Genomic DNA, 138,074 nt, shown 5'->3' on the forward strand with positions numbered 1-138,074 from the left:
ATAAAATTAATTCTAATCATCACACATTCCATATGCTATAGCATAACAATTAAATAAAAATAAATTAAATAGGAACTATGATCTTTTTTAAGATATAGCTTCAATAAATTAGCATGTATCTAGAAAAAGAAGAGATTGTAAAGAAGCCATAGAGAATACTAAAAACTGAGAACTACACAAAATTATTAAATATAGGTCAGGTTAAAAGGAAGTTACAAGATAGATTTAGTGATCATATAGTGACATTCACAATAAGCACAATACTAATGTAGCAAATCATTTGTCTATGTACATTATAAGAGATGAAAAACTTGAATGTGAAGATAACATATCAACACCCCAGCTAGAAGAGGCGATTATTTTGCCTAGCTGAGCACAAGGAAGGCCTTCCAAACAGTCTCCTTAATAACTGGGATACCAGATGAATGAAATTTTGAGTAAGTTATTTTCCCTTTCTTTGCTTATAGGTGGGAGATTTTGTAACCCCTACCCCATTTTTGCTTTTCATTTTTTCCTCCATCTCCCCTTTTATGGGTTATCTTGGTCCAGGTATCTTTGTCCAGTTATAACACATATTGTTTCATCTCACCCTCTTACATAAGTTAAATTGTACCTCACAAAAAAGCACTACTTTAAATGTGTGGGTGTAGTAAGTATATTAGTTTGCATGTATGCATCCTGGATTCCTCCTCCAACCCGATCTTTCTTTTTCTGCCTATGTCACCCAAATTTGCACTAGGGTGACATATCCTCCTGTAAATGATCTCACTGCACATGGAAGGAAAAGCTCTTTTCTGCTCATGGCTGATCTCGGTATATGATTTAGGATTTAAGGTATCAAATATTATATACTTTCTACTTTTGTTTAGATGTTTGTTGTCACAATAGAAAGTGGCGTTTAGAACTGTTAGGGTAAAAAACAACAAAGTACAAACCAAAAAAAAAAGTTCTGTTATTCAAAGCTTGCTAGCTGCAATCTCTGCAATGCCATACAGAGTTATATACATGGCAAATCAGAACTTAAATCTAATATAATAAAGTTGTACTGAACTTATTTGTTCAGTTTCCAATTATTTGGCTCTATTCTAGGGTCACATTTCAATGTAAAGACTTGTGGAGTTCAATTAGTTTTTTTAAAAATAGCACCAGCTTGAACACAGATCCCTGTGTGGATTTAACTTTCACCAGGTCTTATGCATCTTTCATGTCATGATGAAAATTCAATTTTGCTCTACATTCTGGAAATGAGAAATTTTTGTTATGCTGAATGTTCTCTGTTGTTAAAGCCGGCTAGATATGACTAGCTTTAAGGGCCTATTTAATAAGCCCAGACCTGTGTCAATCATGCTGAGCTTTGCGCAACGCTCTGATTGGTTTAGGACTAGCTAATCCCCTTAATGTCATCCAAGCAAAGAAAACACTTAACACTTGCACAGATAACATATTTTATTTAATAAATAAGCAAAAAACATTTTTCTTTAGCTTCAAAGATATTTTTACTTAAAAAAAAGCTTTATTGTCACAAATAAATTTTGCTTACAAAAATGTATATTTTTCACAGTTCTTAACATACTTTTTGTCTATAATACATTTCTTTGTATCTCCACTTTTGAAAACCCTTTTTTTCACCACTATACCATTTTTATCACATTCCCATTTATGAATAGTATACTGTGAAATTATAGAAAACATGCTGTGCTGTTTTGTGTTACCATCTGTCCATTAACCTAGTATGAACCTGCCATCTTTTTGAAATATAACCTAACCTAAAATTAATGCAAAATAATTATTGTGTATTTATACATTATTGATTCATACATAAATATTTAGTAAAATTGTAAATAGTATCCTCACTCTTGTTAACAATCACAAGATTGGGATCACCATCCTATACAATAGTGTTCTCGCACCATACAGTTATCATAAAATTGAAGGTGGGACCTATTTAGGATGCATATGTTTTGACGCATTTCTCCAAAATGTGGCTTCTTCAGGGGTTTGATGTTGGAAGAGCTGTATGGTGTTTGAGGTGACAAGTATTGATTACAAAACAAGGTGTGAATATTGGAATAATGTAAAAGGAAGGTCAGTAAAGCAATTCAAGCTGCTATTAATACGCTTTAGTGTATATATATATATATATATATATATATATATATTTTAAAATGCTTGTATGTGGAAGATTTTGCTGTGAAAATGCGGTCAAAGGAGCTCTCCTTACAGGTGAAAAAAGCCATATTTAAGCTGCAAAAACAGGAAAAACCCATACGAGAAATTGCTACAATATTAGGATTGGCAAAATCTACAGTTTGGTACATCATGAGAAAGAAACAAAGCACTGGTGAACTCAGCAACACCAAAAGACCTGGATGTCCACGAAAAACAACAGTGGTGGATGATCGCAGATTTATTTCCATGGTGAAGGAAAACCCTCTCACAACAGCCAACCAAGTGAACAACACTGTCCAGGAAGTAGGCGCATCGATATCCAAGTCTACCATAAAGAGAAGACTGCATGAAAGTAAATACAGAGGGTGCACTGCAAGGTGCAAGCCACTCATAAGCCTGACACAGGACAGAAGCAGCCGAATTAATTCCCTGAGGTGTTCAGAGACATACTGTCTGCTCAAATCCAGCTAAATGCAGTCACCTTGATTGGGAGGCGTTTCATAATACAGATGGACCATGACCCAAAACATACAGCCAAAGCAACCCAGGAGTTTATTAAAGCAATGAAGTGGAATATTCTTGAATGGCCAAGTCAGTCACCTGATCTGAACCCAATTGAGCGTGCATTTCACTTGTTGAAGACTAAACTTCGGACAGAAAGACCCACAAACAAACAGCAACTGAAAGCCGCTGCAGTAAAGGCCTGTCAGAGCCTTAAAAAGGAGGAAACCCAGCATCTGGTGATGTCCATGAATTCAAGACTACAGGCTGTCATTGCCAGCAAAGGGTTTTCAACCAAGTATTAGAAATGAACATTTTATTTTCAGCTTTTTAATTTGTCCAATTACTTTTGAGCCCCTGAAATGAAGTGATTGTGTTAAAAAAAGATTTAGTTCCTCACATTTTTATACAATCCTTTTGTTTAAATAAAGTTAAAAGTCTGCAGTTCAACTGCATCTGAGTTGTTTCATTTAAAAATTGTGGTGATGTGTATATATATATATATATATATATACATACATACATACATACATACATATACATACATACATATATACACACACATATGTGTGTATATCGATATATATGTGTATATATACATATATATAGATATACATTAACATTAAACATTACTTTTAAAGCCTACTTTGTATAAATGTATTATTTATTAGATAGCTGTTCACTGGTGTACAAATGTAAAGAATCTTATCAATAAATGATTATGGAATGTTAAACTGTCATAAAACAAACAGCCAAATTGCATAGACTGCGCATATCCCAACTACACGCAAATTCCTATCAGCTGTGCGCATAAACAAGAGCATATATAAGGGTGTTGTCTGACTTGCTTTTTCTTTTGTCTGTTTTTTTGTCTTGGGGGGGAGTGTTTGTTGTGTTCTACTAATCTATGTTGCTACATTTCATACTTTGCTTACAATTTAGCACAATAGCTGGTTTTGTTTTTAAAATTTGAATGTTTCAATGTCCATTTTGCAATTAGTCAATGTTAATGATATGTTGTGTTTGTGGCCATATTGTTTCATTTCAAACCACGTCTTTATTACCACCATTAAATTTTTGTCCTGCATAAATATTTTCTAATCCAGTTTAACACTCTTGATAGGTCAAAATTGCATATTGGTTTGGTAAGTATTTTTGGAATGCAATATTTGTTGGGCCATTTTTGAACTAATTTGGCTTTATATGGAAGTGTGGCTTTACATGTGTTTTTTTTGTCATTTAAATTTAGTGGTGTCTGTGTGGACATATTTTAATGTGAGCTTTTAGAAAATGGTTTTTTTTTTAATAAAGTTTTTTGAAAAATTTGGTTGTTTTTTGGGGGGGTTGTTTTCATGTGATCTCCTTTACAATCTCCCAGGTCCTACAATTTAAAAAGTCAATTATGCTTGTTCAAAGAAGTTCCCTTTTATGAATTGTTTGAAAGGCTAAAAACAGCACAATTTGCTTATTAAAACTCAGTTGTTTGATGCGCAAAGTGGTGCTCCAAACCTCAGGAGTGATGATGAGTTGAAAAATGTGATGAATGAGAAGAATCCTCATTCTGGTATGTTTTTCTTTTTATGTGTACATTGTTTATTTTTGTGCACTAATGTGTGTACATATACATTTAAAAGAGAAATTATAGGAAGAAATAGACAAAGAGGATTTTTTGGGCATATTGCTTAACATGCTTCAAATTGAAAAGATTGCCTATTTCTTCCTATGATTTCTGTTGTCATGGGCTTGGCTCCAAGCAACATTCATGGATAATATTGCTTCTGGTTAAAGGAAGAATCCACCTTTAGGTGCTTCTACCACCAAGCTGAGGTGAGTAAGACAATATATATGTGGGCCAAGATCTAAAATGCCCTTTAAACCTGCATAAACTCTGAAAGGCTGGAAAAGCAAGAAAATATTTGTTGACACAAAGTGTATTTGTCCCTGTAAGTTTTAGATACTAGTACTTTTTGTTTCATGTAAACACCTAAATAATGCATATAGTCCAGTATTTAATGAACAAAATTAAGTTGAGCAACAACAGAGCATCTGTTAATTTCTAAGAGTGCTTGACCCTGCTTGTGAGTTTGGCAATCAATGTGGTTTGATGTTGTGCTTAGCACCCTGGACCTCCTTCCATTACCATCAGGTGTGTTACAATGAGTATGCAACTCAGCTGGACAACTAATTCACAACCAGTTTGGACAACAAGTGGAAGTGTGTTTGTATTCAATAGTGCTAAGATGAGGCAGCAAAGCACAATGACCACAAACCGATAACACAACTACAAATGAACACAGGAGTTGTGTGGGGGCAAATCAACATGAGTGCAAATGTCAGACTATAAAAAAACAAACAAAAAAAAAACAAAGAAATAATTTATTCAGAAAAGGAATATGCACATAATACAAGCATTAAAGATTCTAATTGACCTGTAAAGGACTGTAAATAAGCACAGAACAGAGAGCAGGTGCGCGCTAATTAATTGCTATGATCGCACCATTGAGCTTAACAGATCCTCCTTAATCGCGCAGCTGAAATCTAATGGCCTTAATTGGAAAGATTTGCGCCCCCTATTGCTCATTATTATGAAGGCAGGAATCCGGCTGGGAGTGAGGCGAGTGTACGAGCACACTCGAGTCCGGACCGCGGTAAACCGCGATCGCTGGCCGCGCATACTTTCGCGCTTCCAGCGAGCGCGGATTTTATTGATGAATCAGGGGCATTGAGTTGCTGCAATATCACCAACACAATTGGGTCATCTGTGTTGACCTTAAAGTTGTATGCTTCTTGGTCAGCAACGCGGATACACTAAGTATACCTGTTATCTGTGCATGTGGGACAGCAGAGCTCATGAGAGGCATTGGGTGGAAAGGAATTGGCCTTCAAGATCTGCCCTAAAACCAGGTGATCCAAACATTCTACATGAGCCACTTGTTGATAGAAAGAATATTATATTCCCATCTCTGCACATGAAACTGGGTCTGATGAAGCAGTTTGTTAAAGCTTAATGTATGAAGATGTCTGTTTGTTAAAGCCATAAGTACCTCATTTTGGCATTTTCTAGCCTGTTACTTTAAAAAATAAAGGCCAATGTGTTTGATGATCCACAGATTTTGCAGCTCATCAAAGATGAACATTTCATCAGGACAATGTCAGAAGTTGAAAAGAATGCTTGGTTATCATGCAAAGCCATTGTCAAGGACTTTCTTAGAAACAAGCATGCAAATAATTACACAGAAATTGTCCAGAAACTCTTGGAGAGCTACAGTTAGGTCCATAAATATTTGGTCATTATATTTGGAGACAACTTTTTTCTAATTTTGCTTCTGTACATTACCACAAGTAATTTTAAATGAAACAAGTTGAACTGCAGACTTTCAGCTTTAATTCAGTGGGTTGAATAAAAATATTGCATGCAAATATAAAGAACTAAAGCCTTTTTTTTTTTTTACACAATCACTTAATTTTAGGGGGTTAAAAGTAATTGGACAATTGAGTCAAATGCTATTTCATGGGCTGGTGTAGGCAATTCCTTCATTATGTCATTATCAATTAAGCAGATAAATGGCCTGGAGTTAATTTGAGGGGAGATGCTTGTATGTGGAAGATTTTGCTGTGAACAGACAACATGCGGTCAAAGGGGCTCTCCATGCAGGTGAAACAAACCATCCTTAAACTGCAAAAACAGAAAAAAACATCCGAAAAATTGCTACAATATTAGAGTGGCAAAATCTACAGTTTTGTACATCATGAGAAAAAAACAAAGCACTGGAGATCTCAGCAATGCTAAAAGACCTGGACGTCCACAGGAGACAACAGTGGTGTATGATGGCAGAATCATTTCCATAATGAAGAGAAACCCCTTCACAACAGCCAACCAAGTGAACAACACTCTCCAGGAGGTAGGCGTATTGATATCCAAGTCTACTATAAAGAGAAGACTGCATGAAAGTAAATACAGAGGGTGCACTGCAAGGCAATAAGCCTCAAGAATAGAAAGGCTAGATTGGACTTTACTAAAAAAAAAAATCTAAAAAAGCCAGCACAGTTCTGGGAAAACATTCTTTGGACAGATAAAACCAAGATCAACCTTTACTAGAATGTTGGCAAGATAAAAGTATGGGGAAGGCGTGGAACAGCTCATAATCCAAAGTATACCACATCATCTGTAAAACATGGCGGAGGCAGTGTGATGGCTTGGGCGTGCATGGCTGCCAGTGGCACTGGGACACTAGTGTTTATCGATGATGTGACACAGGACAGAAGCAGCCGAGTGAACTCTGAGATGTTCAGAGACATACTGTGTGCTCAAATCCAGGTAAATGAGGTCAAATTGATTGGGAGGCGTTTTATAATACAGATGGACAATGACCCAAACATACAGCCAAAGCAACCCAGGAGTTTATTAAAGCAAAGAAGTGGAAAATTCTTGAATGACCAAGTCAGTCACCTGATCTGAACCCAATTGAGCATGCATTTTACTTGAAGGTCATGGAAGGACGATATCAGGGTAGATGGGATGTACATATGATGGCTTACTATTGTTGGAGCATTCATCGGGATTGTCCTAACACTGGACACTCCAGGAAAAGCTATAAACGTAAATTTTTACCTTAACTGTATACACGATTCATTTTCAAATGTTTTACTGTAAAAAAATGTCATAGAGTAACGATAAATCCTTTGTATGAACAAAAGAAATTTAAATAAACAGTACATTCAAGTTAATATTTCTTTTTTTTTGTTCGCAAAATTTGTATGTTTTTGACAGAAATGGAGGGTACCTGTATCGTAAAAACTGGATGTGATAGCAAAAAACTGGGGTCATTTCTGGATTCACCACCCAAAAATTAGTACAATACAAGATCTCACTCAACGAAAAATACGTTCCCCATTGATATTAATTTCCAGATAGTTTTGGTGGAGTTGGTGGAAAAAGTTGAAGATTTAGAAGTGTTTATTAAAATAAAACTAGAGTATCCTGAAATCTTACAGTTTTTCATCAGCTAAATTAAATGCAGACATAGGGCAGACCCAAGAAGGTTGCTGAATGGTTGCTAACACTGGTTTTCTTTTGGAAAGAAGACATGGGTATATATTGGATTAAATACCATCGTAGCACATGATGCAAGCACAGGAGTTAGAGTATTTTTTGCTGGTTGTTGAATTTTTGTTAATCTATATTTATGTTACCCAAGTCAATTATCTTAACCTCACTGGCGGTATTCCCGAGTGTGGCTGGGGTTAATTTTCAGTACCAGAAGCGGTAACCCCTGGTCCCCACGAGCCTGCAGCATCCTTCGGTAATGCCTGCCCGCCATCTGTGTCCCCTGGCCTCATGTCCCTGGCGTGATCAATGGGACGTGTGAGCGAGCAGTGCAGTGTGTGCTGGGAGGCGTTACCTGGTGGAAAATTTAAACAGATTACACTGTAATCTGTTTTGATTACATTACTGTATCCCACAGTTTTGTCCCTAGAGCTTTGTCCAGTGACTGTTGTGCTGCACTTGTGCTGTTAACCTTGTAGGCATGTCCTGTATATTGTTGAGAAGGTGAAAATGTAATCAAGTATAGTGTCAGCACCTTCACAGCATTTGTATCAAATGAAAACCTGTAGCTCATCAAGATTATATCAACAGCAGTAAATCAGAACACTGTTTCGTTTTACAAACCAAACATTTGGAAGATTTTCAACCCCCCCCCCTATTCAAAACATATTCAGATCCTGCTTCTATCACCTGCGTAACATCACCAAAATATGCTCCTACCTGTCCCAAGAGACCACCAAAATCCTTGTACACACTTATCTCTTGTCTGGACTACTGTAATATCCTCCTCTCTGGTATCCCACTAACCTGACTCTCTCCTCTACAACCCATCATGAATGCTGCCGCCCGACTTATCCATTCTTCCCACCACTCCTTATCTGCTGCCTTTCTTTGCAGTTCTCAACATTGGCTACCATTTACCTTAGAACCAAATTCAACCCTAGTCGCTTCCTTCTCCCCTCCAGTGACCTACTAATGGCTTCATTGATAACCTCGTCACATCCACAATTCCAAGACTTCTCTATATCTGCCCCCACTATCTGGAACCTTCTTCCTCATTCTCTTAGGCTTACTTCCCTATGATCACTATACTTGTTCTCTATACTTATCTGACTCAATTTCAAGATGTTTTTTTTGAATTTTAATAACTATAATTTGTTGCACTTAATCTTCTAGTTACATTCGCTGGACATACTTATAGTAAGCTGAAAATCTTATAAACTAGACCCTTGTTTGGACAGATTTTAGTGAGTTATTCCTAAGAATTACAGGCTTACAATACAAAACCACATATTTCCATGCAAAACAATGTACCGCTTTGACATTTAAAAATCCTAACATAATCAGACCGCCAGGGAGGTTAATCTGCAATTCACCAACACGCGATGTTCTCTTGTATATGAATTTTCTAGACTTTGGTTTGTAATTTTGCTGACAACAGGATTCTATCATCTACCTCATCTACTTTCTGTAAACTGTTAACTGCTGCTACTCTTTGGGTAAACAACTGCTTTCCCTTTCACATCATCAAGATACCTGTTGGAGAATTTATTAAAGCCAGACTGAAATACTGTACAAGTGAGTTTCTTTGGAAAGGACCCAATGTTTTCAGCATACAGTTTTGGCATAGAGATTATTTAATCTGGATAATTCTAAAGGGTGGAGAATAGCTCTATCTAGGAAAAAGAGTGACCCTCGCGGGTGAGAGGAAAGAATTCAACTTATCGCCCTTAATGCTTAAAGACATCTCTAGAATATACCTAAGAAAGATTTCTGTGTTTTTCATTTGTGTTGCGGTCTTCTCAAGTAAGGTAAACAAGGGATAAGATTGGTATTATTCTACATAATAAATAAAAGTTTTTTTAATCCCTGTCCTGATTCCTAACTTTATTTAAGTTATCTAATGTTATAATAGGGCTTTTTTTTTATTTCTTGCATGGTATCTATTTTATGTATGTACAGTGACTCTTACTGTGATGTGATCATTTTTTCTCTCGTGCAAACAGCTGATTGATTTATTTCCCCTCCCAACATGAGGTGTGTGAGGGTATTATATTCTGCTCTGTGTGTAGTTATGACTAAGGTTGTTGAGAGCTGAAATACATAAGCTAACTCTTTAATGGACTGCTTGATCTTCTAATAAAAATGTACTTTGTTTGATTACTCGGGTGATGCCATTGATGTGGTTTGACTAAAGATTACTTTGAAGCACCTGGCTGAGTGGAGCGTGGGCTGCTTGAGTGCCTATCAATATATAATTTGTGTTTAAAGGCTGTGGGACTGAGGTAGAATTGATACACTTTTTTATTCCTATATCGGTATTCAGGGATTTTGGTGTGGAAAATATATGAACTAGCCCAATATTTGCAGTTAAAAGCTGAGCATGCAGAATGATTTTGACAAACTTTCAGTATACACACACACTTTGTTTTTTATGGCAGAAATCACATCTTACTTAACTGGAAGCAACCACACATTCCAGTTGTTTCCAAATGGTCATTGTTAGGTAATGTCAATTTACCACATGACAAGCAAAAGTGTATGTGGCCCCTAACAATTTGCTTACTTCTGATAATATATTTGAAAGCATTCTGTTATATCTATTGAAAAATGCAAAAAAAAACAACTGTTGATTAACTGAAATTCAAAGCTGTCCTGTATCCAGCGGTCTAAAAGAGACTAATTTGCCCCCCCCCCCTTTCCCTGGTTACCTACAGACTACAGAATGATTAGCATTTATGTTATGAAGATATGGGAGTAAGTAGATCTAAGTAGTAAAGAGAAAATTGGGCAGGGAAGACAACACTCAGTTCAAAACAAATGCTATGTATTGTCAGCCCACAGCATTTCTGTCAGAACAACTGGTAATTTTCTGTACTTGCAGGATCTTTTTAGCTATTTGTAAGGGTGGCAATCTTTTTTTGTTTGTTTTATACAGAGCAGAATAAAGATAAAATGTCTGTCAGGTTATTTTTTTTTTTTTTGCTCCTGCCTCACCCAATTAGGGAGATTTCACTTTTTGTGCTACAAAGGCAACATAAAATGAAAGAAAATCCCCCCCCCCAGAGCTGTAGCTGAAACAGGTGGCCCCATTTGAGCATTTTTCCTCACCCATTGTTTTGATGGCAATTCAAAATGTCACCATTGATTGCTGTGGTCAGGTGAGACACACCAGGCGGTGAGATCAGTCATATGAATATAGTCATGGAAACATGTCAGTTTAAAATGACCACAAAGCTACCTATTACTCTGCAGATACAGTAGCAGTTCAGAGGCATGTCCTCCCTTAGGCTGGGTCATGAGACCAGAGGTGAGGAAAAATAAGATGATCCTCCGGCAGCTAAAATATTGGCAATCATGGCCATGGGACCTAGGTGCCTAAAACTACTGATGCCCATTTTGTAATTGACTTGGTTCCCAAGCCTGGCAATCTCTCAGTTTTTCAGTCCATAAAATAGCCCTGGTTGTTACATTTTTCCAATATGGACACCTTTTCCTAGTTACCTCACAATTTAGAGGCTTTCTTTCATTTCCTGCTATGCCTACAGGATGGAAAATTGGTTCAATTTGACACAAATTGTCCACCCTGTCCCTGTCATATATATATATATATATATATATATATATATATATATATATATATATATATATTATAGCTCAGCATGTGCTTTTTCCCTTAAGTATATTTTAGTAATCTGCTGATGGCTACACTTTAGGAGATTAATGATTACATTTAGCAAGTACTATACATGAGGATTACTATTTTGCAAAGTAATTATGTGTGTTATGTAACATGCCCCTGGTTACCTCACACAGTGCTGAGGTCAATCATGGAGTTCAGTCAGTTCATTTGGCCCTTAGTCTGAAAAACAAGTCACATGAGCATGATTTGTTCAAACTTTTTTTTCTACTTCCAAGAAATATCTTAACTGCTAGGGAAAAACAAAAACAAAAAAAGCATTCAAGTAGTCATTTCATAATTATATCACGGTTACAAAAAATGTTGATTTTAAAGTATTGATGCATGTATGGTAGAATGTAGTACAAATCTGTGTAGAATACACTCATCAGCCACTTTATTAGGTACATCTGTTCAGCTGCTTGGTAATGCAAACATTTATTCAGCCAATCACATGGCAGCAACTCAATGCATTTGGTCATGTAGGCATAATAGGGACAACCTGTTTAAAGCGGACCTAAACTCAAAATCTTTACTATAAATAAAAGTAAGTGCAACACTCTTTTTAAAAAGAAAAAAATGGGTGCAGCAGCTCCCCTTTTGTCTGTATACCGGGATAACACGGGACTCAAACAAACCTCCCAATGGATAGACGGATCTGCGGGATTAAAAGTGTGTTTTTTTTTTTTTTTTTTGGTTTTGGGTTTAATTACGCTTTAAATTCCTACTGTGCAGTTTTGTAATGCATAATTGTACATCTTGTCAGTTGTTAGAGCTGCTATGCTTATTCAGTAGATTGGATGATCCTTAGTTTACTCCTAAAGCCCTTTCTTATCAAGGGCATCTGTCTGCTATATGCCTCCACAAGGCTAATCAATAAGTGTCAGTTAGGGAACAAAAACAGTTCATGACATAAAATGCTGTGTGTTTTGCCATCTTCTGCTTCACATTCCATTCTGTAAACAAACAATGAGCAATATACGTGATACAAACTAATTTGTGTAAGATGGGTTAAGCAAGTTCACAGAGGATTCATTTTTATTGTATCCAATACCTGCTTGAGAAGCCCTGGTCTGTTGCTAAAATGAATGTATAAAATAAAGTGATATATAAAATAAAGTGATCCCTGCAAAGAATGTAACAATTGTTTTTACTCTTTCTGCTGTCAAAGCCATTGGGCAGGATTTATTAAATCTCTACAAGACTGGAGAGGATAGATTATCATGGGAGAACCTGTGTGGCCCAGAAAACCTGAAATGGATCTGGTTCAGGATTTAAAACATTTTCCAATAGCAAATTATTTTAAGAAACCCATTGCAGGTTTGCTTGATCACCCAGGTCTTTCCATGATAGTCTAGCTTCTCATATCTCAGAGAGCTTTGAGAGATCAGGCCCATTGTCTCTGATCTAGTGAGGAGAACTTGCTGGATAAGTAAATATTGGAGTCCAACACTTCTATCAGTATAAGATTCCCAGTGCAATCAGATCATCCAGTGTTTTCAGTTGTTGGATCTGCTGGGCCTCCACTTCATGTTACTACTGAGTACTATATGGACATACTGGACAACAAGAGCAGTAGCTGTTTTTGTATTTTTACAAAAGAAAAAGGGTGGCTTGGGCAGTTGAAAAGGTGAGCATTAACTATCATTTTAGTGGTTGTTTTTGTGACCCTGTTGGTGGTTTAAGATATTTAATCTGCAGTGCCCTGTAAACAAATTTGGTAAACCTATGATTTTATTTTATGTTACCATGTTTCAAGAATTGTTAAACCAATAAAAATTGCATGCATAGCTGACAGCTTTATTTTAGCAAAAGAGTCAATGTAAATCCAGGCAAAGATAAAAAAAAAAAGAAAGTCGTCATTTAAATTGATTTTACATACAGCTAGCTTAAGTATTTGCATTTGTCTTGATATTAGACCCCTAACAATTCTGCAATCCCCTGCATAAACGAGAAGAGAGAGGGTCAGCACTAGAAGCCAGTAAAGCTCTGTAATCACATCCACTGAAAATGAATTTGTTGACAGTATGACTTTCATTTACATATTCTGGCAGAGTTTGTGAAATTTGGACTCTTGTTTGGAGAATATACCTGACCACACAGAAAATTTCCTCTTATTTTGTTCACAGATTAAGTAATTTATGATCATAAAATGGTATGTGCCAGTTTTAAACCATTATATGAACCGAAATCAACAACTGAATGTTTATACACATAGCTGCCAACTGAAAGTAATTGAAGGAGATTGTCCAGACTTTTCAAGATCAAGTCTTCTAATTGTAATCAATGTCTGTGTATAAATAGTCAGTTCAAATTTATTCATGACTGCGCTAATGTTGCTGGATACTAAGCAATGAGGAAAGCAAAAGAACTGTCAATGGGCTTATGACCTGTTGTAAAAATCATGAAAAGGATTTTAAAAAAATGACCAGTTTTGAAAATGCCTGTAAGTAATGTTCAAACTCTGTTAAAAAGTGGATTGCTAGGTGTACCCTAGTTTGTGAGGGCAAACGAGATTTCAGCCACAACTGTCAGGGAAATTTGAAGAACCTACAGGTTACTTAAGCTGAAATGCAAGCCTCCCTACAAACATTTGGTTTTCCCATTTCAAGATGCACATTAAGGAGGTACTTGAAAAAAAAACATAAGAGTTGTAAGAAAAAAGCCTTCCCTGTGCCGCCATTACAAAACAGCCATCTTACAATATCCCAAACAGCATTTAGAAAAGTATTAAGAGGTGGATCTCTGGTATTCCGGAGAATTGTGGGACAGGGAACTTAAATAGAAATGATGGTAAACTAAACGGAGCATGTTATTAAAAAAATACTGAAGGTAAACTTGCATTCATTAGCCCATAAGCTGTGCATGGGACAAAGTTTGGCCTTTAACATGACAATGAACCAAAACTACAATGCCAAGTCAATCCTTCAGTGACTACAGCAAAAACATGGGAAGGTGTCTGACTGACTATCACAGTCATCTCACCTCATTATCATTGAGGTGAATCAATTTGGAGGAATATCAAATGGAAATTTTCTGCGATCCAAGAATTTACAGGACTTAAGGCTTTTCGCTAAGATGAATAGGCAGCTTTACCAGAGAAAATCAAGGGTCTCAAAATCCACAACTATCCCAAAAGATTGTAAGAAATTGTTGATGTAAAATGTGGCAATACACAGTACTTAGAACTAGGGGTATGCATATTGTGACAATGTGTTCCAAAATTTTGTGGAGAAGTGCTGAAATGGATGTACTGCCCAGACAAAGGTATTATTATGTTTTAAGTCTCCTGGAGATTGTATTGTATGACTTTTTCTGTTAGGTTTATGGAAAGTCAGATTTTTGGGGTCCCGGAGCCTGACCAGGGAAAAGAATGGGAGGGATTCCTTGGTCCACCGGATTTGTGTCCAGGTTTTAACCAGTGGAGGTGAAGCACTGGTTAAAATCAGGCGAGGAACAGAGCTTTGCAGGACAAACTCTGCACTATATGTGAGTTTTGCAACTGTTTTATTTGAGATTGCTCTATTGTATATAATACTCAGAGCTCCTCGCGGGCTCTAGCACAATTTTTTTTGTGTCAACAGCATGATTACCCGTCCCTGGATATTGGAAATGCCCTTCACCTCTTCATTTGAAGAATTGGGTCCAGGAGATATGTCATATTATGTATACAGAGAGTCTGCTGACCAATCTCCATGAGCAACTGGAATGTTTTATCCTTGTCAGGGGCTTTTTTATCAAAACTGATTTCCAAGCTCCGCTGTTTTGAGTCATAGCTGGCTGTTTTCCAGACATACAATTGAGGCTCCTCCTTTCAGGTCCCTCTGGAACGATCTATCCTCCCTCCCCTTGTGTGTCTGTTTCTTCTCATTGGCCTCTTTGGCCTACATTTGTAGCCACTGTTTAATTAAATTGTGTTACTCATTGCGCCTTGATTATTGTGTATTTTTCCAATTGAGAAATATTTTATACGAATTTCATATACCCCTGTACAGCTCCGTTTTTCTTTGCTAACAAACACTTTAATGCAACAAATGTGTACAACAACAGCAGCACAACAATGCTCCAATGTCTCCATTTAGGATATTTCTTTCCTTCCCAAGTATAAACAAAAAGAACCCAATCTCTTTCACCCAAGGTTGAAGTTCTGTCTCAAGCTTGAAAAGAGCAGTATGATGTTTTCCTAATGTCAATTAAAAAAGTAACTTTGTTGCAAAGTGGAGATAAAATATTAATGCTGCAAAAGAAGTCAGTGCAGTGTTTGTTCATGAACTAGAAAATTATATGGATTTGTGAGCAAAGAAAAAAATATATAAAAAAAGGCAATTAGACCTAGTGAGAACACCTCTGCATGACAAGACTGTAACAACTGTAAAACTGATAAAATAAAAGTTTGCTTCCAAAAAGCTTGCATTTATGTTTGAAAGTAGTGCTTATATTTTGCAACTACGTTAAACATATACAAATTATTAGTTTATCAAAGAAAATATGTTGACATTTTCAAGTGATTCATAATTTCATCCACCAAATTTAATAATCCTTTCAAATCTCAGGCTAATTTTAAAAACCAAATTGCATTCTTTATTTTTTTTTTAATTTAAATTACATTATCCATATATGAGTATTATTCCTCAAGATCAAATTTCTGTTTCCATGATTTTAAAAATAAAATGAAACAGAATTGATTTCTAACCATTTAAATAAAATTACATAAAAATTAAATTACTATAACAAATTTTATAATTAATAAAATTACAATAAAAAAAGTAATTTAGTGCACTTACTGCTATGCTAGCTGGTATGTAGAAGCAAATATATTACTATATTTGTATGTATTCATTGTAGAAAACCTACAATTTAGAAGTACACAGCAACAACATACAAAATGGGCCTGACTTATTTAAAGCTCTCCAAGGCTGGAGAAGATACACTTTTAAAATTGAAACTGGGTGATCCAGCAAACCTGGAATGGATTTCTTCAAAGTCATTTGCTATTTGCTAGTAAATGTTTTGAATTGTGGACCAGATCCAATTCAAGTTTGATGGATCACACAGCTTCCCTGATGAAAGTGCATCCCTTCAGCCTTGGAGAGCTTTAATACAAACTTCAGTGAGGACCTTGCAATGGATTCTTCTGACAGCTAGTGGGAAGCATTTATGAAACTAGGAGGTGACTTGGACATTGCAGAGTAGACCCTCTAACACTGCAGAACAGGGAGAAAAAAAACTAACACCAAGTTTGTCATATGACTAGCATTTTTAGGTATTTAGGACTTTTAATTAGTTTAGGTCAGTTTAAAGCGAACTTTCAATAAAAAACAATGACCTTTACCTTCAATTTTGCAGATCCTTCGATCTCTCTGCATTGTGATTCTATTCGGTCCTGTGGTGTCCCGGCTTTCTTCTTCTTTTGGGAGCAGGGAGAAACAGCAGGTTCCACCTCCAAGGCAGTAAAAATGCATGGAGATAGGTTCAAACTAATAAAATAAAAAAAAGAAAGAAAATACATTTTTTTTCAATATCTAAATGGGTTACCCACCCTTTTATATATGGTTAAAAAATATAATAATAGGGCTGCTTAAGCCAACATTTCTGGGAAAAAACAGTAACGAGATTTGTTTACAGCACCAGTACACCTACTGATATCATCAACTACACAATCTAGTGATTCAACACTAGTGCTGAACTTTTAGATTGGCCAAATTTGGCTGTCACTAGACAAAGGGATAACATTTAGGTAACTATACACAGGAAAATCAAGGCACCTAGAACATCCCAAAGCCCCCTTGCCTGGTATTGTGAAGGAGGATAAGGACACTATGCCAGGAGTACTGGGATTGCTGGGTAGCCCAGCATGAGTAATTTAGTATTTAGAATCACTGCAGAATGCATGTATGCTGTAGTTAAAAACATCAGAGACAGCAACAGAAGCAGCAGCAAGACTACCAGGTAGAAGGCAGATCACGACTTAGTCCAGAGGTTGGTCCAAGACGAGCGTCAAGTCATTGACACCAAGTCAAGTTTCAAGTCACCAAGAATTCTTCCAAGTCGAGTTCCAAGTCAAGTAACTTCATTTATCCCCATTTGTCCCCATATAAAAACAGAGCTCTGATCCTGTGCTTGAGCACAGGATCGCATTCTAAGTCCACAGATTTCTCCTCTGACAGCTGAAGGGGGGAGGGAGGAACGCAGCAAGGCTTCTGTAACACCGCCCTCCTCCCCGCCCCCTTTAGCTGTCAGAGGAGAAAACTTAGAATGCATGAAAGGTGGGGAGAAAGGCAGTGAGTCTTCTGTAACACTGCCTTCCTCCCTGCCTTTCTTGCATTCTAAGTTTTCTCCTCTGACAGCTGAAAAGGGGGGGGGGGGGGAGAGAGGAAGGCTGTGTAATAGAAGCCTCACTGTCGCTGGGGAACACCCCCAAGTCAAGGTGCAAGGCGACTTAGGTCAGACTTGAGTCCAAGTCGCGAATTTTGAGTTCCAACCTCTGCTTCTAACTAAGCTAAACTAAGCTTTTGAGGGGAAAAAAATGTAAGCAGGAAGAATTTTTTTCTTTTTGCAGAAGGGATAGGTGATGCATACTTTCCTGCCTTTTTAAAATCTATTTTGGTAAAGTGCAATGAGATGCACTTTTTTTTTTTACTGGCAGAATTTTAAACGTCACCCAAATCTAGAATAACCTGTCTATTCAGTTGCTGGAAGTAAATACAGAAAGTACATTTATACTTTTACAAAGCTGACAGGTTCGGGTGTCTGAATGGCAGTGACCAAGCACTAGTTGAAGTGGATGCCCCTCCACATCTGTATTTACACAAAGTAAAAGTGGCTTTTCCCGCATTTAGAAAACATCATCCAATCTTGCCCCCGCATAGTGCGAGATTAGGTGACGTAAGCAGAAAGTGAAAGATGAAGGAAAAGATGGTAGTGATTCCATGCAACGGGATGAAGAAAGAATCCAGGATGTGACAGAAACAAATTGAAGCCAGCTCTTTAGGGATTGGGGGCTTTACAGAAGTAAAGGTAAGTGTCCTTTTTTTATTTTTGTTAAAGTTCCGCTTTACCTACCTAAATTGACTATTAGGCCTTATGTCTAGCTGTCTAGTAAGCATATAATTTTTGTTTTTTAAACTCAGATATGTTCTTTGTAAAAGTTCCATTTATCTAAAAACGGTCAGTGCTCTTCCAGAGGTATTGAAATGCATTTAGTTACATTACACTGATTTTGGAAAGCTAAGTTAGTGTGACTGTGATTCAGAATTTAATTAAAATATATTTCAATGTCATGGTAACATTTCAGTTAGTTTGTGTCAAAGTGTAAACAAAAAAAACATACAAGTCAAATTTGGGAATAACTTAAACAGTATCTAGTTTTTAATTACATGGTCTTAGTATTTCAAGTTAACTGTGAAGCACCTTTTACCTCCAATGTCAACAGGCTTATACATCAAGTGTTTGCATTTCTGTTCAGGTCCATGAAAATGCAAAACCTGCTTGAAACATATCAAATGCAGGTCAAAAGGAAGTCAACTGCATCTGTCATTGAATGACCTCAGGAAAATGTTAAACTGCAAAAAAACGCACCTAAATTACTTACTTAGGCAAAAGGTATCCTCACATAAATAACAATAGACCTAAATACCACAATGATTACTTGAACTACTAGTTCACAAGCCCAAAGTCCTAGCCCTGAACTTAACCTTTAAGTATACGCGTCATTTCTAGTGACATAACGTCACGGGTGGGGTCTGCAGGTATCCCCATACAATTATTGTGTAAAAAGAAGTTTCTATAACATATTTAAGAATTTAAGGTTTATATTATATCAATAAAACTTTATTTTAATAGAAATAACCTGTATTTTATTTTTAATTAGTTAACATCAGCCTTTGAAACTTATAACTAAAAAAAGTCCGACATTTTTAAGGCACTTACTTCTAACATAGAATGTAAACATAACAATTAATTACAAAACAAAACAGTCTTATTTTCCTTGAAAAAGAAGTATAACTGTTTAATAAACACTTAAAATATATGAAAAAGGAACAATAATTAAAATTTTGACAGCGCCAATAACTATGAATATAAAAACACTTACAATCTAAGGATCTTTGGGTTCACATGGTGAACAATAAATTACTGACATGGAATGTGGTTTACAAATTGTTTTTTTACAGGTTTTACAAACAATAGTGCTTTTTTTATCTTTTGATCTTGGACAGATATAGCATCTCCGCTTCATTTTTGGAGCACTTGGTCCAGCTTCGTCTAAAACAAGTTGCAGGTAGGGGGTCTCTTCCAACCACCTTGCACATTATTGATTGTATTTCCTTCGTCAATCTTGGTGTGCTATCCAGTCTTTTGCAAATGTATAGTTGGATGAGTTCTTTCGCCGTCGCCTTTATATATTATGTCGTTCCTCAACTATATTATGTCGCCGAATACGTGATGAATGGGGAGCACATTTTGCCCATTTAAATCTGTTTTTACCATAAAAGCTGTTCTCTGGTATTCCTTGTTCATCAGAGCTGGATTCTGTGTCATCGCTTAGGTCTATTTCGGATGAAGACAGATGTTCACTGTGAATTGACTGTTGGTCGCTGATATCGCCTTCTTCCTCAGCAATACCCGCTTCAATATCACATTCTTCATCTTCAGAACTACTAGATTCGGCCAATATTCTTGCCATAACTTCATCACTCAATGGACGATTCATTTTTATAAGAATATCTGCAAATAAACTGAATTATATCAATCATAATATTTATAACAATAGTCACGTATAATCACGCGTGGGGTCTCCAGGTACCCCAAAACATAGGAAAAGGTACTTACCTATGAGCACGTGTGACAAGCGTCCTTCTCTCAACAGCTCTCGTGGCACACTGAGATTAGCTGGAAGCGCGGCGGGCTACAATGCATAAAATCGAAAATATGACAATAAAATGGCGCTTGGGGTCCGTGTAGACCCCACCCGTGTAGTTAAAGGACTCAATGTTGGCAGCTGATGAGGCTGCATACCATTAAACTGTTAAAAAATAGAAAACAAAATTTATAAATGGATTTTAAAAATACAGTAGATATAATAGTACATGCGTTAAATCTACAGTGAGGGCGAACTGCATCTAGCTTAGTTTCACCCAGTCAAACCTTAAAAATAGATTACTGCAGCAGGAAATTGACAGCAGGTGGGACAAAGAGAGTTCCACAACATTAAGAGCACAGACACAAGCAAAAGGGGGACACCAGCCATGTTAGAGGGAGAAGAGACAGGCAGAAGAGGGACAGAACTCAAGATGGATACTCGTAAAAGAAAGAAGCACATGACATACTACACAGGCTGGAGACATTTAAAGTCTGGAAAGGTCCAGGAAAAGTCTGGAATGGTTAATAAATCTATGTTTTAATTTTTTTTCAGATTTTTTTAAATCGGCCCCAATGTCATAAATTTGTGCAGTAAATTTATCACTCTATCAACCTTTTTTTTTAATGTTCCTATGGTATACATGGGCTGTGTTGTTGGTCTGTATACACAATCTATTAGTAGATGTCACCATACCTCCTGTTTTAGTGAGAACTACAGATTTTAAACTTTTCCTCATATTCTAGCTTAGTGACATTGTCCACCAAGACAAATAAAAAGGGTAAATCCCTTGATAGGGGTCTTAACACTTCACTAGTTTAGCCAAAACTTACATACATACATATGTATGTATGCATACATATGTATGTATCTGATACTTCACCTGGAGTTTGAATGCGTCTTTGTTGTTCTGATACTTTTCCCTTTCTAATGCAGTTCTTTTACTTACAGTAAGCAATTGTTACACAATTTGTATTCTTAATACAGCAAAAGAGCAAAACTAAAACAGAGGAAAGCAAATGGGGACTCACATGAGGACTTGATGCTCATCTAGATAAAATATTAATCCAGAATATGTTAAAGGCACCTGTGTAGAATGTTAATATAACCAGATTATGAACTGTCACCCCTGTAAACAATGTATTTAAAACAAGAGCCTATTATATGTTTGAATATAGGATTGTTGTGGTATTTGAATATAATTAAAGTTACATCAAAGCTGTTTAGATGTTAGATGTGAGTTGATGTTATTTAGATGACATTATTTATACTGAATTAATACAATTTATTAATTGGCTCCCTAAACTACTATCTGTCTGGGTTTCATGGAATTAAAATCTGCTTTCTCAGGCTTTCTCAGGATAATTATTAGGGATAAGTATACTAGAAAGAAAATATTGCTATGACATATACAGATATGTTCTATATGGTACCAATGTGTAATGTGCAAATTATATCTTCTTTATATCTAGCTGATAAATATCCGGGCAATGCTGGGTTATTTATTGCAATCCTATATTATACAGAAAAAGGAATCAAATAAAGCTATAGTGATTTTGTTGTCTATGGTGTTGTTTCATTTTTATTTTTGTTTTTGATTGCACTCAGCCAATTGCCTTACATTTTCTCGAAGGCATTATTACAGGCCAGAAATTTGTAAAAGAGTCCAAAAAAAAGTATGTAAAAAAATAAGCAAAAGGCACACTGTCACTGAGAAATACATACATACATACATGCAAATATACCTCTGACATATACAACAGTGCTTTACAAAGATTAGCGGTGCACTCACATGAGTCATATGTCTAGCTATTTTGGTTTAAATGTCTCAATGCGCTTCCGAGTCATGGTGGAACATAGCAAGTTTGTTTGCAATGTCTCCATGCATTTCCTAGTGATGACATACATACACACACACACATACACACACACACACAATAATATATATATATATAGATTTTTTATAGTTCTGACATATATATGGCAAGTTTGGTTGAAATGTCTCCATGCATTTTCGAGTATTGGTGGAACATACACACATACATCCAATTCTAATGTCCCCCAACAGTCACACACTATTATAATACATTTATATACCTGACATATACCACAGTACTGTACAAAGATCAGCAGTGTCATATGTCTAGCATTTTGGTATAAATGTCTCTATGCGTTTCCGAGTGATGGTGGAACATAGCAAGTTTGGTTTAAATGTCCATGTGTTTCCAAGTGATCACCAAATAAAGCTCTAACATAGCACAGCGCTGCACTTACATGAGTCTGAGTTATATGTTTAACAAGTTTGGTTGAAAAGTGTTGATGCGTTTCCTGAGCGATAGTTGAACATAGCAAGTTTGGTTGAAATGTCTGCATGCATTTCCTATTGATGACATACACACATCCAAATATAGCTCTGAGATATAGCACAGCGCTGTACAAAGATGACTGATGCACTCACATGAGTCTCAGTCATATGTAAAGCAAGTTTGGTTGAAATGTCTCCTTGCGTTTTTGAGTGATGGTGGAACATACATACACACATACAATTTTATATATAGATTATATACAAAAGCTGACTTGGAAACTACTCAATGTAACAATAGATCAATTGTCCATTCAGGACCCAAAACAGATATAAGACTGATCACTAAGCAGCACACCGCTACTTATTCAATACACAGTATTTACCCCAAATTATTATATTAAATAATTGTATTTTTATAATTACAGTTAACATTTATGGGTTTGAAATCTAACCATATCTAGCCATAAACCAAGTACTTTACATATGCCGTGTATATATATATATATATATATATATATATATATATATATTTGTAAATACCCAAATCTTACCAGGCAATGTGCAGAGTGACTGTTTTTGGATAATATGCAAAAATGTCCCATTATATAACCCTATATTTGATCAGTGATATCAACTTAGCTTGATGAAAGCAAAAGCTACAACTGCTAGAGAATAGTAAATGGTTCAGAGGGAACAGGAGAAGGTTGTCTACTTTTTCATTATTTACGCAGTCACCATAAAGACACATATCACAGATATATATTATATTTCCAGCCTTGAAAGTAACATCCTGTCCGTGAAGAAGCTCGGCAATGAAAATGTAGTTACTTTTAAAGGTAACCTGTGTTTTTACAGGAAGCCACCTAACAAAGTATAAATCAAAGACAAAATGTATCAGCTAAAATGCATTGAAGTAGTTAACACTGGCAAAGAAGACAGTTGAACTATATACACACCTGGCACTCTTGACTAACACAGTTCTGAAAAAAAATATTAAATCCGCTGCAGATCAGCATGCCAGTCTTACAAAAGCTGACCAAAAAAATGAAGTGTACCAGCTGAATAGAAAGAACATTTTAGGAAATATTTTTTCCAAAAAGTATTAATCATAGAGCACATGAACTTAATTCACTCAGATCTGTGTGACCCCATGAAATCTAAGACTCTAGAAAAAAGAAAATATATTTTTCTTACAATTATTGACTACTTAGGGTATAATGTACTTTTATTATTATTAAGCAATATTTATAAAAAAAACACAAAATATTACCCACCACTGCATATTAAATAGGGGTTGCAAATGACAGACAGATAAAAACAGTGACACAGGAGGAAGACAGGACCCCGCTTAGAAGCGCTTACAATCTAAGAGGTGGGGGAAGTAGCACACAATAGGATGGGGATATGGAATAGTGGGTAAGTAGTGAGGATTTTAAAGCAGAGATGTTTAAACATGAAGATCCAGAAAAAAAAGAACCTTTTTTTGAACAATTAAGCAATATAATTGAAAAAAAATCCTTATATTACTCCACACAGATATTGATAAAATGTTGCCAAACACAAGCTATTTTGTGGAAACATATTATATATCAAACTGATGTACCATACAATCTAGAACTTATTTTTTGTTTATCGTGTTGCAGAAAGTATAAAATGCACTTCATGTTAAGGTGTGCTTTTTTTAAAATTTTTTTTGAGAATAGATTTACCAAAAACAGAAGAAAAAAGTGATGACGGTCTGTTATCTCCAAAAACATATTCTCGGAAAAGTAACACAAGACTGTGTGAGATATAAAAATAGAGAAAGCCTGACCTTAAAAAAACATTGTAATCTTTGAAAGTATATGTTATCTTTTATAAGCATATGTTGATATTCCTAAAAAAAAATGTACAAAATTGAATAGAAAATCTTTTGCTAAAGAAAGTATACAGTATTTGTTAGCTACAGTGAGTCTCAAAACCATTGTTAATATTATGCATCTAGACAACAAATAGGTAATATGCAGCAGACGTACAATTATTACTGAAACACATATGTCAAAAGAGGAAGCATTCGGAAATGTAAAATTGTAAGAGTTCAAACACCTTTGGTCAGAAAGATCAAAAGTTCCAAAAGATCCAATTCAATTCTGAAGGTTATACAGTAAATTATTATTTTGGGTAGAACAGTATGATGCACAGCTAAAATCTATTTTCATTATCTGTTCACTTTTAATTGTGCCTTAAAACAATAATATTTTATAAAAGTTGGGGTAATAGTGCCCTTGTATGACTTAAACATAAATTTTCCTCATTGTTGATTAAAAACTTAACAAGTTTATTAAAATTTTGTCTTTTTTTGGTTCAAAATTTTAGGAATCTAGGACAGTTTACACTTATTTTTATAATAGGTTCACTTCTAATTGGGATATGTAGGATTTCCAGTGGCTTTTTTTCCTCTTACTAATAATCAGGGAAATTGGACCTGATACATACAAGATTTTAATCTTTATGTATCACAAGAAACTATTGTGACATACAGGAAAAAGGATATAATTTTTTTTTTTTTTTTTGTATTTTTGTGTGAAATTTTTGTTATTACCAATAATAATTCTAATATCTGTACCGAAAACCCTATCTTTTCTGTCTTTCTTTTCAAATATCCATATAAACCAGGGTTAGGCACAATTAAAATATTAAGGTAAAAAGTTAAGACATCCACCACACACTACTCCAATTAAAATAAACATTTTTTGGTGACCGCTTTTGATGATGCTTTTTTTGCTGTTTGCAACAAATGTAAATGCAGGGTACATAGTGGGAAACCAGGCAAACATTATTGCAAATCTTTCTCATCTAGCGCATGAAGTAGTATCATCTTATGATCTAGGAGAAACACTAGTAAAGATCTCTAAGACTGGAAAGGATAGAGTATTATAGAAGAACCTGGGTGATCCAGTAAACCTGGAACGGATCTGGTCCAGGATTGAAAACATTTACCAAATATTGGCAAATGATTTTAGGAAATCAGTTCCAGATATGCTGGTTCACCCAGGTTTTCCAATGATAATCTGTCTTCTCCAGTCAACTTTCTCATCCTTCTGCTTCTTCATCTCTCCATTGGAGAATGTTTGACCAAGAAACAGAAATATGCTCCCAGCCGTTAACTCTCACACTTACCTCTTCCTCACTAAAGCACAGGTGACACTCTCCTGTGCATGCGTGGATGTAGCCAGTTCTGACCCTGGGCTCCCCTCCTCTTCCAAGTTTTACCTGCCAATCAGGAAATAGCCTCTTAATCACCCTTGGCTATTTAGCTAGCTTAGACAAAGACACTTAATGTTCGTGCAACGTGTCTCCATTAGTGATGAGCCCCTTGCTCTGCTGGGCATTTTCTCTATACATGTTTATTTCGCTGCTTAACCTGTCAAGTTCTTGTGTTTGTCTTTATTGCCCAGTCTGGTGTTTCCCTGCCTGTTCTTGTGCTGTTCCAGTGTTCCTCTGTGTTTGCGGTTTTCCCCTGTGTCTCCCATGTCACCTGTACCTCCTGTCGCTTCCTGTGTTCTACAATGTCTTCGGTGGCCCCTTGTCACCTGTATCTATTTCCTGGACTTCTGGTTCCCTGGCTTTTTCTTGACCTTTCTTGCTTGCTGGCTGCCTCAACCCTGGCCTTCCTTGACAATTCTTCCACCTAGTGGTTTGGTACCGTGCATCATTCTGCCCACCCTGGTGTGCCCAAGTACTGCAACCAGGCAGCAACCAGCAGCGCAACATCCTCACCACTGGAGGCTCTAGAGAAGACCTGCTTGCTGCTTAGATTATATGCCTTGGTCCTTCTCAGGGCTCACACCACATCTGTGCAAACCGTAGTGCCCCCTGGAGGCTCCAACTCCCCAAGCATGACACCAAATTGATTGATTATTTTGCTACTCTTCTGATTTTTCTACTCTTTCCTCTTCACAAGAGTATAACTCCCTACTCACATCAACACAACAAAGCTGTTTCTCAAAATGGCAAATGTATGTTCAGTCACTGCCATGCAATGTTACTTCTAGTCAGTTGGAGTGAGAGTAGTCATACCACTGGCGAGTTGCTTTCCCTCATGCAAAAATAAATTGTGCTTCTCCCCCCTGCTACCTCCAAAATTGATAAGGTGATTGCCAACAATATGTTCAATATTGTGGGCTAGAATAGCCTGGGCCAATTTACTCACAGTTCCTGCTTTGCTAATGTCCCACATTTGGTGGTGAAATCATTTCTGAAATGTTACTCTAATTTGCCCCCTGATGTCTTGGCCATGGCACAAAGACAGGATTGCTTGGGTCGCTGTGACTGCAGCCTTTAAAGAATGTCTGTCACATGTGGATACATATGAAGGAAGGCAACACAACTTTCATCAGTGATGTTATTCTGCTTGTTTTTGTTTTGTTTTTTAGATGCCGGATTTGCAACAGGGGGATGAACAGGAAAACTCATCATTTGCCTCTTAACCATGGAGGTGTTAGCAAGAATTGGAACTTTAAATGGAAAATGTCCACAGCAGCAGAAGATAAAAAAAGGATGATACTCTTGAACTATTGCTATGTCAGCAAATTTGGGGAATTTTTTTTAAAGGCTTCCAAAACAGTGATAATACTGCACTATTATGAACAATATTGTGCAGTCACCTCAGGACAATCTTTTTCTTTAAGGTAAAAGTAATTAGTCTGGGTAAGAGGGGAGGCTACCCTTATCCTCACTGAAGTATCTAAAGTGCCAACCACTAATTAGTTGTAACATTAAAAAAGTAAAGAGAAAAAAGCAGGGGGTTATTTTGGCAAACATTCTTGTATGCAATTTATTGAAGATAAAGTTCAGTAACATAAAATACCAGAATATGCTAAAAGCACATATCAAAGTATAGGTAAAAACTTACATTGTCATGTAAGTCCACATTAGCTGTGGATAGAAATGTCTATATTATACAGAGATCCACTTAATTGTTTCTCCTGTTGCCCAAAGTAGATCAGGGGGGGGGGGGGTCAACAGGAATATTAGTAAGCAAAACAGATTCCATTACATATTGTCTCTTTTCCTGACCCAATTAGGATTCTTCAGGGATGTGTGGAGACTAGGAGCTAAATCATACAAAAGCAACTATTAGCATATTTCTCAAGTGTTCAAGTTATATTTTCAAAATTGCTTGTCTGAATAGATTTTAGGTATAGTGCTAAAAGTGGACAGATAATATTATGTAGGTGCATATAAGTGTGTGAAGATATATGTAGTACATAAGTATCTGACAAAAAGTTAAGTATCTACAAAAAAGTATTAGGAATATTTTAGGAAAGCTATAAAGATGTATTTCCTAAAATGTTTGGTAGTGTTATTTGTTTCAGGTGTGATAGAAAGTTGTTATTTTATTTATTTGAAATGATTGTTGGATCTGGGTGTAATCAAACATGCAGTTAAAGATACTAAGTAGACATTTTTGAAATATAGGAAACTTACATGTTCCAGGAAATGGAGGGAAAACAATCCTGATATTCACAGGTAAAGTTTTTCTGATGCCCAGAATTACTCTAAAGAAAAGGTTAGGGTTAAGTGTAACTGTTTAAACCTGTGAAAGAATAGTTAAGAGACGATATGTAACGCAATGTACTGTTTTGCTTAATAATATTTCTGTTGACCCCTATCAACTTTGGGCCACAGGAGAACCAATTAAGTGGATCTTTATTGTTATTAATAATAATAATAATAATATTAATAATAAACAGTATTTGTATAGCGCCAACATATTACGCAGCGCTGTACATTAAATAGTGGTTGCAAATGACAGACATACACAGATAGTGACACAGGAGGAGGAGATGACCCTGCCCCAAAGAGTTTCCAATCTAAGAGGTTGGGAAGTAGCATACAATAGGAGGGGATAGTACAAGGCATTCCCATCCATGGTCAGCATGGACCTAATAATATGGTTTTGTGATGACTATGTAAGTTTTTACCTATACTTTGTTACGTGCTTTTACCATATTCTGGTATTTTATGTTATATCTTCAATATATTGCATACACAAGATTGCCAAAAGAGACATACCATTGCCTCATCTTGTCAGCAGGCAGTTCTCCATTCTGGACTGTATCAGTCCTTAGCCCTTTTTGTCTCAGCCGGCCAACATAGATGTAGCATCAACAAGCTGAGTAGGGCCGACTACAGTTTCTTGGATATGATTGGACAATGTTACTTTTCCATTGGACAACTATTTTCAGCCATACCAGCAACATAAGGCCAGGGAATTAGAAGATCAGATAGGGCTGGTGGTATCACATTATCTGCCATGTCCCAAAGTGCCAGATAATGTAACGCTCAACCCCATGGTTTATTGAGCTAAGAAACTTTTTGTCAAATTTGCCCAAGTATGCCATTCAGGTGCAGTCTTTTTCACCCTCTTGAGTCATTGCTTAGAAAGTTTTTAGTGAAGCAGGTGGAATTGTCGTTTCTAAACAGACAACGCTGCCACCAGTGTGCAGTAAATGACGTTTATTTAAATGAACCAATCCTGGATTAGTGACCTGTTGCAGCCACCTTTTTCCTGATGCCAAGCAGTAATGGTACTACCACCCCCAAAAACCACCATAGTGCCACCAAAACAACCACCAACAGCACAAATAAAAAGGAACCTTTAAAAAATAGACACAGACTATAAATGGCTAAATAAACCATTGCTGTTGATTTTTCACCCAACGGAACAGTCAAAATATGAGAAAAATGGCAAATTTGCTTTACATTTATGGCAAGAACTATTTGCAACTGATAACAAAATGATATTACTTTGTTTCAGTTTTTTACTGGGAATTTTTCACTGTTGTAACAATAAAACATGAAACCATAATAAAACCATTCCTAGTGATTTTTTCACCCAAAATAGGCCTTTTTTATTTTTTGACCATTCCAACCAAACTTGGTTGGATGACAAAAATGATTTAGTAGCAGCTAAATGCAGCCATTGCACTTTATACTATACTATTACATTCACATACATGTGTAATTACTGTGCTAAAGTTTATTGTTTATATGATTTTTTTTTAAACATTTTAAGCTTATTTGATGTGTCATCCTTATTCCTTACTTATGTGCAAAATTTCTTCTGTTTACATTATTATTGTAGTAAAGGTGCTTCTTTGATGGGAATAAAAGAAGGAACATTAAATGGGAAAATAACATAATATCCTAAACCTACTGAGAGCCTAATTGGATAAAACAACATACTACTGAGCTAAAAGCAGAAAAATTGCTATGTGCTCCGTGAGAAGTCATACAATGCTGTGTTCAATTTATCTGGCACAATGTTATACATACTTAAGATACTGAAAGAAGAAAATGAGAAATCTCATGCTTGCTACATTAGAAAATATTGTTCTCTTACTTCTTGTAGAAAGTAGATTGTGACCCTAAAAACTAACAGTTAAATGATCCATGTGTGACCTATAAAAAAGTGCATGACTAGGGTATTAATGATGATTGTACAGAATCACTTCACTGCAAATATATTCACATAGGAAAATTCAACACGAGACACAGATCAAAGTCTAACAGCTGTAACAGCCTTCTAGCCAACAGTGAGTTGCAGAAATGACTTGGGGACCCCCTGTTGAACTCAGTAACGACCCATAAGGACTCTTTTGGCTGAGAAGGGTTCAGGGCCAATGTGCAGTGGCACACTTTGCACTTCCTATGTCAACCCCTACATTAAACACTTCAGGAATACACATGTGTATGCAATGGAGTTTATGGCAGCAGTAGAGAGGCAGGAACTAGCAGAAAATAAAACTCAACCTCAGAAAGGAAAGTAGAGACAATTCATAGAGGCACAATTATAAACAAATAGTTCAGGAATTTGGGAAAAAGTGTACATTCACCAGGGTACTGTTCAGGCAGAATTAACATATCTTGATGTTCTCCATAGGATAGCCTTTTTTATGCTTAATTTTAAACCAGATACATTTCAAAGTGTAGCTCATGAAAAAAAAGCCTAAACATATGTATTACATCTCTGCCAGAAATGCATTAGGCTACTACTTAGAGAGACTTACCTAATGGTGTAGCCATTAAAGTTGTTGTAGCCTCTCTGCGTATAGTTTGGCGTCAATGGCAGTGATGGTAACCCCCGGCATTGGTGTCAGTGGCAGCAAAAATAACTCCCAGTAATGGTGTAAGTGAACACAATAATTCCCTTCTCTGGTATTCAGTGGTAGTAACAATGCCCCATCCCCAAACTGGTGGTCAGTGGGTTGCTATAACATTTATCCCTCCTCCCCCAGCATTGTTAGTCAGTGGATGTTTAGTATTTACCTACCTGAACACCCCTCTTTTTTCAACAGTCAGGACTATCCTTTTACTGTCAGAATATTCACTTTATCTGGCAGCTCCTGGTGCCCAAATGCACCCCAAATGTGTCCCAGAACCTGGCACACTGCTGCTTTTCTACATATCACTGGGGGCCACAGTCTCTAATTGCCAATACCTAGTGTGGACCCTCCTTTTCCTGGAACACTACAGGATAGTAAAATAGGCCTGTGCAGGTATATATTTAAAAAACAAAAAAACTATTTTTTTGGAAAATCTTGTTGCTGAATTTAAAGAGGATCTATCATGACATTTGTAATACTATATAAAAAGGTAGCTATCCCTTTCATAAAATAGAAAAAAGGTTGTATTATTTTTTTTTACTTTTTGATGGAAGTCTCCTCCCCTTTTGTATTTACTGTTGGAGAAGTAAAGACAGAGGAGGAAACCTGCATCCTCATATGCAAGATCAAGTATGCGTCATCAGGGGCTTATCTTACCTTTTCATGTAAAAAAAAGTGCTTGATCTCACGCATGCACAGTGAGATCGTCACTTTTTTAAAAATTTGCAAGAAGACATGCCACTGGTCTCACATCTGCACAGTGCAGGTTTGGGTGACATTAGGAAGAACCAACAAGAGAAGAAAGAAGATGATAGATAGCATCCACCATTCTGTCCAGCGTCGGAATGAAGAGAGAAACCATAATGAAGTGGAACTCTCTGGGCTTGGTTTGTGGAGGACATTTTTTTCATGAAAGTTCACTTTAAACAGAAATTGGACAATCATATTATCAGATTTATGTGTATTTAAATCCCCCTTTACAATGTAACACTAGTCTCCTCTTATGGTAAACTCAGAATTATTTCAACATTGATGACATAATGATTTATTTCTAGTTTAATACAACAATCCAAGTAAGGATAGGGAGTCATTTATGTCTAGCAACTTTTGACAGGGTAAAGTACTCCTAATAATGAGATACTTCCAGTTGCAGATTTTAATTATACAAATGACTTCACAAGAAATAACCTTTTAAATTCCCTTAAAAGCTTTTGAGATCTTTTCTAGTTGAATTGCTTCTACTGTATTGTATGTAAGAAAACCATCTGCATTGTGCTGCCCAAGAAATTTAAATTCAATGATGGAGGTTCACTATATGCAAAAAATGTGATTGACTTATTGTGATTGACATATCTAAACTAAATTTATTGTGTTTACTGAATAAATAGATGTACTTATATCTGCCTTATCCTACAAAAAGAAGATGCAAAAAATCATACAAAATGAGGTATGAAATGTGCTCATGCTTGCTTCACTGCACATGTAATAGTTTAACGCAGCAAACATTTAGCAAACCAAATCACTTTAGAATATTTGAATTATTCCAATTTGGCTGCACATAATGGCTTGCAATTTTAATTTGATTTTATTATGATTTTTTTTTAAGGGACTCTAAGTGGTGCTTCTTTACAACCAAGTTCAACAATGTGAAAACTTTTTATAGAGCTAAAGGTAAAACACAGAACTTCACAAACACATATAAAAAAAAATACACACACAACCACTGTATTCACATAAAAATGGCCACAGCATGGGCAGGACAGGGATCTCAGCATACACCTACATGGGTTTCTAAATATAGAACAGATCAGGCTCTCAGATATTAAGAGGTATCATAATTGTCTCTCTGCTTGAATTTAACTAACATCTTATCCAGATATTACCAAATGGTCCTTATATATCCATCAATCTAGCTACATATTTTCAGGGTCTCTGGTAAATTTGCCAATAATTCCACAGAGGTCTGCAGCCTGATCTCACTGAAAAAACATTTTTAATTTCCCAAACCACATTTAGGATGTCATTTCTTCATAATACATGTGGCAAAAATCTCCATTGCATGAAAAACTTTTCACTAAAAATAAATTTGCTTGGATCACAAAAAAAATAAAAATAATTAGCATTTAAATGATGTACAGTCTTAGGAAGAATCAGAAACCCCAGGCTCCAATCAGTATCATCTTACAAAAGTACACATCCCCTTGCCTAGTGTTTCCTCCCTCTCCTTTCCTTTTACAAGCCAGAACAGTCTTTCAGGACAAACCTTGTTATCCCATCATAAATCCTCAAGAAAGCTTTCAAAAGCTGTTCCCTCAACTTCTCCTTCCTTTTTTCATACTTTTGTTCCTCTTCCTTTAGAATGCATTCACATTTTGTTCCTTACACTTTTAGTATGCATTCTAACCATTACTTTTTAATGATCATACCCTGCTTCTGTATGGAATGGGAGTGTTCAACAGAAAATCATGGATCCCTTTGTAATTTAAAATGTATAACAAACATTTATTGAACCAAAATATACAACAATACCAGAGAATCTAAATAATTCAAAACACCAATATAACAAATACGCAAAATAAAGAAAATCCACTATATAGGCCAGAATACATTAAAAAAAAATAGATTCACCCAAAGGTAGAGTTAAATACCTCCATCTTAGACCTGAGTTTGCTCAAAAGCACTTTAAAAACCTATTGTGAAATCATTAAAAAAAGATATAAATAATCCTTCATAAAATGGAGTGATGAAGACCACTTTTGGAATGATGTGGCGCCAAAAGAGGTGTTTTGTTTCCAGGAAACCTATGGAATTTTTCACTTGAATAATTTGATGAAAAAAGAGGTCATTTGATTCTTCTCTTTTAGAGAGTTCAACCATTTATTGCATCTAAGGCTTGAGGGTTAAGGGTTTATACTGCAATTGCAACACCAAATATTTTTAAATGTGCCTATTGTAGAAAGACTTTTGCTTTTTGATCAGTCACAGCTGTTATAGTTTAAAGTAAAATTGTACAGCAGAGTTCCCTTGATGTAGCAATCTGCTTCCACATAAATTTGAAAACCTGTACAACTCTTACTTTACCATCCTTATTGGGAGAAACATCTGTAATCTAACCATGTGTATGCAAGGAATGTAAAAACATTGAAAGAATAAATAAGGGACAAACAAAGCATTACCAATCGCATTAGTATAGACATTTCACTGCCACATAAAATTACCTTTCATGTGTCTGAATTATTATATGTGTGCATTAATTTAAATAAATTATTTCCTTAATCAGTCATACATGGAATTTGGGACTGAGACATATCTTCAACAAACTTGTTTTTTTTAGAGGTCAGTACATATCTGTCAATTTTATCATTGTATTTCTTGTGTTGAAAAATATGCACCTGTGTCTGTTTGTATTGCATGGCCTCAAATGGAAATATATGATTTGGATTCACTTGGTTTCCATTTTTATAACTATTATCCATAAATATGCTCGAGGTGCTCAATACCATAAGTAAAATACATTACCCTTTTCATGTCAAATTATAAAGTTAGCATTGAATATCAACTCTGGTTTGTGGTACATTTTAAATATATGAACTTTGTTGCACTCTATTATGAAGTTTGTTGTTTTTATTTGGCAGGATGAAGACAGAAAAGGTTTTGACACAGTTGTGATATATTTTAATTTGGCTTTAAGCAGTTAGGATAACTCTAAAAATGCAAGTAGTGCTTAAAAGCAATTTTATTACATACTGTAGTAAAAAGTGCAGACATTTAATTTTGTGAGTAAAAGGAAAAATATGAAGGTGCGATAAATAGCAATGATGTCATTATGTTGCTGCAGCAGAACTAGCTAGCTCAGGCTACTTTTGTTTAAAACCAAGTAACTATGCTGTTTGTAATTGATGTAGCCCTGTATACTAATACAAGCTAGGCTTTAGAGAGTCAGTCAATCACTTTGCTATTTGAATGTTATGTTTTATTTATCTGTAGTCAGGAAATATTATTTATGTAAAAATCACCTTGGTTGATTGTAACATAATTATTTTAACATTTCTTTTCAATTCAGAATCATATTTTATACATTTATATTACTTCTGTGTTCTAGCTACTGTGAGATCGCCCGTAGCAACTGGGGGTGTTTCAAACAGGAAACAGGGCCAGCAGGTTTAAAAGTGCATCAGGGGTTTTATTCACTAATACTATTTCCACACAAAAACAGGTAAAATAAAACAAACAGCAAATCAAAGCCTGGCCACTTACTGTTAGTTCCCTTTACTAACAATCCAGCCCAACCTAGTGCTGTGCAGGACTCTAGGGCTCTAACTTTTCCAGCTCACCAGCCAGAACAGATACGCAGAAAAGAGCAGGCTGGGAGTTTATATCCCCAGCCTAATTTCCAGGATGGGTTTTAGCTGAGACAATTATACTTAAATATCCCCAGGCCTCTTTAGCTCCCCCATCTGGCCAAGAAGCCTATTGTCATTCAGCCTGGTACTTCAGCACCCCCTTCAGGTCAAAAGGAAAACTGTCTGATAACACAGAAAAATACTCTGCCTATGACCTGTATCTGGGGCAAATGTACCTATGATCCTGGATGAAACCCTGGGTCTTCATTGGCCAGATGTTACACTACATAGGACTGATCTAAACAGTAAGAAAACTTGGACAGAAAAACTGAACAGCCCACAGCAACCAATTAGACTAAGCATTGTTTTTGAACATTTACTTGTAAAACAGCTCTGACTGATTTCCGTAGGCAAAAGCACCACAATCTTTGCTCAAACTTTAAACAATCAGCGGGTTTCATTGACTACAAGCAGTCAAGAGTCCATATATATTTTGCTATTTTGCAATAAACTCAGGGATAACAAACAATACAATTTAAGTAATAAAGCAATGCAGTGGTAGTTTGGGGATGCAGTCACCAGCTCTGCTGTACCTATATTGTTAAATGACATCTGTCAAAATTTTTTTTTTCTAAAAACAAAAACCCTCACAGTCTGAGAATTTACACATATCTTTGACTCTTTTTACCATTTATTAGACTTTGCTGCTCTAGGTTCTTAGTTCAGTTCACCAAAAAGCTACCTCTCCAAACCTGGATATTGTCTGTGAGAAGACATTCACACTTTGTTGTGGTGCACTAATGCAAATGTGCAATATGACATGCTAGTATGCTTTGTGTTAAGGTAATCCATTAATTATAAATGGGCTGCCAACACACCACAATGGATGTGCATGACCCTTCTTTAACCACAACTCACCACAAGGTATATGCGTAAAGGTGAGCTGTGGTACCTTGTGTATTGACTTCTACTGTACAATGTGTTGAGATGTTATTTACTATGAATGGCACTGCAAGACACCACACATAGTGCAAGCATGTTGCTATCTGTTGAGGCAACATAAGCTATCTTCCAAAGTGGACAAATGTGAATAGGTGAGCAATGTAGAGCAAGCTTTTTCCTTTGTCCATATTTGTTGGTGCCAACCCCAAAGATTCTTGTCAAAAATAAAGTAGAAATAGACAGAAGGGGCAGAAATGTTTTTACTTGTGGATTTACACAAAGAATAATATTGTACACTTGTAAATTCACAAGTATAAACATTTCAGGTTTTTTGCCACTACAAAGCCCCTATTGTCTTTTTCTGCTTTATTTGTGACAAATGGTAATAGGCCCAGACTGTGGTAGAGAAGCAAAATTGCACTAGCTTTTCATGAAGGAGAGGCTAATATAATTGGTTCAGTGTGCTCTGCAAATGTTTAGAAAAACACTGGCTCCACATAGACAAGTAATACAAATTCTGAAAATAAAGGCAATTACTAGGGTTCGGTAGTCAGTTTCAATTGAATCACTTTCACAGAATTTCTGCCTTTAATTTATGCCATGTAAGATTTTTACACTGAAAAGCATCTGGCACACTTCTTCTTTTACTTTCCACTAGCCACATCAGTCAACTGAGGCTAATAGAGTATTCCTAATTGAAAAGCTTAATCAGTTTTTCCTTTTACATCACTATTACTGCAGCGCAGGGAATCTCTCACTTAGCAATGGATCTGCAATGAATTAACATAACAAGGATATCTAGGTACTATTTTAGTAAGGAAGCATTCAGATTTCAACCCCACAAAAAACCCTCATTCCTTTGGATCAGTTAAATATGGGGAAGAGGCCATGTGGGGGGAAAAAATTGAGGGAGGGCATGTGGAGTGGTATGGTACAGGAGGGGGGATGCATTCCCACTCTAAGCCATGTGAAAAACCTTCCTCCACTAAATGGTATTTAAAAGGCAATTTTCACATTGGAACATCTTTCCGTAGTAGTGTGCAAGTCACCGTGCTTTATTTGCAAATAGTTTGCCCATAGCTCTAATAAAAATTTTTTCACTTTGCCTAAAAAACAATATGCAACCCACCAATATTTTTATACAGTTTTCATTAAAATTTCAACAAAGTGGAAGTGGACAACTAAGTGGAACTAAGTTTCAGTTAATAACAATGTTATTAGTTTGATATAATAACAACAACCTCCATTTCTTTTTGCCATTTTGCCAGTTCACTTATGTGTGCTGATTCTATCATGTCTGGAGATATTCAGCGTTTGGCTTGTCAAAACCTTTTCATTTAAACATGCAATCAAAGATTAGTTCTAGCTAAAACAGTACATCGTAATGGCATTAGTTTTATTTGTGGAGTTAGAACAAGAAGATTATCGTCTATTACATGTCACTTTGAATGGAATTATTATCATTAAGTACTGTGCTATAGTACAAGGTAATTAGGCTCCTAAGCAATCTAAATTTGACATCATCCAGATATTCAGTTGTCTCTAACAAAATTGAGGACACTTACCTTGCTGCACATTTTAAACCAATCAGTTAGTGATTGTTCTACAAAGCATAAATTAATGTGCTTATTATTTGACAGCCTTATTATATATAGTGAATACTATGCTTTTGACTTTTTTTATGATGGCATATGTTGCAATACTAAAAATATATTTTCAATTCAGAGCAATTGAACATCATAATACCATGATAGCAAAAAATATATTTTTTCTAGGATTATTACTTTTAGCTCTGTCTGAGTATTGTTAATGGGTTAACTTTTTTAATAATTTACAAACATATAAAGCTTTTTTGTTAGTACATCTGAGCACCAAAGAAACAATGGAGATAATAAACCTAAAACAAATGTACCTTCACTGGATTTTTTTGGACACATTTTCAAAAGCTTGCCATCAGCAAATCCTTCTTTTATTCATCCATGAAACGCCACTCTGTGAGACTGTGATTACCTGCACAAACAATGGGGAAGAACAAGACGTATTATATGCTATATATACCAAGTTACCTACAATTCTGCAATATGGTATACTAGGCAAGTGAGCACAAATTCAGTACTATCCATGCAATTCAACTATTACCCTATACAGCAAAACATTCAAAAATACAAATGCCATGAATTAACATAACACATACAAGCTAATAAATATATCATTTTATATTTACTAAGGTCTTGTAACATGCAGTAATTTTCCCACATGTGTAATTTACTTGATTTGTTTTTTGTATATCTGTATTCTTCTGTGCTCTTTTTGTGTCATTGACACAGGTCCAAAGCCTGTTGACAAAAGTCTATTCTATTGATTTAAATTTTCACCCATTTTCACCTGGTTTATATAAAATTCCTAACTAAACCTACAACTTTATTGAAACCACAAGACACTACACAAACCCAGATCCCTACTTTTGCCAAACGCTCCTGAGTGTGCCCTCTGGTAAATGGTGTAGTTCCTTCTACTAATTATTATTATATTATTTCACTATTGTGCTTTATAGTAACAAATAGATCAGCAGGAAAAAACACAGCACCCGGTGGGACATGTACTCTTTGATATCCTGGCAATTTCAGTTAACCAAAGCACCAAGACCTCTTCAAAGACTGAAGATTAAAAAGTGTGTACCCTATTCTAAGCCCATCGGTATGGGACAAAGTAAGGAAAAAGGAATACTGACCCACAGTCATTGACAGTTTATGTTGCTGTTCAAATTTGGACTAATTCCAAATCAACTAAAAAAATCCAACATATAATTCAGTTTTTTTTTTAAATCCAACAAAATACCTTGTTCAAGCTAGCTCATGTTACTCCCCTTTTTGTATATTAGGAGCAGCCATTTTTTGTAATAGGTAGTGGGCAGTGTGACCCAATTGACAATGTAAAAAGTGGCTACCCCTAACAAGCATTAGCCAATGGGATCTATGAGATCTATTTACTATGATTACAAGGTTACAGTTGGTATTTACATACATATAGCACTTGTAATCCTGTAGGAAACACTACACATATAGTTGGCAAGTTAAAGTGCAGTTGGGATATGGAATAAAACTTTTTTGGCTCGACTAGGCCAAGTGGTCCTCTAACTGAACAGAGGCAAATTTGAATATTAGTACTGACAGGATGCCCAAATATTATTTCAAAGGGTCTTGCAACAGTTTTCAGAAAATCGATGTATAGAAAGTTCATCAAATATATAGGGCTCATAAACTCTGTTAAGGCTACTCTGGTGGTTCTAAAATAAATTAAACTATTGTTTTTAGACAAAAAAACAATGAGTTTTTAGTACTTTTTTTTTTTATAAATACGCACCATTATTGTGGATAACTCACAAAAAAAAAAAAAAAAAAAATGTCTGGCCCTTGCTAAATATTTATCAAGGACCAATATTTTTTTTTTATGTAAGTTGGATTCATTTTTATTTATATGAGTATATTTATAAAGCAAACAATCTCAAATTCACCGGCTGGTTCTTTTATAATTTAGTTATTACAATATCTTTCACTGTCATTAGAGTATGAATAATTTAACATTAAAATAAGTGATCACAGGAGACACTGGAAGCAACAGGAGGCACAGGTGACTCAGGGATATCCACAGGTGGACAGGAACACTGGAACAGCAGGAAAGTTGGTTGGGAACCAACAGACTGGACAATGAGGGGTTAACACAGGAGCTGGACAGAGGAACCCTTGAATTACCCAACAGGTGTACAAGAACTAGCTCAACAGAACTAGGGGATCGGCACCAGTAGAGACACATTGCACGAACATTGAGTGCAGTATGTGAACCAGCTACAGGGCTGGTTAAAAGGCTATTTTCTGATTGGCCAGCGGATTGGACAGAATTGATAAAGCTCGGAAACAGAGGCAGGCCCAGAGTCAGAACTGACCACATGCGCAAGAGAGAGGTATCTGCGCTTAAGTGAGCAAGAGGTAAGTGTGACATTTGCACTCCCCGACTGCAGTTCAGTTTAAGAAGCCTTATGACCCTCACACTGCTCCAACACGTTACACAATTTACACCATTCATGGTGAGTTTCTCAAAACAGGATCTGCTCTTGACAAACCACACATCAGAAGGCCTCTACTACCACCAGAAATCTTTGAGCATGAATGAGACTCTCCGAAGCTGTTGGTATGGTGTGCAATTTTTAGCACTGGGTTGATTGGACCATTTTTCTTCCATGATGCATCCAGTAACATGACCACTGTTACAGAGGAAAATTACCTGGTGATGCTGCAGAAAATTGCTGTGCCACAACTTCAGGCGAGGAGTGATCTTCCTGATGTTTTTTTTTCAGCAAGATGGAGCCCCTCCACACTTTGCCAGGTTAGTCATAGATTTCCTAAACATCAAGTTTCCTGACCAATGAATTGGTCAAAGGGGTCCCCTCAAATAGACTCCGCACTCCCCTGACCTTACACCTTGTGACTTTTTTTTGTGGTGCTATTTTAAAAGCAAAATGTATGTCACTAAGCCCCGTAACCTCTCACAGCTTGAGGAAAGAATGTGCACGGCCTACAACAAGGTCAGGGAAGAGATGCTGCAAAACACCGGAGGCTTGCGTCTGAAAGTGGCTGAAAGTTGTTGAAAATGGTGGCGCTCATGTAGAGGTATACAACTAGTCTTCAAGGCATTTAATGGTAATAGCAAACCTATCAGCTAAAACTGCAATGACTCCTTTGATGATGCCTAAAAATGAATTAACTCAGTTTCTTGTGTAATTTTTTAGAATTCATTAAAAGTGTATACTGACTTTTGGGACAACCTGTATATGAATGTGTTCTGAACTTTACTTAGCAAAAGATAAAAAAAATGTTTTCTTTTTTAAAATTACTTTTTAACACAGAAAAGAAATAAAACTATATAACTAGTTAAATGATGTTAGTCAGATGTTAGTAACATCTGAACATTCGGGCATTGTAAAACATACCTCCAATTTAAATTACATTGTTAATTAATGAAACATGTTTTAGTTACACCACAAAGGAGAAACAATCTGGAATAACTCAACAATTAGATAAAAATGATTAAATCAACCCAAAATAATCCACTTTATATGTTGTTGCACCTCCGCTGGCATATTTTTGACAACTTAATTTAATTGAGGGATTGACTAATAAAAAACAATATTCTTCATTACTAGATTCTAACTATCTTGTATAGCAGTTGGCAGATTTACTTTGCAGGACCGTTTTTTTCAATTTCCACCCAAACATTCTAATTGCTTAGAAGTCAGACTGTTTGCTGGCCATGTCATTGGGCCTAATTTATTAGATAGACTATAATGGATGATTCTGGATGATCCAACAAAATTAAATGGATTTAATTTGCTGTTAGTTGGCAAATGTTTTCAATCCATTCCAGGTTTGATTTACCTGACACATATAAGTCACAAATTGGTGTGTGGAAATTTGATTGTATTCCCCAGGCAGTCTTTTTTGTATTTTATATGAATGACACTAAACAAAACCTCTGTGGCTAATGCGGATTTGAGATTTATCATTGAATTTTACCTTCATACCATCATCTACAGTTCATGTCTGCTTCTCTTTAATCCAATATAAACTTATTTTCTTCTTTATAGGTGTTAATGATTGTTTACATTTGGCTTTTCCAAATGCAGATTCAAATTTTCTTAAGCTCATTTCATACAATTCAATCATAAACATTGACTTATGTCTCCACCCATTTGTTTTGTTTTTTTCCCTTGATGTGTATTTCCTATTTTCCGGGCATATTGCTTTGAGTTTTTTGTCTTGATGCTTTGATTTCCTTATCTATTTGTATGTTTCCCTTTTCATTAAAACTAGGTGATTCTAGAATTAAATCTTTTCTGCAGGAAAGGCATGTTTTACAATGGCAGAATGTTTAGCTGTTAAATAAAATAGTTTTGTGTCATATCTGTGATGTTTTTTCAGTAGCAAAGCAAAACAGATAAATGAACATTGCCCAAGAGTAGTAATTTCATATTAATTTTTGCCAGGAATTGTACAACAACCTTTGAAAGTGATACAATAAATTAACTTTTTTTTTTCTTGACAGCCCCTGAAAATAAGATTGTCATCAGAACTGTAGGTTGGAGGAGGTCATGGAGACGCAGAAAAACTTAATGTATTGTATTTTATGGGGACACTTGGTAGCTGAAGCTGAGGAAAGTTATTTTATTCAATTTAATACCAGGATTTGAATGGCTTAAAGCTGTATATGTTGTGTTTAGGTACCTTTATGCCTTACATTTATGAAAATGTAATATTTTAATTGAAATCTTACATTTATTAAAATGTGGTGAAATCCTTGGGTAACATTCAATTCATTAAACATAAAACCTGTGCACATGGTCCTATTAAGATAGCAGTTGATAAGGATTGCGGTTTAAGACCTACCCAGCCCAGTACTAGAAACACTTGCATTCACTGTTAAAGAAAAAAAAAATAATTCAACTTAACTGCAACTAGGGCAGTTAAAAATAGAGAGTGGTAGGATAAGGATGCTGCCAAAAGCATGGTGAGGTGTCACAATGCTCTTCATAGTTCATGAAATATAAATCCAATTTCCAATATTTCTCTGGTTAAAGCCTTTACAGCTGACTAGAAGTTCAGCATATAAAATATCTTCTTCCTTTTGATGGAGGAAAGTCCTTCTTTGGGTGCGAACATCATTGACAAGTGAAATAGACATTTCCTGTTGACCGCCATGTGGCGGGGTCAACCAGTCTACTGCAGTGTGGGATAGGTTGGTCTTGGCTCCTAGAAGGTTAGAACATAGACTTAGATGAGCAAAAAAAGGCTTTTCGTGTAAAATACTTCCTATTGTGCCCAGAGATGGGTTTTAAAATGATAGAACCACAATTATAGGTACATACACTTAAATTATAAAGGGACAAAGCAATTACAAAAAATAATTGGTGACTGGTTTTGTTATCTTTTGAAGGAGATTTGGAGAATGTATAATATATTAGGTGAATCCTCTCTCCCAAATAATGCTTAAAGTTGTAAGGAAAATTTAGGCAGCACGGTGGCTTAGCAGTTAGCACCTTCAAATCTTTACCAGGATATGGTCAAAAATGTATCTTTGTCTGTATTAAATAACAAATGATTATGGTAGATTGTGAGCCCCTTTGAGGGACAGCTAGTGACATGACTATGGACTTTGTGAAGTGCTGTGTAATATATTGGCGCTATACAAACTAATAATAATGAATAGGCATCTTCACATTTTGAAATGCATAGTCATATTTTCAGGAAAATACCTAATCAGTCTTGTAATCTAGGAAGCTCTGCCAATCAGCCAACTAGCTAATCAGCTTGCTTCATGGTTGCCAGCACGGTTGGCCTGCTACTGCCTCCTGAACTGAACAAGTATTACATTTGAGCTGGCAATACAGTTTTTTTTTTTTTTTTTTTTTTTTTTTTTTTTTTTTTTTTTTACTATCTCTTCATTTATAATGATAAAAAATAATGTCTTTCCACTAGAGTGCCTAACCTTAAATTATTCTGATTGAAAACATTGTAATATTTATAAGGCAGTTAGAAATTTTTCTACATACTCGTTCATTACAATAGTAACATTGGGATGAAAACATTTCTACAAATTTAGTAACACGAACATTATTACCATTTAGGGTTATATTTGTTGTACAGTAAATAATCAGAGCTTGTCAGACTCATCACACATAACAAAGTTAATATTCTTGTTTCCCTGTGCCGTTATTTAAATCACATATATAATAGAGGTACTATGAACTGTTACACTGGTCCTTTTACAATACAGCATTATTCTAGGACACATAATATAAGTAGGTTCTATGCTGTAATTAAGAATATATAAATACCTCAGATGGCCATACATGTACTCACCCTAACAAATTCTTAGTTGGGCCTAATGCTTTTGTCATAGTTGAATATATGAAAATAATTAGGAACGGCACCCTAAGTGGTTAAAGAGAAGTGCATCTGCATACCATGTAGGGTTTGGGCAATAAAGTGTTTTCCACTTCACTGTGTATGGGGTCATACTTTTTTAGACAAAATTGAGCATAGAAGAAAAAATATGCCCCTAATAATTTGCACTCATAAACTTAAGCTTACCAGACAGAGTGTTAAAGTGAAACTAAATTCAAATATTCCTTCAATAGATTTGTCACACTTTATTATTTCTAGAAACAGACTCCTGATTAACAATGGGTGTTTCGAATGTTTACATTATCTTGGTTTCACTTTCCCAAGGACGCTGGCTCTGCCCAATTGGAATCAACTCCTTGCTGTGGGCAGAATGTCAGGATTGGATATTGCTGATGATGATTAGATACATGCAATTTTGTAGGTACATTGGATTCCATCTTATGTAAGAGACAAATATTAGGGCAGATGTTGTATTTCCGTTTAGTTACAGATGCCATATAATCTAATGTCTCCTTCCAATTTTTTTAAAATGTGGTTGTCTGGACACAACCATAGTAAATGTAACATATTAGGGAGTGGTTTCAAGCATTTGGGACAATCTGTTAGCCTGTCTGGCCATTGCGCATTAGGAGGAATATCAAAACCCATATACGATCTGTCTATTATTTTACATTTTATTTCCCGTCAACTTTAGCTAGTCACTGTTTTTAATGTCCTCTGCTAGCCATCTTTAATGTAGTCCCATGTTGTATCCAATGGGCGTTCAATGAGATCTTCCCATTTAGACAATAAAGGGCCCTGGAGGGGTATCTCTATGGTGGTCATATTTCTCAAGATCCCATGGATCCATGAAAGGGATTTACAAAAAATGAATTGTAAAAAGGAACCTGTGATGCCCATAGGATGCATTACTTTTCATAGCCATTCCCATTTCACATAATCAAATACTTTCTCCATGTCCAAGGCTAACAATGCCAATGAACGCAGAGAAGTCATGTCCAACCTAGCTTTTTCCGTCACTAGTAGTACTTTACGTACATTTGCAGTGGCAAACCCCCCCATCACAAATCGCGCCTGGGATGATGAAATTAACAGTGGTGTTAATCTATTTGCCATAGTTTTGGAGAGTAATTTAACATCTTGGTTCAGTAGAGAAATAGGTCTATATGAACTAGGATCCAATAAATCCTTACCTTTTTTGGGTAATAGCCTAATAGATGCCTTCTTTCCTGTGGGGGGGGTATTCTTTATGTTCTAGATGATTTAAACGATCCGCCAATGGTGTTACCAATTCCGGGGCAAATGCCCTATAGAAATATGTATTAAAGCCATCTGGGCCAGGAGCTTTAACTCGTGGAAGGTTACCTATCACTCCCAAAATCTCTTCTGTTGTGACTAGTCTATTAAAACAGTCTCGGTCCTCTCCATTAAGGGATGCTAGTTTCACACCTTCTAGAAAGTCACTCTGCTCCTGCTCAGTTACTTGTCGTTCATAGAATGTACTGTAGAAATTTTCAAAAATGTATTTGATGACCCCTGGAGATTTTACAATATGCCCCTTGGCTGGTGATATGGTTGACCATTGGTTCAATTTCCACTGACGGGATCCCTGGCACCAAGGTAGTAGAAATGAGGAACTTATCTATTCTAGAAATGAAGTCATGTCTATTTGAGAAATATGAAAAATCACGTTCCAGGGGGTGTGGATGCCTCCAGTAATCCAGCACCTGGAGAGATTAACAAAAGGTTACCAATGCAACATCCGCAGATGTGATCACTGGGGACTTTGAAGGAAGCAAGGCCAACCTATCTTCCTGGTTGTGCATCACAGCACTCCAGTATCCCCCTAAAACCCATCATTTGCCCTATACTTTAAGCAGATGGACATTATGTTATGAAAATTTTTTTTGTCAAACACATTTGGACCATATACATTTGTTATCAATACCTCTTTGGCTCCCGCCGTCAATCTTGCAATCATCCACCTTCCAGCTTCCTCATCAGCCTGGAGGGAGCATAAGAGTCACATATGTTCTTTGTGTACCAAAATCATTCCCCCCATCTTTATGACCTTTAGCTGGTGCTCCTACCACAGGACCCACCCAGGATTTCTGCATGGGATGGAGTTTGTGTTGCTTAAGGTGAGTTTCTTATATTAAAGGCCTGTCTGCTTGTTGTTTCTTGAAGTCTAGAACTAAGAACTTGTGATTTTTTTCTGTGCTATGCCTAATCCTTCACCATTCCACATTATTACCTTAATCGGGTGTCCGAATTCGTAAATTTCTCTGCAATTGCTTTGTTGATAGTAATGGTTGCAAGTAAACATCCAGGGATGCCCTGTGCTTATCCCCACTAAAAATGTTGCTTGCATAAAACACTCCATTGGCTTAAAAAACAGGCAACATATAAAACTTGAATGAAAGTAAATAGGATAAGTTAAAAAACATGTATCGTACTTCTATTTTTCCTGATGGTTAAACATAGGTAGTGAGCATTTTTCTGTGCAGTGTATGTAGGTCCTGCACCAGAGTCACGTAGCTGGAGTGGAAGTTCTTAAACTGACTATTAGTGCTATAAAAAAAAAAGCAGTCAGTCTATACAGTTCTGTCTGTTGCCTGAATATGAAAAGTTCAACAAAGGTGTAAGAACATTCGGTGGTGGCAAGGTATAATATGTACGTCTCAAGTGCCTATTGCTTATCCTGAAGGGGATGTCCCCCTCTTGGTAGGTGAAGGAGTGGCATGGCATGTCTCATTTAACCCATCTCCCATACCTTCTATAAATTTCTTTGCCCTTTGTCAAGACTACGTGAACTATGCATGAGTTCCATTCAGTCGATTCACTCTCAAGGTGGCCAGATATGCCAATGTAATTTGATCAGTTTATCCACCAAATTTAACATATGGAGTTAAAAGATTTGCTAATCCTGGTCAGTTCTGCAGAGTAATCAGCGAACACCAAAAGTTTATGTCCCACTGCTATTAAGGCTCTCTGTGTTCTATATGCTTGTAAAATTTATTGGTGGTCTTGATAATCATAGTAATGAGCAACGATTAGGGATCTTTGTTGCTCTCATGCAGCAGCACACCTGAAGCAAGTTTCTCCAGTCACAGAATAGGGTGGTAAAGAAATGTTCTGTTCATGAGTTCAGCGTGTTGGAAACCCTATAAGCAACATGAAGCATAAATGAATTAGAGAATTACATATGAACCACACATTCCTTGTGAGGCAAATTTCACTGGTGAAAGCTGCACGTGCCAGTACAAATCTACTTTTAAGGATGCCATCTGCCAATCCATGGGTAACTATAGTTAAAGAAATTTGTGGAAATTGTGCAGTTAGATCAGGGGTGAGCAAACTCTGGTCTTTAGGCCAGATACGGCCTAGCCAGTAGTCTGTTTCGGCCTAATGTCCCCCTGGTCAAGCGGCCTAATCCCGGCCGGCCAGGGTCAGCAACCCGCAGCTCTTGAGCCTTCTTGTTATGCCTCCCTTCCCTTAACACTTCCGCCCCCGGGGTAAGGAGACATTCCCTCTCCTCCTTCTGCCGCCGGGGTTAGGGGACATTCCCTCTCCTCTGTATGCATTACGGAGGAGAGGGATTTCCCTTCAGGGATGTTCCCTCTCGTTCGTATGCATTGCCAAGGAAAGGGATTTCTCTTCAGGGGTGTTCCTGGTGGAGGGCGGAGCCATAAGCAAGAGAGAGAGAGAGTCCTTCTTGACCTCCTTAAATGGCCTATTAGCCAAAAAAGTTTGCTGACACCTGAGTTAGATCATAAAATGTGTGAACAGCTTCAGAGATGTGTGGATATCTAGCAATTCACTGCCTCAAGCTATGAAACCATTTTATCTCACAAATCCATACACATAAACAACCCATAATATAAATAAAGGGCCTGATTTATTAAAGCTCTCCAAGACTGAAGGTGATAAACTATCATGGGAGAACCTATGTGATCATGCAAAACTAGAATAGCTTTGGTCGGGATTGAAAAAAAATTCAAATCAAAAGGAAAAGAGTTTTATTAAATCAATTCCAGGTTTGCCAGATTACCCAAGTTATCCCGTAACAGTCTATGTTCTCCAGTCTTGGGGAGCTTTAATAAATCAGACCCAAAACCTTTAGTGTTACAGAATCCTAACCTTGTTCTCCATTCAACAAATGTTCTTGCTCTTTCAACTGCCAAATAAAAACCTAAAAACACATATAGAGGTACAATATATATATATATAGTAGTTAAACCTAAATGCAAATCTAAAAAAACAATAATTATGTCCAACAATTTTATTGAGCAACTCGGTATGTCGCTCAATACAACAGAGCTAGTGCAATAATGTTTTTCTTTTCTAATAATTCTGTATTTCAATATTTTTTATAAAGTTTTCACAAAAATAAGTCAATAACAACAATGCTATAACAGAAAGCAAAGACACATTGTGTATGCACATACATTTAAAACATTAAACACTGCAAACAGCGCCCAAGCAAAATTTTTTTGCCACATCCAGGTATACATTGAATGGAAGACACCTTAGAAGCTGATACGTATATACCAGGAAAGGACAAAAAGACATTAGTAAACCGTGTTTGAGCAGTGCATGAACAATTCTCGTGTCCTATCTATAAGACAAGGGAAATAACAAACATAAAAAATAAAAACTACAAAGGAGGGGGAAAGGGAAGGTAGAGGAAGTTTGAAAGGCGAACATGACCAATGCAGTATACCCAAAAGTGATTTAACAGAGATCAATGGCTATGTACTGTTGAAAGAAATCCAAGGCTCCCAAATATCGTCAAATTTATCTAAAGAGTTCTTTAGGGTATGAGTAAGTCTATCATTCACCATAATCCAATCTAATTTGGTGACAATGGGATCCAGAGATATTGAGGATGACTTCCAAGCTTTAGCCAATGAAATTCTGCCAGCCAGTAAGATCAATCTAATCAGTTTCATCGTGGGTCTAGGGAGGGACACCGCAAGCTTGTTAAACAGGGCAGCCCCCACAATACTACAAATCTCCTGGTGTAAAATTCTGGAAATCAATCCAAATACCTCGTCCCAATATTCCTTAGCAATTGGACAAGACCACCAGATATGCAGAAAAGAGCACCTAGAATCACAGCCTCGGAAACATAGGGGAGAGGCTGATGGGAACATTTTTGCTAGTCTAGCTGGAGTGAGATACCATCTAAGTGCTACTTTATAGTTGGCTTCCACCACAGCAGAGTTCAGGGAGACCTTGGAAAGAGAGTATACCTTATCCCACCACTCTTCCAATTCCCATGAGGTACCCAGTTCAGATTCCCAGTCTAGCATATATTGCAGTTTGCTGGGGGGGGCTACTAAGGCCAAGTAAATGACAGAAATTTACCCTCTGGTAGAGGCTATTGAGGTGCATGTGCTTTCGAATGGGGAGGGGCGCATGGGTCTCGGGGCCTTTCCAATTATCGTGTTGATTTATGAAGTCAATTGTCTATAGCGAAAATGTTCCGTTGGAGGAATTTTAAATTTACTGGTCAAATAATCCCATGCAAACACTGCGCGAACATCTATCAAATCTTTCACCCAACTAAAGCCCTTGGAGATCCACCAATTAAAGTTCACTGGGTGTTGGCCGGGCGGGAAGTCTGGGTTATTCCAGAGTAGGGTTAAAGGTTTATGATAGGAGGATAGTTTCCGGTGATTGCTGAATTTATCCCATAGCTAGATGGAAAGAGACAGAGCCGGGCATTTTATAGTTCCTCTCGGACTTTTTCTGCGCCACATAAGAGATTCTATAGAGCCCAGAAAGCCATCCTGGTTCTCTATCTCAACCCACTGAGGTCGAGCTGCGTGCAAAGTGCTTAGTGAGACTTGTGCCACCTGTGCTGCCACATAGTAGTATTTCAGATGTGGAACTCCCAGGCCTCCCATGCGCTTAGGGGCAAATAGAGTATCTTTACAAATTCTGGCCTTCTTCCCTGCCCAGATAAACTTCATTATTCTAGACTGAAGGAGTACAATCTTCTTCATGGGGACCTGAATTGGGAGAGTACGAAATAGAAAAAGTAATCTAGGGAGTAGATTCATTTTGATGGCAGCAATCTCCCCCAGCCACGAAGGAGGGGAGAGGGACCACCTCTGGAGGTCGGCATAAAATTTTTTAAACAGGGGCGTATAGTTAAGCCTATAGATTCTACTGTAGGCGGGGGTCAACTGGATACCCAGATCCTGAATGGAATCCTTATGCCAGCTGAAGTCAAATTTTTCCTTAACCACTGTTAGCGTCCCTGTGGGAATATTTATATTGAGGGCCTGAGACTTAGCTTTATTTACCCGCAGGCCTGAGCACAGAGAAAAATCATCCAGAAGTTTCAGTAGGTTGGGCAAAGTGGTAATTGGGGAGGTGATAAACATCAAAATATCATCAGCAAAGAGGGCACATTTGTGTTCAACCTGACTACAACTAACTCCTTTGATGTTAGGATCCATTCGCATTGCTATCTCTAGAGGTTCAACTGCTAGGCCAAACAAAAGTGGCGAGAGAGGACATCTCTGTCTGGTCCCCCTTTTAATTGGGATAGCTTTAGAAAAAATCTCCCTAGCGAAATTTTCACTTCTGGGGAGTCATAGAGAGCCAGCAGCAAATTAGTAAAGTGGGCACCAAAGTCCATTCTGGAGAGAACCCGAAATAGATATCTCCAGGATAGACTGTCAAATGCCTTTTGGAGGTCCAGGGAAAGCAACATAGCATGGCGTGGGAGGCCCCCGTCCCAGCTGGAGTTTACCACCGAAATGAGGTCAATAGCCCTTCTCGTTTGATCCGAGGCCTGCCTGTGTTGCATAAAGCCCACCTGGTCCGGGTGGATATACGCTCCGAAAAAGGAGCCCAGTCGGGTTGACGTGATCTTCGTCAGAATTTTAAGGTCACAAATAATCAAAGAAATGGGCCTATAACTGGCTACTTCTGATACATCTTTTCCTGGTTTAGGGATCACACTAATGCTCTATTGGCATCACCCAATTGAGAGTTCCCCTCCCGCAGATAAATAAAATATGCCACCAAATGTGGCGCCAATACAGGGCTGAATGTTTTGTAGTACAATTTAGAAAAACCATCTGAGCCAGATGAACTGCCCAATTTGAGAAATCTAAAGACCCCATTCAATTCCTCAATTGTAAATGGTCGTTCCAGGATTGCTTTATGTTTGGGATGCAGTTTGGGGAGGTCAAGCTTACCAAGAAACCCTTCAATTCCCATTCTGGAGAGTCTTCGGAACTGTATAAACGACTGTAAAAATCCTCAAAAGCTGACAATTTTTCTATTAATTCTGACTGGTTTTAGCTATAGTAGAAACAAAGTAAGTAGTACTTTTCAAGATGCCGGGCAGTTAGGCTGTAAGTTTTAAAAGCTCCATTTTCATGTTTGACTAGAGCATACCTTTGAGTTACTGTTGTGCCACTTCATATGTATCCAGTGTCATACAGTTCAGCCTTCTGTACTTTGCTGTTTCATACTGTGCAATTGTTACAATATACTTTGCCTGTAAAATACAAGATAGGTTTGCAGCATACAGTTCTTTTCTGCTAACTATAACAATAAAATGATATTTGAAAAAAAAATGCAGTCCAGGATTTTGCATGCTTCATATGTTGGCTGTTAACTGTTATTTCAGATTATAGCTGTCAATAAAACAGCTGTAGCACACGAGAAAGTAAATCTGTAAAGCAGCTAGAGCTTGTTATTGCAGAAATTCCTACAGGGAATATGTGGACATATTTGTAAAACCTACTCGTTATTTATTTCTATTACTTTGCATTGTCTGTATGTTTCTCATTTCATTTGTCTGAGTCAATGTCATGGTTAATGGATTTAATCTAGTGACCTTTGTCTTCTGATAACTGTATATGGAGGTATATGTTTCTAATGTATGTTTCACAGTGTTTAGTGAATACTCTGGAACTTCATGTCATTTTTCATTGTAAGAAAGTTTCCAAGGAACATTTAATCCTTGAGAATGAATTAAAAATTTTATTAAGTGCCCACATCAAATCAACTAGTTGCATCAGGGCTGATGATACCACAAATACACCAACTGGGATGAAGATATTTTAAGGTGATAAGTCATACACAATTGTTTTATAACCACTATATAGTGTTTTTCATTTTACTTTCTTTCCCTAAACGACTACCCATAGAGATAACAAAATATAGTATTTGCTGTTATCTATACTTCTTTGGTCACCTTGGGAACAAAGTGAATCATGCGAGGACATCAGTGTCAGCTCAGTGCCCAAATGGTATGTTTTCCTGAATGTTTGCTAGTTAAAGATCTAAAGGTGCCCGTAGACAGGCTTTTACTTTCCTGCAATCAAAGGGTTTGAGATATCTGCTTGTCTTTAAAGGCATCATATGAGTGCTAAGACCCACCTTTGTCCAGACTTTACCCTATAGCATAGGAAAACATCAGGTCTACTTGAATTTTATTCACATGGTACCATTGGCTGTCTAAAGTTCCCCTTAACTCTCGCTAGGAGGCTTTTCAAAGTATGCCCAAAAGCTTAAAACTAGGATAAATGTGTCTCCATTTTCATTTCTTTACAAGCTTTTAAATGTTTTATCACCAAAACTATCAAATACATTTTGGTAAAGTAACATTTTATTTTTTGAAAGCATTTATTTTATGATAGGATTTTTGTGTGCTCATAACTTTACATAGAAGAAAACATTTCTTACTTACTTTCCTCGCTACCCTGCTGATTTATTCAACGGGCCTGATTAAAGCTCTCCAAGGCAGGAGAGAATACATTTTCATCAGTAAAGCTGGGTGATCCAGCAAAACTAAAATGGATTTCCTAAAATAATTTGCAATTTGTTAGCAAATATTTAATCCTGGACCAGATATATTTCAGGTTTGTTGGATCACTCAGCTTCACTAATGAAACTGTATTCTCTCCAGCCTTGGAGAGCTTAATTGAATCAAGCTCTATGTGAGGAGATAATTGAAGTACCCAGATGTCAAGGAGCATGTGATGCATTCTGGCAAAGGATTGGCATACTTGGCCAATCATTGCTGTCACATGGGTTGTCCATAGCTAATTTGCTTCACTTCCAAAAGCGTAATGCAAATAGTAGGAGAGCGAAATAAAGGTAAGTATATATTCCTGTACATATAGGGCTAAGTTACAGGGATCATTTTGGTTTGCCCTGTATGTACAAGTACTTTTTCACTTTAAAACTTAGTATTTAGACAAGTGCATGTGCTAATATTTTGGGGCATAGTACAAGTGTTTGTATTTTTTATCACACCAAACTGTTTCAAAATTTCAGTAAGAAAACTCCACACAATATGATTTACAATGTACAATTCGCCAGAGTTTAATGTATTAGATGGTAATTAATCAAATATATACATATATATAATTTATTAGATGGTTATTATCAAATATGTATTAGCCCCTAACTACTAAAGTAGTAGAAGATCTATGGCAGAACATAAGCCTAGCAGCCCTCATGAGATTTCTCCTTCCTGCTACTGGCATGAGTACACATGTAAGCACTGTTTGAATTATGATTAAACGTTTACCTCTTCAAATATGTTAGATAAATTAACATTTACCAAAACACTATAGTTGGTCTGTTAAGAAAATAAGATTTTGCTAATGGCTGCATGAGGAATTGCACTGTGGTAATTGTGCATACAGGCACAGGCAGAATACAGGCAGAGGGCAAAGGACTATTCACTGCTTGCGGTATCCCTGTAGAAAAATTCACTCATTGGGCCTGATTTAATAAATCTCACCAAGGCTGGAGAAAATACAGACCCATTGGGTCTAATTTATTAAAGTTCTGCAAGACTGGAGAGAAGTCACTTCATAAGTGAAGCTGGGTGATCCAGCAAACCTAGAATGAATCTGGCCCAGGCCTGAAAACATTTGCTTACAAATAGCAATGGACTTTGATAAAATCCATTCCAGGTTTGCTGGATCACCCAGCTTCACTGATGAAAATGTATCTTCTCCAGCCTTGGGAGAGCTTTAATGAATCAAGGCCATTGACTCATCACATCATGTAGAGAGACCTTTGCTTTCATATTTCAGAACTTTCCTTGATGACTGGAGATTAAAGAGCACATTAAAGAAGCAGCAGCAGAGTTGAAAAAGCATAAATTAAATTAGATGATCTCACCTTGCAGATATACAGGCCAATGCACAGTAGTGTCTAGGCATATGAAATGCATTGATTTTGTAAAGAAATTCATGACAAAAAAAGATTTTTGTGTACTGCATAGGAAATTAACATATTAGGTGATCCTTATAGCATAGGTATTAGTTGCATAGAAACATAAAACAAGAAGTCTAAGAGGAACAATTGATAAAGTTAAAAGGCTAACTAACCAGTCATTTCAATAACAGAATAGTCAGTGTAGATTTAAACAAAAAGGTTTTCACTATATATATGTGTGTGTATATATATATATATATATATATATATATATATATATATCAAATATGCAGTATATAGTCAAATTTTCTACTGAACAAATGCTGTATCTGTTTCATCTATAAAACCAACGTTACATCTCCAGTAATGCAAGTCTAAAAGTCATCCAAATATAATTAAGGTAAAAGGTATAGAACATGCAGAGATTTTCTTCCTGATATCTCTAATTTTGCCTGTACCTACATGGAGGATCGAGAGAAGAAACAAACATTCTTTTACTCGCATTTTCTCTGGAATTTTACCCAATGCAACTAAAGTGCAAGTAAAGTTCTGTGACCATATAACATGAAAACACATTATGAGACATGAATAAAACGTCAAAATTGGAGTTCCTAGATATTTCAGAAGCTTCTACCAGCATTTGTATTACATGGCTATGATTCTTGGTAATCTGCACATCAAAACTGCCCACAACTTGAGATGGAGAGTAAAGCTGCGTACACACTTCCAATTTTTATCGTTCAAAATGAACGACGAATGAACGACGAACGATCGATTGGGCAAAAATCGTTCGTAAAAAAAGTAACCAACGACGCCGACGAACGAGGAAAGTCGTTGGAAATGAATGACCGGACCGGCGGATCGGATTGGACGACCATCGTTGACCATCGTTCGTGTGTACGATCGTTCATTGATCGTCCATGGTCTGAGCATGCGTGATGAACGAACGTTCCTGCGGTGCACGTAACTTCCTGTATCGTTCAAACGATCGCATCTATTGTGTGTACAATATCTACGAACGATCGTGTCGTTATCTGTATGTACAGGATCGGTGCTATACGATCGTTCGCAGATATCGTGCAGGATCGTTCGTCGTTCGTTTACCAATGATAATAATTGGAAGTGTGTACGTAGCTTAACAATTTACCTAGGTTGCTGGCACAGCTGATTTCAGCAGTTGCTGAACAAGGTAAACATGAAGTGGGGGAGCAAGGACACCCTCCATAACCCTGTAAGGTCAAGGTGACTGTCTCTTTAAAAAAAAATCAAGTTAAAAAATCAATTTTTAATGTCCCAATACAAAGGCAAATTCTGGTCCTCTTAATTACCTTTTTCTTTGAATATGACCTGGCTTAGGCAAAAGATATTTTGTGTGGGAGTTAATCAAAATGAACTGAATAACTGAATATTTTTATGCTTCAACAGAATGTGATATGTTCATCTTGCAATGTTCTAGTATAAAAACCATGGCACTGTAATTTTAATGATGCTGATAATATTATACCTACAGATGAACACTGATACTAAACAAAACAGTACGGTACCAATATGCATCCCTGTGTAGGTTTCTAGGCTTTATACTTCAGTTACAATAACAAGAAAAGTTCAGATATTATTTTTAAAAGCTATGGGATTGCATTTTCTTGCATTCTCAAATTTAATTGCATGCTAGACTGGTTATTTTTTAAGGAAATACATTGAATGTTTAAGATGCATTCTCAGGATATCTTTAGTCTGTAGTGAATGGACAAGCACAACAATCTCTTGATGTGATGGTTTTGGCTTGTAGTACATGAATTAGAGACACTTTCAATTATGTCTCTGGTCTGCAGTGAATGGATGAGCTGAATTATCAGTGATATGTCTGGTCCACAGTGAATGGATGGGCTCTATTTATCCGCGGTATGTCTGATCTGTAGTAAATGGATGAGCTGTATTTATCAGTGATATTCCTGGTCTGGCAATCATTGAAGTCTCTAGTACCTAGTAAATATATAAGTTACATTCTTAGTGGATGTTAGTGGATTCTTGTCAGATTATTTTAGATAAACTGCATTCTCAGAAATATAATTTCAAGCATAATGGATGATAGGATGAGTTTTTGGTGATGTTACTGGTCTGTTGAGTATGCAGGATACACGGAATGCATTCTAATTGATGTTGATGCTTCACTGTGTTTTTAAATTCGTTTCAGTGGTTTTAGTTTGAAGTGTATTTTGCACGTATTTATGGATTAGGAACTTATTGTGTTTATTATTGTGCCCTGCAAAAAAAGCAAAAATGCTAAATTTAAGAAACAAGACAGAGTTGATCCACACACTAAACATTAACATAAAAATTATTTTGACGCAGTTGGGGGGTTATTTCTTATAAACAGACCACTGTATTGAAGACTTTCAATGTTTGGGTTCACAAAAAGGAAACCCTGGATCTATGAATAACTCTGCAAAAAGAGATGGAAAATGGATGTAGTTTTTAAATCAAAATCAAATAGTTTTATGGCTATTTTCATCTTAGTGATTCACCTTCCACCTATTCCAGAGCTCACTTCTCTTGATCCTTAGCTAATATTTATACCTTTATTACCCTTTGTTGCTTTGGTTTTTTTTTCTTGCAGAGATTTTTGACTATGTAGATCTTTCAACATTCTGCTATACTTTTGTGTATCAGTACTGAATTAACAAAGTAGTAGGTATACCCACAAAAGGGGTTAGTTAGTAATGTCTTAAACCATGCCATTAACCCCCCTAGCTTTCTAATTCTGTCAGTTTTTTGATGCAAAAAGTGATCCTATTTTTTTTTATATAGAAATTTTTGTTTTTATTGTGGGCCTGTAATTTTTAGGATTAACTCCCGGGTATGATAATTATACTTATTTATTATATTATAATCATAAATTATAATATAATACATAATTATAAAAAATAATGAAATATTAGGCCACAGCAGTGTAATTTATCAAAAAACAATTTTATCAAAAATTTATTGATAAATAATTGATAAATAATAATATAAGTTAAATGCAGATTTTAGAAAAAAAAATTATTTAAATTTTTAGTAGACATCCCGGGTGTGGTAGATTTTGAAGCAGGGTGCTGCAAAAAGTCCAACATCACAGTCAGGACAGTAAAACCTGGTTTCTTTGCGTTTCTTCCTTCCTCTGTCATCAGTCTTTGAGCAGCAAACCACGCACATCCTTGTAGGTGCTGCCTTTTTCTGGGTTGATGGGATGTATTCAACAAAGTGACGACCGGTCAGGCGTTCTGGGTTGACAATAGTGGAAGCACGACGTCCAGGTCTATTCATAGCCACTGATGATGTTTGGTGGTTCTTGACTATGGATTCGGAAACTTGCAAAATGAAGTCTGAATGATTCACAGGCCTCTGACTTTTTTTTTTGTACAGAACGTAGGCATTCAATAGGCACTGCTCAACTAGATGCCTGAAAATCATTATGTAGTACTTCCTTTGCTGTTTCCTCATAGCTGGGTAGAATGTCATGGCCTGGTCAGCTCTGTCGACACCTCCCATGGTGTTATTGTAGTCAGTCACCACCTGTGGCTTCATCACTTCTTTCCCACGTTTTGTGTGTACCAGAACGGTGGAGGCATCATGGACAGTAGTCATCAGGCACACATCTTTCTTGTCACGCCATTTTAGGGCCATCATCCTTCCTTTCTGCCAGGCAAAAATTTCTCCTGTCTTCAGCTTCCCTTTTGCAATCAGTGCTGGCAGGTTGTGCCAGTTAGCCCTAACGGTTCCATACGCATCTGTTCTGTGTTGCAGAAGGAACTCATAAAGCTCAGGAGAGGTGTAGAAATTTTCAGTTATGACACAATAGCCCTGACCTAGCAATGGCTCAATGAGGGATAGCACTGAAGATGTTGCCAATCCATAATGGCTGTATCTGGGGTTGAACCCTGTCCCTTTTCCAGTGTACAGTACTGTATTCTATATGTAGCCAGATGAGGATTCGCACAGTATATACGTTTTTACATCAAATCGTGCCCTCTTTGATGCAATGTACTGCACCCAGCTGAGCCTCCCCTTGTAAGCCATTAGACTTTCATCAAGGCTGACATCTCTTTCTGGCACATAGGTTTGCTGGAAATTTTGTAGAATCATCTGAGACACTTCCCAAATTTTCTTGAGTTTTGGTGCAGGATGGGTGGTCTCATCAAATTCTTCACTGTTTGCGAAATGCAAGTACTTCATGATGAAGGAAAAGCGGTATTCTGGCATGACTGTGCCAAAGAATGGAGTGGCAATCATTTTATTCTTAGACCAGTACCACTTCTGCAGGGGTTTGCCCACAACTCCCTGCAGGATCACCAAGCCCAAAAACAGGCAAATGTCATCTTTGGTCACAGGTTCCCACTTTCTGCTTCTTGCAAACCTGTTGTCCAGCGTACCTGCATAAAACAAAATAAAAAATTTATTTTAGGATATGTTCTTTTATAGTGTGAAGGTTGCAAGTATTATGTTAGCAAACACAGAGCAGCATATATGTTTGCAAAAAAAAATTAGCAAAAAAATTCAAAAAATTAGCAAACACAAGAGCGGCTTACCTGTTTGTCTCTGCAACAATTTTTTCGATAACTTCATCGGTCAAAAACAACTTCAGGTATGCCAGGGGGCTGTCGCATTCAGCCTCAATTTTCATCCCAGGTGCGCCGGTGAATGGAAATCTTGGCGGTGCTGCCTGGTCCACATCAAGGTCAATAGGACACCATGTGCGCACAGCACTGACCTCAGGTTCAGTTCACTTTCACTGTCTGATGACAAATTCCCTGGTGAATCACTATCGCTCGATTCCACAAGGGACTCTAAATCGCTATCGCTGCTTTCAAATTCCTCCAAAACAGCCCTTGCGCCGTCGAGATGTCGTTTGGATGCCATGTGGTCTCCAGCAATCAGTCAGGAACAATCAAGGTCAAAGACAAAGTGATCAAATGATACATTCAGGAAGTGATTTAAAAGTCATCAAAAGGTTAGATCAAATTCAGGGCTAATAGTGGGCAAAATGTATATCAGGGCACTGGCCAATGATGCTTGGTGCACTAAAATGTGTTTTTATACTTTTATTTTATAGTGTTTTTACTGTAAAAAAAAACTGTCTTGCCGGGTGATGCGGTGGGGATGTCCCGCCCTGCTCACTCTACTGAAGCCAACGAAGCTGCTCGCATCACACGGAGGCTGATCTCTGGGTGATACGAGCAGCTGCAGTAAATTCCGGGGGTGATGCCAGCAGGAAATCGCCGCTGGCATCACCCCCGGAATTTACTATTGGTGATCGCATCTGCAGTTAGATGTGATGCACCATCAGAAATTCTGATCATCTGATCGCCGCTGGAGCGCGGGGCTGAGGTAAGGGGGACCCCCAAAGTTACCCTGAGTGTGACTCGGGGTTACTGCTTTTTGCATGTTTTTTCCACCCTGAGTCACACTCGGGATTACCGCTAGGGGGGTTAAAGCAGAAAGTTTGTTGTTCAAGTGATAATGTTTCTAACTTGTGTTAAAACCTAAAGCTTTGAGGATTAACAGACCATTAGGCTTTACATAATTCCAAAATGGTTCCTAAAACTCACATATTTATACACATCATTTTACATTGAGAAACACTGAAATATACATGTTCAAAAAACAACTAATGAAAATTTAAAAAAGGAGAATAGGGAAAAGTACTTTTTACATGAGTATTAAGCAAACTGACAACTATGTGGATTGCTATGACCCTCTTTTTTTGCCCTTGTCATTTATTGTTGACTGTCCCACTGTTATATACACCTTATGAAATGTGTATAACAACAAAATCACTTTTAGTCTGTATACATTTAGCTCCTGATTTGAAAGGTTTTGGACTTTTATTTGTGACAGGTGTTTGGATCATGGCATAGCTTTTAGGCAATTATGATTTCCATGGACATGCTGAGCTAAACTCTGTCTGATTATCTGTGCCTTTAATTCACATGCAAATCTGCCAATTAAAAAATATGATGACACACATTGAAATGAATGACTAAAATAATGAAAATAGGCATTTGCACAGATTATTATTGGTACTTTTGGGTTAATTAGCATGCAAGTGTTGAGGCTGATAAGCTTTTTATGTTTGTTTTAAAATTTTCTGGCATGTTGCAAGTTCCACCTGCACCAGTGCACCTGGTTGTATTGTACTCTCTTTGTTTACTCTTGACATGTGTGTTCCTTGATTGCATAAAACTATAAGCTATATATTAGGACATATACTATATTGTGTCACAATTTTATTGTTAAAATGAAAAGACCACAGTGCTTCCATCAATCACCTTTTCTTTGGAACAAAAATAAAGTCTAGGCCAAGAACAATTAGTGGTGCATATTCATTTTTTGTGTATTCAATGTTTTGCAAGATAATGTCAGAGGACCTTTGGGCAAACTATTTAACTTGCAAAAAGGTATTTCTAAAATTCTACAAACAGCCATCATATACAGATAGTAACCTATAGCAAGCAGATAACACCTTTTAACAGTTTTGTAGTGGGAAAGAAAGCATTTTTGTTTTTTATTATTATTATTAATATCAATAATAATAACAAGAGCTTGAATTTGATTCTAAGGCGAAATGGAAGTCAATGGAAGCCAATGGAAGTCAGTCAAAAAGATTGCCCAGTGAAAAAGCAGTTCAGGATGGAAGAACCAGAGTCTGTGTTGGAGTCCAGGTGGAAACCCAATGATGATTCAGTCCAAAGGCATGAGATGGGAATTGCAGAATGTAAGTGTGTCCAATCCTGTTTCTTGGTTCTATTCCCTGGATTAATTGCCACTGCACATGAAATTTGGCATGTGACTATGCCTGATGTTTAAATAGAAGTGCATTGGGCTCTTAATATAGTTAATCAAGTCAATCAAGTTCAACCACTAAGGAAATAAACATATCCCAGATATAAAACCCTGTGGACATAGGTGATCTAAAGGAAGGCAAAAAAAAAAACCTGGTACAATTTGCTCCAACAGGGGCAAAAAAAATTCCTTCCTGATTCCATGAGACAATCGGATGTTCCCTGGATCAACAGTCTCTGTTTTCCTTACTTTAAAGCCTTAATACCCAGTTATATTCTGTGCTTCTAGAAAAGCATTCAGCTTTTTCTTAAAGCAATCTATAGTAGTTGATGAAACTACTTCCCGAGGGAGCCTGTTCCACATTTTTATGGATCTTACAGTGAAGAATCCCTTCCTTATCCAGAGCTTAAACTTCTTTCCTCCAGACGCAAAAAGTGCCCTCTTGTTCTTTGTATTGATTTTAAAGTTAATAGTAGGGAAGAGAGTTCCCTATATGAACCATTTATATATGTACACAGGGTGATCATATCCCCCCTTAAACTTCTCTTCTCAAGGGAGGATAAATTCAGTTCAGCTAATCTCTCCTCATAGCTGAGCTCCTCCATTCCTTTTATTAATTTAGTTGCCCTGAATTTGGGATATCAGTTGAACCTGGGTAAGGGAGGGCTTATCAGGGCAATAAATATCAATGTGCACTTAAAATACAAGACATACCATAACCAGTTAAATTTGGATTGTATCGCAGAAATGGAAACAGTTCATGAAGGCAGTCAGAACATGTGACATACCTGTTGTAAAAAAGAAAAATGCTGGTTAGGTGAAGGCAGGTGTAGGAGGTGGATTCCTTAGTGATGTTAGTTGATGTTATTCATTCAGTAGGTAAGTGTTTGCCGATAGGGATAGCAAGGGATAAAGGGACATAGTTGCTCTTAGTTAGCTGTTCTGCAGATCTTCCATGTATATTTACTTTTCTCTATCTAGTGTTCCAATATAACGAGTTAATCTTCATAACTGACAAGGTATTCCAATCTTGGTGACAGTCAATCTTATCTACATTCCAATTTTTATTTATTTTTTGGGAGATAGGCGGCACATGAAGGGTCCCAGTTGTTATGCATTGCAAGTAATATATTAAAATGAGCAGGGAGCAAAGTGACAGAAAAATTAGCTTATCAGTTCGCAGCTTCTCTTTTCATTGTTGAGAGACAAGAGGTGAATTCTGTAAGGGTCAAGTCTGACTGCTGGATTTTTTATGCACTGAAAATCAGAGTGTGTTGTATCTGCTGCACTTAAACCGAGTTAATTGTAGTATTAGAATGTACTGAACTGTGACTATGTATTCCATCAATCACCTTTTCTTTGGAACAAATATACTCTAGGCCAAGAACAATTAGTGGTGCATATTCATTTTTTGTTATTCAATGTTTTGCAATATAATGTCAGAGGACTTTTGGGCAAACTATTTAACTTGCAAAAAGGTATTTCTAAAATTGTACAAACAGCCATCATATACAGATAGTAACCTATAGCAAGCAGATAACACATTTTACCAGTTTTGTAGTGGGGAAAAAAAGCATTTTTGTTTTTTTATTAATATTAATATCATCAATATTACAACAATAAACAGGATTTATATAGCACCAACATATTATGCAGCACTGTACATTAAATAGGGATAGCAAATGACAGACAGATACAGACAGTGACACAGGAGAAGGAAGGGACCCTGTCCTGAAGAGTTTACAATCTAGGAGGTGGGGAAAGTATCACACAATAGGAGGGGAGATATGGAATGGCTGAAAGTAGTGTGGATTTGAAGAGACAAAAGAAGACTGGTAGGCAAATTTGAAAAGATGGGTTTTGAGTGCTCTTTTAAAGGAGCAGAAAGGTTATGAGTGAGGAAGTCATTAGTAGGTCATTACAGGAGCGAAGAGAGCGGAAGGGGGTGTATTTTACTACCAGGTCAGAAGTGTACTACCAGGTAAAATGTACTGAACTGTGACTATGTATTCTCTCCCCTCGCCCACTACTTTAGTCCATGTTTTTTTTTTTTTGATAGGTTAGGGTAAGTGGGCTGTAATTTAGTTTTTCAGAGTTTATTTTTTACGCAAGAGGTGTATTTTATTTTTAGTAGGTAAGACCTAATTTACAATATTGTGCATCATACACTTATTGCTGACACTCTTTATGGAACACATCACCCATTGCTTGTATTATGAAGTAGGATGAAAGGATTTCCCCTTCATTCTATCTGGATGCAGAGCAGGCAGTTGTCTGCAAGTGCTTCTAATAAACTTACTATGAATTGTCAGTAAATGATTTTAGATTATGTCTGCAGGTGGATGAGCTAGGTTATGTGTAAGTATTTCTGTTTTCAGGTATTCAATATGAGAAAAAAATGCCAAAACCATGGAGGTAAAGAGGGCTCAGCAACATAAAAGTGAGGGGACATCAGGAAGGAAGTTGAGGCAGTGATATTTACATATCTGCACTTTAGTGCAAAAAGGGGCTCCAGCAGAGAGGATCCGATGATGATGAGGTGTCAATGACCAATGCTTATCAACTGTCAACTGTCAATGCTTATCACTAATTAAAGAGAAACAATTTTTTAAGGGTGAGACATATTTTTTCTGGGGGGAGCTTTTAGAGGATTAGACAAATCAGCTGTCCTAATCCATCTAGTTGCACTGCCTCACAGGTATAGGGCCACTTCTAGGGCCAGTCCAGTTCTGCTTTGGCAGTACCTTTGCAATCGTGGTGGGAAAACAAGCTCATCAATCATCATATATGCAGTATTTTGGCACCTTTTGAAAATAATGGATTGGGCACTGGAGGAACAGCGGTGGTAGGAAGTTGAAGACTTAGTGTAACCTTTCCTGCTGCCTCCTTCTCTGTGTTGGTATGGGCAGTTGGTGACTAGGAAGAGGAGAAGATGGGGCAAAATTCAGTGTAACTTTTCACCCCTTCAAAACTCATATTCGCTGACTTTGGTATTAGATTGGATGAGAATCGATTACAATGTTTTTATGTCTAAAGAATTCTGTATTTATCTTTGCAATAATAAATACACAGCACTACCTAGTAGACAAATATGAAAACAACAGGCAATATCCAACCAATGTATTTCCATCATAACTTCACAGAAGGAGAACATTTTTTTTCCTATGTAATCAGGTCCCATTGATCCACCTCAAGAATTTTTGTGACAATAATATGTTTAGGGACTTGCAATTAAATTGAAAATGTGGCAGTCACAGACTTTAATGTAAACATACTGAAATACCAGCAAATTGGATTTCTGCTTGTACTTTAGACAACATTTTGCTGATGTTGTTTGTAAAAATCATAACATGACAATTTTAAAGCATTCCCGAGTGTGCAGGAAAGGGAGAAAATGCTACATCTCAACCAATTAAGCATGTTAACCTTATGAAAGTGTCTGTGAATGTGCCTTGCTAGTATGATTTAAATAAAAGCAGGACAAACTAGAAAAAAATATTGCAATTTTTTAAAAATTATAACAACTTGCAACATATTTGTTTGAAGTATTTGAGTTTAGATACACTTTAAGACATACAATAATAAATGTAAATGTTATGAATTTAGGTATTAAAAATAATGAGAACATACAGATATGAGTTACCCTAAAATATGTTAATGATAGCATGATATACATAGGAGAAATGGAAGCCCCCAAGGACATAATATAAGATCCATTACTGTATGTCACCCGGAGACAATCTCCTATCAAGGTCCCCCACTGTTATGTGTTGTGCTTTATTTTGTTGATATTACTCCCAAAAAATCAGCAGTACAGATCCTATTTTTTTTTAAGGTGTACATGAAAGTAATTTTTTTTATTGTTAATGATTGATTGAGTTGCAAAATTCAACAACAGAATATCTTTGTTTGTCTTCACATAGCCCTTTTTTGTTTATGTTGAAAGTAAAGGTCAGGGTTTTACACCCCTTGTAGCAGCCCTAAAATTAATCATTTATCTGCTTACCTCCTATATAAATCTGAATCCAACATGTTTGGCTGAGTTTTCTGGAGCTTACAATTTCAAAATGAAAGGAGTAATTTCCCTGCTTTTCTTCCTATCCTTAAGCCATGCAGACCCCAGAGGTGAGATACAAAATGATATTTATCTGTAGGAAAACGCTGTAGTTGCTCTCATGATACATAGACAGCTTATGGATGATGTGGATCAAATCTCATCTGGTTATGGGTGGCAAAAAAATGGCTATACTGTAATAATATATACATATATATATATATATATATATATATATTGAAGCAGAGTCAGAGTTTTAGATTATGGGGGGCAAGCTTTATTAGCCAAGCTTTATCCCATGCGTATAACCACAGTATGGGTATGGGTATAACCACAGATATTTATTCTGTTTACCTTTTTTTACATCATAGTACCAAGACATTCCTCCTCTGGTTGTATATGTAGATTCCATCACTCTTTAAATACTGTATATGATTTATATATATATATATATATATATATATATATATATATATATATATCTTTATTGTAAGAACCCACTTCCTCAGATCAATAGCCATGATGATTGATCATGGTCTAGCTATTAAAAAAAACAAAAATATATGCATTGCCCATAACAAACACTTGAATGAATTAGAGAATGAAAGCAACAATCTCACTGGTATTTCTTGACATCCAATTAAATGTTTTCCTGATGGCAGACATTACCTGTAGTTGTTTACTTGTGGATGTTAAAATACATTCATCACTGCATTCCATAATGTGATCTAAAAAGTGCTCTAGGCATTCATTGATTATACTTCAGTCATGTCATATTGCAGCTTGCTTACCTTTAGGCTTTGTGTAACCATACTGTAGTAAATTTGAATGTACATGAAAGCCACTTTGCAAAAGTTAACATCTACACCGCTGATAAATAATAGAACAGAAAAAATTGCAGCTTGAGGACAGAAGAAAAGTTAGATAAATTATGTTAAACTTCTCTAATCTTTGAAAAGTTTTAAATAGTAAGGATAGCATGCTAACATTTTAAAATACACTTACATTTATCAGAGACTCTATGTTAGTTGATGCCAAGCTAAGGTGGTAAATTCAGCTTATGAAACATTTATTTGTGCTCAAGCTCTGTACCACTTAAGTGTATGTATTACTAAACATTACTGGGCAATATGAATTTACAACCCACCCTTTCACTGCCTTCCTGTGCTCTTCCATTGCACCACATGCTAACCAAAAATCCAAAAAACAGCTCTCTGTAAACTCTAGTACGGCCTGATTGGAGCTTACAATGGCTTTTGGACTCCAGGTGACAGTGATCAAACACCCAGGAAAATTAAGAAAGGTATATGTTTCCTGTAGGTAAAATCACCAGGTATTTTACAGGACTCCAAGGGATATAGTATATAGTGAAAGGGATGAGCTAATACGTACAGTTCCGATTACCTTTCAAAGGTAATTCTTTTTTTTTGTTTGTTTTGTTTTTTTCTTTTTTATTAATTGTATTTGAATGTTATTTTTTTCATTTGTAATTTAATTTAGTCCAAATGTACAACCTGCTGGTATACTTGAAATTGTGTAGTTTAATTGTTTATAGTAGGCTGTGTTAAAGTAGACAAAAACTAAAATTATTACCTTACATAAAAGGGTAGACAACCTTTTTTATAAATATATACATAAAAAAAAAACTTTTTTTTCGGAGGGAGGGGATTTAAAACTCTTAAAAAAAAGGGTAAAGACATTACAAATGTATCTAAGGAGGCTTCTGGCTGCTGCTTCTTCGCATGCCTGATATATCATTAATAAACAGGCCCTTCTCCTCCTTGAGCAATTATCACCCCCTGAGATGTACTATTTGATATGGATGGATTTGATAGAAGAACAACAGTAACAAAAAAAGCTAACAACATCAAAATAAATCATCTAAATGAATGAGTATAAGCATGTTGATTTGCTGCTGTTCACAAGAGCTGCAGTTACCAGTAGTGCGAGACACTGTTTCCTTAACATCTATCTGAACTAGCTCTTACAGAGGTGTCTTTGGCTTAACAGTGTTGTCTGTGATTTGGCAGGTACTTTATATGTTTGTTAGTGGAATACAAAACATTGTAACTCCTGTCCTTCACACCTAGAGTTCATATGAGGTGCCCACGACCTCTCCCAGGCACCACGTATGTAGGCTGCTTACAATAAAAATTCTTCAAATCCTACAATTCTAAAAAATCTTTTTATAAGAACAAAACTGTAAAGACTGTCAAACAGCTCACCTCACAGCTACCACTGAGAGTTCAGTTCAAGCTGTCACGTAGCAGTTCAAGCTGCCTAGCAGCTCTATTCTGGTATTGACTGAGGAAGAAGATATTGGTATTGACTGTATTCTCCTAAAAGATGACACTTTTTGACAACACAGCACAGAGTTCTTTAACATTTTTATAATATAAATAAATATAATTTCTTTCCAACTGTGGCCCTATGTTGTGAGCACGTTTCCTGGTGCCTCAGCTTGACTAGATAGTGTTGTTACCATTTAGCATCTGTTATGAACACTTCTTTCTAATATCTCCCAAGAACTGTGCTGTAAATGTATTGTGTTTCCGTTCAGGAATGAAAAAGGAAATTGTTTTGTTTATTTTTGATGGACAAATGAGTTAGAAAATAATCAGCAGTTCATCCTATGTAAACTAAAGTTTGCAGCACAGACTGCACAGCCAGACATTACAGGGACAAATTAGGCAGAAGCTGAACTGCTAAATGTGGGGCATGCAATTTGTTTTAGTTATAAAACTAGGTCTGCTTTAAGTATTTTTTCAGGGGAAATACAAAAGAATTCTTTGTGAAACACTTTTAAGAAGCTAAGTACAGAAATCGCTTTTCTGTAATTTCTTTTCTGTAATAAAGCAAATAAAAAATGCAATATAACAACCCTGTTCATTCTAAGTTTCTAAGAACAGCATATCCATAAATAAACTTTATATTCTAAGAAAAGTGCAACAAACATTCAATCAAATTTGAATTATTACACTACATTTAAAGTAAAAAAAAGTAGGTTTAGTTTACCTTCAGGTTTAACCCGGATTTTAGGATCTTTCCCCATGGAACACCTAAGCTGCTAAAAATATATTTTCAGTTGCAAAGCATGAGTAAACATTAGGCTAACACAATTGGGTTAATTTATTAAAGGAGTATAGGGTATTCAAAGAGCAAAGGTAATTATCCCTTTGCAAAGAAAAGTTCACTTAGTATAGCAAATGTGGTGAAAATTTACTTTGTAAAAAAAAATACCTAGTCAACTACAAGTAAAAAAAAAGAACACCATGGAGGTGTGTAATATGTTAGATTAGCTCCATGCTTCTGGTGACTACATTTTGTGATCTTCATCCCTTTATTTTCTCCTACAATAGCATTTAAAAGTTATGCATATTACATATTACGCAACACTGTACAATAAATAGGGTTCTTTATGTGTTACTTTTTAAGCTACTTTTTAGATACTAAACTTTACATTTGTATACTATACAAATGAAAGATAATCAAGTTATAAATTTGTACTATAGGATGTTTAGCTAGTCGTTCCCAGCCATATACCAAAGGTCATTTGAACAACCATACCTAATAAATACTAAACAAATCATTGTATTTGACTGACTACATTGTTCTAGGATAGATATGATTACCATCTGTAGACAAACAGGGGCCAATAATCCTTAATTGAAGGACCTTTTGATATGCAATAATGTCTGTTAAAATGAAACATAATCTAGCACGGCAGAGTCATTTTTAACATACTGTGTAGGAACAGTGATTGGTGTAACCCAAGTTATAAACCCCTATTCCTGAAAGTCAATGGCCCTGATTTATTAAAGCTCTCCAAGGCTGGAGAGAATACACTTTCACCAGTGAAGCTGGGTGATCCAACAAGCCTGGGATGGATCTGGTCCAGGATCCAAAGCATTTGCTAGCAAATAGCAAATTACGATGAATAAATCCATTCCAGGTTTGCTTGATCACCTAGCTTCACTGGTGAAAGTGTATTCTCTCCTGCCTTGGAGAGCTTTATTAAATCAGGCCCATTGTTTCGCTCCTACACTCCAGCTCACAGTCTACATTTACTAAATTGTTATAGAGCAAAGACATTTATGTTTTTGTGTGATGCTGGTGCTTTTATTACCGGCTTGCTCTGTATATATGAATATATATATCATCCATTTGGATGTCCCTGTGCAGTTCTTTATGTAGCTCTTTCTAAAACTTGTATGTTGGTTATGTGTGTTTTGTAATACTAACTGTAACTGTAATACTAATGTAAACACTGTTTTTCCTTTCTCCCTGCTTTATTTTAATATTATTATCATTATTATTATTATAAATAATAATATTAATAATAATATTATTATTATTATTATTAATAATAATAATAATAATAAACAGGATTTATATAGCACCAACATATTACGCAGTGCTGTACATTAAATAGGGGTTTCAGGTTACAGACAGATACAGTGACACGGGAGGAGAGAACCCTGCCCTGAAGAGTTTACAATCTAGGAGGTGGGGGAATTAACACACAATAGTATTTAGAATGTTCAAATTTGTATATATTGTTTATTTACATTAGCATCTACTCATAGTATCACAACTAGCACAACAGTCTCACAAGGCAAAAATGCAAAAATTCAACTCCCCCAGCCTAATCCCAGATTACAACAGACTACTAGACTGTAAACTCTTCGGGGCAGGGTCTTCTCCTATATCGCTGTCTGTATTAGTCTGTCATTTGCAATCCCTATTTAATGTACAGCGCTGCGTCATATGTTGGCGCTTCATAAATACTGTTTAATAATAATAATAGGGATGACAGCATTTGGTCTATAAGAAGTATAAAAAATGGAGGTTTGTTGTTGTAGCATGACTTACTCCTATTATTACAAAAAATAGACATCACATTGTGATAATCAACCTCTGTTTTTTATTTGAGAATAAATTTAGTTTATAACATATAAAAAGTGTAAATTTTGTCAGCTATTTGGTTCTTTTTTTAAAAACCACTAAAATATAGCACAGAAGGAGATATTTTTTAGGTGCATGCAAGGTAGTAAAGAACACAATTAGAAAAAGTAGACAAACAAACAAAAAGTACAGAAAATTTATATACAAAAAAATCAGGAGTTTATATGAACTAATTAGGGTGAATTTAGGGTTCATAAATATTACATTTTATACCTTTAAAATTTAGTAAAAGTCAAACTACATGCATGTCAAAAAAAATTCCTAAGTTTAAACACATTTACTACCATTGTCATTGTCAGTGCCCTGTCAACACATAGCTGTAATCTTCGTCCCTTTGTTTAAGGCACACCTCCCTGTACATTATAGAGAATAGCTGGATTAATAAGGCACAAGGAACTAGGTAAAATAGCTGTTCTGGTTCTTCCAAACCCAAAGTCCCACACATACTGAATCTTCTACTACATGAAATATGCTTCTAATTGTACATTTCTTCCTACAGTATTACTTTTATACTAATAGATTAGCTCTAGCACTTTTTGCATTGCCAATTTAAAGAATGGTCGTAAGCCCCTGTATACACACACATTTTATATATAAACATATTTATATTCTATGTTTTAATTATTTTATATTCTATTCCGACAGACTGTAAACATTTTATTCTGCTCTCTATTACCTTTTGTATATTGAATATGGTATGTGAAAACGTAGGTGTTAAACACAGTGCGGTGACACAGTATGTTATTTTCTGTTTAACTTCTCTCCTTACATGAAGGTAAATATTGGATGAAGTACTAAATGGAGTTAAAATAACTCATATATTTTAGTGAATTATGTCTTTTGTGAATTAGGCATACTATGTATGTATTCTATATCACACTGCATATCTATATCACTACAGCAACGTTTTTTGACCATGCAGCAGAAAGTAATACTGTATTATAACATCACAGTAAATGATATAATAGTGGATTACATCAACCATCAATAGTAAATTATATGACAACATAGCAAACTAAGAGAAATGAGAAACCAAGCAAAAGCATTGCATTCTGTAAGGAAAATTATATTAAATAATACAGGAAGTCCCCGCGTTAAGGACATCTGACATACGGACGACTCCTATATACAAACGGGACTTTCCTGCTCACTCATGTGCAGGACGGAGGCTTGAAGAGCAAGAGGGGAGTGGTTTGCATGACTTGCAGAAGAAGTCTTTTCATAAACACAGCTGAGGTTGTAAGTGATCCTAAAGGCTGAGCTGTTCTGTTACCTCTTGTAACTCTTTAATGACCTAGACCAGGGGTCGGCAACCTGCAGCTCGCGAGCCACATGCGGCTCTTTAGATGTGAAGCTGCGGCTCTTTAATTCAGTCTGTCGGAAGCTATTCTATCTCTCAGCCTGGCTTTCCACCACACCCCTCCCCCGTGACACTCGAGAGCTTCTACGAACTGAAGACAGTGAGGACCCGTGTCACGGGGGGAGGGGTGTGGTGAAAAGCCAGGCTGAGAGATAGAATAGCTTCCGACAGACTGAATTAAAGAGCCGCAGCTTCACAAAAAGCCAGGCTAGGAGATAGCCTAAAGGTATCTATATTTCTACAATAAAATACAAAAGTGGGCAGTTTAGCAACAATACATGGAAAATCAAAATGTTTGTAACTGTTTCACCATTACAGAATTCTGAGGAAAATGAAATGTCATCTAATGTTATCCAAACTTTCTAAAACCATGCAAAGCCGTCGCTCCCATTGAATTTGTTTGGTCAATTGTTTGTTATTGAAGTACAAGTTAGTGTTGTAAGTAAATGTTTACTTGTTTTAATTTTTTACTTAAATAATAGGTAATTATCTAATAATGCCATATATATATTATCTAATTTGTTGTGAAAAACACTACTTATATATGAATAAATAGATATTTTTTCTTATGAATAAATAGATTAGTTTTTTTTATCAAAAAACTTTATTTATGCGAGTACTATTTATTGTTGGCAAGAAAAAATTTTGCGGCTCTTTAAAAACTTTGAAATTTTGTAAATTGTCATTTTTGGCTCTTTCGACTCAAAAGGTTGCTGACCCCTGACCTAGACAAACTCTGCAGTTGTTTCTTTTTGTATATCAAAGCACAGCTTGGTCCAGAAGATAATACATTTCTAGGGTCTAGAAAGTTTTTATTTTTGCTTTGTTTACCTCACGGTGAGGATTTTATACAATTTAATTTTATTTTAAACTGACACTACACTACCTAATAATATGTTGAGACAAACATCTGTCCTAATTGGATTTATTAAAATAATGTACATGTTCCAACCTACATACAAATTCAACTTAAGAACAAACCTACAGTCCCTATCTCATATGTAACCCGGGGACTACCTGTATCTATTATACAGCTATATCTAAAACCTTTCCCATTCTGTGCAGTACCCCTACATTAAGTCACCACCAGCTTTTTCTTTTCCACCACCAACCCTACTAATCCCCTCTCATTTAGACACTACTAATTTAGGCCTACTTATAGTCAGTCCACACCAGCAACCCACCTTCATTACATTGGTCATTAAATTGATGTTTACACCTATGTTCATATTTGGTGCCCCCCACCCCCCCCCGCATTGTAAGCTATTGTTAGAATGGTTGCCTTACATAGGTGGTCAATGGAAAAAAAGCCATTTTAGTTAATAGTCAGTGAGGGAAGGACCTCCCTAAATTGTTTAATGAAGGCACTTTGTGCGCGGACACTCTGCTTTGTGCTCTTTTCAAAGGTGTCTTTATCTGCAGATTTTTTTTGAGAAAGCATCAATTGCTGATTGATGGGGTACATTAAAGTGGCACTTTCAAAAGTTGATATGGCTACAAAACATTGATTATAGGGCATAGTTTAAAATGATCTGGGTAAACAGAGTTTGAGCCTACTGTTACTTGTACCCACTTGATTTACAGAGATATACAAATTCAAATATCCCTTCAGAGTCTGAACAATTTAATGAGTAGTGTCTGAGTCTGTCAGTCAAGAACAACTTCACTAAATGACTTGGGGGCCAGAAAGTGGTTGATAATGGCAAGTACTAACTGATGCTAACATAGACTGAGCTAGACACCATTTGAAGTTGGAAAAGAATTAGCTGAGACAAGCTCATGAAGGAGTTTTGGTTGAACGCAGACTGCTGCTGGTTAGCCCATGGCTAACTGCAGGCTTACAAAACTGTTTTGTATTTACTCCTTTAACACTTGACATTGGCAGTCATTTGTAGTATCGTACATGTGAAATTACCTATCCACCTCACAGATGGGCACAGAAGTATTCAGGCTCAGGTCACACAGATAAGTGCATTATGGGTAAGAGTGACATAATTTTCCTCAGAAGTTAGAGCTGCCACACTAAAGAGGAGGCAAACAAGATACCACCATAGTGGGCCACAGTGTCCGCGGGGTGGTACAGGTGCCTGAGTGTGCCCTCCACTGGCTCTTTTACATTGGGGGTTAAGGACAATATCTCTACATTGTCAGTGGTTACTCACCACAATCAGGATCTGCAAAAGAAATGCTGTAGGAGTATAGAAGCACTTTGAACTGCAGTAAACAGTTTTTTAACTGGTACTAATAACAAATACATTATCTTTTAACCATTTTATTTATTTTGAACCTCTAGATACAAGTAGAAATAAAACATGACCAAGAAAAATGCTGACACAAATCTGTTTGGCAATTTGTTTTTCTTTTTTGTCATCACATAAAGGGCAAATGAAGGCCAAAATAAATGAGCCTTCCTAATTGTTACAATCATCCTATATTATCCTGACTTAGGATCCTGACTTAGGAACAAGCAGGTTTTAACTCTGCTATTTGGACATATTATATAAAACTTCACCGTTACTTATTGGTACTTACTGGCTTTGACTGAAAAAAAAAATATTTTGGATGGCAATGTCCTCTGCTTTAGGTTATGTTCATTTGGGGAGTTTTACCTTGCCAAGTATTACAAAAATAATGTATTATTATAATGTGGTAGTCATATTGACACCCTAATATGAATTTTTCAAAGAAGAATTACATATCTGCACTTAAAATATATAACTAAATACAAGCAAAATTTGAAAGTCTACCCAAAGCTGTGTTAACAAATTACTTTAACTCCTACAGAAAAATACTCAAAGAAAATACAAGTGCCAAAGTCTATGCTATAGTGTTAGGTCATCCATTTTTAGTTCTTATTTGCCACCATCTCACCAAACAATTTTTTGTTGTTTTACTGAGACATCTCTTCACTTAAGCATTAGCTTTTCATTTTGCATTCTATTTAAGGCTTGTCATTATTCAGATAATGTTTCTAGTTCTTAGTTATGTCAAAAGGGAATGCCACCAGGCCACAAAACTAATGAACAAAAAATAAAGGCTGATGAGCATAAATAATAGTATAAATGAACAAAAATTATTTAAAATAGAACATAGAAAGATCAAAATTAAAGTGTCATTATATCTAAAACACCGATTAGAGGCAAACCATTTTTATTCAAGATTTATGAATTAATCACAAAACCAAACACACAACACACAAACTAAGTTGAAAATGATAATCTTGACTACAGTAAAGCATATTCCCTACAATGTAATGCTAAAGACTCAGCTCTACAAACAAGAAACAGATAGATATGTTGTCTCAGAAATAGATATTTGTAGATCAAACAGCAATTGAAATGTCAAACCAACGGTTTTGTCTGTCATATTAAATGTAGAGGTAAATTATTTTCCATCTGCGTGGAAAATAATTTACCTGTGGAATTATTTTCCATCTGCTAAAACAGAATGACATTATCACTGGATAAAGCTGAAATTAAATTATATTTGGAAATGTATTACTTTTTTTTTTAAATAGAAGGCTTGTGTACTGCATTTGGCTGCCTGTTTTTCTTACAAATTGCAGTATCTTCCATGATCCCCTGTTGAAGATACAAGTGGCTAACGTGCATATAGTCTTCTTGATGCTGGATAATAGTGAATGCTAATTAGCTGCAAAAAATAGGACTATTAAGTCTGTTCTCCAATTTAAAAGTTCTTCTGCTGAATTGAGGCATGGTTATTTTACCTTTAAAGGACATTTAAAGTACAATTTACAATGAACATTCAACCAATTTATAATAATTTAATCTGTAATTTGATGCTACATTTAGTTAAATTAGGAAAATGTCATATAACAAAAAAGTAATGTGTTCACAAAATGATTAGGAAAGGGGGAATTAAGTAGGCTCATGTATATTAACAAAGAAAAGATTATTATTAAAAAAACGTCACACAATTTTTGGTTTTGGTTTTATATTGTTCTTTCAAGTGGCAGTGCCATTAGAAAAAAAAAATCATTTATACTCAAGACACACCAGTAGAAAAAAAAATGCCAACTGGTGTGATTTTTATTTTTTTCTCTTTTGAACAAATGTTTTCAAAACAACACACACTGGATAATATCCAGTTATAATTATCTAAAATGATTTATGGCTAGTTTTTGGTGATTGAAAGCTAATGGCTTATACTAAGGCTAGTTACCTAACAGAAAATATTTAATTATATAAACTATATCCTTGGTACTATTACTAAAAAAATAATAAATGATTAAAATTTGCTGAAAAAATAGTCAGTTTTGAACACGATGTGCCGAAATAGCTGGTGTGACTGAAAGTTTTTGTGACCCCATTTAAAATTTGTGGCTGCTCTATTGTGTGGATACTTGTTTTTTAGAGCAGTTCAACCACATATTGATTTGTCAACCACCTGATTTGTCCTCACGTAAAGTGTGTACCAAACTTTTTAAAATTAAACTGCACAGCAAAAGTTTGTTAAACACTTAATATGAAAACACAGCACCATCTATTGGCATGACCTGAGTATAAACTTTGATGATATTTGCAGCCAATTTTTTATACTAGTACAATACACTTACTGTATATCAATCAAAATCTAGGCTTTAGATCAAGTACAAATCAGTGTGTGGGCTCTTTCTTCTCTTCCATGGGTCTGGAACGTGGAGGACACTTAGGCAGATGGTGGGATAAGTATGAAGGAAATAAGAAGATGTAAGACTGAATGTGCTTAAAGGAAAAGCTCCACATACATTACATATGGAAAGACAGCATTGGTAGATGTAGAATAACTGAAGAGCAGGCCACATGCTACTCCATACTAGGAAAACACCAGACAATGTCACCAGCTGCAAAAAAAGGAGTGAGGGAGAATTGGTAAGTTTCATATAGTTAAGGGTGGGTGCTAATTCTGAGCAATGGAGGGGGATTTTTTAACCTCCTCTTGAATCTGACTTATTGTTCCTATGTTGTACTTTTTGTGGCCAAATTAATACATCATCCCCAGTGTGTTTTGTTGCAAAGGAAAAATGTTTCACTTTTATTTAGCAGACAGTTGATTTTATTCACATTCAAGATACATCCTTCATTATGCAGATGCTAGTTCATGCCTAAGAACTAAATAAATAAGGCTGTCCTTTATATAGAACATGATTTTCTTTCTTAGTAAACATTCATTATGCAAACAATTATTTGTAACGTATCCAGAGATTTTAAAGGTCACTAAAGGAAAATATGTCTGTTACCTCTTGTAGAAAAGATAAGAATGTGTGCTGAAACAAAGGTGAAGACTGCAAACTCAGGGATTTATTGCAGCATTTATCTCCCTTTATGCAAAATATTGTTCATTCTGAAATTTAAATAGACTATCATTAGATTAGATTCTAGGTTTGGGATGGGGTGTAGACATTGCCATAATTACTCATGATTATTGGGCTCTTTCTGAATTCATGGGAGGGGGTGATAATTAATGTCTCTGGCAGCTAAAGACACTGAATGTCATCGAGATATTGCAACTTGTTTTAAAATATCCATATAAATAGACCTCATCCTGTCCTTTGACACAGCAGGGAAACAAATTCCACACAAGTTCCCCTGTCATTGTTGGGACAGTACTGCAGTGATATATTGAGAACTACCTGTCTTCCGTCCTTCTGTTCTTAGGGGGCAATCACTCTATGGCCACCCCTAATAACAACCGCTGTAAAGTAACATTGGGAATGAAGGAAAACATAGGCTTACATACAAATGTATTCAAATACTTGAATGTTTAAATATAAACGTACCATATTTTTCGGACCATTAGACGCTCCGGACTATAAGACGCACCAGGTTTTCCGCACGGGAAAACAAAAAAAAAAAATTAATTTGATTTCCCCTGAGATCCAGCGTGCGGCACTTGTGCCCGCCCATGAAGGCGGCGCCGATCGGCATTCATCAAATCAAAAAAAAATATGCATTCGGACCATAAGACGCACCCTGATTTTCCCCCCACTTTAGGGGGAAAAAAAGTGCGTCTTATGGTCCGAAAAATACGGTATTTAAATACAGTAATAAATCACAGAACACCCTAGCAATTCTTACTACAGGCATCATTTGCCCTACCAACTTGAATTTTCAAAGTATCTCTTACCAATGGTTGCCCTTTTTCTTTTACAAAAGCAGGAAAAGTTTCTACAGCAATCTAGTAATCTTAGATGTACAGCAGGTCACTGATAAGATGTATAGCATCATAGCTCATAGCTCATAAATGATTTTAAATCAACAATAATTCATCAGCAAAGTGCAATTTGGAATCTAAAAGAGACCCTGTAACTAACCTACAAGATTGCAAGTATAAACAGAAAAAAATCAAATATTTTGAAAAGTTAAAGTTTGCAGTAGAACTCTACTACAAGTTTTACTTTCCATGTGTGATTTGTTTTATTTCTTGCATCTGTCTTGAACTTGGAAGATTTACAAATTAACATTTAAAACACAACAAAGGATTTGCGAAGCACCATGTGATTTAAAGACACATGCAATGAACAAAGCATGCTTTGCAGCTGTCTTTGATTAAAGCCAGTCTTGACTTTTACGAAACCAATATATAAATCATGTGCTGTGCACAGCACACACAAAATAAAAAAATGTTAAAAATGTTTGTATGTTTAGTTTTGCTCCACAATGATAGGTTTGTATAAATAAATGACTGATTTTATTGTAAAAAATTATTGCATGGAGTCTGTAGTGTCTCAGCGTTATTGTTTTCTGCACTTTTTAAATTTGGTTTTATTACCAAATTATTGTGGTTTATATTGTGTGACTTTTTTAAACCAACCACTGTCTTGGCAATGTTTTATGTACAGGAATCTTTTTGTAATTGGTTTAAAATTCCTAGAATTCTTGTGATGTATGGTGAATGTATATTTAAACAAAGTAATGCAATAATGGCTCCAGTTTATAAAAACTAAAGCAGAAATGACCTTTCCTATTTTAATAGGCACCCTAAAATGGCAACATATTTATATATAAGAGATAACACTGGTCCAGTGATTGCTGTCAGCTCCAAAGATGTTTACAGCATTGCTGGTAATTAAAAATAATAAAGTTAATCCCTCATTCAACTGCTGTATAAAAATAAGCATTATAATGACAAAAGTGTTTGTAGGGACACATAAACGTTTAATTTTCTTCAAGTGGAATGAATTCAACTATATATTGAGGACATCATGAATTTGAGAACAAAAGCAGTGATTCTTTTGGCATAACATGTTATTAGATTGAATTGTCATGATTCAGTTTTGTTTACCTGTTTGTTTAAAACAGAATAATTTAAAATAGGCTGAGTTAAGTATAGCAAATACAGTATAGTATAGTGATTTAAATATAAAACAGGCCTATTTGTAAATTTCAAAAATAAGAAAACAGGGTTTATCGAGGTTGCATTTATGTTAAGCCAGTGTATTTGGGATTTTCTAGCTCACCTTACTGCCAAACTTGCTGGTACATGCTGATGATGGTATCTCTCATTGGGCCTGATTTATCAAAGCTCTCCAAGGCTAACGAGAATACACTTTCATCAGTGAAGCTGGGTGATCCAGAAAACCTGAAATGGTTTTAATAAGAGAGTAATGAAAACTTTATGAGGGGTTTAGAGTTGTAATTCTCCTTTGGAAAATCTATCAAAAAAGCTGCGTTCAATGAGAAAAAAGCCATGCATCCATTATGATGATAGGTATTGTTGAAATTGCTCATATTGTTGAAATTTTGCCATATTACCAATAACAGTATGGCAGTTAATACTTGGTTATCTCACTAACTAACACAACCAAATTAAAAAAAACTGTGAGAGCTTAGGCAATAGTGAGATTGTAACTTGTAAAATATGATGATATAATTTTAAAATCCATTTACAAAAAACTACTAGTGTAGCTAACTTGGAGCAATCTGTCCTGACAGAAAAAAATGACTTTCAGAAACTTTTAAGCTAAGGAAATGAATAAAAAATTGCCAGCACAATTATAGGAATGTTTGTCTTTCTATTCACTGTATGCTCTTGGCTAGTCCAGCAGATGTGTGGGTGAGACAAAACTTCTGTAACAAAGTATATCGCACTTACAGAATATATAGTAATTTTTGAGAATGTTCTAGAATGCAAGAACATGCCCTTTTAAGCTAAATTACTATCATCTGGCAAGACATAAAAGATTATTTTTTTACAAAAAGTAATGTTGACATATTGTTCTAAATGTTCTGGGAATAACTTTTCCTAAATTTTATATTAACGATGCCCTTTTTAAATAATAAAGGTAAATAGAAGCAGTAACATGAAGAAGTGCAGTGTGCTTTAACCAGAATTACCTCCCGTTTAAATACCTAACATTATGATAACCAGCACTGCTTGTAACCTAACATCATCTCCATGTACCTCCCTCTAGCCCGTAACCACCCTAGCTCATAATTTACTGCTCAATAAATTACCCAGAAGAAAAAATTATTCAGCGAATTCACCTGCTCTGGGCTATGTTTTTTTTTTAAATCAACCCAAAATAAAAATACATTTTTTTCTAATCTAATACTCCTAAAGCACTACAAGCAACACCGATTGTCAGGCTAGTCAACAGGTGTATGTTGTGGCTTGTAAGGACACTAAATGTGGGTTCCTGAATACCATCTGACTGTTTTAGGTGAGTGTATCCTTGGAAAGCAAATCATTTGGGCTGTTATGCAGTTATCTGTGAAGATTTTAAAGAGCAAAGCTGATATGCTCATCCTTCCTACTAGAGATTCCTTTTAAATAAATTCTTATTAAAACCCCAATACTGCTGCAAGTCGAATTGTAATGGGTTTTACTCTGTGGCAATCTGGGCCGATAGGTAGCCTTACATTGCCAAACAAATGCAAAAGCTTTTCAGAAGCAGCTTGAAGAAACTTAGAATCTAAAGCAATAAAGCATTGAAGCAAGTAACTAATAGTGTTGATGAATATGGCTGTTCGAATTCGGGTAGACCCCACCCGAAAAACACTGGATTCGACAGCAAAAATTCGGGAGGAAAAAAAAAATTTTTTTTTCTTAAATTATTTATTTCGTATGTGTTTTTTATTTTAAACTTGTTCTTTTTTTATTTTTTACAGGTTATCCGACAATGACATTATGAATCATAATGTCATTGTGGGATTCCTGGACCGCGGAAACTTTGCGGTCACAGCGCATAATCGTTGATCGGTCGTAATCGTTCGTTTTCTAACAATAATTATTGGAAGTGTGTACCTAGTATTAGCCTAAAATTGATTTGACAGGTGCTCTTTAATCTTCATGTGAAGTACAGGGGTATGTAATAGCGTTATGTATCTTTTTATAATGTATCTTTTTATGTATCAGTTTACAAAGTATCTTTTTACAATGTATCTTTTTACATCTGTTTGGAGGCTGTAGAAGCTCTACACAGTGCTGAAAAAAACCCTGAATTTTTCCTCCCATTGACTTTAATGGTGTTCGACTTTGACATTCGACCAGCCGAATAATTTTGCCCTATTCGAGCGAATAGCTGCCGAATCGAAAAGTGAGCTATTCGACCAACACTAGTAACTAACTCACGTCACAAGTCAAAGCAAGTGAATAGTACAAATGGTAACCCCATGGATTAAATCTGCATCTAAAATTGATATAACTGGTACTAATTTACTGGATTATAGAATCAAAACCATTGCTATGTTCACAGCTGCTACATTCCTATATTGAATTTAGAATGATACAGTGGTTGGTAATTTGCCCTCTAAATACATGTTGCCAAGCAGCTTTACATGTACAAGTTCATTAGAAAATACTCAATGCTGCTGATTTGCTGAAGCATTTTTCCTTTTTGGTTCTCTGCCCATTTTGCTATTAGAAGTGTCATTATATTCTAGCAGATGAAAATGCTTTTTACAATTCCTTAACAGATTAACATTGCTGTAACATATGTATGCCAATTTATTTAAATATTGTATATTACTGAATATATAAACTTTACAAAATAAGAGAAAACCTACATAATCTACATAATTTAAACACAAATGATAATATTAGTCTGTAGTAATCAAATGTGATTAAAATGCACTTTTCTCTTATCTCATAATTAACTAAAAAGTGGTAGTGTAGCCTTGTTATCAAGTTGGCAGGGTTTTGTTGTTTCCATAGAAACCTACTTTTCTTAAATGCTGTCTGAATCTGTCCTGACTTTTTGACCTTTTTGATAATATCACTAGAAGAGCGCTAGATGTAGACTGATTTGATATTTGGTGGGTAGCTAATTTAATTTTTAGAGTTAAAGCATTTTAAAAAAATTCAGGAAATTACCCATGTTTTATATTGCATGCATACAGCTTCTTTGGTTTGTATACAAATCATATATGCCCATTGCTAAGACACAACTGTAGTATATACATTATTAATATTATTGTGAATATAAAGTTTACCTGAAAAAAATATTAGGAAACAGACTCATTAAGCACTAGATCATAATTTGATGTCTTAAGTGAAATATTGTCCAAAAACCCTCTGACATGATGGATAAGCTCAGGTAATGTGTTTCTAAATGTGGAATATGCAGCTCATCTGGAAACAGAAATTACCTTTGACTGTTTTTTTTTTCTTTTGATTTAGTTTATAAACTGATTTTTTTATTAAAGCGGAGCTAAACCCATCAATACTCATCTGTCCATGTCCCGCCACGGGCACAGTTCTTCCTTCTACTCTTCTGCATTCCGATCTTCAGCTATCTTGATTGGCCAAATTGGGATCATGTAATTTATGCAGGAGTTAATGCATCTCTGGCAATAAATTCTGAGCTGCCCATGCACCGCTCAGTAAAATTTGACAGCTGGGCAGCAATCAGGCAGGTAAGAAAAGTTATTGAAGAAGGGACACGGCCTTTCCCATTTTTCAACAAGCTCTTGTCTGATCACTGGACTTTAGTTCCACTTTAATTCAAAAAGAAAACCTTTATCTAACACTGCATTAGCAAGCTGAGTAAAAGCCACATCCTTGTTTTGGCTCATAAGGTCTTTGAGACTCCATCTGATATCTATACTTTCTTAGAGCTATATTCATAAGCAGAATGTTGTATTGAAGGGGTGTCTAAAAACTGAAAGAGTTTGCATGTTGTGAAGGATTAGCATCAAATGGAAGGATGGCACAGAGGCAACGCCACACACCAGTTTGCTTTAGGACTCCTGTCTGTATTTATTAGCAAAAAAGCAACCAAAACAATTTTCCCACTTAGGGGTTAGTGCCCGCAAAAATAATGTCCATAAACAAAATTTTCAGCCTCCTGACTAGCATAAACAAAATGGTTCTTCGTAACACACAGAATGACCCATAGCAAGTCTAACCCACAGCTGCTGCTTACCACAGGGTGTACTAAGTAGCCTTTTGCCCCTTAGGAAAATGTGGGACCTTGAAATTGGAATCTTCCCCACTCTGCTCCTGCAGATTCCCAGTAAAACCAGACCCAGACTAACCAGCAGACAAACCTAGAGGTTCGCTTCAGGCACATATTGCTGGTTTTACCTGGGAGGCAGTATTTGAGGTATCTAGGTCCCACATAGCACCCATCAAGCTATCCTAGTAACACAGATTACCTTTTTTTATCACTGTGTTAAAGTGTCTAAGATTTCCCTGCAAACTTTTGCAGTGTGTTCTCCTCTCTGCAGTTAGTGAGCTTTCTCCATTTAAGAGAGTGCGCCCCAATTTACTGGGATAGTAGGGTGTAGTAAAAGATAAGTATTCTATTTAAATTCTCAGAGAAGATTGTAGATTTTATGTAGGTCTAAATGTTCCTACATAGAACTTTGTTAACTGTGCTTTCCTAGGGAGTCCTCCAGTGTTCCTCCTTGATATATTTGGTAAAATGAATTTCTGATCCTATATGCATAGTAAGTGAACTGATGAAAAGTGAAATGCTCCCATTATTGACCCCAATTGTGTGCTCTGTGAACTGTGGGTAAGCTGTGTTCAAATCTCTAAATACAGCTTGAATCAAGTTTTTTTATGTCAAAGTGATGTCTGACACATCAGACATCCAACTGCTAGTTTGAAAAGTGTTCTTTTTTATATATTTATAAATACTCAAGCTATTTTTGACCATAAATAAACTTTATGAATATCCCCAAAATAAATTTTAAGTCAAACACATCATTGTTGACAATTTGTACAGTGAATTTTACAGATATAAAAAAACTAGCTAGCTTTGTGTATGTTGTGATGGCTGGGAAAAGGTCATTTTAGCAGCAGGAGTAAGTGTTGTTATAAAGTGCGAAATAAATGCAATTTTCACAATGTGGATGTAATTCTTTCAAGGTCTCCTACTTTTCTGTTTTTAGGAATGGGTTAAGGGTAATGAGTACTCATCCCCCACGGAGAAAGGCATTCTACCTGGCTATCCCTTATTAAAGGGAGCTTCCAGATTCCAATAAGCAATTTGTTCAATCACTTATGGGATAGGTTGTGGGTCTTGACTGTTAAAGAGAGGTAAATTGCCTGGTTTGAAAAGGAGAGGGACACAAGCTTGCATCCCCAAACCTTTTGCTCCCCCACCAGGTTCTATTAGGGTCTACAATGGACAGGAAAGAGGCACACATTCATAGCTTACGATCCTATTTTTCTGCCCAGGAAAGCGCCATGCCTAAAAAGGGGGACCCTACACATTTTTCACCAAACTGACCAAAAAAAAAAGTTTTAAGGCTTTTCTAGCTTATTTTTTGAAGGCTTTCATTAGCAGTAGACGTATGAACGAATATAGAATAAAAGGTCCATTGTCTTATATGTTTGGTATTTAGCTTGAAGCTTTTATTTTTGCTTTTTTAGATTTCCACTGCACCCTCCCCCACATGTGCCTACTAGCATGTATAAGAAATACGTAGGCTATTCAGTGGAATTTGGTATAATCATACAGATGTTTTCAACATGAGCTCTTTTAGGATTGGAAAATCTATGAACAAGTCTTTACAATCAACAAAGTGCAAAAATCACTTTAATAAATCTGTTTAAATACATAAAATGTTGTATAACACTAGGGTTCTTTCAGGGTTATTTTTCCTCACTCTCCACCTTACTAATGTCCTGTGAGATGTAAATATAGTAATTATAGCAGCTAGAGTTCCTTGAAGACCTGAAAGCTATTTTAAGGGTTCCCCCATGTTAAAAAGTTTGGGAAACACTGGACTAGTCTATTTATTCTATTGATGTTGGGTAATCATCAGAAGTAGCCTACCATGCCCTGTAATGAATATGCCATTAGTATGCTGAGATGTATTAACGACAGGCGCACATGAAATGATAAATGTGATGGTAGACTTTTTTCAGCTTTAGGGTATTATGGTGGGTCAGACAAATTGCCATGCATTACTGAATTTAGTTATTTGAGTTGTAAAAACCTTTGCATTTGATATATAACATTAAGGGGGGGGCTTGTTTTTTGTTTTTTTTTAGGAAAACCATATGAAAGAAATATAGTCTGCCAGCAATTTACCCTATTAGGAAAAGAAAACTTTGCTGCCCTGTAAGTTGAAACACAAAGGTGCATCGATTTCCATGTGAATAATTCTATAAATAAGAAATGCTATATATTGTGTGATTAATGTTCATTGTAAAAAGAATTGCCATTGAGTGACATGTTCTGTCCAACAAATAAATGTCTTCTTGCTGTGCACATTTATCATTGTACATTGCCCTGGTTTAATTAAATATGTCATTGGCATTGTAAAAGCTATATTAGATGACTAATGAAAGTAATGTTTATGGTGAGAAAAAAAATTAAATAACACAGTACTGCAAGGTTTACTAAGCACTGAGTGATGTTCTAATGTTTTTCAAAAAATGCTAGGTTTAGTCAAGATAATAGCATGTCAGTAACGGTAGATCATAACATTTGCACTAAAGATATATATATATATGTAAAGTTAGGTGCAAGTAAGCAGACCTCGGGACTTTTAGGGCATTCAATCAATACATTATACATGAATCATAGAAAAAGCATAAAAAGATTAATTTATTCAAAACTTCATTTAAAATACATAAAATCATTAAATTTTTCATTACATTCAGATGTTTAGTCTGTATTGTGTCAGTAAGCACTAAACGTTCGACACGTTTCACGAGTCTGCTTCCTCAGGAAGAAAACAGCCTACAATCACAGAATATTTTTCAGCATTACATTACTTTCCAATACATTTTATTATTCAATATAATAATTTACATTTCATTTTTTATTTAATTTTACTCACATCTGTCTCTATAGTGGCACACCAGTTTTATCACCCAGACCAACAGAGTGATTCTTTCTTAGGATGTAACAATGCAGACCATAACCATAGCAAAGGGAATAAGGGCAAATTTGTATATCGGAATAAATAAAATGACAGCACATATCAGATAATTAACCTAACTCCTACCCTTTTTCCCCCAAATTTCTATTGTGCTCCCCACACCATTATTAATTCCTTTATAGTTTTTAACAGTGTAACCATGTGGAAAAAAATACAAATAAAAATAAAAATAAAAAAAGCTACAATAAATCTGATTTCCTTAACCCAGTCATGTGACATATTCTCCTATTATAATGTTTCAATCCTATTCTAGGTTCATACATCATCCAAATCACTGTATGCTCATAATTTGTGAATGTCCTTTAAAAAACAAAAGTAAACCCTTATTTATGCTTACACCAATCCATCAGTTATTAACCTTGGATTTCTTCAAAATGAATAAAACAACCAAATGAATCCTTTTTCTATATTCACCTCTCGTTCTTTATATTTTTAATGCATATTCATGTAACATACATACTATATACCACATGTATTCAACAATGGTTACTAAATGCTTACTCCCAATTAGGTATAGGCGAGAATGCCTTCTGGCATTCTCATAAAAAATTTCCTTAGTACCTCATCAATTCCATTTTTGTATCTTGAAATTCAGACTGGACACTATCTTCCAACCTGTACAGGCTGACGGTGGGAAATAATATATTAGGAGCAAGACACGCACACCTATTACCTCTTAAGAAGAGCATACCCTATTCATAATACCTTAGAATTAAATATGACTTTGAAATAGCAGCTCAGGGACTACAAAAAAGATTGTTAGAGAGAGGCTACAGTAAGACCACCCTTAAGAAGGCCCATCAAAAAGTGAATGGACAGACATGCTTTTGTCTAGTATATAAAGAAAAAACAAGATAAAGTAAGGATTATATATAACAAAATAATCGTTGCACCATCAAGAGATACTAAAGATTTGTAAAAAAAATGTTGGCCCATCTTAAGGCCCGACCCACTAAAAAGTAAGCATGTGGGCATGCTCTCCAATTTTGTTTACAGAAAATCGTCCTCATTAACCTCCTAGCCGTTAAGCCCGACCTTCGTACGGGCAAAAAAAAACGGCTAGGATGGTTAACCCCGAGTTTTTTCCCATCCTTACTTTGTTCGGACATATTTCTGTAAGTTACAGGTCTACAATTTAAAAAAAAAAAATTCATGAAAAACAGTGGATCACTTTTGGTACAGAAATCTAGACCTCAGTGTAACGCTCAGGTGGTTAAAGGATCGATTAGTACAAAGTCACATAGTACATAGCAACAAAGATAAGCAAAAAAATCCTGAAACAATTATTAGTACTTTTAATTGTGGCAATTGTCGGCAGTGCAGATAGATATACTTTCAAGGGGATTTGTTCCAGATTCCTGTGGAAGTTAGACCAAAATTAATGGATAGAGTTACTTGCATGTCTGTAGGAGTCATTTATCTTGTTTTCTGTAGCTGTAGCTGATTCTATGTCGGCAAGACGAAACGACAATTTAATAGGCTTATATATAAACATGTTCATACAATTAAGAGTGGCAGAATTGTAACCCCCCTGAGCCATCATTTGGGGGTGTGCTACAACTTTGAATTGAATGCTAGGTAACCTGTGGTCACAGCTGATTGGAGGCACCTGAGTGCAGATGAACTCTCAATAGAGTTTCTCCATTTAGAGGTTATCTGCAGTTAAGTATCATGGTCATCGGGCTGATAAGTACAGCCCGGTGACCGTGGGAACCGTGGTCACAGCTGATTGGAGTACATGTGTCTGTTATTTCCTGAGAAAGCAGTTCTTGTAAAACCATAAAACATGTTAAGAAAACAAATATACTGCATTCTCTTGCCTACATCTTGAAGGATATAAAATACCAACATTGATACTTACAAAATATCAGAAAGATAACATATTGTATATTTACCTAGATATCTTTAGTCAGACATTTACTGTGTTTAGAAGCGACATCTTGTACATGATTGTCCAGTGAAACATTTCGCTATTAATGATCCATATATTTTTTGTTTGTTTTAACCTCTCACATTTTTAGAAATGACTCAGTAAAGCAAATTTAAATTTTATTTATCACTAAATAATTACAACTAAATTAAAAAATATTTTAAAAAAATAGATAGTTGGAAAAAGAAGTAAAAGCTACTATATCTAGTATATACAAGGGTGAGTTAAGCTAAAGCTGGAAAAAGCGTGTAAAATGCCACCAGTAATCCGATGGTGCAAGTGCCTTGAGAAGTGTGGGTTCTACATTGAAAAATGACTTTATCGGTCGTGTTAATTCCATTTCCAATAAATCATATTTTCTAACTTTAGCTTGACTCACCCTCGTATAAGGTTATCCGCTCTGCACAAATGTCTGAGATATATATATATACAATGCTTCTTAATATACATATTATTTATACCTTGTACAGCATACATGACATTTGGTGTATATCATGACCAACAAATGAAGTATGTGATATTTTCTTTGACATTTCTTTGATCATATAATAATAAATTGGAAAACTGACTTTTCAATGTATTATACTAAATGTATTTCACAATTGCTGCAGGAGCAGGTACCACTGACTGAATAAAGCTGTATTATTAAGCTTTACAAACCTGAATCTTTTGTCTGTATGCATTTATCTAAGGGACATAGAAAGTTTTTGTTGATTTAGGTATTTTGTTTCCAAGAATAAATGTATTGATCAAATGTGTTCTCCTTAGTGCGGTCATCATGAACAGCAGGAAATATTCCAATGCTACATTTGAGGAAATAAACCATCTAGTGAAAGCTATACTGTTGCTGACAGAGAAGTGCTGTGTTGAAGGAGCTGCAGCTGACTGTTACGACAATGAGGTACACTTTTAATATCCATCTGTCGCTAGCAATGTACCGATGCGTTCAACAGGTACTTACAGGAAAGATGAGTAAATTGATTTAAGTTTGAAATTTGACTAAGTTTAAGCAAATTAGCATAGCAGATGTGCAAAGCATCATATTGCTCAGTGCTAAACAGTGATTAATTTTATTTCAAATTCTTTAAAAAAGTTAAACTTTAAAAAACAAAAATCCTCAATCATGATGGGCTGTCCCCCCATATCTGGAAATTTAACATTTATAATTTACCATATTGAAAGCCCTGTCTGGGAAAATATATTGCCCCTTTCCCAAAAGAGTAATTTGTAATAGAAAAACTATTGTTCTTTTATCCAGATTTTTATTTGGTTATGCTGATTAGAAACTTTTGCTCGTGACGTTTCCCAATTTACCCAATTAGTGAAAGGAATATATATCGCTCTCCATAAAATATATAGCCTAAAAACACACAATCAATATGTTTTAGCTATAAAATTAGCTAATGAATTATATTAATATATGTGTTATTTTGTAACTTCCAGGCATCAGCTTTGTCAGAAAAATCCTGTGATCCAAAGTCTCCATTTCCAAAACACCCTGGAGTCACTGGTTGTTGTGTTCACAAGGGTCTTGAACGAAAGTTGTGTTTGGCAGATTTAAAGCAACCACCAAAGGAATTCCCCACTTATCTGGAACCATCAAATGAAGAACTCTGTTCTGCCTTTAAAACTAACCCACAGTTATTTTCTATGAAGTAAGTATAAAAACAACTTCCATACAAATGATGGTCATGCAGCTCAAATGACCCCTTATAGTAACTGTTTTCCCAGAAAACAAGCTGAGAATGTTCAAGATTAGTTCACATGAAGGGAAAAGCAAGCACTAATTACAATAATGGGTATCTCTATAAACAGGCATACCTAGCAATTCTAAACTTTTGCCCTTCTTTAGGCATATAACAATAAACTGCACAATTATTTGTTTCTTATGTTCAAATATGGGGCTTGAGCTCCAAAATGTTTGGTACACGGCTATCGCTGCTTCTCCTTTCCTTCATTTTCTCTTTCATGTGTGTCCTCTATGTCTTTGTTTCTTTGTTCTCTGTATGTTCCCGGTGTCTCCCCTTATCCAGCCCCTACTTACCATTACACCTGGAAATTGGTTTACCAGAGCAAAAAAAAAATTGTTTTCAACTCAATGAAAGAACCTAAAACTGTAACTACACAAAATATCTCTAGCTAACTGTTGATGAAAAGAATAGCTCTTCTGTTTTTCAGGACTCCAGATAGTGAGAGCAGTGGCTCGCATTCAATGATGCACCACTGTCATTTGTATTCCACCTTCTCTGCTTAGTCAGTTACTTGATATTCACATGCATTCTGTGTATGTACAAGAGAGAAGGTGCAGCACTGAATGAGAACCAGTGTTCTCATATTCACAGCAGAGCTGTACTGTTTTCTGACACTTAACTGGAGAGGAGATAGGGCCAATGCTAGGGACTAGCTGCCATTTACTTTCTGGGTCAGTGTGTCAGTACACAGGTAGATACAATGCCCCTGATTCATCAATAAAATCCGCGCTCGCTGGAAGTGCGAAAGTACGCGCGGCCATCGATCGCGGATTACCGCGGTCCGGACTCGAGTGTGCGCATACACTCGCCTCACTGCCAGCCGGATTCCAGCCTTCACAATAGGGAGATCGCGTACGATTTCGGATCGCGAATACGAATGCGCGACCGATAATCCGATTCTGCTTGATGAATCAGGGGCAATAGATGAAAACTATTAGATCAATTTTCAAGACCTTCATCTTTCATCTAGAATGTGCAAATAACACACATCTGGAGGACAACACAGCATACAGCTTAATGTATTTCCATTGTATTGAAGTGTTTCACCAACCAAAAAAAATGCAAAAAACCAACAATGTAATAAAAGATTACATTACAGCCCCAACAAAAAAGCAGCATGATAATTTTCTGTGCAAAGCCATGGAAAGCCCAATTGTAAGATATTATACATACAATTTCTTTGGAGTAGCACATTATAACTGTGTAGAGAGTGAAGCTTTCAGAAAAAAATGCAGCAATTCAAAGTGTGCGTGTTTCTTAAGATGAACAAAAGATTTAATTGATTTATTTTATTAACACCACTTCAAAAATAACTTCTTTAACAAAGGAGCCTAAACCAAAATGACAGGGGTGCCCAAAATGTTGATCGCGATCTACTTGTCCGATTGCAAAAGCAACGCGAGTCGGTTGCAGAGCCCTGCCTTACCCCTCCCTGCTGTTTACCAGCAGACCTGCTGTATGTCTATAGGGATGCTGGGGGTGTCTTTCAGTGCGTGAGAAGGCTCATGTAACAGTGGGGAGTGAGGAGGGAGGCAGAGAGGGCAGTCTGAGGTTAGCAGTGCTGGGCAGCCAAGTCAGTTCAGGCTTGGGGTCAGGGTTCAATTACCGAAATACCTTTGTACAGATTAGCAGTTCTTTTTTTTGTGCAGCACGTCATTCTCCTATGACAAGTAAACTGTAGCTTTCCTGTCAGTATAGTCTTGTGGTGCAATGTCTGTGCAATGTTCTGCCATTCAATGTCTCACTAGCTTCAGTCACTTCTGTGTCATACTCGGTATACAAATAAATAAATATATGTTTAGCATTTTTATTGTTGGTAGATCATTAATCATTTTAAAAGTAGCTCACAAAAGTAGCTTGCAAGCCAAAAAAGTGTGGGCACCCCTGCAGAATGAAGCCCAGAATCATCCAGAAGCTAATTATAATCTGTAACACCTTCTTTGAATGTTTGACCAAGCTAATGAATGTAAATAAAGACAGATGGAACCAAATATGTTTTTGAAGCATTAAAAGAATTAATATCTTTGAGACTTCAAGAGTTAAATGTAATGTAAAACGTATAATTCATAATTGAAAATGAATTGCTATCAAATAGATGTTAGTCTAAAATAAGATGCATTTATCTGACAAACCACCCCATCTTTACAGCCAATACGTAGGATTTAGATCCAATCTAGTGGTAGTAAAATATTCTGTGGATTTCTTTTTATTTTGTCTTTTTTACATTTATGTAATTATTTATTTATGTTAGTTAAATTTGTTTAAAATAGCACGGCATGCAAAATTGGAACAACCTTTTATACACATTAAACTGCTCAGGGATATTCGTTAATGTCAATTATAATAATTTACTTGTATAAATTCAACCCAATGGACTAGTCTGATTATTAAAAAATAGTATCATATATATATATATATATATATATATATATATATATATATATATATATATATATATATATATATACCAATAAATACAGCCACTTTTCAAGGTTTGTAAACAATTTTAAAAACAAACTCTAAAAACCCCAAGTTGTTAAGGCAGTTTAACAAATATTCATATTTACATTTTTAACCTTCAATGAACCAGGGTTTAGTACAATTTACAATTTTCCAGTGCCACTTCTTATTTAACATATTTAACATTTCAAATCCAACCAAGGATTTTGAAGGCACAATATCTCCACCAATTAACCTAAAAACACACAATATATAATATATATAATAAAATTATATTTCATATTTAGAACAAATATACTGGCGAAACAGGAGCCTCCCCTGATGCAGTTGTGGCTGCAGAGAGTTAACTAAATAAAAAATTTGGAGTACCTCACTTCCACCATGAGGGGGAAAAATAGTAAATTCTTTAATACATGGTTCACATGTAACCAATTTCTTCTATCTCCGCAAGGCTGAAGAGAATACACTTTCTTCTGTGAAGCTGGGTGCGCCAGAAAACCTGCAGCGGATTTCCTAAAGTAATTTTCCATTTGTTGGCAAATGATTTTATTCCTGGACCGGATCCATTCCAGTTTTTTTTGGATCACCCAGGTTCACTGATGAAAGTGTATCCTCCCCAATCCTGGAGAGCTTTAGCAAATCTTTCTGGTGTATATGCGTCTTACATATGTTTATACCTGTAACATTCACCTTACTGTTTTTTCTACAATGGGACTGTTCCAACCTTCAATTACCTGTGGCTAATTTCTTTTGGTTCGTTATCTTTGAAACTCTCCTTGTTACAAATACAGAATGTAAAAAAAAAAAAAATCAATAAGCATTCATCAAACAACACCATCTCTTTGTGTAATCTCATTATTGGTAGTGATAATGTACTTTAAAAGTCCTTGGTTGTATTTGGAAAAATATAATATTCAAATTTTAGTTTATTACTTAAAAATTAGCAATTAGATCAAAGTTTGTCTGTGTTGATGCTCAAGTCTTTTTCGGTTCAAATGCAGATGCAGAGGGTAGTATTTTAGTACATAACTGCCTGGAGGCTTGCTCCTCATTTACCTGATTGCAAAAGCCCATCCCACTTGACCCCTTTTCCTTTTTTAAAAAAAACAACATGCCATCTTTGGAGTAAAAAGGCTTTACAACTGTTTATTATTAAAACACACCTTTTTAACCAAAATAACCAACTTAAAACAACCATGTGTAAATATAACAATAACACTTGAGAATGTATATTTAGATTGCAAGTCCTCGAAGGCACTAATAGTAACAGATTCTTCCCCTAGAAGGATCTGCTACTCACATGATCCACACCATGGATGGGTTCACCCAACCTAGACACCAAAAATACTGCCCTTAAGGACCCCAAACTGCCAACCAAAAAAAGACAAACCATACCCCTTGACCAAACCAAACCATACCCAACCCCCCCCCCCCCACACACACACACACACACACACACAACCCATTACCTTTTCCTGACCATCCCTGGAACACATTCCCAAAATTTTCCTTTTAACCCTTCAATTGCCACCCCATGTGCATATTATCCTGTACATTCCACTATGCCTCATTCAACTCTAGGCCTTACTATAATGAAAATGAATCAGTTACACTTTTACATGTGGTGGTGTGTTATATTGTATTTATTTCCTAATATCTGTAACATTTCTAATTTATTCAATGTTTTTTTGTCTATTCATTAATACCTTTTCTGTTACACAGATTCCTCTACGAATACTCCAGCAATTATGCCCAAGCTCCATTTCTTGTGGTCAAAAATTCCACAGAAAACTACCTAAAAATGGTTACAGAGTGCTGCACTTCTAAAAGACCAATACCATGTTTCCTTAAACAGGTTTGTCTTGCTTGTCTTTATTTAGTATTTTAATTTGTTGAAATACACATTTAACATTAACCACCTGGCCGTTAAGCCCGAGCATGTTTGGGGTAAAAACTTTTGCAATTTTCGTTAACCCCGAGTTTTTCTCACCAGGTGGTTAAATGTAAACAAATGTTATATTGCAATCCGATTGTCATACATTGTATGACAATCGGATAACAACTGAAAGCAAATACTTACCCAGTGTCCGCAGCTCCTCTTGCAGCAATAAAAGATTTGCTATTGCTGCTGGCATCTGCAGTGAGATGTCAAGCACAATGCAGAAATCCTGCATTGTGCTGTGCATCTCTCGGGAGATGCCAGCAGCAGCAGCCTCCAGCGTCTCTGTCTGTGTCTGTGTGAGCTGGGCAGGGAAATCCCCCCCTCACATCACTCGGAGGATGAGTCATCTTCCATGTGATTGTTGATGTATGGGGGTGTGTCAGGGAGGGAAATTTAAAAGCAGATTACAATGTAATAAAGTAAATATTGGAATTGTAAGCCCATTGCCAAAGTAAATAGTGGTGAGCACTCCCATTGGCTGGTGGTTGTTAAAGTGCAGGACTGGCTGTTGTAGACAATTGATATAGATATTTGAATATCTATACCTTTGCCAAAGGTTCACTTTACCAGGATTTTAACAAGATAGTTGTATGGCAATTGCTGTTGCTGCCTTGCTTGTAATGGTGCTGGTTCCAGGGCTTCATTTTTTTTTGTTTTACTACAGTGATTCATTGACCCAGAATAGACATGCCCTCTTATAGGGTCCTGATTTGCCTGCTTTTTTTAGGTAACTCACTTAGAACTGAAGATTGGATAACATTGACAGGTATAAAGCCTACACAATCACAGACAAACCAGCAAGCCAGACTTCATACTCCTTAGAATAGATATGTTACGCAAAAAACTATATTGTATTTTTGGTATTTTTGTAAAGAAAACAAGGCAATACTTTAAGCTTTTGTAGTTCATAAATCTTTTAACTAATTATCTTATATTTCTTTGCCCAGAGACTTCAGATGCACCCACAGCATTTACTTACCGTGATGTCCAACAGACTGTGTTCTCGCTTTGCAAGTTATGGAGAAGAAAAACTTAAGTTTAGGTAAAGAATATATATTCTCCATTAAGATTTATTTTAATTTAATTTCAGATAACCAATAGAATGCATAATAATACATTTTATTCCAGCATGATCTTTACCAGACTTCATTTTATTTGTAATTGTCATTTTCTTTATTCTTTCTGTGTTTCCAGGGTTTAGTTTGTCATCATCAAACACAGAATGCTTGCTTTAGAGTTATCTTTTTTTTCATTACATTTTATGAGTTGCAATGCTGTTCTTGTATTTGTAAAATTCATGCATACAGCCAGCTTAGGCTTTTTGTTTATTAGTTTTTCCCTCAGCATTGTACTATACCCTGTCCTTTTTAGATGATGATATGGTAAGTTAAGAAAATGCAAAGAGAACATGCTTTTGATGCAAGAAAACAAGAATTTAAACAAACTTGTTGCATGCATACATGCACACCTGTTGCATACATTAAAATGCAACATTAAGATGTTTCTCAACAATATTTTTGGTTTTAAGATGACTTATGTTTTTTATGTGATTACTCCAATGTATTTTTTATTGTATTCAAAAAATAGATTTGTAGACTGTTTTTTTATTGCAAAACCATGGTTCTGCTTAACAGCATTTGAAAAAAGATCATTCACATATAAACTGTTTCCTTCTCAATGAGCCTATTTACTAAAGGGCTGGAGAATTTTCAGCCAATAAACTAACTTAATAATGTAGGTTTAAACAGGTTTATACCTGAGCAAAGTCAAAGTAAAAAAAAACACACACTGAGTAAATATTTGCACTAAATACTAAAGAGATGTTTCACAATCTGGCAAAACTGTCTTTTCTGCCACAAAATCCAAAGCAATGTTGTAAGCTCTCATTCGCATAAAGCTACACAGCACTAATACAAACTTTTCTGGCTCATACTGTTACAGAAGATGAAAACAGTACTTGTGTCTGACATCTTCCCATGTCAAGTTCATCAATACAACAAATACCTTGCGAGTATCATTTATTCTCAGGTGTCTTCCGTCCTACTTCACCAGTCGTGTGACCATAAGATTTGTAATGAGTTATCAAATTAAAACATGGTCAATAAAAAGTTAAATTTTGGTACAATATCAGAGAGAGTGCTTACAACAGAATATTGCATTCCCGCTTGTAAAACGGACAAGGACACATGACGGATCTCCAGTCTTGGCGTTTCTAACATGGGCTAACCCTGAAATAACTTTCAGGTCTTAGGGACCCCCTGCTATAATTACCATATCCACAGCTTGGTGGTCAGTGGGAATAATGCCTCTTACATTGCTGACCGGTAAAAAGAATGTCAGAGAGCCAAAAATACTGGTGTCTACTAGACAAGTGTTTGCCAACCTTTCCGACCACATGGACCTCTAAATTCATAATTTTAAATCTGGCATGTAGTAGAAGCGAGTGCACATGCGTCAGGTCCGGAATCTGGACCGCACATATGCAGGGAGCCGTGTGTCACTTAAAGGGGAAGAAACTCCCCAGAGTGATGACGCCAGAACTCGCCTACTCTCCCATCACAGGCTCAGACCTGCTTGCTAAAAATGCTGGGGGGGGGACAGTAGTGCAACTTTTGTTGTGTCCATACGGGGCTTACGTATGAAAAGGATCCTGCTGTGGGGCGCAGTGGCCAAAGCTGCGGACCACCAAAATTTTCTGATGGACCACCAGTTGGCAACCTCTCTACTAGACTGTTGCGACACAAGTTGCTCATAGCTCAGTGAACCCCTGAAAGAACCCTAGCATTCTGCAGAACACTGGTTAGAAAACACTACTCTAATAAACCTTTGATTCACTTAAGATCTATGACTTATGTTCAGATTTTTTGGACAGTTTAATGAGTAAATCTGTAAGGACTCTTTTATTGTTATTTCATAAGAATAGTTGTGATTAGTTCAGTATTTGTGATTGCTGCTTAAAATAACTTGGCTTACTGACTTCCATATACCCTGAAGATATAAAAAGGACCTTTTATTCTCTTTTTCTAATGCAGAATTCTTATTTAGTCACATTTAGGAACAAACATCAGTTTGTTAAGGCTGCTAGCACTTTTTTTAAATTACACTATGTTTTATTATGCAGATATAGAGCAAATTTACATGTGTGTTAGCTGCAGCTGTGCAATAGTGACAGTCACTAATCATTGCTTCTCAAAGGATGAATAATTTGTCACTCACAGCTTGGTAAAAGAGTCTCCTCATGGCATTTTTCCTAGCAGAGATCAGGGTTAAGCGGTTACTTCCACACTCATTACTAAACCCTACTAATCAAAGCCTTACTTTTCTGACATTAGTTTTGGAGCGGTCACTAAAGCAACCTGATTGCTTTATGATTAGGATGAAGTAGATGTCAGGGGGAACAGTAGCAGAATATAGCTCTCAGAATTTTTTACCCATTTTCTGCAACACACTAAACAACACAGCCAAAAACCATAACTAATGTCTTCAAGTGTGTCTGAAAAAAATAAAAATTATTTTCAGCAAATTTCTGCAATCTATACACACTTTCCCATGTATTGCCTCTTTAAACATGCTGCAGGTATAGAAGAGAATCAGGTGTCTTGGGCCCTATACTTTTTATTAGCATTATTGTTATACTAAGTTAGCATTTTTTTTATGAAACAATTAATTAAAAATTCTCTTTTCTAACATATAACATTGTTACTTTTATTTAGTTTACTATAAATCACCAGTACAATATATAGATCAAAGCAAAGCCTAATTTACTTTTACTTTTTATTTTGCTTAGTGCTGCAGTGATGTTCAGCCAAAAGATTCCTTCTGCTGAGTTTAAGGATATCATGCCAGTTGTTGAGCAGGGTTCTCAAGTGCTTGCTAAGTGCTGCAGATCTCAAACTGATAACTGCATGGAAAATGAGGTAGGAAATAAAAATTGGATATGCTGTAAATAAAATAGTAATTGGTTATTGGCTGTATGAAGGATTTTTTGTTTTATTTTCGAAATTTAAAAGTACAGTGTGTGTTACTTCTTCCAGTTTAAAGCAGACCATTTCCCTTCTTTTTCCCTAATACTGGGGGATAGTCCTAAAGTTAGAGGACATGGGCTCTCCCTCAAGGAATGGGTTAAACAAAATGAAAATCAGCAATCAGAAATAAAGTCAATATCAGGCATCCGTGAAGGTTTACAAACAAGCATGTGAGAATGTATACACATGTTTATGAATATGCTGTTTAAGGGGTTTTTTTTTAACATGGAACTTAGAAATAGTGCACGTACATGTGCACATGTATTCCTTTATCCATCATTTATAGTATTCATATGTCATCTTGAAACATCTTTTCAATGACTTCTTCAGTACTAGCATGCTGTAATCATTCCTCATAAGATGTTCTCTATGAACTATTTTGTAGGAATTAAGCATGTAACAGGAAGGTTCCCCATTGTAATTCTTCATTTCTCCAGCTCTTTTATCAGCCACTTGTTACTTGCTAATACCTGTTAATAATGGGAACTGTCCATTGTTCTGTATGATGATGTGATCTGCCTCTAGACCTCTGAGCAGTGCAGCCAGCAGGAATCAAGCTAACAAGTCATGGAGAATCCTCCATCTGTGCTTTTATTCCTACAAAGCAGCTGGGAAACTGAGGAAGTCTAGGTTTGCAGGAATTCATGCATGCACTATAACTTGCAATTTAAGTGTGTGTATAGACAAAAAAATACAGAAAAAAGGACTCTTACCTTTACTTCCGCAAAGCCCTTGATCACTCCATATTCAGATTCCATTTGGTCCCTCACTGTCCTGGAGTTTTTTTTTTGTTCCGGCATGGAGGAACCCATGGGGCACTGCCATCTCCATCTGCCTTTTTTCTGCTTCTGTTTCTCTGTGCAGGCACCAGATTAGGTGTTATTAACTCCTGAAAGTGTAAAAAAAAAAGAGCCATTGCACATAAGTGAGGTTGACCCAGCCCCTTTTTTATTACATTGTGGGTCAAGCTCCTTCCATGCATGCCCAGAAGTAGCTGTCCGATGCCTCCTGGAGGAGTGTTTCTTTTCCAATTAAAAAACTTTTTTTTTTATTTTTCATTATATATAATTGGTTAATTGCCCTTTTATATGATATTAAAACTGTAAATGATAGGTCTGCTTCAAGAATGCGCAGGCAGTACATCTCATCTTCCATCTTGTCTAAAAGATTCCTTTTCCAGCCATGTGACATGGTACTGTTCTGCATATTTTCTACTACCCTGCAGCAGAAACTGTGAGCTTTCTGTGAAGAGGGAAGGTGTGTTAGGGTAGATCAGGGGAAGTTGGGTTAGGCTAACCCATGCTTGGTTTGTATGTTTGGTTCACTGTAAATGAACCAAACCTCACTATCTAATAAAGCTGAAAAACGCATTTACAAAATATTATATTAGATGTTTCATTTTTTTAATCTCCTCTTTTGTTTCAGAAAGCACAGTTTTTCAAATTTATATACATACTGCTTACTAAAAATTTATTCACTGGTTGTTCCTAAAAGCATCCTCAGTTATATTAATATTTCAAATTAAAAGTTGTTTCATTGTATTTGTGTTTGTTTGCATTTCAACAAATTGATTTGTAAAAAGACAATGACAGGTAATGTTTTTGTTGGGAATAATGCAAACTAATAAGTCATAAAATTAAGTCTTTGTCAGAACACAACAGAGAGTTATTAAACGTGAAGGAGAAAACAAATAAGAGGCAATAATCCCCATCTACTAGATCTAGATATTGAAAATGGCTTTTCATGTAATTTTCCAGAATGTAGATTACTTGAAAGAAAAGCAAAGTTAATAAAAGACAAATTAGTTTGTTTCAAAATGCTTGTAATATTAGAAGGATAACAATTCATTCATATATTTAATTTAAAAGGTCCATGCTCAGAACTGACAATGGAGACCTGAAATGGGTATGAGGACCTGGACTTTAATATAGACAACCAAAAGCATGCTGAAAAGGAAACGGTTGTGATTTATTGCATCCAACAAAATACAGGCTTAGCACAACATAGCAACCAATATTGCGCATATGATAAAAATACCAAAATCAGTTTTATAGGCCAGTTCCAAATAAAATGTATTTTGGAGTAAAACTACAGGCAGATACAAAGGTCATAATAATGCATATTACATTTATTATGTTTTTTGGTAATGCAAACAGCAAAGCTACTTGGATGTGACCTGGTATGCAGTCCCTGTGTAGACTAAAAGAAGAAGAACATTGGGCCTGATTTAATAAAGTTCTCCAAGGCTGGGGAGGAAACGCTTTCATCAGTGAAGCTGGATGACCCAGCAAACCTGGAATGCATTTCTGTTTGCTAGCAAATGTTTTGAATCCTGGAGCAGATCCATTCCAGGTTTGCTGGATCACCCAGCTTCATTGATGAAAGTGTATCCTCTCCAGCCTTTTATAGCTTTAATAAATCAGGCTCAATGAGATAATTAATTAGTGTTACAGAGCTAATGAACTAACATGGGAAATGCTGATAGGAAATGAGAGCAGAGTGACAAAAAGATGAGCTCATCAGTCTGTTGGTTGTCCATTGAAGGCTAGTCATAGTAGGGGGAAGAGACAAGACCCTTACATGTTGTTTTACTGCAACAGAAAAAAATTATCATCCGCCCTGCCACACAGGGTTGTGCTGTGTGAAAGTGCTGTGTAAATTTCAGGACTGGATGGGCTGGGCAGAAATATAATTCTCTGATAAAACAGCTTCCTTATACAGTGTTTATTCCATACGCTTATTAATTGTTTGCCAGGAGTTAAACTTTAACAATGTTTACTTTTGCAGCTGTCTGTGCACATCAAACAAGTATGTAAGAAGCTATCAAAAGACACTAGGGTTGCTGAATGCTGTAAAAAATCACCAATAGATACTCTCCATTGCTTGCATTCAATGAGTGCTGCTGAGTCTATCAAGCTTTCAAAGATTCAATTTCCATCTGGTGACCAACTGTGTAAAAAAGGCAAGAATCAGGAACTTGAAAAGTAAGCAAGTACTATACAAATTAGTTTATATTATACAATGGTATAGGTTGTGGCATCATTTAAAGTAAGACCAAAGTCAATGTCTAGGACAGTGCTTCTCAACTCATTTTTAACATGGGGAAACCTTTTTCAGGGTAACTCTGCTAGAATTACTATATCCACAACTAACAGTACAGTGGAAAAAAAGCCTCTTAAATTGATCACAAGTTTGAAGAATGTCACCCTTACAGATAGCCACAAAGATCATTGGTATCAATTACACTAAACTGAGAGTCAAACATTGGTCATTGGTCATTGAACCCCTGAAAACTTCTGGAGAAACCGTAGGGTTCTTTGGAACTCTTGTTGAGAAACACTGGTCTAGAAAATTGATTGTCTTTAGGTGGCCATGTAAGTAAAATAATTATTTAAATGCAACCATTTTATCCTGTAGTATAGGAAGGCAGCAGATGGCACACAACAGGTGAAATAAGAGACAGCCAAGGTACAGAATGTTATACATTTAAATATGAAATTATTAAAGTATAAAATGTTTTAAAATGTGAGCTTGGCTTTTTATTTTGTTTAGATGAGATACATGGCATTGGAAGGTTTGTGGGCATTACAAAATATAATGGGGTTATGTTATTTGGCCATTTTAGATATGGGTACAGTTTAGTGGGGTTACTCTTTAGATATTCAGACATATATATAGCTTACTTTTTTTAAAACAGGGAGCTAGTTTGCTGTGCATAATAAAACCATATAAATAAACAACACTAAGTAACTGAAATCCCCAATTAATGTATTTCCTCAGAAACTATTTAATATTTAGGGCCATTTGCAGGGCTACTAAGAGTTCCCGAAAATTATTTTATAGAAGAAAAAAATCATCATGGTTGTATTTATAAATGGTTTTCTTGATACCAAAAGAACATGCAGGAGTATGTTTTAACATTATTACAATTTTAGGTTTTTCTAAGCCCCTGCTTGATGTATTACATCTACAGCATACATTACATTGCATTAAACATTGCATTAACACTATTTTACTAAAGACATGTAAGATGTTTCGTTTAGACAAGTGATTGGTTACTTTAAAAACTTGTTTCTTCTTACAAGCTGTAAAGAAAACAAAACTATTTTACTTGTGAATACTTAATAATTTGCAAGGGAAAAAAAACAGATGGACAAACTCTGTTTCTACCAAGAAGTGCTGGAACTTTTCCAGATAGGTTGAACCTGTCACTTGGGCACTGGGGGATCAACAGAAGCTACTGTAGGTGTGGGCAGGTATATCTTTGCCACTTTAGAAAACTTTAGACTTTAAATTTTAAAGGCCCAGCTGTTGCTTGGCAAAGTCTACAGTTTGCCACGACTTACCAGCAAGATGACTGCAATCAGAAAAAGAAATTGAGAAAACTATAAAATAATATTTTAATCCATCTGCACAAGCAGAGTTCTTTATAAATATTTTGCTCAATCAACAGCAGGATAAACCATAAAATACATTTTACAACCAAGTTTAAAAAAAAAAAAAAAAAAAAAAACAATAATTGCTCTATCATTTAGTTTCTGCTTTTGTTTAAAGGCAGAATTTTCATTTACCAACTAAAAGGAAAGCTGATTCATCTCTGTCTTTTTTTCATCTGCAGGTACATGTATGAGATAGCGAGGCGAAACACTAAGCTGCCAGAAGTGTTTGTTGAAAAGCTTTACGAGTCTGTTACAGAGATTGTGAAGAAATGCTGCAGTTCAGAAAATGCTAACTCTTGTTTGGATACAAAGGTATTGTGACTGCTTTACCACTTAACACAAGTATGCAAGCCTTTTTATAGCCCTTTATATCTATATGTAGAAGTCATAGAAACTTGTTAACCCGGGTGTGCAGCAATACAACAATCATGTTAGTCACTTTATACTTTTGTTAGGATATTTATTCAACATGTGGAGATTGAGAGACAGGTATAAGGGTGCATGACATGCAAAATAGCACACAGGCAGGAGGGAGAGACCATGGTCTAGTCAAATAAAACTGCTGTCTCAAGAGTCTGCTATTAAGTTACCAGACAAAGTCGTGACCCTAAAAGAAGCAGACATCTACAAGCACTCACAAGAGACAGGCAAGTTTTTATTCTTTAAGCATCACATCTAGTACCTTTTCTAAATTAGGGAGTACTTCACAAGAGTCACAGAGAAAGATGCCTCCATGCTCTAACTAACGCTATTTAGTAGACTTTTTCATGTACAGTGCTGCATATTATGTTGGGGCTTTATAGATCATGTTTATTCATATTAATAATTAAAGGATAATACTACCATTAGTACATTATTATTATTATTATTATTAATTAATAATTATTAATATTAATAATAATAATACTTAACCACCTGGCTGTTAAACCCGACCTGGGTTCGGGGTAAAAACACTTGCAAAAAGTATTAAACCTGAACTTTTCCCAGGTGGTTAAAAATATAAACAAACGTTATATTGCAATCCGATTGTCATACGTTGTATGACAATCCGATTACAACTGAAAGAAAATACTTACCCGGTCCCCGCAGCTCCTCCAGCAGCAATAAAAAATTTGCTATTGCTGCTGGCATCTGCAGTGAGATGTGAAGCACAATACAGAAATCCTACATTGTGCTGTGCATCTCTCTGGAGATGCGAGCAGCAGCAGCAGCAGCGTCTCTGTGAGCAGGGCAGGGAAATCCCCCCCTCACATCACTCGGAGGATGAGTCATCTTCCGGGTGATGTGAGTGGTGATGTATGGGGGTGTGTCAGGGAGGGAAATTTAAAAGCAGATTACAATGTAATCTGCTTTTAAATGGTTTTTACAGTACAAAAACACCACACAACATGAAAAAAAAATTTTTAATTTTATATTTTATTTTTAGATTACATTGTTGTCTATTATTTCATTATTTTTTAAATTATTATTTATAATTATGTATTATAATATAATTCATGATTATAATATAATAAAAAAATATAATTATCATACCCGGGAGTTAATCCTAAGAATTACAAGCCCACAATATAAACCAAAAATTCTATGCAAAAAAAATAGGATCACTTTTTGCATCAAAAAACTGACAGAATTAGAACGCTGAGGGGATTAAGCTGATTTTTGTGTTTTTTATTTAATTTTAATAAAAGTACATTTTTTTTTTTTTTTTTACATGATTGTGTGTTTCAAACTTTTTTTATATTCATGATATCTACTAGAACCCTGTTCGGACATATTTCTGTAACTTACAGGTCTACAATTTAAAAAAAAATTTTCATGAAAAACAGTGTACCGCTTTTGGTACGGAAATCTAGACATCAGTGTAACGCCCAGGTGGTTAATAAAAATGTTTAGTAATTATTTGGTATTCTCTGTCAAATGCTTTAAATCCTGGATTAAATCCGTTCTAGGTTTGCTGGATCACCCAGGTTTAGTCTGTTAGTCGATCCTAAATTAGGCCTAAAGTCTCACACACACAGACCTTATGCCCTTAACAGGGCAAGGACAAGACAAGGCGGGCTTCAAGGTCTAACCTTACTAGCTGTCTCTGTGAATGTCATGACTAGACTCCTCTCTACAAAGTAATTTTCAGATAGTTATCCTCATATTATCCCCTTAAACCACACCTATCACTACTTCTCCAGTGATTGGGTGTGGCAGACAAACACCCCTCACTCTAGATTGACTGTTTCTACCCCTCTTCTGCCTGGCAAAAGTTACCAACAGCTGGAGAAAGAAATCTATCCCTGAGCTAGGGCAGACTCGTAAAAAGAAGAATAAACATTATACAAAATAGCTAACAGATATAAGACATTAGAGTAAAGCTGCGTACACACGTCAGATTTTTCTCGCCCGATAATCGGCATCGGCCAGATATCGGGCGAGAATCTGTCATGTGTACAGTCGGCGTCGTTCATCGTCTGTGGATCCGTCCTGGCAGATCGACGAACGATGAACGACGACCGATCCTAATGAAAGGGAAGGGGAGAGCGCGCAGCAGGGTGCCGCTCCATCGCTCTCCCCCTCCCCTCTCCATAGAGCAGAATGGTGCTGTATGTACAGCACTTGTTCATGCATCGTGTAGTCCTTTGTCGTTGGAAAGGACCGTGAAAGATCCTTTCCAACGACAAAAATTGCACGTGTGTACGCAGCTTTAGTATTCTTTTTCTTTCAGGTATGTTGCCACTAGCTTGCTTAGTTGGGGCATATTTGCTTGTGAACCAGCTATATGTTATCTATGATAGTTATGAGCATCTCTTAAAGTACCTTGTAGCTGTTAAACATTTCAGTGAATTAAAGCATCAGTATAAACATTTTTTTTGGTAAACCAAGCTACCTGTTTCTACTGTTTTTTAAAGACTGCTATATGGATGTCATGTGAAACTTACATTACTTATGCCGATACCAAATCTAAAACTGGAATTTATAAAAATAAGTATAACATTTTAGAGACACAGTTCTTCCTTTACCAGCCTCAAGGAATTTTGTAACAAATAAGCATCTGCATTCTGTTTCAGAAATCCCAGCTAAATGATCAAATTAAGAATTATATAAGCGAGGGTAATGAGCTGTGTGGAGATTATCATAAATATCCATTCTCAGAATTCAAGCAGAGGTAAGAAAAGTTTATTGTCTGCATAAACGCTCTGTAGAAAGCTGTAGTTATGAACTATGGTTCTTCTTTTATTCTGATGCTAAAATAAAGTAATATACCTTTAAAGTATAAAGGTCAAGTGACAAAGATACCCACTGATCGAACGTGTTTTTTTTAATCAGGGACTCCAGGCAGATATAAAAGCAAAAAAAGTAGCTGTAACTAAAAATATTGTTAACTTATGTAAACTGACACATGCTTAACTCTACTTTGTCCATCTTTTGGTTTCATTTCATTTTGGTTATCTACGCATTAATAACCTCATTAATGGAAGGCTAAACTGGAACTATATGCAGAAATAAAATGACATGTGATGCTGCCTGTTAATAGCTTTAATATACAGTGCAGTGTAAAAGTATTAATCCCCCTAAATGTTTTTATATCAAGTGAATTTTTATTTGGATTTTATGTAATGGAATAATTAACAATATAGTTTAAGTTGTTGAAGTGAAATGAAATGCCTGATATATACTATAAATAAAAAACAAGTAAAAACTAAAAGGTTGTCAGTTCAAATGCATTCATCTGCTGGTCCAACCACATACCTTCAGAAGTTACAGAATTATTTGATTAGGATTCACCTGTATGCAGTCAAAGTGTCACATGATCCATCATGAGGCCTGTATACAAATAGTAAGGACACCTGTTTTCAAAGGCCCCTGACTCTGCAACACCAAGAAGCAAGATGAAGACCAAGTAGCACTACAGACAGGCCATGGGCATGGGCATTGTGGAGACATATAAATCAGGTTTAGATTTTAAAAATATGCTAAACTTTGAATATCCTACGGAGCACCATTAAATCCAATTTAACAAAATAGAATAAAATACCACCACTACAAATCTAAAGGTTTCTGGTTGCCCACCAAAACTCATTCTCTGGGCAAAGGGGCATTAATCAGAAATGCAACACCAAGGTAATCACTTATCAAGTTGTAAAGGTCCATAGCAAGGATGGAAGTTCCTGTGCCATTTACTAAAAAAAGCTGTTTTTTTTGGACACAAGGCCAAAAAAGCCATTAACACAGGATGAATCTTCTGTCTATGGTCAACAATTGGCAAGTAACTATAATGCACCAAGGCTACTCACATCACCATTTTTTGGATGGATGGAGTTCTTGCCAATTGGATACAGTTCAAAACCTTTTCTCCTTTCAGTCTGTCTGTCATTTGCAACCCCCGTTTAATGTACAGTGCTGCGTAATATGTTGGTGCGATATAAATCCTGTTTATTATTCTAATAATTATAATAATATCGCATTATTGCAAGTTTAACCATGAAGGTCAAAGAAAATAGCCCTGTAACATAAGATGGCAGAGTAAGAAATGAAAAGCTGATTAATGCTGGACAATTCAGAAAAACTGGTCTAATTTATTAAAGCAAAATATTTAATTAAAGATTAAATAATTTTCATGATACTGAGAAAATGTAATACTGGACGATACCAATTATTAAATCAACTAAGAAAAGTACAATAAGGGATCCTGCTGGATATCAGAACTATAATAAGTTATTAAAATATTGTAATGTTAATTTAAATGCATGTATCATTTCATTTTAATGAAAAAAAACTTTTTTTTCATTAGTTGGGCTGCCAATTACTTTGGAAGCTCTTTGCCATAATGAGACCGCTGCAGAGTTTACACTTGAAGCAAGGCCTGATGTACAATACTAGTACTAATGAATGCGGATGTGTTTGTTGTCACAGGTTAATTAAGGCTTTCGGCAGGAGGGTGCCTAAACCAACTTCAAGCAAAGCGGAAGAGTTAGCGGAAGAACGAGCCAACCTAGCATCTACATGCTGCATAATAAATGCTCCCCCAGTATACTGCAAAGAGAAGGTAAGCAGTACATGGTATACTCAAAGAAATACTAGGTAGGCTTTAATTGAAACTCTACAGGAAACAAAATACACGATTTGTTATCACCAGCAAGAATTAAATATTAAAACTATGGTTTTAGTAACTGTATGGGAAAAAGATCAAAATAATTTAGTAAAAGGAAAAAAATGTGTACCTTCTTGGTTGAGCGAAAAGACAGCCCTTATGGTGTAATATTATCATGAAGAGGTTATTTGGATTTTCAGGTAAAAGGTGAGGTTGTTAGAATAGTGAGGCTGATAGTCACAACTATTAGAACGTGCATGTAAAGATTATTTCTGTGAACACTCAGATCATAATAGCCACAAGAATGCTCTGGAGGGGCCCAAGACAGGTTACACTTAGTTTACCACAGAAGACTAGGGGCATGTGGGCAAAAGCCCACTGAATTAAGAGTTAAGCAGAGGTGCCCAATATGGAATTGAACAAAAAAAGTCAGGATATTATCTCTCCAAATGATTTGGGTATTATTAAATAAAACACACATTTTTATTATTAGGAACACCTTGACATGTTTGACATGGGTCAATACTTTAGAATGGGTGGTGTAACAAATTAACAAAAACTAAAAAAAATACACAAACAGGAACACCACTACATATCTATTTTACAAATCTACTGGAAAATAATGCATTAGCCCTGATTTACTAAAGCTCTCCAAGGCTGGAGAGGATAAACTTTCATCAGTGAAGCTGGGTGATCCAGCAAACCTGGAATAGATCTGGTCCAGAATTAAAACATTTGCTAACAAATAGCTAATGACTTTTAGGGAATCCCATTCCAGATTTGATGGATCACCCAGCTTCACTGATAAAAGTGTATCCTCTCCAGCCTTTTAGAGCTTTATTAAATCAGGGCCATTGTGTCAGTATGGTTTTTGTTTAGGGCTGGATTATAAACAACTGGACTAGATCTGACATAGGTACCTAATCAGGCACAGATTGGATAGGGCACTCAGAAGCAAGATAGAGAGTGTGAGTGAAGCTGAATAATTTTGCCACTTTTAAGGATGTGTGGCATTCTGAAATTGGAGTGACCAATGAACAGCTTTAGGAGCAGAAAAATATCCAGTGCTTTTAGATCACACTGTTGAGGGTACTATAGGAACATTCCCCGATGAGATCGTTTTGGCCACATTTCATTCACCAATTTAGATAAACCTTCCTGACTGAACTAAAAATGTTTTTATGCTCTGACATGAAGTTAGGATAGTTTTTAGACTGCTCTTGTTTTTTTGTTTTTTGCTTCACGTTTATTTTTTGTTTTTGTTTTTTTAATTTTTTTTGTTTTGTTGCTTTCTAACTTTTTTCAACAATAGCGCTAAAACAGTAAATTAAATTTACATACAAAAGATTGTGAATTTATTTCTGGTCTGATGCTGTTTTTTTGACAAAACCAGGTCCTTACGTAAATCTGCTTTGGTTAGGCTTACACTTTAATTCCAGTTCTTGTTTTTTTATTACATTATTATCTGAAAATTTGGGTTAGCTAATTGTTTAAACAAATACTGTACAAAAAAAAATCTGTAAACTAATTCTGCTGTACAAAATCTAATTTATGTTTGCATCTTGTGAAAACCTAAAGTTTACTGTTAATAATGTCAGCATTATGCAGCACTGCTATTTCACATGCATTTGAACTAGGGAAACAGTGTAATGTATTCCTTGCCGGTACACAAAAATAGGCGCAGAATAAGCATTTTAAAATTAACCTCATTAATATTTTCTGCTTCGTGGGAATTCATACACATTATTATTAAAACTTTGCTAACTACAGAAAACTTTTATCCTAAAATAATCTATAATGCAGATGTTTCTGTGAAGCAGAATTGTAAAACAACAGTATACTATACTAGAGTTTAACTGTAGTTTTGTTGAGAAATAAAAAATCTCTTACTATTAGATCTTTCTACTTGAACCGGGGCAACAGCGCAAAGAGAAATAATGCATTGTGACCTTAAAGACTAGGTAGTCTCTTGGTGGACATATAGTTTTAAATTGACTTTATACAGGAGAAACACAAATCAAACCCCAACATCAAGTAACAATTTTTAAGCAGCTTTTTTGGAAAATATAAAAAACAACATAAATAAAAGCTGATCTATGGATCTCTTGGCAGGATAAACAGATATATTACAAAATGTATAAATGGCATCTCTACACATCAGTTTTCATTATTCTCTAACAAATTATGTAAACGCAACACACTTAAAAAGTAAATCTAAGATAGTCTGTATGAAGTGTTGTCTCCCATAGTTTTATCCATTAACTCAGTGCAGCAAAAACAATTCAGTAAGCATGATCTCTGTACTGGGGACACACTATCCCATTCAACCTCCACAAGTTACAAAGAAAAATTAGAACATTTTAACATCATTAGCTTTCCATCTGCCATAACGAATATGATAGCTGGGAGGAAAACCATTTTAACATTACAGAGTTCTGAAGAGCTTTTGAATATTACATTTAAATTGATGACAGTTAACTTTTAAGTGGGATAACATATTTTCAAGGTTTCTTTTTTTAAGCAAAAAGTTTTATGTTTAGATGTTTGTAGGGGCTTTGTATATTTCCATTAAGAAACAGTGAATCTGCATAGGTTCCTCTGGCAAGATATCTGCTGTCTGAATATAGCACTTAATTCTATTAGGTTCCACAGGACAAAAATCTTGCAGCTAAATTCTAGCTATTTTATAGGGCTTATAGAAAAAATACTGTAAAAGGATTGGTAGAAGGATCTTTGCCATGGGGGGATATGTATTAATGCAAAAAAGAATTTTGAAAAGTACGGAACTAAAAATTTCCAGATTCAGGTCATAGTGAAGATGAGGAGACCTTTAAAGGCCTGCCTAAAATGCTTGGGCAATTATGAAAATGGGTATGTTACATAGTGGAATAGTATGTGGCTGTGTGTATACAGTATATATTGGACTAACAGTAATTATTTAAATTACCTCTCCTCTCCTACCTAACAACTTCACCTGGTCCTCTTCTGAATTTGGGATCTTCAGCCTTGATTGGCCAGGCTAGAAAACGTAACTATTGTGCATCCACACAGGAGTTCACTCATTTCTGGAAGCCAGTTATGCTGGAAATATATACTAAGCAGTGTTCCTCAGGGTTAAAAAGGTTGGGAAATGCTGATCTAAACATCAGTCAACTATGGTGCTTATTTTTTTGGCTGTTATACAAAGAGCCAATAAAGGGTGAATCTGCATACATCATGTACGATGTGAAAACTACAAGATAATATTAGATAAATAACACAATGATAGCAAATAAAATAAGTATTTTGTAAAATTAAATTGATATATATTTTTAAAATGATAAAAAAATATATATATGTTAGTATGTTTGAAAGGATACCTTTGTCCTATTATACAAACCTAAAATTCTATTTTATTATGTGGTTAAGTGAAACATCAACCAATACAGAAATATATAGAAGTTAAAAAAAAGTAAATTGTACAATTAGAATACCTTGGTACTGGAGTATGGAACAGGAATCAGTCTAGAAAGAAGTGATAATAACCTTATTTATTTAAACTATTGAAGTCAAAGTGAAAATATCATTAAAACGAACTTGTAGTGCTAAAATTTATATTTTCTTTGATTATGTTACCAGATAAACAAGCTCATCAAAAGCACCTGTACTCAGGAACCATGCCTTCTGCAATAGGTAAAGAAAATATGTCTCTTGAAAATGCCTTTTTCTATTTCTTGTTCACTTTTTGTGGTCCATTAACACTTATAGAATAATGTAACTGTGGGTAAAATGTGACACATTGCTGTGGTGTAAATGGGCGTTAAAAGACTGATACTCCATGCTCAAAGAACCAAAGGGTATACTTTTTCACACATAACTTCACCATTTGGCTTCATTTTTGTTAAATGTTAAAAAAATGTTAAAAAAAAATTATACAGAATCTGTTATGTGTTTTACAGCTAAAGATAGTTTTAAATAATTTTACAAACTTTTGATCACCAAATGACTTTTTCATAGTGTCCTGATAAGTAAAAACATAGATGGTGTACTCTCTTTTTATGTATGTGTTTGTGCTAATGAAATCTTGTTTCTACTGCATTGTTCCATAGTATTCAATGTAGAAAACTCTTGTTAGCAGTTCATAGCTTCACAGAACTCGTGTATGGCAGCCAAAAGCATGCTCAACAAATTCTTTAGGCTTAAAGTACCAAGCAGCCATGAATAATGTTTGGTCGTAATGATCAAGATTAATACTTCTCTGCGGTTTACTAAAAAAATCCATCTGCAGGCCTGATGCTTATAGAATTCAGCCACTCCACAAGAAAGGGATTCATCTATAAAAGTAAACACACTAGATTAACCGTTTTGGCTTTAGATTTCTGCAACCAGAAATCCTCCGATAAAGGAAAACATAAAAGGGAATAAATCAGTACATAAGGTAACTGAAAAAGATAAATAGAAAAAAATATTACCTGTGCTTACTGGAAACAGACTTATGTGCTTTGCTTGCTATGTTAGTGCAATAAAAGCCTGAAAAGTTAAGTACCAAAAGTCAGATATAGAAAAAACTTTTGATTGATAGGTCCAATGACAATAAAGTAAGAGGAGTTAGGGAGCAGAAACACAAAAAAGTCACTTCATATGAAAGGCAAATGATACAGACTCATTCTGTATAATCCCCTGGTATTTTTCTCTTTGATAGCAGTATCATCTCACTCTATTGTGTTTAACATAGAGAAGCTAGTACAGCACAATCTGTAAAACACTGACCTATTCGTTTATACCATCTTTAATTAATCCATGAAGTTTGACTTTTTAACCCCCTGTTCCGCAACAGAAAATGTCTATCATAAATATGAATAAATGATTGGCCTAATAAATGGAGTTCAATTTTTTTTATCATAATATAATGATTTCATATTCAAGAAGGTGGAGTGTCATTTTTTTTTGCAGTGTATATTTTAGCGCATGAGATTGTTATGCATTACAGATTTAAAGGAAACCTTTCTATGTTCAAAAATTGCCTGACTAGGCTTCTGACCTGGGGCCACTTTAAAGATTAGGAGTCAGATTTACTTACAATAAAAAACAAAAAAACTATAATTATATAGAATGCTTGTTAATCTTTCCCATCCTTGTACATAGAATTAGAACAGCTTCATCCTAATATATGGTGTACACTTAAGCAAAAGTTTACAAAAATCATGTTATGGAACTAGATAATGTTTAGCGCACCATGTACAGAACACCAATAAAATAAGGTAGACCTTACATTCCACAGTAATTTAGGCCTTTGTGTGTTATACCCCCGTATCTACCACTCAACCTAAAAGCTAACCAAAATAAAAATATCAAAAAAAGATACTTATCTTGGACCCAGGCTGAAAGCAGAGATGTTAAAAGACATCTATTGAAGCAGATTAATAAACCTGATCTATTGAAGCTCTCCAAGACTGGATTAGATAAGCTATCTAGGGAGAACATGGGTGATCCTGCAAACCTGCAATTGGTTTCTTAAAAAAAATCATCTGCTTTTAGTTGGCAAATGTTTTTAGTTCATCCAGGTTTTCATATGAGAGTCTATTTTCTCAAGTCTTGGAGAACTTTAATAAATCAAACCCAGTGTTTTCACCTTACATTAGCTCACCTAAAACCAACAACTAGAAATGTTAGGGATGCTGTACCCCCTATTCTGTCCGCAGAATAGTCATAGTTGTGTAGACCAAGAATAGTGAAAATATTAAAGTTCATGCCTTGAATACATATTCATCCCCCCAGTGTTTGCCTTATCTTGTTGCATTACATTGTGGAATTAAAATGTATTTGCTTGTCCTTGTCTTTCAAGATCCGCCTAAATAAGTGTAATGAAAAATCTTAACAGAGAGAAAACCAGCCCAACTTACGTATGAAGCACAGACCCAGGCAAACTCACATTAAAAATGATTTATTATCATTGATATAATATGATATTTTGGATTAAAATGATGGTGGTAATAAGACTGATATTGATTACTGCTTTCTTTATTTTGGTCAGATTGTTTCCAACCCCATGTAATAAGGATGTATGGATGAAGAAAGAAAAATGTGCAGTCTAAAATGTAAATCTGAAAATGATTTTTCTGTGTGTGTTTACATGTTATGAATGTTTAATAAATGAAATTATAGTTATGATTGAATTATTAAAGTTCATAATTCATTTATTATGAGACAGGAACGCACAGTTGTCCAATTTTCATAAAATAACCTTGGTCTGGATTGATAGTTATCTCTTAGTAACTGATAATTTCAAAGAAGTTATTTTCTTCAGATTCTGCATTTATCACTGTCTGTAAATGTAAAAGAGCAGACCTCATTCTTTCTCTTCTCATGATTATAATTGGCTAGAAAGCTAAAGTAGTTTTTAAAGTAAATGGGCCTCAGTAGAGATGCAGGGAAGACACTCCAGGATGTGCCCAGCTGGACTAAGTTAGTGGAGATAAGACATAATGAACCAAAGAAAAATATCATATCTCATATCTGTTCTTGTCTGGGGCTTCAGTTAAAATATGTTTAAAATAATTTATTATCATTATTAAAGTGCACGTATCATGAAAACTTGTTTTGGTTATTAGAGTAGGGAAAGATTAAAACCAGTCATTTTATTTTTTCTCGGTCTACACAGTTACTGAGGTCTCTCTTTGCTTCCCCAAAACTCAAAAGAAAGTCTGTTACCAAAATCAAAGACAGTGGTCGTTGGAACAAGTGCTAGCTTTGCAAGTCTAAGGGAATTTTTTTTATAAAAGAAGATTTGCTTACCTGCTTTCACTAGGGCTTTTTTTAGACCTGTGGTAGAAAAAAAAGCAGGTGTTACCTCTCCTGAACTCCTACTGTGCACAGCTAGGCATCAAGGGCATTTTTTAAGCAAAAATGAATGTTTTTTGCAGGCATTTTAAAAAAAAAATACTAGGCTCTAGGCATTAAAAACTCTTAGGTTGCAAATTCCTATAAAAGCCTTCTTAGATGTTTTTAATCACTTCCTATTCAAGTCTATGGAGGCAACAGAGGTTGCAAATCATCCTTGGACACAGCATTGAGCATCCAGAAAACCACATGGAAATTCTGTTGCCTTCTGCCAACTGTCAAATGAAGGATCATGCACTGACCAATGCAATAGTAATGGTGTTTTTGCAACTCGGAAAAACCCCATTTCTGAACAAGCTCTTACTTTCCACTTCACTAGGCACATTTTTGAGCCCCATTCATAAACATCTGGGAAGCAAGCAACAGAAACAGACACATGGGACCGTTTTTCTTTTTGCATTCCAAACTTTGTCTGCCCTCTTGTCAAATAAGAAATTCCAAATGCCCCTTACTGTGTGTATGTGACAATAGTCACCAGGACATATTGTGATGTTGGTTCTATTCCTTCTCTACCTAGTTCACAATTAATTAAGAAATCACTGTCATCTAAAAAAGTTTGGCTATACCATACTTACACTTTAAAATCTCCATCTTTGGGGCCCAACAGCAAACATACAAAACCAGAGATATTGTCCCCATTGTGGTGCTTACTGAATTTTATGTTCAAAATATTGACATTGTAGAAATCATCTTATTTATAAGGCCACAGAAGCATTTTAGAGCTGATAAAACGAGCTACCACTATACAGGCACGTGTCTTTGATCATTACAACTTAACTTTGTTATAATTTCTGAAGTGTTTTTGGTGAGGGTTTTCCTACATCGGCTTAATGTCTTTGTCTCTCTAATATGTTGGATTTCAATTAAAACGTTCTTTATGCTTTCCTGGCTTACTTTTTTTCTCCCAATGCTCTGTTGTGAAATGCAAATATATATTTGAAGAAATATGACCTAGATTGAAAGAGATTCTGTCAAAAAAGCAATTACATAAACGATTCAAATATGATGTAGTACTTGACTGAGAATACACAAACACACACATTTGTGGACCAGCACTACTCATTTCATCTGTTGCCATAGAATGAGGGCAGAATAAACACAACCTTGACTGATCTTACCTCCAGCCAATATACACAACAACGTAAAAAAACTCATTACAAAGAGCATATACAAATTAAATATGCTTTTAAAACATTTTATATAAAGCTATTTAAAGCAGAGAAAGGAATGTTTTATGAAGGACGCCACCAATGGCATGGCTTTTCAAATCAACCATTAATTGATACATTATTGTAAAGGGCCTTATACACACTTGCTAATGTAAATGCAGTCACAAATGCAAACATTTATTGCATCCATGGGTTAGAGTACTTGTACTTCCTGGTCTTCTTGAGCAAATGCTTTATGAATCGGCTTTTAGGTGTATGACAAGCAGGTGAAATAATCAGGGCAAGTAAAGCAATTAAATCTGATGTTTTTAAAAACATACTGCTAATGCATGTATTACATAACCTGGTTGTGTTGTTTGTCAACTGTCATTGTATGTACACATTAGGCCTGATTTATTAAAGCTCTCCAAGGCCGGACAGGATGTACTATCATGGGAGAACATAGGTGATATGGAAAACCTGAAATAGATTTCTTAAAAATTATTTGGTTTTAGTTTTCAATCCTGGAGAAATCCATTCCAGGCAGGTCTAAACCCAGCCTTACAACAGCAACCTTTGTAATTCAGCTGTGATGTCTGGTGCAATTAGGGAGATTCTAATATTGTCTAAATCAGTGGCCGCCAACCTTTCAGACCTTACAGACCACTAAATCCGAACTGCGTATGCGCGGAGAGCCGCGTGTCACTCAAAGGGGGAGAAACTTCCCCCAGAGTAATGTCATGATGCCAGAACCCACCCACCCTCTCATCACAGACTCACAAAAGTTGTGTCCACAGCCCTGCGCCACTGTCCCCCCAGGATGTTTAGCAAGCAGGTCTGAGCCTGCGATGGGAGAGGGGGCCGACTGTGTCCATACGGGGGACAGAGCTGCGGACCACCAAATTTTTTGGCGACTGCTGGTCTAAATCACTCAGGTAGTGACATGGGTACCTGAAGAAGGCTCCTTTCCTCGCAGTAAACATATGACCACAAATTTAGGACTTTTATATTTATAAAACAGGGAATCAGATATTCCCTCAAACAGAGTTGACATTTTTTTTTATTTAAAGAGACCCAGTATTTAGTTGGGAGGCAAGTGTGAGCTATGTAAAAGTTAAATGGCAGAAGAGTTTCTTGGTGACAAGAAGTGCACATTTTATGCAGTTGGTACATGTATTAAAATCATCTGTAATGATCTGCTTCATTTAGCTGGATGACGGTTTCATAACAGTAACAACATTTGAGAGATGATTTGAAGAAATTATCCTTTTAGAGCTTCTATGAAAGCAATCAAGTCTGCAATGCAGACTATCCTACACCAGCACAGAGTTCCTAAAATGCTGCCAATTTCAATCCGTGTGAAAAACCTTCTTTACATTCATTACATCCTGTTATGTCCTTGTATCATATAATTAATGGAATGCAGTATATAATACACATCAAGACAAAATGTAGAGCCAAAACAAAAAAAAAATGGAAGCTGTAATCAACTTTTGGTGTGTAATGTGAAGAATTTCTGAATACATAATTTTGCTCTTACATTTTTTAAATTCTAACAATTTTTATAATTCACAAAGCTTGCCTGTTGTAATTGTTTTTTTTTTTAACCAAGAGCGAAAGTAATCAGTCATGAAGCTAAAAAAAGAACACAAACATTAGCAGCAGAATTAATTATTGAATACAAAGCTGTATATTTTTGACTGCACAAATATATATAATGTAAATATAGGAGAATAATATTTTTATATATTGAGCATTGCCAAGATTATACTGGCTCACCAGTGGGTTCAGACTTCATATTCTACATGTGACCATTGAGATGTAGTGACTGCCTAAATCTGTTTTCCTTAAGTTGGCCTCCAATTCTCCATTTTAAAATTGTCAATTACTTTCAAATTTGCACTGAAAAACTATGCAGTTAGCTGTCCTCATGCACATGGCAAACTGGAGGAGAAAATGCAACCACTCAACCAAACCAAACATTTCAGGAAATTCACTGCGATCTACCACAGCTATAAACACATGCACAAAATGGTTCACAACTGCTCATATTTAGTTGAAAGTGGTTAGTAGAAATGGTTCGGATCGTAGTCAGAATGCTGTGCTCATCTGCAAGTCTGAAATGACCCTTATTAATATAGGTGGGTGAAACAACAAAAAAATCCATCTGATCAATTGAGAAATCCTAATTTCTAAAAAAAAAAAAAAAAAAAAAAAAGTTTGAACAAACTTTAGTTTTGGAACTCATTATTTATTTATTATCTAAGCCAATCCAGCCTGCGGATTTAAAAAAAATGTGTTTTGAAATGTGCACGTTTTAATAAAGCTGTCTGAGAACGGAAAGTAAGCACAAAAGTCTTTCATCTGTGAAAATTATTTACACCACTAATTATACGCAAAAAATGTAAACAAAAGAAAACAAAACCACAAAAGTCTGCTGGGTATACTCTCTAGGACTGTGTTACTCCACCATTTTAACATGGGTACAACCCCTTGGAATAGCTTTCAGTTTGTCAGGGTACCTCTAATATAATTACTATATTACAAGGTCACATTATATTAGTGTGGTGGTCAGTAGGAAGATTGCCTCTTACATTGCAGGCCAGTTGGAATAATGCCACCCTTACAGATAGACACCAATAATCTTTTTGGCTATTAAACTGAACTCAGACACCAATTGATCATTGCTCAAGGAACCCCCAGCAACCTCCGGAGGAAGCCTGGTTGGGAAACTCTGCTCTAGGAGCACAGATCCCTGTCTACCAAGTCCTTTCATACATGCTAATGGCAAACCTTTCACTAGTACTCCAAAGACAGCATGAATCATCCTTGAGTTGTGAGCTTCAGGTGATATGGACCACCTGGATTGCAGAACCAGCAAACCTTTGATTTGATGGACCAGCAAAGACCCAGACTGGACTTGGATTGGATCTATACCAAAGCAAATATTTAGCTTGGTCAAGCAGCACTAGAGAGATGTATTGCTTAATGAATACATGACATAGACCCTGCTGTAGGCAATATTTTAGGTGAAATATGGTTTGTAGCATAAATGAAAACTTTACTGCTTGTCATAATAATTCTCCCCATGCTAACGATGTTGCTGACCTCTCAAGAGAAATTGTTAATAAAGCAGTAACACAAAGCCTTAACTGTATAATATATTGATACATATTTCATACACAACCATTCTGCCTGCATAAGCAGAAGTAAGAGATTTAAATGGCAAGCATTGTGTGATCCTTATTATCAGTTGGCAAGTAATTCATGAATTAAATTATCCTTTTGTTAACATTGTGCTGTGTAAGATTCTCCAGTGTTTGCCATCTAATAAATAGACACATGATGGCAGTAAGGTGCCATTCTAAGATCCATTGCTACACCATGATTGCCTGGTCCTTGGGCTCCCCTGCCAACTACCACCTACAAATTATTGTAATATTCTGTGCTATGCTAATGTACATATAATATATTGTTCTATTATTTACCTACAGAAAACTATTTTTAAAGACAGGAGAGCATAAAGAAACCAGAACCAAAACACACAAAAGCTGATTAGGAATGCAAGACATGTCGAAATAATGAAACTAAGAAAACAAAGTTTTGTTAGGAAAGTGCTGGATGTCAATAAACATGATCATCTAGTATGTACCTGCTAGCCACAGCTCTATTACTTGTGTGTTTTTATTTGTATTGTCCCTTCTGCATTAATTAGTAATATAATTACTTTTCATTTCCTTTAGCCCATTTATATCGACTGTATGTATTATAATGCACATGTGTTTCCACTGGAAATAATAAAAATGCATGTTATAATACAATATTCTTTACATTATTACACAAGCAATACACATTACAGCTTGGGTTTTTTTGCATTTTCATGAACAGCATTGGTCTTATTATGGGGATTTGTTAAAGATCAAATTATTTTATTCAAACAACATTTATACAAGCATATGTGATATTGGTGGTTAATTCACTAAAATTGAACAGTTGTCACCAGAACAGGTTTCCCCATACACTAAAATTTTGCATTTTCCCAAATTTGAGATTTCCCCCAATTTCAATTTTAAAAGCTGGATCTTTCAAATGGGGACACAATAGAGACAGCAAAAGGATAACTTCTAATAAATTCTACTCCATCCAACCCTTTAAAAAAAGGTTTTGCCTTATTGTATAATTTCATACTACAACAGTAACCCAATTCATTATACTTCAATAGGTTTACAATTAGTAGATTGTATGAATGTGTGAAAGTGTCACATAAGACAAAATCATTTTGGGATACTAACATAGGACATTTCAGATGCTAATTAATTTTTTTTTTGCTTGAAAAATGCTCCTATACATCCCCCTGACAATACCATGTTCAGGGGCTTTGCAATTAACATAAATGGGCAGAGGGTAATAGCAAACATTTAAAAATCCTGAATTCCCACCTATATTTTAATGGTATTTTTGGACAAAATTTAACACAATTGAACCCCAACATTTTTAAAAATTGAACACAAATTAACCATGGACAATACTAAATTCTAGCTTTCCTATTGACTACAGTATAAAATGTCATGTGACAGTAAAAATGCCTATAGAGCAAATTAGAGTAGAAGCTATTTTTTAATGAATTTTGGATGAGCAAATTTAAAGGGCAGTAGTGGGGCAAAAAGTGAACCTGACAGGGAAAACAAAGAAAATTAGCAAATAGAAGACCTATTTCACAAGCCAAAAATGTATAAATAGGGCCCATAGTTTTCTTTACATCAGACTAACCTTTCCTAAACGTTTTACTCTACAGGGAAAGAAATGCAGATCTTGCGCATGCACAGTGGGATTGGCATTCTTTTTTTCCAGTTTAAAGCATCTCACAAGATTGGGTGATATAGCCAGAAGAAGGAAGAAGACAGAGGAAGATGGCAGCCCCGCTTTAGTTCCACTTTAAGTATGGTCTCCCAGCATCTTTTTCAATAGGATATACAATATCTTTCTTTACACTGCATCTTTATTTAAAAATGGCCATCTTGGTAGATGCTGGAATATGCTTTCTCAGGTAAGAGTTACTCTCAATGAGTGATGACCGGTGAAAAGAATGAGAGGTGGAGAAATGATAGATCCACAAAACAAATAAAGCAGAAACAAGAAAGTTATTGAACTTCTAGTCTTCAGGTATGACTGTTCTCAGCAAACGAGAACAGTGAGCAGCACAGTTTTCACATCAACAAAATGTTCTAATCTCATGGTAAGAATATCAGAGCAGTGATTTGGATAATATCACACTGCAAAAATACAACTATTAGGCTCAATACATAGGAGTGCCTAAACACATGAAGTGCACTATTATTTTCAGGAATAATTCAAGACAATAGATAAGGCTGCTTAGATACAAATTACAGTTCTAGATGTTCCATATGATGTAACAAATCTTCCCTTTTTTTTAATTCAGATCATTGGAACATTGACAACTGCAAAATGAAAAACCACACCGCAGGTTAAAATGACATTTTATGTGGTATTATGAAAAGGTTAACAAAACCTAATTTGATGGTAAAATCATTTTTTTAGCTAAGAGGCTGAGCTCTTAGCAGTTTTACTGTCATCTACTTCTTTTGCTAGCACTGAATCTCTGATGGATACACAGCAAGTTTGCTTTACTTTAATGGCCTTTTAAAAATAGTAAACATGCTGGAAAAAAGGGAATATTAAAAAAAATGCCATTTCAAGAAACTCATAAAAGGGAGATATAGTTTTGTAAATCAAGCAATATAACGGTAGGCTAAGGACTAAGTGAACAATAGACACTGCAGTTCTAAAGTATATTTAGAATACCCAACACAGCTGATAAAACAGCAATAGGATATTATTCTTTGCTACTAAGCATTACTGCCTTCATCTTCTGCAAGCCACAGGAGGTTTCTGATCTCTGTCTAACAGAGATCAGCAGAACAGCTTGTTCTATTTTCTACTCTGTACTGGAAGTTTCCAGTATCCTAATTAAACAGCGCTAGATGGGATTCCTGTACCATTCTCGCATACCGACACCTAAGCAAAACGGTCAATTTTATTAATTCATGAATGGAATACTGGAGAAGGGCAGACCATATCTCTGCACTTTGACAAAGTTAATTAAATGGTCTATAAATCTAATATTTACCCTGCTACCTGCCAATTGACCCAAGTCATCCAAGGGCTCATCACAAAACTTTCAGGACTCGGAAGCAGTCAGCCTCTCAGCCTCAAATAGAAGTAGTAAGCACCTGTCACTCATCAAACTTTCTGCTCACATCCAATGCAACAATATGGAGTCCATGAGTGAAAAGTGGATCAGCCTTTTCAATCACTGTCTGCAAATACTCTGTTTTATCCCATGAATAAATAGAGTTAAAATCTCTGCATAGTGTTTCCCTGTGCATGTTTGTATAATTTGGAGTTACAATAAAGAGTAAACCAATAGCTGGTACAAATGCATTTTTATAGTTTTTAGCTGCCATACACCAAATAATGCACTCATATATAGTTCTATGACCACGTAATGATAGAGAGGGAACAATGGTACAATAGTTTAAATATACCCACATACGTGTACTGAGCTGCAAACAAGGCTACAAAGATATTCTGGTAGTAACAGCTGAAGACGAACAATGCCCTTGGTTGGTGTGAATGTTGTGATTTTGAAGTTGAACTCCCAACTATAAAAAAAAATATAATTATTATAGTTATAAATATAATAGTTTTATAATACTTATTTATAATACTTTTCTAAAAGATGTACTCCATTTTCTGGGTTAAGTAATGCTCATTATCATGGGTTGAATATTAGTCACCAATCAATCAATAAACTTCTTCTGGGTTCCATAATGGACTTATATTATTATTCTTCCTGGACCTACAAAATTACTGCATTCAAATGTCATTTAGCAAGCACCATACAATGCAGCAATAAGGGCAACAGGTTAATTTTATATATTTTTTTGTCCGGGACAAAGATTATAATGTTTTTTTTTTTTTGTTCTTTTTATAACAGTGTACAGTTTTTACTGAATTTAAATACACATGGCTTCTGAGACTATTTTAGTTAAGAAGTCCTTTTCTAGTCATTTTCTCTTTGTCTTTCTGCTCCAGGGGCATTACCAGCTGGTTTTGTCTCAATTTTGTTTAAAAAAAAATCTTAATATTGCTGCCAAGTAGTATTGTTCAAGTTTGTCTCAGCTGAATTTAAAGTGTGTTTGACCAAACAGAGGTTAAAATTAGATCAGGAATACCCACCATGCTATTTGGTTGAAACAAATGCTTAACCTGTACATCATGGGCAGCCACTACCTATTGTGTATCGCACCAAGGAGCTTCCCATCACCCAACCACCATCCCATGAGTATTTTTATTGTATGGTGGTTGTTAATGGAGCCCCCTGATGACCACCCTCCAATAAGTATGCTCACCGTTGTTTAAATTGCATAAGTGCTGCTGAGAGCATGTTGGTACTGTATACAATTGTGTACACATAAGATCTATCTAAAGTTAGCTGGAACAACAGGCCTTTTCGGTTCCGTAATATCTGAACAGAATTTTGCATTTTAGACGTTTGATTCTGGCCTAAATATAGGCAGCAGTGAGAAAGAAACAAAGTAGGATCAAAGTAGGAGTTATGAGCAACCCATAGCTGGATACGGGATGTTTTTTGCAGCCTATACTATGTAATTCACTGAGAGTTTACTACATTGTCTGCAGGGGTGTAGAGGAAAGAGGGGGCACAGTACTATCCATGGCGAGCATGCATGCGCATCATTGTAATGTAATCGTGCTAGCCCTACTACACCCCTGCCTATGGGTCACTCAAATGGGAAGAAACTTCCCTCAGAGTGACATCATGATGCCAGAACCTGCAATTCCATACAGGAGACATGGTCCGCAGCTCTGGACAGTGTGCCGTCCCCAGCGGGGTCCTTCTCCTGACCCAGCAGGGTGGGGTGGACCAGCCAGAGCCGCGGACCCCTAAAGAATTCTTTGCAAAAACAGGGTAGGCACGTGTGCCCATTCCAGAAAAAAATGAGGGCGTTCCCATCCGTGCCCGCCCCACTACACCTCTGATTGTCTCTGTACTGAAGTTTACAGCACATAGTACTATTTTTGTCTGTACATTATCTGTGACTACATATGCCCTCAATGCACCCCGAACTCTTTTCTAGGTAACACAATATTTGACAATATATTGAGCCATTGCTAATGTCCTAATCCTTAGAATTTCTACATGCAGCATAGCTGAATGCATAGTTCTTTTTTTCATTGCTCACTTGTTTTTTTTATCTTTTCAGAACTATTATAAATGTAGTAAGACATGAAAAATTACTGCACTAGAGCTTAAACGTAATCTCAAAAATATTTGCAATTACACCAAAAAAAAAAGACTTTTTCATAGTAAAATATTGTTGAAAGGGTAGTATGGTCTTCCCAGCTCAAGCTAAACTGGCAGGTCCAGCTTTATCAGTCAGGTTGCAGGGTCTTGTACACACACTCTGGCTTTGCACATCTATCTAAACACATACAATGTGACCCTTGTACAAGTGGTGATGCATGATTAGTATTTACAGGGTTCACCTACAACAGACCTGTCACTGAGATCATGTGCACTGACATTCCTGAACTGTAAAGAATGCCATTTGCCCAGATGTAATCTGATCTTTTGGTGTCAGTAGTGTAAGTCACACACCTGAAACAAGCATGTAGATAACACAATTATCTAAACCCCTGAGCTGTATACTTATTCTAGGTCAGTGATCAGAAGATATTAGGGACAGAGGATCAGAATACCACCCAGGGAAGATGTATATTGTAGAATCAGGTCAGAAATTAAAGTTTTCATAATCTCTCATTGAAAGATCCTCTCTAAATACTTTTAATGAACAGAGAGATGGCAGCTGGGAGCAGTATGTATACAGTATATACATACTGTAAGTGTCAGGTAATATAGAGATACTATTGTCTCCCTGAAATGAGCCCAACACAAAAGGCTTAAACAATGTCCAACAACAAAATAATAGCACTTTTTATAAAAAATATTGTAACAAATCAAATCCTGCAACTCAGGCTACTTGCTAAGCAGAGTATTAGTACTGGGAAGTCCCATTAGACTTTCTCGTTAGAATAGCCTGACCTTTTTCCAGAGCTCTACAGACCAACCTGACTGTTTCCTGGCAAGAGAAACCTGAAAGGTGTATCAATGTAAAAACAACAAAAAATTTGGCACATATTTGCCCTCAAAGATCGCCTGTAGCAACTGGGGGTGTTTCAAACAGGACCAGCAGGTGAAAAGTGCATCAAGGGTTTTATTCACGAATACTATTTCCACACAAAAACAGGCAAAATAAAACAAACAGCAAAAATTATGCCTGGCCCCTCTAACTCACTGTTAGTTCCCTTTACCAACAATCCATCCCAACCTAGTGCTGTGCAGGACTCACCAGCCTAATTTTCAGGATGCATTTCAGGTGAGACAGTTACAGCTGATCATACCCAGGCCTCTTTAGCACCCCCACCTGGCCAAGAAGCTCATTATCATACAGCCTGGTACTTCAACGCCATCTTCCTGTCAAAAGTAAAACTGTCTGACTAAACAGAAAAATACTCTGCCTAACCTATATCTGGGGCAAATGTTCCTGTCATTCTGGACGAAACCCTGTGATTTCTTTGGCTAGCTGTTACATACCCCACCCCCCTCTTGTTTCAACCTTAGGGTTGGGACACAGGCTGCCAGGTAGGTATGAACCCGAGATCAGGAGCATTCAGATTGATGTGGTTGTAGGCTGCCATTGAAGACCTGTGTCTTCCCTTTTCTGGGTCAAAACTCAACAAACAAAAAATATTCTTTTTAGAGACACAGGGCTCTGGACCAATTTGTCTCTGGCATCTTTAAGTGACTTTGGCAAAGAGTCTTTTCTTTAAATCAGTTTCTTCCAGATCCTCACTGTACTCCTGAATATCATCATCCTTCAGCTCCAGCAGTTCTTCCTTCTCCTTTGTTAGTAACTTCTTCTGCTCTTTCAGCTTGGCGCAGGTATCACTAAAAATGTCAATTTCCTCCTTTGTTAACTCTTCATGCAGTTCTTGCTTTATCTTTAATACTTGGTTAAACCTACTTGCTTGGACCACACTTTCTGCTTTTGTCCAGGTTTCTCCCTTTTTGTTGTAGAGCCTCTCCTGTGCACCATGTATTTTCTGATTGGCATCATTCATGTTCTTCCTGGCATATTCAATCAAGTCAACTGTAGACTGTGGCTGAGCAATGGCCTCCTGACTTCTGCATTTAGCATCCCTAAGTCTTGCCAATGCTTGATGGTGAGCACGTTTGCGTGCCTTGGTAGAGAGCTACATAGTAGCTTGCCTTGTCATTTGACACCTCAAACCCCTCTGTTTTTGCAGCCTCATTTTCTCGTTCCTCATCAGTTGGTGGTGGGTATTGTTCAAGAAGAGTTTCAGACTTTGAAAGAGCAGTATCAACACCGCTGCTCCCAAGCACAGTGTTGATGCTTCCATTTATAACAGACTTGGTCATCCCCACACTGTCATACACTACTTCCTTGGTCTTATCAAACACTCCAGTTATGTTTTTAATTACTGCATCTTTAGCACCCACGACAGCTACTGAGGCATTAGTTACAATCTTGTCACTTGGCTGATACAAAATGGGCCGCCTATCTTCAATCCTATCCAGTCTAGTGCCAGCAATGCTGTTGGCTACAGCAAGCTGAGGTTCCAGTTTCTGTATTATTGGCATGGCACCATTAACAGAACCAGTTTTTATGTGCCTCTGCATGTGACAGTCAAGATTTGAGTGTAGCTGCACAGCTTACATTAAAAAGTTTTACAGGTTTCTTTTTCATTTTTGTTGGTTTTGGAGGCTTCATGTTTCGAAAAACTTTTTCAGCTTTCACTTCCACTGATGAAGCAAAACCTTCCTCAACATGCATCTGGGCATGTTGATCAGCCACAATAAGGACAGTTCCTTCCCTCTTTACTTCACTTAATTTACTAAACTTTCCCGCACATTTTTGGAAACAGAAATACTTTCATGGGTTTCTTTGTAATCTTCAATCTTTTCCTTCTGAATTTTCTCAGTGGGTTAATTTGCAGCTTTTTCGAACTGTTCTGAAAGTAGAGCCACTCTCTTCTCTATGACTTCAGTAGACTGTGTGAAGTGAGGTATGGCACGATCATGCTTGCTACTGTACTGGTAGGCCAAGCCCAGTTGCAGATTAACAACTTCTTCCTTTTTCTCTTTTGTCCCTTCATTCTCTTCATCTTCAGATTCAACATCTCCTTCTTCAGCCACCATTGGCTCACCAGCATCTTCTTCCTTCTTGTCCTAATGTTCTCGTATTTCTTGAGTTTCTGCTCTTTAGGCAATGATTTCCTTCCCTCATTTCTATCAAATAAATACTTGTCACATTTGTCCAATGGCTTTCTGGTCCTCTTTTCCACTGTAGTCTTTTGTGCTTTCCAGTCAGCAAAGAAATTCTTCTGCATTGCCCTGGGTAACGACCTTTTCTGGAAGTCCGCATGTGTCTGGTAAGTCCATTTGTGCACTTGGTGGGCCTGCACAGCAGGGGTCACTCCCAGACTCCTCAAAATTTCAGTTTTAGGTTTCACATCACAGTTTGCATCGTCTGGGGCCAGGTTACCATACACCTTCTGCGACTCCCCTGTCAGAAATGGTGCCACTATATCCACCCACTGCGCCTAGGTCCAGCCCTCTCTCTCCGCAGTTATTTCAAATAGAGTTAAAAACACCTCAGGATCATCATCCACAGTTATTTTTTTCAACAATTTTGTTAACCGATCGCCCAGCACCACTCTCAGCATCAGTTTGCTCTTGTAAAGATATCTGCTGTTTTAGGGCATCTAATTGTTGTTGGTAGCTCTGTGCTTGTATTTCCAACAATTCCCTGTGGCAGGCCTTCGCTTTTTCCAGACCTAGCAGCAATTGTTGGTTAATACGCTTTTGCTCTGCATCAGCCTGCTGTGGTTTGGCATTGACCAAAACAAGCTGTTTTAGTATCTCCCACATGCTGGCCTTCCAAACACCCACATATAAAGCTGCCCACATCCTCCACCATATATGAGATCGCCTGTAGCAGTAGGAGGTGTTTCAAACAGGAAACAGGGCCAGCAGGTTAAAAGTGCATCAAGGGTTTTATTCGCTAATACTATTTCCACACAAAAACAGGCAAAATAACCTTAACCTCTAACTCACTGTTAGTTCCATTTACAAACAATCCAGCCCAACCTAGTGCTGTGCAGGAGTCTAAGGTCCTAACCATACAGCTTTTCCAACAAAGACTGTGGGCCTGATTTATTAAAGCTCTCCAAGGGTGGGGAGAATACACTTTCATCAGTGAAGCTGGGTGATCCAGCAAACATGGAATGGATTTCCTAAAAGTCAATTGCTATTTGCTAGCAAATGTTTTGAATCCTGGACCAGATCAATTCCAGGTTTGCTGAATCACCCAGCTTCACTGATGAAAGTGTATTCTCTCCAGCCTTGGAGAGCTTTAATAAATCAGGCTCTGTGTCTTTACTCCCAGTTCACCTTTGACCTCCTCCCAGCTCAGCAGCCAAGACAGAGCCCCAGGAATAAGCAGGCTGGGAGTTTATATCCCCAGCCTAATCTCAAGGATGCATTTCATGTGAGACAGTTACACCTGATCATACCCAGGCCTGTTTAGCTCCCCCACCTGGCCAGGAAGCTCATTGTCATTCAGCCTGGTACTTCAACCCCAGCTTCAGGTCAAAAGGAAAACTGTCTGACTAAACAGAAAAATACTCTGCATATAACCTGTACCTGGGGCAAATGTACCTGTCATTCTGGACAAAACCCTGTGACTTATTTGGCCAGGTGTTACAATATAAATAACACATAATGTAATATATATATAATTTACCTGTCAAAGCATTTGTATTTCTGCCTATTCAATCATTTTAATGTACATTACTTGGCCCTGTATATGCAGTCCTGTGATTCTCAGTGCCCTGCCTGACCCTCACTACTGGAATATGTGCTGTTGAGTGCCACACGATGGCTTTAAAAAAGCAAATGGAAACAACTAGGTGTGGGTAGGGTAGTGAAAGGTTTTTTTTTTTGTTTTGTTTTTTGCTACATTTTATTCCTAGAATTTTGCCTTAAGTAAGACTATCATTGTTAATTGTTAAGCCTTAAACAGAGATCAGACAACATCTTGCACAAATGCATATAAAAGACAAAGTTTGCGTTCACAGCTATGTATGGTTATTGAGATCATTTGTGAGACATGATATTGTTTTCCTGCTTTCAGCACGGGATACATTTACATACACTCTGGATGCAAACATTTATTGCTCACTTGAAAGTTTGAAATACATAGTTTGTTATGCATATTTATGTTATGGCTTCCTATATTTCTGTGTTACATAATACAATTTATCTAAATTAAGTTTGGGAGAATATTACAGGACTTCATTTAGATGTCATACTGAGACAGGTTCTTGATGTGAAGGTCACAATAGTGGAATGATTAGCATGTGTGACAAGTTCCTAATCTGTATTTTTTCTCAGTATTTAATGAGGAGTCACAAACCTTGTTCTAGTCAGAATTTAGCAGCAATTACCTCTATTTCAAGAGTATTCCTAGCTTAAGAGTCAAATCCAGGTGTGAAATAGTCAAATGTTAAACATGTGTCAAATGAAAGTTACCTTTTACTTGTTATAGATTCTCACATCATCTCTTAATAATTTAATGAGGTTATTCAATTGTCCATTGCCATTTGGATCTGTTAAACTTAACACAACACTTTTTCCCAACTATTTTACATTTTCACATGTGCATCAAAAGCATAAACTCACCCTCTGAAGAGAAAAACAAACAATTCAACTGTTGACCAAAATCATACACTTTTTGGTCTTAGTTTTCAAGGAGCTCAGAAATTACAAAGCATGTGAATTTAATAAGTTTGCTTATAGTAGTAAATTGCTAATACAATTCAAAATATTACACAAATTTGAAACCAGATGACTCAATAAGCTTGGAACCTGTCTGGATAGGAAATGGGGCAGCAAGAATGTGCATACAAATTCCTCTGAAATCCAGTTTGCCTAAAAAGAAATGGAAAAAAGTGAGTAGCACTAGCAAAAACCTGCCTGGGGTCCTCTTACACAAAACCCACAGGGTCATGATAAAGTTTTTAGCAGGTTTTACATCTACCACTGCCAGCTCTCTCTTACAATATAAAGCTAAAACTCATAGTTGAAGGGTTCGGGCAATCAGACACACACACCTGCTTCAACATAAATATATTTTCTTTATTATTATTCCCACTCCTAAATCACACTTATCTCTGAGGCCTACACTGGCAACCTCAGGGTGCACAATAAACCAGTTTTCTTACTTTATTCTGCAGCCTTTAATAGGCATGTTACGTCCCATCAACATCAAACAACCTTTATCTATTGGCCTTCCCATCAGTTCAGAAGGCTTCCTACCTTATTTTCTTCATGTAATCCTTGACTATGTTTGATAACTAGACTCAACAATTGATTTTTCTTAGATTGTTAAGTATGTAGTTAAAATATGTTAGCTTTCTGAGAAATGTCTATATAGATTACAGAAAATACCACTAAAATCAGCCATGTGCAAATTCCAAATGTTGATATTTATTACTGCGGATACGTTATTAAAACATCTGTCTGGAAGGAAGGTTGCCAGAACTTGAACCTAAGTATTTTAACTGACTGAATCTACGCCTTTTCAGTTCTGCTTTTTTTTTCTGGCATATGTTTCAGAAGGATTGGGTGTCTTAAGTACTTTTTTACCTAACTAATTTAGTGGCTTTTCTTGGTATAATTTTGTGTGCCCATTTAGTGCCATTATTTAGGCCCACTCAGTTCACTGCTTTCTTGTTTAATTACTGTGTTCATTTGTTCTGCTTACTGTCTATCTGCTACACTGATTGATTCTTGGATTCTGACCTCAGCTTACTTCATGGACTTTGATCTCTGTTTCTTGGATTCTGTTGTTGGCTTGTTGCACAGACTTCAATCTTCACTGCCCACACTGAATTCTTCTCCTCTGCTATTGTTCTCAGCACTGTGTGAAGGTTCCAGATACCATTTACCATTCCTTGCAGGAAGAAATGTTAACATCAAGGATAGCATTTAACTGCTACAGATCTATCCCCAAAAACATACAGTAATTGGCTTTGGGAGATTGGGAGCATACAATCAACTGTGATGTCTTTGTATGCTGTAGCATTAACAGTAACCTGGAAACACAGAAACTGGAGAAAAATATATAAAGAAAAAGGAATCTACACTAATAAACCTAAGACTGTCCAAAATGTTTTTTTTAAAAATATAAAACAATTTTATCATAATTAAATACAAAAACATACAAGAAACTGCAACACTTTTTGGTCATATAAGTGGTTTTGATGGTAAGGCATCTTCACACTTTTGACTATATATTATATATTTAACCTGAATTGTCCAAGGTTTTCACAGGTTACCTTTACTTTTAGATATGTGTGAATGAAGGGAGAAAGGCTTCAGAAATATTTGAGTTTTGCTGACAACTTTGACAAGTACTGAATGTTCCCTAACACTATATATAAATAAAAATATAATATATTAATAGTAGCACAGTATCAACAAATTTGAATACAAAAGAAAAGATGTCAAAATACTGACAAAAAATGAATACAAAAATTTTAACCGAGCTCCAGGCTTACCTTCACAGTTTAGTACAGTCTGCACTCCTATACTAAAAATTGCTTACTCTCATTTCAACAAACTCTGCGTTTCTCTCAGTATCCAGGTTTACTAGAGACTCACAAACATTTTTTTTAAATTTGCCAAACCAATTCTCTGAAAAACCATTCAACAGACCTTAGACCAAGCTTCAGTAGGAGCCTGTTTGTAAGGTAAATACTGTCACAATTGAATGGTGGTGTTTGGAGTGCCAGTTAATAGAAACACTGCCTGGTATCTACATTGACAGCTGTACACTGGTCAAATGCTAACTTACACAATGCACCGTGTTTTTATAGGCTGGTGGTTATTGAAAGGATTACAAGCTTTCTGATACTACCACTAGAGATAGATCTTAGAGTTAATCTTTTTTAGCAAGGTTAATACAAAAACATGGAACACTGAACACAGGTATTGTGGATGTACAGGTGGATTTGTGTAAATTGTCTGGTCTGTGCCCTTGTGATCATCTTGTGTCCTCCTTCTCACACTAGTTTCGAGTGAGAGTGATTTGATAAGAGAGTTGGTATGCCCTGACAGGTCATGAGAAAGAAAGTGGTAATATACAAAATATAATCTTATACTAACAATTGAAAGTTTTTTTCACAATATAATGTAACAAGGATTTGATTGGTTAACATCAGTTAATTTGGTTGCTGAAAGGTATTGAAATTGGTATGATGAGTTGATCACCTGCCTAGTTCAATATTCCAATAATTGCCTGCCATATCCCCACAGTATTGTAGAACTTGGACCACATGTCCCAGCTATGATAGCCTTTGAGAGGCTGATGGCAGGAGCTATCAGAGCTGGGATCCGTGGTCCATCTCCTTTATTTTTGAAGTGGCAATTCATCTACATCTATACAGGGATTCCTCTCTGTTATCGCCTATCGGTTTGCACTTACCCTCATCATGAGCTCTTGGTTTGCTTTGAGACCCTATAAATATTTGAATGAAAATGACAAGATACTGTAATGTATATTTGTATGCTGTAAGTAATTATCGCTCAACGGTATTATCCTGATAAAGCGGCATTGCCAGTGAAACGCGTCGAGTCAACTTCTAATGTTGTGAGATGTTATACTGTTAGCTGTTAAACCATTTGATATACTATGGTTCAATCTATGATCAATATTGATGTTCAGATTGTGCTGTCTTGCATGTTAAGACAAATGGCATAATCTTTTATTGGTGTTTTAATGTTTTCTAAATAAAAAGTTATGTTATTTGATTTTATACAAGAGAAAGAAAAAATATGTAGAAAGATATAAATATTCAAAAAATGATAGCTAATTAAGACCTCTAAAAAGATGGTGTGAAGGCTGGATAGTGTGAAAGCACAAGGCGTTATAAATGCGCAACAACTCAAACAAAGTAAAATCAAATAAAGGAAGGTTAATTTAAGTTTCAGTAATTATTGCTAGATATTCTCACCTGTACTCTTCACTTCCTTGGAAAGCAACAATTTAATAAGCGTTTTAATATTTTCTCTGTCAAAGCTAATTGCAGTGGAATTGTATGATAGGAGATACTAGAATACATTTACCACAAATAGTTAAATTTAAGTGTGAACTGTTCGCTTCCATATCATTTATCTTATTATAATAAAGTTCATATGAAGACCTAAAGAGAAGCAAGAGCGTGAGAAGAGAACTGAGCATGTCAAGCTTAGATCAAAGTTTTCTGTAATTTAAACTAATTACAGACCACTGAAGTAATCTTGTAGTTTCTCAGGTCATTGTGACATTATAAATGTGGGAAGGCAAGTACGGAACTGTGTCCCAAGGTAAAATATTCCTCTCCCGCGTGGTTTCTCATGAACACTATTAGTCACCTTTTGTTCTAATACCACTTGACAGAAGATTGCTGTTAAGTGAGGTGGCTACATTGTAATCCTAAATACTTGGACATCCCCTGTCTCTAAGTGTTATTATGTAAAGAACAGATATCAAGAAAAAATCTTCCTGCTGCATATTATACATCTATTTGTCATTACATTTGTCAAGGTGTTGTGACCTGGCAGGGTTAGAAGTAGCAGATATATGTGCCATAGAAACAGTTACCCTGACTACAGGCCAAATCAGAGAAATTAACGCAAAAGTGACACAGAAAGACATTGTTGTTTCAGTAGTTAAAAATGGGATTTGAAACGGTCAGTGGTCAGAATGGAGAAGAATAGAAAAGTTACAAAAAGGTATGGTTATTCTAATAAATAAGTCCCTTGTCACACCACTTTTAGAAAATATTATGAAGTCATTCATAGCGACGCGTGCTTACTTCAATGATTCCACCACTAGAAGCACGTATTTATCATTAGTAACCTGCTGCTCTCTTCTAGTTGCAGGAATAAGGAAAGGAAATCCTGTATAAACTCATAGAGACTCCAAGCACCAGTTGGTCACATATTTCTCTATATACCTGGAAGCACTGGCTGTCTTTCTTGTCTCTCTGGGGGTTGAATAGAGTGGAAGCTGATAATAAAAGGTGAGGGAAAACATTAAAGTGAACCACTGGGATTGTCACTACAGAGACAAAACTCAGGTTTGCTTTAATGTTTTAATAAACAGGGTTTTCTGAATGTGCTAACATGATCTAGTTCGTGTGGTTACAATAAAAAATAAACACTGAATTCTTTCTTTTTTTTTCTAGCCAAACTAACCACAGCTTTTATAATCTCACATTAATAAAGTATTACATCATTAATAGGGGAGTACTGCAAAAGTGGGTGTCCTAAAAAAAGCTCTCAAAATTCCATCTTTAACTAAATATTCCATCATACCTAAACTCTTGCCCGTAAAAACTGTGATCAGACAGGTCCTTTATTGCAGATGAGACAGGTGATAAAATAACCCCTAGCTGCCTAGTTGCCAATTTTTACATTTACCATCACATGTGCCACCATCTTCTCCTCTTGGTTACCATCTTAGGTCATCTTGATAGCCAGCGTTGGATGACGTAACTATCATGTATGAACGGTGGAGTACATTTAGTCCCTGCATCCCCTGGGTGTGCCAGGATGCCTGGCTCCAAAAATTATTCTTAAGAGGTGACAGTGAATAGGCAGGCAATCAGGACATCACCTGTCCATTCTGCAGTAATTTACCTGCCTGATCACATTTTTTTATATCTATAGTTCTGCTCCATTTCTAGTCTGTGTTATCAATCATGATTTTTGGGGAATTTTAGGAGGAATTAAGTGTAACTGATAGCTACATCCTCCTTGAGAGCTGGTTAGAAGTTCCTTTGGACAATTATCAGTTTACCTTTAAGCCAGAAAAGTTAAAAAGAAAACAGTTGAAGCATTTGGGGTATGTGATCATGCAAAAAAAATAAATAAATAAAACCCCATTTTTTTGTTCATTTGATCCTATAAAGAAAAAATAATCCAAAGTACTCAATTAGTAAATCACAAGGAGGGCGTAGCAAACAACCTGCCTCAGTAGGGGGGGGGGGGGGGGCAAGCACACAAACCTCAAAATTTCCACATTGCCTTCTGATGCTACAGAACAGCCCAAAAACTCTGAGTTTGTTCTTTGGCATAGGTGGCCCAGTTTTTTAGGTCCCCCCTAAATGTACCTGAGTGATGCTGAAGGGCATATTGGGAAGGCCCCAAATTCTCCAAATTCCTATGGCTCAGAGGATTTTTGCCTAGTTTACCAGGTAGTTATCTGGGTATTCACACAAAAAAAAACTTTATTAGAAATCAGATTTAAAAAGGGGAAGAGATCAAAACTGGTGCATTGCTGGAATTATATTAAAGTCTTCACCAGCTGCAAATTGGGGCATGTCTGGATCAAATATCCAACTTTATAGCATAATGTACTTGTCAATGTGTAATTTATGAAAATTAATTTAGCAGATCTAATAACTAATATGTTCAGACTTTGGGCTAGTGATTCTGATCAGATTTGAATAGTTTTTTGTATTTTTTTGGACATGATGTGGTGGCTTACTTTGTCTACCACTTAACAGTTAGGGGCAGATAAAGGGAAACACTTGCAGGGAGTATGGTGACAACAGTCTTATCTTATGACATTGGGACACTATCTGCACTATCCTACATCCTAAACCAAACTGTTAGGTTTAAATTCTTTTTAATATTGCCCTTATACCTAGGGGCAATAGTTTTTCTGAGAGAATGTTTTTATTTAGGACCTTGGATTCTGTAAAGTGCTATGTACTCTGGAGGTACTACATGTGTTTAAACTGACAAAAAAGCTAGCAACAACTGGTGTGGAAATGTACAGAAATGTATGATATAGGTCTACATTGGTTGCCCATTAGGTGGGTAATGTTTTATCCTTCTAGAGCAGCATTTCTCAGTATTATTATTAATAGTTTTATATTTTAGTACTTAAAAAAAAACATTGAGTCTTCTTCTATTTAAGTAAAACCAATCACATTTTAAAAAGAAATGTCTTTTCTTGTGAAGTAAGAAAACTTACTGCTTCTGCCATCAATGTATAAATATATGTAATGCTGTGGGCCCTAGAAAATATGTAAGGTCATATGGAGCAAATGTTTGCTTTTTTTTTTTTTGCTCTGCTGCATATTGACATTTAAAATGCTTAATGAGCCATGTAGTGACCATTACCGGAACATATATTCAAATACATAGTATTGGCAGCGAAAATGTATTCTTGAAAAGTCAATTTGTTCACTGTTATGATATACATTATCAAATATTAAATTAGAGCCATATCAGGTTTATTGATTTAGTGGTGCTCACAGAATTACCTTAATGGCTTATTCACACAGGTAGGAGCGAAGCCGTTATTGCCTCCTACAAAAAAGTAACTGCAGGCTCTTCAAGCAGCTTCCAATTCAAAGCCATTCACTGCCCGTCTATTAAAACAACTCCAATGCTCTGCTTGCTAGCTGCCCTGGGAACTGTAGTAAGGACATACATGTAAACTTAGCGCTAGCCCTTGCCTCCTTTATCAATATGCTAATACAATTAAAAAATACAGTACAACTCTTCAGTATCAACATGCTAATAAAAATTTACTTTTTTGTTTTAATACATACCTCATTTTAGAATCAGTGACTTCCCTATTTTTGTGTATTTTATATGCTTTCCAGACAGGTCAAGGTAGGTGGGAGGGGATTAAAGGGTGTGTAACATTGTTTCCCAAAATTAGGAAGCTATTGTAATGCCAACATGTGATGCTGATCCTCACTTGGAGAACTGAAATCCAATGAATAAAAGAGCTAGATAATGTTTGATGTCCTCCAGTCAGGAAATATTGCAGGCTTTCTCTGACATGCTACAGCTTCTTAACCTTTTTCAAGTGATATTAGATCCTCTTTGATCTGCAGATAAAAATTGGTCAGTAGTTTGCTGACACTGACTAGTCTGTGTTGTTACTAATGCAAAACTGTTTCACTGCTGACTATTACCTAATAAACTGTCATTAAAAAATAGGAGGCCACAGAGGTTACAACACTGTAAAAAATGGCCAGTGGCAGGTCATTTTTATAAGTAAGAATTGAAAAGAAAAGAAATTAGGGACATGCAGCTAAACCCAACTGGGCAATATGCAGCGGAATATGTGTATGAGTAAAATCCAAAGAGAGTAAGGAGAAATAAGATGTGCAAAATGAAAGAAGTTGGGGAAAAAAATGAAAGAACTAAGCAAGTGAATGGGACATATTGAGCACTGGATTATAATAAAGCACAAGAGTAAAGAGAGACAGTGCTGCATAATGTATCAACAAAGAGTGAAGATTAGGAAAAGTTAAACCAAAGAGGCAGTACTGAGTTATATATTCAGAAGTCTGCGTAAAAAAGAAAACAAAAAACAGAATGAGAAAGTGCCAACCCTGATGAATGTCTTACCTTTATAAATAGGACACAGTTAACTCTGTGCACTATACCTTTTATTTTATTATGTTGTGAAAAAACATTTAAAGTGATTTTGTTCTTTATATTATATTGTCCATCTACTTATTGTACTTTCCATCCATTTATAAAACAGCAATTATATTTTATTACACTTATTATATTTTATCTGAACTATGGTTCCTGGGGTAGGAATGGCAAATAGTCAAAGTGCAACAGAGCTACCTCTTGGGGTAATTTCATATCAAATAAAGTAAGATGATTACCTTTCTTAAACTGATCTCTTGCCATCATGCACCTTTGCACACTAGAAATTCTTTAAGCAGAACTTGACTTTAAGGTCAAGATATCTTGCTAAATGACCCGTAGATTGCCTCTTATCACAACGTAGTAAAGTAGTTAAAACAGGCAATAAAAAACGAGTTTTGGGAAAATGTTGGAAAAAAAATTAGAGATGGCCTTTTGATAGCCAGTAGTTCAATTACAGAAGCCTGTGTGTTTCCACAAAAACCATTAAAATTGCAAAATACAATTACCTTTTACATTAAACGGACATTAAGATCCTGAGCAGTGTGTATTTTTACTGTATGCTGTATAGTCTCCAGATGGTGTTTTTGCCTGGATAAATCTTTTTTTTTTTTGCAGACAGGAAAGGCTGACAATATGGGTGTATTAAGCTGCGTATTGACAAAATTTACTGTTCTAAGTGACAATTCACTTCTAATTGGATATATACATTGCAATGTTTTATAATATCTATTAGATATATAGAGTAAATATCCCATATATGGGAGCAAATAGTGTGTTAGATATGTTTATTTTATGTATATTTTATTTATGCACATAATTGCATTTTATTTTTTAAATGCTTTTTCTTCTTGGTCTTCTTCATTCACGAACATATTATAAATGTTAACTTTAAAAAAAATATATATATAAAAATGTATTTACCGTATTTTTCGCCGTATAAGAATATATATAGGATATATATATATATATATATATATATATATATATATATAGGAATATAAGACGCACCCAATTTTAAAGGAGGAAAATCTAGAAAAAAAAGATTCTGAAAGATTATTCCCCTTCTGATCACTCATGTGCCAT

At 36.0% G+C, this 138,074-nt stretch overlaps 1 protein-coding gene and 1 long non-coding RNA gene across 4 annotated transcripts; one reads left to right on the forward strand and one right to left on the reverse strand.

Annotated features, from left to right (window-relative positions):
* Positions 1–42,233: 42,233 nt before the first annotated feature.
* On the reverse strand, positions 42,234–68,084 carry LOC140326609 (uncharacterized). Of its 2 annotated transcripts, XR_011919906.1 has the most exons (4): positions 68,046–68,084; positions 51,371–51,473; positions 45,900–45,956; positions 42,234–42,796 (listed from the first exon to the last, which is right to left on the reverse strand). It is a non-coding gene; the product is annotated as an uncharacterized lncRNA (long non-coding RNA). The 2 variants fall into 2 exon arrangements; XR_011919907.1 differs by lacking the exon at positions 45,900–45,956.
* GC (GC vitamin D binding protein) lies at positions 64,976–113,479 on the forward strand. 2 transcript variants are annotated; one of them, XM_072405355.1, is made up of 13 exons: positions 64,976–65,101; positions 84,802–84,871; positions 88,396–88,528; positions 89,071–89,282; positions 93,561–93,693; positions 94,728–94,822; positions 97,568–97,697; positions 100,593–100,789; positions 102,424–102,556; positions 105,301–105,398; positions 107,147–107,279; positions 110,943–110,996; positions 113,338–113,479. In XM_072405355.1, the coding sequence occupies exons 1-12, from the start codon at positions 65,044–65,046 to the stop codon at positions 110,994–110,996; spliced, it is 1,446 nt and encodes a 481-aa protein (XP_072261456.1). In that variant the 5' UTR covers positions 64,976–65,043; the 3' UTR covers positions 113,338–113,479. The 2 variants fall into 2 exon arrangements, with proteins under 2 accessions (XP_072261456.1, XP_072261457.1); XM_072405356.1 differs by having other exon boundaries at positions 113,149–113,386.
* The last annotated feature ends 24,595 nt before the right edge of the window (positions 113,480–138,074 follow it).

Source organism: Pyxicephalus adspersus, chromosome 3 (genome assembly GCF_032062135.1).
Source record: "Pyxicephalus adspersus chromosome 3, UCB_Pads_2.0, whole genome shotgun sequence".
In the NCBI taxonomy this organism is placed as follows: domain Eukaryota; kingdom Metazoa; phylum Chordata; class Amphibia; order Anura; family Pyxicephalidae; genus Pyxicephalus; species Pyxicephalus adspersus.

What these genes read in the sequence shown, in the direction of transcription:
- GC (XM_072405355.1), top strand. Translation starts at nt 65,044, where the DNA reads ATGAAAGGAGTAATTTCCCTGCTTTTCTTCCTATCCTTAAGCCATGCA. An exon ending in AAGCCATGCAGACCCCAGAG is followed by an intron (nt 65,102 to 84,801) that starts GTGAGATACAAA and finishes GTTTTTTTTTAG; the next exon opens with GAAAACCATATGAAAGAAAT. An exon ending in TTCTCAGAATTCAAGCAGAG is followed by an intron (nt 105,399 to 107,146) that starts GTAAGAAAAGTT and finishes TTGTTGTCACAG; the next exon opens with GTTAATTAAGGCTTTCGGCA.